Source organism: Liolophura sinensis, chromosome 2 (assembly GCF_032854445.1).
Source record: "Liolophura sinensis isolate JHLJ2023 chromosome 2, CUHK_Ljap_v2, whole genome shotgun sequence".
Lineage (NCBI taxonomy): Eukaryota > Metazoa > Mollusca > Polyplacophora > Chitonida > Chitonidae > Liolophura > Liolophura sinensis.
Genome location: NC_088296.1, coordinates 6,669,077 through 6,813,255, shown reverse-complemented (window position 1 = coordinate 6,813,255; position 144,179 = coordinate 6,669,077). Strand labels below are relative to the sequence as shown.

At 39.6% G+C, this 144,179-nt stretch overlaps 3 protein-coding genes across 7 annotated transcripts; 1 reads left to right on the top strand and 2 right to left on the bottom strand.

Moving 5' to 3' along the window:
- The first annotated feature begins 34,177 nt into the window (after positions 1 to 34,177).
- Positions 34,178 to 138,091, top strand: LOC135462747 (WD repeat-containing protein 49-like). Of its 5 annotated transcripts, XR_010443488.1 has the most exons (29): positions 34,178 to 34,318; positions 36,137 to 36,214; positions 36,846 to 36,924; positions 43,974 to 44,069; positions 45,007 to 45,161; positions 47,098 to 47,167; positions 50,102 to 50,258; positions 51,713 to 51,800; positions 56,475 to 56,608; positions 60,966 to 61,064; positions 62,642 to 62,753; positions 66,723 to 66,787; positions 67,570 to 67,634; positions 68,291 to 68,450; positions 69,091 to 69,248; positions 70,001 to 70,165; positions 71,870 to 72,058; positions 73,738 to 73,917; positions 74,602 to 74,721; positions 75,643 to 75,808; positions 76,317 to 76,451; positions 78,042 to 78,193; positions 79,693 to 79,755; positions 80,964 to 81,090; positions 82,099 to 82,217; positions 133,185 to 133,308; positions 135,594 to 135,697; positions 136,766 to 137,710; positions 137,771 to 138,091. XR_010443488.1 is itself a non-coding variant. In XM_064739983.1 (28 exons), exons 2-28 carry the CDS (start codon positions 36,162 to 36,164, stop codon positions 136,928 to 136,930), a joined length of 3,300 nt encoding a protein of 1,099 aa, XP_064596053.1. In that variant the 5' UTR covers positions 34,178 to 34,318; positions 36,137 to 36,161; the 3' UTR covers positions 136,931 to 138,091. The 5 variants fall into 5 exon arrangements, 4 of the variants coding, with proteins under 4 accessions (XP_064596053.1, XP_064596054.1, XP_064596056.1 ...); XM_064739983.1 differs by having other exon boundaries at positions 136,766 to 138,091; XM_064739984.1 differs by lacking the exon at positions 36,137 to 36,214 and having other exon boundaries at positions 136,766 to 138,091.
- Positions 88,506 to 94,238, bottom strand: LOC135462668 (beta-1,3-galactosyltransferase 5-like). The gene has a single exon (XM_064739895.1). It carries the CDS (start codon positions 94,087 to 94,089, stop codon positions 92,755 to 92,757), a length of 1,335 nt encoding a protein of 444 aa, XP_064595965.1. The 5' UTR covers positions 94,090 to 94,238; the 3' UTR covers positions 88,506 to 92,754.
- On the bottom strand, positions 94,115 to 119,939 carry LOC135462948 (uncharacterized). The gene is made up of 4 exons (XM_064740270.1): positions 119,503 to 119,939; positions 97,021 to 97,139; positions 94,233 to 95,727; positions 94,115 to 94,170 (listed from the first exon to the last, which is right to left on the bottom strand). Exons 3-4 carry the CDS (start codon positions 95,251 to 95,253, stop codon positions 94,115 to 94,117), a joined length of 1,077 nt encoding a protein of 358 aa, XP_064596340.1. The 5' UTR covers positions 95,254 to 95,727; positions 97,021 to 97,139; positions 119,503 to 119,939.
- Positions 138,092 to 144,179: the final 6,088 nt, after the last annotated feature.

The window sequence follows — 144,179 nt, the reverse complement described above, 5'->3', positions numbered from 1 at the left end:
GCTCAAAGTGAGCAGGTGCCAACAGTTCCAAGTGTAGCAGCAACTCCGGCTGTAATTCCGGCTCAACGTTTGCCCGTAATACCCGCTGTAATTCCAGCTCATGGTGTGCCAGTATCACCCGCTGTAATTCCAGCTCAGCGTGCGTCGGCAGTTCCTGCTGTAATTCCAGCTAAACGTGCGTCGGAAGTTCCGGCTCAAAATATGGCTTCAATTCCGGCTATAATTCCAGCTCAAAGTATGCCAACAACTCCGGCTGTAATTCCGCCTCAAAATGTGAGCGTACCCACAGCCCCAACGGACAACAGTCTCCAACATCCAACAGGTAAGAGGATGACACATAGACAGTGTAGAGACACTGGGGACACATCACAGCCTGTGGAGAGAGTGGGGAACACAGGCACACAGCCCAGAACAAACGCGTGTAAGAGAGAACGAAGAAAACTACAACATCTCAACCACCAAGGGAAGCGTAACGCTCGTGGTTCCATGGCAACCCCTGTGTTAACCAGAGAGGGTAAGTTTCTTAAGAGAACGCTTACGTAGTATCGTCTTGGTCCATGTTTTCCATGACACAAAAAAGAAACATATCTGTTTAATTTTGTTATAAATTCAATATAAGGGCAAAGTTAAACCGTACGCGCTTTATGGGTGATAAATAAGCTGAGTTACTGAACATGCATTGTGTTCGTACCTAAATGTGTATCTTTATGTGTGTGTATTCAGAATGGAGTGGTCCAAGATCAACACAGGACAGATTCCGACGGATGGAGAGAGGCCGGGCATGTCTGAAGCCAACGTTGGCTGCTAACTTCACCAGTCGACGACCACAATCCGATGTTTTGTTGGACCAGGCGCCACCGCTGAACGGTTCTATCGTTCGTAGTGAATGTCACGTGATCGAGCGCAGGAGAAATGGGGCGCAAAAAGAGCAGACGACAGGTCTTCAGTCACGTGTCCTGGTGACTGATATTAACAAGGAGGCCAGCACTGACCCGGTGACACCGCGAGTTTTGTCTGATGGAGTGAGATCACCCAACGACGGGTTAGACCGGCCACGCAGAAGAAACATTCGAGAGAGACTCACTGCTTTTGTCAGACGGCACTGGGGTCAATTCAAGCGAAAGGTCAATGTCTTAAATTGTTCAGCAAATCCTCAAACTTCATGGTAGTTCTGATGCTATAATTATCTGATAGCTATCTGTATGATTTCTTTTTTTCGTATTTTCGTTTTTTTTTTTGTTATATGTTTTGTTTAAATAAATTTCTTGAAAACCTATATAGATAACTTGTTGATTTTCAGAGGCATTAAGCCATAGGAAAACCACAGAAATAATCTATCTGTAGTTTCAACTTTTGTAACGCACTAATTACAAGGTGTATTAAATGGTTTGAATCATCTTAAAGACATCTCGATATGGAGACATACTTAGTCTTAGAGGTACCATAACATAGCGCCTATGGGTGGAAAGACACATTTGTATACAAGCCGTCAACAATTATGGCCGCTTAGGATCAGTTCTCGAATACGGCTGATTATTTTATCGATTTATTCATGCACTGGTTTATACACTGTCGATCATCTCTAGAAAAACTAGTATATGGTCCAAGACCCAAAATTTGACATATTGGTACCACCCAAAATGGCCAATCTTTTAACTTGGTACATGTCTTTAGTTGATGTTTATATTTGACAATCCAGATAGCTTTATAAGGGTTAACTCACCGATAATGCACACACTGTTATAGTGAATGTATTGACCCAAATTTTACTAAATGCACTGCAATAACATCGCTGTGTAAATCCTCAGTCAACTCGGAAACCATGTGTTTACCTTTTGGAATTCTTCCTCATCTATTACAAGCAGTTAGTGTCAAACATAATTGAACAATAAGTTTTGTTGATGAGACTGGGACGACGTTCAACGTCTTTCTTGACTTGGACGAAAGATGGTGTGCGGAGGGACTGCAACTTGTGAGATTTTCCTTTGTAATCCATCTTTATTTCATCAAGCCACACACTTCGCAGGAAGCTGGCAGTTAGGAATAAATGATAGCTAATGAATATTAACAAGTGTCAAAGTATCCAATAAAATAGTTCCCTAATGATGGAGAAAGACAAATTGTGAAAATACTTCTTTCAGCACAGGGTCTCCCCCACCCACGACGCAATGTATTTACGTGTTATTACTATCTGTAACATGTAGTACATTTGGTGGATACGTCGGAAGTTTTTATTAGAAAAAATCCTTTGCCATTTGAGCAAGTAAATGTCTGATTACATGATGATGAGGGTCCGACCAATTCCATATGGAGTCTTTCGTGTCGAATCAAGGCAGAAGACGAAATGACAAAATATGCCAAACTTTTCTGGATTAAGATCAATCTGTTCTAGTTTTTTTTTTCAAGCTCAGGCGCGAAAATAAAATTTAAATATCACACTGGGTATATTCCAGGTGGCAGGCAGAATCAATTGTTCCACAGGAAATAGCAAACAGCAGATCACCTTTTGACTTTTGACTCTGTCAGAGAGACAGGAACACTTTACATTCACCGTTATGTAAAAAACAATCAAAACGTCTATCAGGTTGCCATCGCTGCTCTGGTTTTACTCTCTATGCTCTACGTCTGTCACACTGTTATCACGGCTCTTTTTTCATTTTCTATACTGTACGTCTATCACACTGTCATCGCTGCTCTGGTTTTACTCTCTATCCTGTAAGTGTATCACACTTTCTTCGCTGCTCTGGTTTTACTCTCCATGCTGTACATTTATCACATTGTCATCGCTGCTCTTTTTTCTCTTTCTGCGCAGTACGTCTATCACACTGTCGTCCCTCTTGTAGTTTTACTCTCTGCGCTGTATGTCTATAACTATAGTTTCACCAACAGACTTAGTGGACGGTTCTGGTAGGCTGAGACAGCAAATTTTTGTATACATATATAAGACAAGCATTGTTATCAGAGTTAACATGTCAAATTGATTACCGTAATGTTTACTCATTCACGCCAGAAAAGTTTCCTGATTGCCGACTGAATGTATATATACAATTTTACCACTCCTGTAACATAAAAGTTGGTCAAATATGTACGCGGACATACACCAGTATTAAAAATAAAAATGATAGGCAGCTTTTTAATACGCGGACAAGGGGTTTGAACCCCTTATGTGTGCCAACCTTCCCTTATAATCGGGTATAAATGATCCGTCATCTTCATCCTCCGTTCATTGGCAATAATCTTCTATTACAGACTGCTTAACAACTTGGCATTGTTCGGCTTTGAAAGCAAAACTTTCGGTTTAATCTACCATTTCCCTTCACAACTTCTTATAAACATGGTATGATCTACAATATAGATCATTGCAATCTACTGCTAGCTATCGTGGAGATTGTCACGAACAAAAATGGACATCTATACACAACGTTGGGAATGTTGAACGAAAAAAAGCCCTAGTTTGCAAAAGCAAAGTCGCCATTGATTTAAGACTGGAACGAAACATTTCTGCTGTGCAGCACACCCACGAGCCATCAGCCGACTATATGTAGGAGCATGCAAAGCTCGACAGACCATGAAGGCTGGCTCAAAACCCCACAGAAGAGAAACAACCCAGGGAAAAAAAATAATTTTAACAACATCAGAATTTAAATTCAAGCGAATTTAAAGACAACCAATATTCAACCAAATGCAAAAATGTGGCTTTAGTGATTTTTATAATTTTCTGCGCTTTATTTTTCCCAATTTTAGTAGATACCATGCAAACTATGATTTCCAATGCGAAGGCGGAACTTGGCAAGTTGGACTCTGTAAAGCCACACCTTCAGGGCTGGAGTTCCGGAAGAACCAGCAAAACTCCAGAAACTGCTCTTCCTTTTATACTGCTTAAGTGTTGAAGTAAAAATAATCAACACAATCACATCAGTGTCTAACAGAGAATTCATTATAATTGTGATTCCACAGTATTATAAGGCCTCAGAGAGTCATGCAACCGCCATTCTGCGCCGGTGCTCGCCTGTCCCACCAAAGCGACGCATTCGTCGTGCGCCACCGGCTCGACCTTTACAGCACTTCCGGTAAATCAAGCGATTTCGCCGCGGCGAAATGAGAAGCGGCGTACGCCGGTTAGCTAGCCGGGAGGGTCACAGCGCTTCGTGAAGTTAACAACATGTAAAGGTTTGAGCTTAGTAATTCGGAGACTACCACATCGTTAATCGGAGACTTACGGACGGCTACACAAGAGATTCCACATCGCAGTGGAACACATTGATTTCTTCTGGGACGTTGCAGTGTTTGTCTACTACCTATATGTTTTATGACAGAATAAAGGAAAGAACAGAAGAGGAGAGTAGGAGTTTTATAAATGTTTGGAAATCTACTGATGCTATATGTCGAACTCCCACCACTTTACCTCATACATCATCACACTGGTACCGCGTTCAACGATTTCTCATTCATCGTGACCTCTCTTTTGAGGGAAGATGATGCCTGGACGCAAACACGCGAAGTATTCCGAATAAGACAAACACTGCCACGCAATGGTATGACGGTGTTTTTCGGCTGCATCGCGTTCTGTCATTCTAACTGGTTCTCGCGGTGACGCGGCGAGACGTGATTATGACGACAACGTTTGTGACGTCATGTTGCTATATGGACCAACGTTTTGGTTCAGGTTTCGACCAGCCGAGACGTGCACATTTATCAATCTGCAGCAAAGCGACAGGAGAAGTTCTTTTGAAAGGAAGAAATAATCCGAAAGCTGACATTAATAAGGTAAGTGGATATTCCTATATGTGACTTATGTTTACATATCCGAGGACTGCAGGAGTTATAGTGTTTTAAAAGTGAAATTTGCATGGTGATGTGAGAGAATATAGAACACTCCTTAGGTGCGTAAAGGAATTTTACTTCCGTAAGCTTGAGCCTTTCTTAAGTGATAAAGTTTCACCGATCTTGGAAAGGCTACCGCCATGAGAGTTCAAAGCTACTGATGATTTAAGTCTGTCTATCCAACGGACATATGAGCCAATATTGTCTTTGATTCTATTCAACAAAAACATAGCAGAGGATCATGACTATCTAAGAATGCATTAGCCAATCTCATATACAGACATCTCTTTTAACACTTATGAATTGTGACTCTGTCATTTATTCTATCTGACCAAACTTCGGTGATGTGATTAGTTTTTAACTATAACAATTTAAAGTTGCAGAAAATCGAACGGTAAGCAACTCCCCCAGTAATTCGCTATATACACGCATGGTCCTAGTTGAGGAACCTGTAACTTCCAAACTACATTTCAGTGCTACATTTTACAGAGAGTGGCCAAACCATTGGTGCATACGATGGATACGAAAAAAGAATTGACGGAGTACAAAAGGCTCATAAAGCTGAGAGAGAGGGAGTCACGTGGCCTTGAAAACAGACGTACATTGGCCAGGTTACGGGGACCTGTACAAGGTACGTGATTCTCCTCATTTGAATTGCATCGATCTTCAGACAGAGAGAATGTTTATGTACGGTTCTTTTTGTGCCACAGGCTTTCTTGCTACTTCAACAATTCATTAGAAACAAAAGATGACTTCTACAATCATTTTCATGCGCACTGTATACAGACGACGTTTCAAGTGACAGACAAACGCATGTCACAAGGTAAAGAAAAGCAATCAAATTCATAGTCGTGTAAAGTTATACATCAGACATGTCATTACATTATGTACACTACATGGAGTTAGTGTTAGATGGAAAGGATAGGCGATTATTTTAAAATGTTAAATAGCAATGTGAAAAAGCTGACTGCTGGGCCCAAATCTGTGATAAAATGCAAAGAAAGCTTCTCAATTTATTGTTTTTGTTTCCTTCTTAAGTAATTTTTTTAGCGTCTCTAGCTTCCGCCTTAATGAATTATAATTGGCCTGAGCTGGTCTGAGTGTATCTTGATCCTGTGTTAAGGCCTGAGACATATACACGATAGACGTTTAATTGAAGGATATCGCCATTATTTGCATTGTGGCCCAGTTACATGTTGTCGGATAAAAATGTGAGAAATTTCACGAAGACGTTATCAGGAAATTTGACCACAAGGTACAAAATTACCACGTTCCACTGAAAAACAATCCGGAGATGCGAAATTTGTCATCACGAATGTCCTTCCGATTCTTTTCCCCTCATACGGTACATTTGAATGGTGTTATTGGCCGATGAACTTTCTTCTTTGAACCATTTATAATTTATCATTAAGCCGAAGACAATTTGGCCTGTAACAAAGAAGCACAGGATTTTTGAACATTTAAAATGGTTTGCCAATAAAAGTTTTGTTTGACACTATTTGGTTACTTCTAAATACTGTTCTCAATTTCTTTTTACTGGTTCTTCAGTTTACCTAACCCAAAAGGGCTACACTGATCACGTGACTGCTCGCCTAGACAACGCTGACTTAGAGTCAGAAACCGTTCCTGATGGTTTGGATATAGACGCCAAAGACTGGCCGGACGCCAAGCGACTGATCAGGGCCATGAAGAACAAGGATTACTCCGGCTTCTGGTCAGACAATTCAAGCAGCGACGATGACGAAGAGCAAGTCAGCCACGTGACCAGGAGGCGGGAATCTCGTCTGGGCTCATTGAGGGCAAACCCGGAGCGCAAGACTGGATTTGAAAGTTTGAGCAACGCAAAGTTTCTCCGGCCAAGGGAGAAAGTTTCCACCAACAACATCAAGGTGGACGAACTGGATGATCTGGATCTATTCGTTTCGCGCCGACTGCGATATAAAAGGGTCCAGAATTCTAATGATAAAGACAACAAATCTCCACTGTCATCAGCAGGAATAGAGCTGAAGAGGACCTCTGCGGAGATCAACTGTACCACCCTGTTTACTACGGATGTCCCCAAAACAGAAGTATGGCAGGAGCCTCCTCCCCTAAGAGGCATGGCCAGTACCTTGGAGAACACGTTGTGCCATTCTGAACTTAACACTAGGAAGGAAGCCACAAACTTCATGGGCTTATCACATGATGATCTCCAGGATACTGGAAGACAGGCTGTGGGCTGGCGCAGGTGGGAGACACACCCAGAATCCTTTTACATGTCAAGGCTTATAGGACAGGCTCATGGGGCAAATCCTTTTGACAAAAAATGGAGATACAAGCAATGCTCTCAGGTTGGGATAGGATAGAAGAGGCAGACAATAAGTCTCCCACCCCATCACTCACTCAGGACTGTCCGGTGTTTCCACAAGATTATAGAGCATCAGCCGAGAAGTCATCGTCGCCAGAGCCTCTTAGGAACGTGAAACTAGCTGGAAAGCCCAAACCAGTGACAATAAAAGCTGATCTTCACCGTCATTTGGATGTGCTTTCATCGTTAGAAGATGGCGGTTACCGGCCAAGTTTCCACCCAGTTAAAGACAATAAGAGGTCTGCCGTGTGTCTCGATAAATCTGGATGCGCACATTCTCCGCCGACGTCCCAAGCCTTACAATCAGCTCAAGGTGAGCAGAGGCCAACAGTTGCAACCCCGGTTGTTATTCCTGCTCAACGTTCCCCTGTAATATCCGCTGTATTTCCAGCTCATGGTGTGCCGACAATACCTGCTGTAATTCCAGCTAAACGTGCGTCGGAAGTTCCGGCTCAAAATATGGCTTCAATTCCGGCTATAATTCCAGCTCAAAGTATGCCAACAACTCCGGCTGTAATTCCGCCTCAAATTGTGAGCGTACCCACACCCCCAACGGACAACAGTCTCCAACATCCAACAGGTAAGAGGATGCGACATGGACAGAGTAGAGACACTGGGGACACATCACAGCGTGTGGAGAGAGTGGGGAACACAGGCACACAGCCCAGAACAGACGAGTGTAAGAGGGAACGAAGAGAACTACAACATCCCAACCACCAAGGGAAGCGTAAAGCTCGTGGTTCCATTGCAACACCCGTGGCAGCCAGAGAGGGTAAGTTTCCTAAGGGAACATTTAAATAGTTCGGCCTTGGTGCATGTTTTGCATGACACAAAAAAGAAACATATCTGTTTAGTTTTGTTATAAATTTGATATAAGGGCAAAGTTTATCCGCACGTGCCTTATTCGCGATAAAGGAGCTGAGCTAGTGAACATGCATTGTACTGGTAGCTGAATGTTTATCTTTATGTCTTTATGTCTTTATCTTTATGTGTGTGTATTCAGAATCGAATTGTCCAAGATCAACACAGGACAGATTCCGACGGATGGAGAGAGGCCGGGCATGTCTGAAACCAACGTTGGCTGCTAACTTCACCAGTCGACGACCACAATCCGATGTTTCGTTGGACCAGGCGCCACCGCTGAACGGTTCTATCGTTCGTAGTGAATGTCACGTGATCGAGCGCAGGAGAAATGGGGCGCAAAAAGAGCAGATGACAGGTCTTCAGTCACGTGTCCCGGTGACTGATATTAACAAGGAGGCCAGCACTGACCCGGTGACATCGCGAGTTGTGTCTGATGGAGTGAGATCACCCGACGACGGATTAGACCGGCAACACAGAAGAAACATCCGAGAGAGACTCACTGCCTTTGTCAGACGGCACTGGGGTCAATTCAAGCAAAAGGTCAATGTCTTAAATTGTGCAGCAGATCCTCAAACTTCATGGTAGTTCTGATGTTTTAAATATCTGCTAGCTCTCTGGATGTTTTCTTTTCTTGTATTTTCGTTTATTTTTTGTTATGTTTTGTTTAAATAAATTTTTTGAAAACCTACAGAGATAACTTGTTGATTTTCCAAGTTGTTTAGCCATAGGAAAACCACAGAAATAATATATCTGTAGTTTCAACTTTTGTAACGCACTAATTACATACAAGGTGTATTAAATGGTTTGAATCATCTTAAAGACTTCTCGATATGGAGACATACTTAGTCATAGAGGTACCATAACATAGCGCCTATGGGTCGAAAGACACATTCGTATACAAGCCGTCAACAAATATGGCCGCTTAGGATCAGTTCTCGAATACGGCTGATTATTTTATCGATTTATTCATGCACTGGTTTATACACTGTCGATCATCTCTACAAAAACTTCAATATGGGCCAAGACCCAAAATTTGACATATTGGTACCACCCAAATGGCCAATTTTTTAACTTGGTACATGTCTTTAGTTGATGTTTATATATGACAATCCAGATAGCTTTATAAGGGTTAACTCACCGATAATTCACACACTGTTATAGTGAATGTATTGACCCAATTTTTTTCTAAATGCACTGCAATAACATCGCTGTGTAAATCCTCAGTCAACTCGGAAACCATGCTTTAACCTTTTGGAATTCTTCCTCATCTTTTACAAGCAGTTAGTGTCAAACATAATTGAACAATAAGTTTTGTTGATGAGACTGGGACGACGTTCAATGTCTTTCTTGACTTGGAAGACAGATGGTGTGGGGAGGGACTGCAACTTGTGATATTTTCCTTTGTAATCCATCTTTATTTCATCAAGCCACACACTTCGCATGAAGCTGGCAGTTAGGAATAAACGATAGCTAATGAATATTAACAAGTGTCAAAGTATCCAATAAAATAGTTCATTAATGATGGAGAAAGACAAATTGTGAAAATACTTCTTTCAGCACAGGGTCTCCCCCACCCACGACGCAATGTATTTAGGTGCTATTACTATATGTCCTATGTAGTACATTTGTTGGATACGTCGGAAGTTTTTATTAGAAAAAATCCTTTGCCATTTGAGCAAGTAAATGTCTGATTACATGATGATGACGATCCGACCAATTCCATATGGAGTCCTTCGTGTCGAATCAAGGCAGAAGACGAAGTGACAAAATATGCCAAACTTTTCTGGCAATTAAGATCAATCTGTTCTAGTTTTTTTTTCAAGCTCAGGTGCGAAAATAAAATTTAAATATCACACTGGGTATATTCCAGGTGGCAGGCAGAATCAATTGTTCCACAGGAAATAGCAAACAGCAGATCACCTTTTGACTTTTGACTCTGTCAGAGAGACAGGAACACTTTACATTCACCGTTATGTAAAAAACAATCAAAACGTCTATCAGGTTGTCATCGCTGCTCTGGTTTTACTCTCTATGCTCTACGTCTGTCACACTGTCATCACGGCTCTTTTCTCACTCTCTATACAGTACGTCTATCACACTGTCATCGCTGCTCTGGTTTTACTCTCTGTCCTGTACGTCTATCACACTGTCTTCGCTGCTCTGGTTTTACTCTCCATGCTGTACATTTATCACATTGTCATCGCTGCTCTTTTTTCACTCTCTGCGCCGTACGTCCATCAGACTGTCGTCCCTCCTGTAGTTTTACTCTCTGTGCTCTATGTCTATAACTATAGTTTCACCAACAGACTTAGTGGACAGTTTTGGTAGGCTGAGACAGCAAATTTTTGTATACATATATAAGACAAGCGTTGTTATCAGAGTTAACATGTCAAATTGATTACCGTAATGTTTACTCATTCACGCCAGAAAAGTTTCCTGATTGCCGACTGAATGTATATATACAATTTTACCACTCCTGTAACATAAAAGTTGATCAAATATGTACTGCGGACATACACCAGTATTAAAAATAAAAATGATAGGCAGCTTTTTAATACGCGGACAAGGGGTTTGAACCCCTTATGTGTGCCAACCTTCCCTTATAATCGGGTATAAACGATCCGTCATCTTCATCATCCGTTCATTGGCAACAATCTTCTATTACAGACTGCTTAACAACTTGGCATTGTTCGGCTTTGTTTCACGTTTAGCAAAACTTTCGTTTTAATCTACCATTTCCCTTCACAACTTCTTATAAACATGGTATGATCTACAATATAGATCACTGCAATCTACTGCTAGCTATCGTGGACATTGTCACGAACAAAAATGGACATCTATACACAACGTTGGGAATGTTCACCGAAAAAAAGCCCTAGTTTGCAACATCAAAGTCGCCATTGATTTAAGACTGGAACGAAACATTTCTGCTGTGCAGCACACCCACGAGCCATCAGCCGACTATATGTAGGAGCATGCAAAGCTCGACAGATCATGAAGGCTGGCTCAAAACCCCACAGAAGAGAAACAATTCAGGGGGAAAAAATTTTAACAACATCAGAATTTAAATTCAAGCGAATTAAAAGACAACCAATATTCAACCAAATGCAAAAATGTGGCTTTAGTAATTTTTATAATTTTCTGCGCTTTATTTTTCCCAATTTTAGTAGATACCATGTAAATTATGATTTCCAATGCGAAGGCGGAACTTGGCAAGTTGGACTCTGTAAAGCCACACCTTCAGGGCTGGAGTTCCGGAAGAACCAGCAAAACTCCAGAAACTGCTCTTCCTTTTATACTGCTTAAGTGTTGAAGTAAAAATAATCAACACAATCACATTAGCGTCTAACAGCGAATTCATTATAATTGTGATTGCACAGTATTATAAGGCCTCAGCGAGTCATGCATCCGCCATTCTGCGCCGCTGCTCGCCTGTCCCGCCAAAGAGCGCCACCGGCTCGAGTTTTAGAGCACTTCCGGTAAATCAAGCGATTTCGCCGCGGCGAAATGAGAAGCGGCGTACGCCGGTTAGCTTGACTGGAGGGTCACAGCGCTTCGTGAAGTTAACAACATGTAAACGTTTGAGCTCACCAATTGGGAGACTATCATATCGTTAATTGGAGACTCACGGACGGCTACACAAGAGATTCCACATCGCAGTGGAACACATTTTTTACCTCTGGGACGTTGCAGTGTTTGCCTGCTACCTATATGTTTTATGACAGAATAAAGAAAAGAACAGAAGAGGATGGAAGGAGTTTTATGAATGTTTCGAAATCTGCTGAAATCCGCGCTCGAGTTTCTCATTCATCATGAAAATTCTTCCGAGGGAACATAACGTGAGCCGGAAACACCCGAATGACACACACTGCCATGCGATTGTACTGCGGTATTTTTTCTGGATTGCGTTTTGCCATTCTAATTGGTTCTCGCGGTCACGCGGCGCGACATGATCATGACGTCAACGTTTGTGACGTCATGTTGCTATAAGCACCAACGTTTTGGTTCAGGTTTCGACCAGCCGAGACGTGCAGATTTATCAATCTGCAGCAAAGCGACAGGAAAAGTTCTTGTAAAAGGGAGGAATAATCTGAAAGCAGTTATTAATAAGGTAAGTGGATATTCCTGTATGTGACTTATCTTTACATATAAGTATCAGATGATTGCTTGAGTTTTAATAGTCAAAATTGCATGGCTACGTGGGAAAATATACAACAATCTTTACATGTGTAAAGCCAGTTCACTCCCGTAAGCCTCAGCCTTTCTCAAGTGATAAAGTTTCACCGATCTTGGAAAGGCTACCGCCATGAGAGTTTAAAGCTACTGATGATTTAAGCCTGCCTTTCCAACGGACATATGGCCCAATATTCTCTTTTATTCTATTCAAATAAAAACATAGCACAGGATGATGAGTATGTAAGAATGCATTACCCAGTCTCACATACAGACATCTCTTTTAACACTCATGAATTGTGACTGTCATTTATTCTATCTAACCAAACTCCGATAAATGTGACTAGTTTTTAACTATAACAATTTAAAGTTGCAGAAAACCGAACGGTAAGCAACTCCCCCGTTAATTCGCTGTATACACCCATGGTCCTATTTGAGGAACCTGTAGCTTCCAAACTACAGTTTTCTTTCCCAGAATCCCTAGATGTCATCCAATGTGTTTTCTAAATTTGAACGCAACACAGAGAACTAAAATTTTATTTCTGTAGATTTGCGTATCATACACATCTTCATCCAGTTTCTAGATTTGAGCAGCATATCGGCATTCCACTGTGTTTTCTAGATGTCAGAACTATACAGCACCACCGACAGGTGTTTTTACATTTAAGAACCACTCCGACATTCCAATGTGTTTTCTACATTTCATCTGTATGCCACCACCGACGCGTGTTTTTAAATTTGAGTATCACACCGACATTCCACTGTGTTTTCTACATTTCAGTGCTATACATCACAACCGACAGGTGGTTTTAGATTTGAAAACCACCCCGACATTCCACTGTGTTTTCTACATTTCGTTGCTATATACCACCACAGGATGGTGTTTTTAGATTTGAGCAGCACACTGACATTCCAAAGTGTTTTCTACATTTCGGTGCTATACACCACCACAGGATGGTGTTTTTAGATTTGAGCATCACACCGATATTCCTTTGTGTTCTCTACATTTCAGTGTTATACACCACCACCGGATGGTGTTTTTAGATTTGAGCATCACACCGATATTCCACTATGTTTTCTACATTTCAGTGCTATACACCACCACCGAATGGTGTTTTTAGATTTGAGCATCACACCGACATTCCAATGTGTTTTCTACATTTCAGTGCTATACACCACCAGCGGATGGTGTGTTTAGATTTGAGCATCACACCTATATTTCACTGTGTTTTCTACATTTCAGTGCTATACACTCTTACCACAGGATGTTGTTTTTAGATTTGAGCATTACACCGACATTCCACTGTGTTTTCTACATACCAATGCTATACACTCCCATCGGAAGGTGTTTTTAGATTTGAGAACCATGTGCACCTTCAGTCATTTTTTTAGATCTGAGCACCACAGCGGCATCCATTTGTTTAGCGTATGTCTCTTTTAACGTATTTCTTTGACTTTCAGATAACAATACTAATACCCACACAGAGACGATACCATTGATTTGAGCTCCACTCCAATATCCAACTGTGTTTCCAGATTTAAGGACCGTACTCTCAACTTTGTTTTCATACGTCTATTTAGAGGTGTTTCCTTGTCTTTCAGATAAAGGCAGAAATAAACAGAGAGTGGCGAAACCATTGGTGCATACAATGGATACAAAAAAAGAATTGACGGAGTACAAAAGGCTCGTGAAGCTGAGAGAGAGGGAGTCACGTGGCCTTGAAAACAGACGTACATTGGCCAGGTTACGGGGACCTGTACAAGGTACGTGATTCTTCTCATATGCATTGCATCGATCTTCAGACAGATATAATACTTATGTAGGGGTTTTTTGTACCACAGACTTTCTTCCTACCTGAACAATTCATTAGAAACACAAATAATGACTTCTAGAATCATTTTCATGCACATTGTATACAGACGACGTTTCGAGTGACAGACAAACGCATGTCCGATAGAGGGAGGATAGAGGCAATCGGATATATAGTATACACAAGAGATGTCATTACATTGTGTAAACTACACGGAGTTAGTATTAGATGGAAAGAATAAGCTCTTGTTTTAAATGTCAAATAGCAACGTGAAAAGGCTGAAAGTTGGACCCAAATCTGTGATAAAATAGAAACAAACCTTCACAATTTTTATTTTTGTTTCTTTTTAAAGTAATTTTTAGCGCCTCTGGTGTCCTTCTTAATGAATTATAATTGGTCTGAGCTGGTCTGAGTATAACCTGATGCCGTGATAAGGCCTGAGACATATACACGACAGACGTTTAATTGAAGGATATGGCCATTATTTGCATTGTGGCCCAGTTACATGTTGTCGGATAAAAATGTGAGAAATTTCACGAAGACGTTATCAGGAAATTTGACCACAAGGTACAAAATTACCACGTTCCACTGAAAAACAATCCGGAGATGCGAAATTTGTCATCACGAATGTCCTTCCGATTCGTTTTCCCTCATGCGGTACATTTGAATGGAGTTATTGGCGGATGAACTTTCTTCTTTGAACCGTTTATAATTTATCATTAAGCCGAAGACAATTTGGCCTGTAACAAAGAAGCACAGGATTTTTGAACATTTAAAATAGTTTGCCCATAAAAGTTTTGTTTGACACTATTTGGTTACATCTCAATACTGTTCTCATTTTCTTTAAATTTGTTCTTCAGTTTACCTAACCCAAAAGGGCTACACTGATCACGTGACTGCTCGCCTAGACAACGCTGACTTGGAGTCAGAAACCGTTCCTGATGGTTTGGATATAGACGCCAAAGACTGGCCGGACGCCAAGCGACTCATCAGGGCCATGAAGAACAAGGATTACTCCGGCTTCTGGTCAGACAATTCAAGCAGCGACGATGACGAAGAGCAAGTCAGCCACGTGACCAGGAGGCGGGAATCTCGTCTGGACTCATTGAGGGCGAACCCGGAGCGCAAGACTGGATTTGAAAGTCTGAGCAACGCAAAGTTTCTCCGGCCAAGGGAGAAGGTTTCCACCAACAACATAAAGGTGGACGAACTGGATGACCTGGATCTGTTCGTTTCGCGCCGACTGAAATATAAAAGGGTCCAGAATTCCAATGATAAAGACAACAAATCTCCACCGTCATCTGCCGGAATAGGGCTGAAGAGGACCTCTGCTGAGATCAACTGTACCGCCCTGTTTACTACGGATGTCCCCAAAACAGAAGTATGGCAGGAGCCTCCTCCCTTAAGAGGCATTGCCAGTACCTTGGAGAACACGTTGTGCCATTCTGAACTTAACACTAGCAAGGAAGCCACAAACTTCATGGGCTTATCACATGATTATCTCCAGGATATTGGAAGACAGGCTGTGGGCTGCCGCAGGTGGGAGACACACCCAGAATCCTTTTACATGTCAAGGCTTATAGGACAGGCTCATGGGGCAAATCCTTTTGACAAAAAGATGGAGATACAAGCAATGCTCTCAGGTTGGGATAGGATAGAAGAGGCAGACAATAAGTCTCTCACCCCATCACTCACTCAGGACTGTCCGGTGTTTCCACAAGATTATAGAGCATCAGCCGAGAAGTCATCGTCGCCAGAGCCTCTTAGGAACGCGACACCAGCTGGACATCCCAAACCAGTTCAAATAAACGCTGATCTTCATCGTCATTTGGATGTGCTTTCATCGTTAGAAGATGGCGGTTACCGGCCAAGTTTCCACCCAGTTAAAGACGATAAGAAGTCTGCCGTATTTCTCGATAAATCTGGATGCGCACATTCTCTGCCGACGTTCCAAGCCTTAACATCAGCTCAAGGTGAGCAGAGGCCAACAGTTGCAAATGTGGCAGCAACTCCGGTTGTTATTCCGGCTCAACGTGTGCGGACAACCTCGGCAGTAATTCCAGGTCAGCGTGTGTCGGCAACTCCGGCTGTAATACCAGCTAAACGTCTGTCGGCAGTTCCGGCTCAAAATATGCCATCATTTCCGGCTATAATTCCAGCTCACAGTATGCCAGTAACTCCGTCTGTCTTTCCGCCTCAAATTGTGAGCGCATCCATGGTCCTAACTGCCAACAGTCTCCATCATCCAACAGGTAACAACATGACACATGGACAGAGTAGAGACACTAGGGACACATCACAGGCTGTGGAGAGTGTGGGGAACACAGGCACACAGCCCAGAACAGACGAGTGTAAAAGAGAACGAGGAGAACTACAACATCTCAACCACCAAGGGAAGCGTAAAGCTCGTGGTTCCATGGCAACACCCGTGGCAGCCAGAGAGGGTAAGTTTCCTAAGGGAACATTTAAGTAGTTCGGCCTTGGTGCATGTTTTGCATGACACAAAAAAGAAACATATGTGTTTAATTTTGTTTTAAATTTGATATAAGGGCAAAGTTTATCCGCACGTACCTTATTCGCGATAAAGGAGCTGAGTTAGTGAACATGCATTGTACTGGTAGCTAAATGTGTGTCTTTATGTGTGTGTATTCAGAATCGAATGGTCCAAGATCAACACAGGACAGATTCCGACGGATGGAGAGAGGCCGGGCATGTCTGAAGCCAACGTTGGCTGCTAACTTCACCAGTCGACGACCACAATCCGATGTTTCGTTGGACCAGGCGCCACCGCTGAACGGTTCTATCGTTCGTAGTGAATGTCACGTGATCGAGCGCAGTAGAAATGGGGCGCAAAAAGAGCAGATGACAGGTCTTCAGTCACGTGCCCGGGTGACTGATATTAACAAGGAGGCCAGCCCTGACCCGGTGACACAGCGAGTTGTGTCTGATGGAGTGAGATCACCCAACGACGGATTAGACCGGCCACACAGAAGAAACATCCGAGAGAGACTCACTGCCTTTGTCAGACGGCACTGGGGTCAATTCAAGCAAAAGGTGAATGTCTTAAATTGTGCAGCAGATCCTCAAACTTCATGGTAGTTCTGATGTTTTAAATATCTGCTAACTCTCTGGATGTTTTCTTTTCTTGTATTTTCGTTTATTTTTCGTTATATGTTTTGTTTAAATAAATTTCTTCAAAACCTACAGAGATAACTTGTTGATTTTCCAAGTTGTTTAGCCATAGGAAAACCACAGAAATAATCTATCTGTAGTTTCAACTTTTGTAACGCACTAATTACATACAAGGTGTATTAAATGGTTTGAATCATCTTAAAGACGTCTCGGTATGGAGACATACTTAGTCATAGAGGTACCATAACATAGCGCCTATGGGTCGAAAGACACGTTCGTATACAAGCCGTCAACAAATATGGCCGCTTAGGATCAGTTCTCGAATACGGCTGATTATTTTATCAATTTATTCATGCACTGGTTTATACACTGTCGATCATCTCTACAAAAACTAGTATATGGGCCAAGACCCAAAATTTGACATATTGGTACCACCCAAAATGGCCAATCTTTTAACTTGGTACATGTCTTTAGTTGATGTTTATATATGACAATCCAGATAGCTTTATAAGGGTTAACTCACCGATTCACTGTTACAGTGAATGTATTGACCCAAATTTTACTAAATGCACTGCAATAACATCACTGTGTAAATCGTCAGTCAACTCGGAAACCATGTTTTTGCCTTTTGGAATTCTTCCTCATCTATTACAAGCAGTTAGTGTCAAACATAATTGAACAATAAGTTTTGCTGATGAGACTGGGACGACGATAAATTTCTTTCTTGACTTGGAAGAAAGATGGTGTGGGGAGGGACTGCAACTTGTAAGATTTTCCTTTGTAATCCATCTTTATTTCATCAAGCCACACACTTCGCATGCAGCTGGCGGTTAGGAATAAACGATAGCTAATGAATATTAACAAGTGTCAAAGTATCCAATAAAATAGTTCCCTAATGATGGAGAAAGACAAATTGTGAAAATACTTCTTTCAGCACAGGGTCTCCTCCACCCACGACGCAATGTATTTAGGTGCTATTACTATATGTCCTATGTAGTACATTTGGTGGATATGTCGGAAATTTTTATTAGAAAAAATCCTTTGCCATTTGAGCAGCTAAATGTCTGATTACATGATGATGACGATCCAACCAATTTCATATGGAGTCTTTCGTGTCGAACAAAGGCAGAAAATGAAATATGCCAAACTTTTCTGGCAATTAAGTGCTATTACTATATGTCTTATGTAGTACATTTGGTGGATACCTTGCAAATTTTTATTAGAAAAAATCCTTTGCTATTTGAGCAAGTAGATGCCTCATTAAATGATGATGAGGGTCCGACCAATTCCATATGGAGACTTTCCCGTCGAATCAAGGCAGAGACGAAGTGACAAAATATGCCAAACTTTTCTGGCAATTAAGATCAAACTGTTCTAGTTTTTTTTTCAAGCTCAGGTGCGAAAATAAAATTTCAATATCACACAGGGTATATTCCAGGTGGCAGGCAGAATCAATTGTTCCACAGGAAATAGCAAACAGACGATCACCTTTTGAGTTTTGACTCTGTCAGAGAGACTGGAACACTTATATTTACCGTTATGTAAAAAACATTCAAAACGTCTATCAGGTTGCCATCGCTGCTCTGGTTTTGTTCTCTATGCTCTACGTCTGTCACACTGTCATCACGGCTCTTTTTTCATTCTCTATACTGTACGTCTATTACACTGTCATTGCTGCTCTGGTTTTACTCTCTATCCTGTACGTCTATCACACTGTCTTCAGTGATCTGGTTTTACTCTCCATGCTGTACATTTTTCACATTGTCATCGCTGCTCTTTTTCACTCTCTATGCTCTACGTCTGTCACACTGTCGTCCCTCTTGTAGTTTTACTCTCTGTGCTGTATGTCTATAACTATATTTTCACCAACAGATTTAGTGGAGGGTTTTGGTAGGCTGAGACAGCAAATTTTTGTATACATATATAAGACAAGCGTTGTTATCAGAGTTAACATGTCAAATTGATTACCGTAATGTTTACTCATTCACGCCAGGAAAGTTTCCTGATTGCCGACTGAATGTATATATACAGTTTTACCACTCCTGTAACATAAAAGTTGGTCAAATATGTACTGCGGACATACACCTGTATTAAAAATGATAGGCAGCTTTTTAATTCGCGGACAAGGGGTTTGAACCCCTTATGTATGCCAACCTTCCCTTATAATCGGGTATAATGATCCGTCATCCTCAACCAGTTCATTGGCAATAATCTTCTATTACAGACTGCTTAACAACTTGGCATTGTTCCGGCTTTGTTTCACGTTTAGCAAAACTTTCGTTTTAATCTACCATTTCCCTTCACAACTTCTTATAAACATGGTATGATCTACAATATAGATCGCTGAAATCCACTGCTAGCTATCGTGGAGATTGTCACGGACAAAAATGGACATCTATACACAACGTTGGGAATGTTCACCGAAAAAAAGCCCTAGTTTGCAACAGCAAAGTCGCCATTGATTTAAGACTGGAACGAAACATTTCTGCTGTGCAGCCACCCACGAGCCATCAGCCGACTATATGTAGGAGCATGCAAAGCTCGGACAGACCATGAAGGCTGGCTCAAAACCCCACAGAAGAGAAACAACTCAGGGAAAAAAAAATAATTTTAACAACATCAGAATTTAAATTCAAGCGAATTTAAAGACAACCAATATTCAATCAAATGCAAAAATGTGGCTTTAGTGTTTTTTATATTTTTCTGCGCTTTATTTTTCCAAATTTTAGTAGATACCATGTAAACTATGATTTCCAATGCGAAGGCGGAACTTGGCAAGTTGGACTCTGTAAAGCCACACCTTCAGGGCTGGAGTTCCGGAAGAACCAGCAAAAGCTATCAGCCAACTATCTGTAGGAGCATGCAAAGCTCGACAGACCATGAAGGCTAGCTCAAAATCCCACAGAAGAGAAACAACTCAGGGGAAAAAATAATTTTAACAAACATAAGGATTAAAATTCAAGCGAATTAAAAGACAACCAATATTCAACCAAATGCAAAAATGTGGCTTTAGTGATTTTTTACATTTTTTCGCCGCTTTGTTTTCCAAATTTTAGTAGATACCATGTAAACTCGTATCGCGCTCCACGGTTTATCATTCATCATGACCTCTCTTTGAAGGGAGGAAAACGTCCTGCCGGAAACACGCGAAGTATTCCGAATAAGACACACACTGCCATGCAATAATCTGACATAATGTGGACAACATCATAGCAGCTTTTTAATTTGCGGACAAGGGGTTTAAAGAAAAAAATAATCAACACAATCAATCAGTGGTCTAACAGAGAATTCATTATAATTATGATTACACAGTATTATAAGGCCTCAGCGAGTCATGCATCCGCCATTCTGGCGCCGGTGCTCTCCTGTCCCCACCAAAGCGACGCATTCGTCGTGCGCCCATGGGCTCGACCTTTACAGCACTTCCGGTAAATCAAGCGATTTCGCCCTGGCGAAATGAGAATCGGCGTGCGCCGGTTAGCTAGCCTGGAGGGTCACAGCGCTTCGTGAAGTTAACAACATGTAAAGGTTTGAGCTTAGTAATTCGGAGACTACCACATCGCTAATCGGAGACTTACGAACGGCTACACAAGAGATTCCACATCGCACTGGAACACATTGCTAATTTCTGGGACGTTGCAGTGTTTGTCTACTACCTATATGTTTTATGACAGAATAAAGGAAAGAACAGAAGAGGAGAGTAGGAGTTTCATAAATGTTTTGAAATCTACTGATGCTTTATGTCGAACTCCCACCACTTGACCTGATACATCATCACACTGGTACCGCGCTCAACGATTTCTCATTCATCATGACCTCTCTTTCGAGGGAAGATGACGCCTGGACGGAAACACGCGAAGTATTCCGAATAAAACACACACTGCCATGCAATGGTATGACGGTGTTTTTCGGCCGCATTGCGTTCTGTCATTCTAACTGGTTTTCGCGGTGACGCGGCGAGACGTGATTATGACGTCAAAGTTTGTGACGTCATGTTGCTATAAGCACCAACGTTTTGGTTCAGGTTTCGACCAGCCGAGACGTGCAGATTTATCAATCTGCACCAAAGCGACAGGAGAAGTTCTTTTGAAAGGAAGAAATAATCTGAAAGCTGTCATTAATAAGGTAAGTGGATATTCCTATATGTGACTTATGTTTACATATCCGAGGATTGCCGGAGTTATAGTGTTTTAAAAGTGAAATTTGCATGGTGATGTGAGAGAATATAGAACACTCCTTAGGTGCGTAAAGGAATTTTACTTCCGTAAGCTTCAGCCTTTCTTAAGTGATAAAGTTTCACCGATCTTAGAAAGGCTACCGCCATGAGAGTTCAAAGCTACTGATGATTTAAATCTGTCTATCCAACGGACATATGAGCCAATATTGTCTTTGATTCTATTCAACAAAAACATAGCAGAGGATCATGACTATCTAAGAATGCATTAGCCAATCTCATATACAGACATCTCTTTTAACACTTATGAATTGTGACTCTGTCATTTATTCTATCTGACCAAACTCCGATATATGTTATAGTTTTTAACTATAACAATTTAAAGTTGCAGAAAACCGAACGGTAAGCAACTCCCCCAGTAATTCGCTATATACACCCACGGTCCTAGTTGAGGAACGTGTAACTTCCAAACTACATTTCTACATTTCAGTGCTACATTTTACAGAGAGTGGCCAATCCATTGGTGCATACGATGGATACCAAAAAAGAATTGACGGAGTACAAAAGGCTCATAAAGCTGAGAGAGAGGGAGTCACGTGGCCTTGAAAACAGACGTACATTGGCCAGGTTACGGGGACCTGTACAAGGTACGTGATTCTCCTCATTTGCATTGCATCGATCTTCAGACAGAGAGAATGTTTATGTACGGTTCTTTTTGTGCCACAGGCTTTCTTGCTACTTCAACAATTCATTAGAAACAAAAGATGACTTCTACAATCATTTTCATGCGCACTGTATACAGACGACGTTTCAAGTGACAGACAAACGCATGTCACAAGGTAAACAAAGGCAATCAAATTCATAGTCGTGTAAAGTTATACATCAGACATGTCATTACATTATGTACACTACATGGAGTTAGTGTTAGATGGAAAGGATAGGCGATTATTTTAAAATGTTAAATAGCAATGTGAAAAAGCTGACTGCTGGGCCCAAATCTGTGATAAAATGCAAAGAAAGCTTCACAATTTTTTGTTTTTGTTTCCTTCTTAAGGAATTTTTTTAGCGTCTCTGGCGTCCGTCTTAATGAATTATTATTGGTCTGAGCTGGTCTGAGTGTAACTTGATGCTGTGATAAGGCCTGAGACATATACACGACAGACGTTTAATTGAAGGATATCGCCATTATTTGCATTGTGGCCCAGTTATATGTTGTCGGATAAAAATGTGAGAAATTTCACGAAGACGTTATCAGGAAATTTGACCACAAGGTACAAAATTAACACGTTCCACTGAAAAACAATCCGGAGATGCGAAATTTGTCATCACGAATGTCCTTCCGATTGTTTTTCCCTCATGCGGTACATTTGAATGGAGTTATTGGCCGATGAACTTTCTTCTTTGAACCGTTTTTAATTCATCATTAAGCCGAAGACAATTTGGCCTGTAACAAAGATGCACAGGATTTTTGAACATTTAAAATGGTTTGCCCATAAAAGTTTTGTTTGACACTATTTGGTTACTTCTAAATACTGTTCTCAATTTCTTTTTACTGGTTCTTCAGTTTACCTAACCCAAAAGGGCTACACTGATCACGTGACCGCTCGCCTAGACAACGCTGACTTGGAGTCAGAAACCGTTCCTGATGGTTTGGATATAGACGCCAAAGACTGGCCGGACGCCAAGCGACTGATCAGGGCCATGAAGAACAAGGATTACACCGGCTTCTGGTCAGACAATACAAGCAGCGACGACGAGGAGGAGCAAGTCAGCCACGTGACCAGGAGGCGGGAATCTCGCCTGGACTCATTGAGGGCGAACCCGGAGCGCAAGACTGGATTTGAAAGTCTGAGCAACGCAAAGTTTCTCCGGCCAAGGGAGAAGGTTTCCACCAACAACATCAAGGTGGACGAACTGGATGACCTGGATCTGTTCGTTTCGCGCCGACTGAAATATAAAAGGGTCCAGAATTCCAATGATAAAGACAACAAATCTCCACTGTCATCAGCAGGAATAGAGCTGAAGAGGACCTCTGCGGAGATCAACTGTACCGCCCTGTTTACTACGGATGTCCCCAAAACAGAAGTATGGCAGGAGCCTCCTCCCTTAAGAGGCATGGCCAGTACCTTGGAGAACACGTTGTGCCATTCTGAATTTAACACTAGGAAGGAAGCCACAAACTTCATGGGCTTATCACATGATGATCTCCAGGATACTGGAAGACAGGCTGTGAGCTGGCGCAGGTGGGAGACACACCCAGAATCCTTTTACATGTCAAGGATTATAGGACAGGCTCATGGAGCAAATCCTTTTGACAAAAAGATGGAGATACAAGCAATGCTCTCAGGTTGGGATTGGATTGAAGAGGCAGACAATAAGTCTCTCACTCCATCACTCACTCAGGGACTGTCCGGTGTTTCCACAAGATTATAGAGCATCAGCCGAGAAGTCATCGTCGCCAGAGCCTCTTAGGAACGCGACACCAGCTGGACAGCCCCAAACCAGTTCAAATAAAAGCTAACCTTCATCGTCGTTTGGATGTGCTTTCATCGTTAGAAGATGGCGGCTACCGGCCAAGTTTCCACCCAGTTAAAGACGATAAGAAGTCTGCAGTATATCTAGGTGAATCTTCATACCCACTTTCTCCGTCGAAGTCCCAAGCCTTACCATCAGCTCAAGGTAAGCAGGTGCCAACAGTTGCAAGTGTAGCAGCAACTCCGGCTGTAATTCCGGCTCAACGTTTGCCCGTAATACCTGCTGTAATTCCAGCTCATGGTGTGGCAGTATCACCTGCTGTAATTCCAGCTCAGCGTGCGTCGGCAGTTCCTGTTTTAATTCCAGCTAAACGTGCGTCGGAAGTTCCGTCTCAAAATATGGCTTCAATTCCGGCTATAATTTCAGCTCAAAGTATGCCAACAACTCCGGCTGTAATTCCGCCTCAAATTGTGAGCGTACCCACAGCCCCAACGGACAACAGTCTCCAACATCCAAAAATTAAGAGGATGAAACATAGACAGAGTAGAGACACTGGGAACAAATCACAGCCTATGGAGAGAGTGGGGAACATAGGCACACAGCCCAGAAGAAACGCGTGTAAGAGAGAACGAGGAGAACTACAACATCTCAACCACCAAGGGAAGCGTAAAGCTCGTGGTTCCATGGCAACACCCGTGGCAGCCAGAGAGGGTAAGTTTCTTAAGGGAACATTTAAGTAGTTCGGCCTTGGTGCATGTTTTGCATGACACAAATAAGAAACATATCTGTTTAATTTTGTTATAAATTTGATATAAGGGCAAAGTTTATCCGCACGTGCCTTATTCGCGATAAAGAAACTGAGTTAGTGAACATGCAATTTACTGGTAGCTAAATGTGTATCTTTATGTGTGTGAATTCAGAATCGAATGGTCCAAGATCAACACAGGACAGATTCCGACGGATGGAGAGAGGCCGGGCATGTCTGAAGCCAACGTTGGCTGCTAACTTCACCAGTCGACGACCACAATCCGATGTTTCGTTGGACCAGGCGCCACCGCTGAACGGTTCTATCGTTCGTAGTGAATGTCACGTGATCGAGCGCAGAAGAAATGGGGCGCAAAAAGAGCAGACGACAGGTCTTCAGTCACGTGTCCGGGTGACTGATATTAACAAGGAGGCCAGCCCTGACCCGGTGACACCGCAAGTTTTATCTGATGGAGTGAGATCACCCAACGACGGATTAGACCGGCCTCACAGAAGAAACATCCGAGAGAGACTCACTGCCTTTGTCAGACGGCACTGGGGTCAATTCAAGCGAAAGGTGAATGTCTTAAATTGTGCAGCAGATCCTCAAACTTCATGGTAGTTCTGATGCTATAATTATCTGTTAGCTGTCTGGATGTTTTCTTTTCTTGTATTTTCGTTTATTTTTTGTTATATGTTTTGTTTAAATAAATTTCTTGAAAACCTACAGAGATAACTTGTTGATTTTCCAAGTTGTTTAGCCATAGGAAAACCACAGAAATAATATATCTGTAGTTTCATCTTTTGTAACGCACTAATTACAAGGTGTATTAAATGGTTTGAATCATCTAAAAGACATCTCGATATGGAGACATACTTAGTCATAGAGGTACCATAACATGGCGCCTATGGGTGGAAAGACACATTCGTATACAAGCCGTCAACAAATATGGCCGCTTAGGATCAGTTCTCGAATACGGCTGATTATTTTATCGATTTATTCATGCACTGTTTTATACACTGTCGATCATCTCTAGAAAAACTAGTATATGGGCCAAGACCCAAAATTTGACATGTTGGTACCACCCAAAATGGCCAATCTTTTAACTTGGCACATGTCTTTAGTTGATGTTTATATTTGACAATCCAGATAGCTTTATAAGGGTTAACTCATCGATTCACTGTTACAGTTAATGTATTGACCGAAATTTTACTAACTCACCGATAATGCACACACTGTTATAGTGAATGTATTGACCCAAATTTTTCTATAATATATATAGGCTGAGACAGCAAAGTTTTGTATACATATATAAGACAAGCGTTGTTATCAGAGTTAACATGTCAAATTGATTACCGTAATGTTTACTCATTCACGCCAGGAAAGTTTCCTGATTGCCGACTGAATGTATATATACAATTTTACCACCCCTATAACATAAAAGTTGGTCAAATATGTACTGCGGACATACACCAGTATTAAAAATGATAGGCAGCTTTTTAATTCGCGGACAAGTGGTTTGAACCCCTTATGTATGCCAATCTTCCCTTATAATCGGGTATAAATGATCCGTCATCTTCAACTAGTTCATTGGCAATAATCTTCTATTACAGACTGCTTAACAACATGGCATTGTTCGGCTTTGTTTCACGTTTAGCAAAACTTTCGGTTTAATCTACCATTTCCCTTCACAACTTCTTATAAACATGGTATGATCTACAATATAGATCACTGCAATCCACTGCTAGCTATCGTGGAGATTGTCACGAACAAAAATGGACATCTATACACAACGTTGGGAATGTTCACCGAAAAAAAGCCCTAGTTTGCAACAGCAAAGTCGCCATTGATTTAAGACTGGAACGAAACATTTCTGCTGTGCAGCACACCCACGAGCCATCAGCCGACTATACGTGGGAGCATGCAAAGCTCGACAGACCATAAAGGCTGGCTCAAAACCCCATAGAAGAGAAACAACTGAGGTGAAAAAAAATAATTTTAACAACATAAGGATTAAAATTCAAGCGAATTGAAAGACAACCAATATTCAACCAAATGCAAAAATGTGGCTTTAGTGATTTTTATATTTTTCTGCGCGTTATTTTTCCAAATTTTAGTAGATACCATGTAAACTATGATTTCCGATGCGAAGGCGGAACTTGGCAAGTTGGACTCTGTAAAGCCTCACCTTCAGGCCTGGAATTCCGGAAGAACTCCAGAAACTGCTCTACCTTTTATACTGCTTAAGTGTTGAAGTAAAAATAATCAACACAATCACATCAGTGTCTAACAGCGAATTCATTATAATTGTGATTGCACAGTATTATAAGGCCTCAGCGAGTCATGCAACCGCCATTCTGCGCCGCTGCTCGCCTGTCCCGCCAAAGCGACGCATTCGTCGTGCGCCACCGGCTCGAGCTTTACAGCACTTCCGGTAAATCAAGCGATTTCGCCGCGGCGAATTGAGAATCGGCGTACGCCGGTTAGCTAGCCTGGAGGGTCACAGCCCTTCGTGAAGTTAACAACATGTAAACGTTTGAGCTTACTAATTCGGAGACTACCACATCGCTAATCGGAGACTTACGAACGGCTACACAAGAGATTCCACATCGCACTGGAACACATTGCTAATTTCTGGGACGTTGCAGTGTTTGTCTGCTACCTATATGTTTTATGACAGAATAAAGGAAAGAACAGAAGAGGAGAGTAGGAGTTTCATAAATGTTTTGAAATCTACTGATGCTTTATGTCGAACTCCCATCACTTGACCTGATACATCATCACACTGGTACCGCGCTCAACGATTTCTCATTCATCATGACCTCTCTTTCGAGGGAAGATGACGCCTGGACGGAAACACGCGAAGTATTCCGAATAAAACACACACTGCCATGCAATGGTATGACGGTGTTTTTCGGCCGCATTGCGTTCTGTCATTCTAACTGGTTCTCGCGGTGACGCGGCGAGACGTGATTATGACGTCAACGTTTGTGACGTCATGTTGCTATATGGACCAACGTTTTGGTTCAGGTTTCGACCAGCCGAGACGTGCAGATTTATCAATCTGCAGCAAAGCGACAGGAGAAGTTCTTTTGAAAGGAAGAAATAATCCGAAAGCTGTCATTAATAAGGTAAGTGTATTCCTATGGGTGACTTATGTTTACATATCCGAGGATTGCCGGAGTTATAGTGTTTTAAAGGTGAAATTTGCATGGTGATGTGAGAGAATATAGAACACTCCTTAGGTGCGTAAAGGAATTTTACTTCCGTAAGCTTGAGCCTTTCTTACGTGGTAAAGTTTCACCGATCTTGGAAAGGCTATTGCCATGAGAGTTCAAAGCTACTGATGATAAGTCTGTCTATCCAACGGACATATGAGCCAATATTGTCTTTGATTCTATTCAACAAAAACATAGCAGAGGATCATGAGTATCTAAGAATGCGTTAGGCAATCTCATATATAGACATCTCTTTTAACACTTATGAATCGTGACTCTGTCATTTATTCTATCTGACCAAACTTCGGTGAATGTGATTAGTTTTTAATTATAACAATTTAAAGTTGCAGAAAACCGAACGGTAAGCAACTCCCCCAGTAATTCGCTATATACACGCATGGTCGTAGTTGAGGAACCTGTAGCTTCCAAACTACATTTCTACATTTCAGTGCTATATTTCACAGAGAGTGGCGAAACCATTGGTGCATACGATGGATACGAAAAAAGAATTGACGGAGTACAAAAGGCTCGTAAAGCTGAGAGAGAGGGAGTCACGTGGCCTTGAAAACAGACGTACATTGGCCAGGTTACGGGGACCTGTACAAGGTACGTGATTCTCGTCATTTGCATTGCATCGATCTTCAGACAGAGAGAATCTTTATGTACGGTTCTTTTTTTGCCACGGGCTTTCTTGCTACTTGAACAATTCATTAGAAACAAAAGATGACTTCTACAATCATTTTCATGCGCACTGTATACAAACGACGTTTCGAGTGGCAGACAAACGCATGTCACAAGGTAAAGAAAGGCAATCAAATTCATAGTCGTGTAAAGTTATACATCAGACATGTCATTACATTATGTACACTACATGGAGTTAGTGTTAGATGGCAAGGATAGGCGATTATTTTAAAATGTCAAATAGCAATGTGAAAAAGCTGACTGCTGGGCCCAAATCTGTGATAAAATGCAAAGAAAGCTTCACAATTTTTGGTTTTTGTTTCCTTCTTAAGTAATTTTTTAGCGTCTCTAGCCTCCGTCTTAATGAATTATCATTGGTCTAAGCTGGTCTGAGTATATCCTGATGCTGTGATAAGGCCTGAGACATATACACGACAGACGTCTAATTTAAGGATGTCGCCATTATTTGCATTGTGGCACCGTTACACGCTTTGTGATAAAAATGTGAGAAATTTCACGAAGACGTTATCAGGAAATTTGACCACAAGATACAAAATTACCACGTTCCACTGAAAAACAATCCGGAGATGCGAAATTTGTCATCACGAATGTCCGTCCGATTCATTTTCCCTCATGCGGTACATTCGAATTCAGCTATTGGCGAATGCCCTTTCTTCTTTTAACCGTTTTTAATTTATCGTAAAGCTGAAGACAATTTGGCCTGTAACAAATAAGAACACAGGATATTTGAACATTTAAAATGGTTTACTTATGCCCATAAAAGTTTTGTTTAACACTATTTGGTTACATCTCAATACTGTTCTCATTTTCTTTACATTGGTTTTCCAGTTTACCTAACCCAAAAGGGCTACACTGATCACGTGACTGCTCGCCTAGACAACGCTGACTTGGAGTCAGAAACCGTTCCTGATGGTTTGGATATAGACGCCAAAGACTGGCCGGAAGCCAAGCGACTGATCAGGGCCATGAAGAACAAGGATTACTCCGGCTTCTGGTCAGACAATACAAGCAGCGACGACGACGAGGAGCAAGTCAGCCACGTGACCAGGAGGCGGGAATCTCGTCTGGACTCATTGAGGGCGAACCCGGAGCGCAAGACTGGATTTGAAAGTCTGAGCAACGCAAAGTTTCTCCGGCCAAGGGAGAAGGTTTCCACCAACAACATCAAGGTGGACGAACTGGATGATCTGGATCTGTTCGTTTCGCGCCGACTGCGATATAAAAGGGTCCAGAATTCCAATGATAAAGACAACAAATCTCCACTGTCATCAGCAGGAATAGAGCTGAAGAGGACCTCTGCGGAGATCAACTGTACCGCCCTGTTTACTACGGATGTCCCCAAAACAGAAGTATGGCAGAAGCCTCCTCCCTTAAGAGGCATGGCCAGTACCTTGGAGAACACGTTGTGCCATTCTGAACTTAACACTAGGAAGGAAGCCACAAACTTCATGGGCTTATCACATGATGATCTCCAGGGTATTGGAAGACAGGCTGTGGGCTGGAGCAGGTGGGAGACACACCCAGAATCCTTTTACATGTCAAGGATTATAGGACAGGCTCATGGAGCAAATCCTTTTGACAAAAAGATGGAGATACAAGCAATGCTCTCAGGTTGGGATAGGATTGAAGAGGCAGACAATAAGTCTCTCACTCCATCACTCAGTCAGGTCTGTCCGGTGTTTCCACAAGATTATAGAGCATCAGCCGAGAAGTCATCGTCGCCAGAGCCTCTTAGGAACGCGACACCAGCTGGACAGCCCAAACCAGTTCAAATAAAAGCTGACCTTCATCGTCATTTGGATGTGCTTTCATCGTTAGAAGATGGCGGCTACCGACCAAGTTTCCACCCAGTTAAATACGATAAGAAGTCTGCAGTATGCCTAGGTGAATCTTCATACCCACTTTCTCCGTCGAAGTCCCAAGCCTTACCATCAGCTCAAAGTGAGCAGGTGCCAACAGTTGCAAGTGTAGCAGCAACTCCGGCTGTAATTCCGGCTCAACGTTTGCCCGTAATACCCGCTGTAATTCCAGCTCATGGTGTGGCAGTATCACCTGCTGTAATTCCAGCTCAGCGTGCGTCGGCAGTTCCTGTTTTAATTTCAGATAAACGTGCGTCGGAAGTTCCGGCTCAAAATATGGCTTCAATTCCAGCTATAATTCCAGCTCAAAGTATGCCAACAACTCCGGCTGTAATTCCGCCTCAAATTGTGAGCGTACCCACAGCCCCAACGGACAACAGTCTCCAACATCCAACAAGTAAGAGGATGACACATAGACAGAGTAGAGACACTGGGAACACATCACAGCCTGTGGAAAGAGTGGGGAACACAGGCACACAGCCCAGAACAAACGCGTGTAAGAGAGAACGAAGAGAACTACAACATCTCAACCACCAAGGGAAGCGTAAAGCTCGTGGTTCCATGGCAACCCGTGTGTTAACCAGAGAGGGTAAGTTTCTTAAGAGAACGCTTACGTAGTATCGTCTTGGTCCATGTTTTCCATGACACAAAAAAGAACCATATCTGTTTAATTTTGTTATAAATTCAATATAAGGGCAAAGTTAAACCGTACGCGCTTTATGGTTGATAAATAAGCTGAGTTACTGAACATGCATTGTGTTTGTACCTACATGTGTATCTTTATGTGTGTGTATTCAGAATGGAGTGGTCCAAGATCAACACAGGACAGATTCCGACGGATGGAGAGAGGCCGGGCATGTCTGAAGCCAACGTTGGCTGCTAACTTCACCAGTCGACGACCACAATCCGATGTTTCGTTGGACCAGGCGCCACCGCTGAACGGTTTTATCGTTCGTAGTGAATGTCACGTGATCGAGCGCAGAAGAAATGGGGCGCAAAAAGAGCAGACGACAGGTCTTCAGTCACGTGTCCTGGTGACTGATATTAACAAGGAGGCTAGCCCTGTCCCGGTGACACCGCGAGTTTTGTCTGATGGAGTGAGATCACCCAACGACGGATTAGACCGGCCACACAGAAGAAACATCCGAGAGAGACTCACTGCTTTTGTCAGACGGCACTGGGGTCAATTCAAGCGAAAGGTCAATGTCTTAAATTGTGCAGCAAATCCTCAAACTTAATGGTAGTTCTGATGCTATAATTATCTGATAGCTATCTGTATGATTTCTTTTTTTTTGTATTTTCGTTTATTTTTCGATATATGTTTTGTTTAAATAAATTTCTTGAAAACCTATATAGATAACTTGTTGATTTTTAGAGGCATTAAGCCATAGGAAAAAAAGAAGTATATCTGTGTTTTTAACTTTTGTAACTTTTGTAACGCACTAATTATAAAGTATATAAAATGATTTGAAACCATCTTAAAGACATCTCGTTATGGAGATATACTTCGTCATAGAGGTACCATAACACAGCACCTATGGGTTGAAAGACACATTCGTATCCAAGCCATCAACCAACGGTTTTTTAAGCCCACGTGAGAAAATAAAAATAAAATATCACACACACAAACTTTTCAAATGGCAGCCAGAATCAACTGTTCCACATGAAATAGCAAAAAGAAGATCACGTTTTGACTTTTGACTATGTCAGAGGGACATGAACACTTACGTTCACCAACACCAGTGAGGAATTACAGTTTCTGTACGTGTCAGACTGTCATGAAGTAAGTGAGTGAGTGCTTGGGGTTTAACGTTGTACTTAACAATTTTTGAGTCATACTTACTTACCTCATGACATCAATCCTGGCTCAAGTGACACGTAAGACCTTAAACGCGGAAGTTGTTACTTGGCGTTCAGCATGAACGGGATAGTGCAACAACTGGCTGACCCGTATTAGTATAATGGCTCGGGTGGCGCGGATTACTTGCCTTCGGTAAGGTGTCTCAGTGAAGCAGCACTAGATAAAAGAGCTGTGGAAATCCTTTCTGCAAGAAAGAGGTACATTACATGAACTCTAAGGATTCCTTCGTCGTCCTATGACTGAAAAATTGTTAAGCACGATATTAAACCTTAAGCACTTACTTCTTAAGAGCAGGGCGTATGTTGTCTGATCAACCCCGCTATGAAAAGCCGAGAGCTCACATCGACAGATTTATTCTTTTCCCATTACATTTCCCCCAACCAGTAAAATGCTCTTTGAACCCAAGTTATATCAATGACGTCACATACATACTTTTTGCATGAAATATTTCATTTCAAGGTCCATTCGGAAATGCAGAAGTAAAGCAGTATTCGTGTATCAAATAGCTATAGATATGACATAACTTATTTCAAGATGTATGTAAATACATATTATGAAACACAGTTGGTAGAGCGTCCTCTTCGGGAGCGGTAGATCCAGGATCAATCCTTGATCGAGTCACACCTAAGACTTTAAAAGAGGAAGTTGTAACTTCTTCGCTTGGCGTTCAGCATGAAGGAGATAGTGCAACGACTGGTTGACCCGTATCAGTATAATGGCTCGGGCGGGGCGGCTTACTTGCCTTCAGTAAGTCGTCTCAGTGAAGTATCACTAGATAAAAGAGCGGTGGAAAGGAGGCACGTTACACGTACATGCACCTTAAGGATTCCTTCGTTGTCATATGACTGAAAAATTGTTGAGTACGACGTTAAACCCCAAGCACTCACTCACTCACTCACTCACATATGATGAAAACGGCCATCATGACCATTACATAATGCAGCATTTCAACGCATTTGACTCGGTTTTACTGTTCAGGTACAGTGTTTAATGGCCTTATACTTTACGGTAGTGTTTGTTTGTCTTTGAATTCAAAGGAGTCACCTATACCCTTTGTGAAAACTTTAGTGTTGGTGGTTGACAGTTCTTATAATGAATATTTATTAAAATCCAAAATTTATCACCAAATGACAGCAATGACAAGGCAATTAAGACTCATTTTTATAACAGGTATGACAATAACGTGACACTTTACTTACATGAGCTAATTTACCTTATCTAAACCTAAATAATTATAGTTATAAATGATAGAACCATACTGCTTTGGACACCTGACCAAATTGCATCAAGCCATGTAAAAAGGTCACAGATTTTACATTTCATGAAAAGTACCAAAGGAATATTCGGCTAACTGTTCATATTATACACTGTTTAGGTAAAAAAAGGTGAATTGTCAAATTTGCTTTACGTCATAAACAATACAAACCAGCTTTTTTGACAGGGCCTTAATTTTTTATTGACTGAAAATGTGAGATATATTGCATTTCTCTTACTGTTCGTATTTTACGCAAAATTGAAAATGATGATTTTTCACTTTCTCAGAATATGCGATGAAGCTGGGATATAGTATATACCGGTATAGTATATGTATACTTAGCTCTGAGATGGGTTGATCATGTTCCGAGCTTATAGCTTCTACATTCACCACGTTATTTCTGAGAGCTAAGATGGAAAGAACGACACAGATGTACATGTAGGAAAATATAGGTGTACTATATCCCAGACTTCGTATTGGAGAGAGTAAACAGAGTGAACAATCTGTACCTCTCAGATGAGATATAACGTACGACTTCGTCATTTATTTCCTTCCCTTCACCATTGAGAACCTCGCTGTTTTGAGGTAGTTTCAGGCAAGTGAACACAGCACGTGGACATGTTGACGTTGTCACGGATGGATGGATTGAAGGTGACCTGGAGGAAAAACTAACAGCCAATCAAATTCCGGGGCACTTGCTTGGCAACTCGTAGCTTCAAAATGGCTGCGGGAAGGACTTGTTTGTTGATGTCTATCGAGGGCATGTAATAACTCTTAATTTTCGTAATATATTTTGTTGCCCGAGAAAGGTTGTCTTCCGAAAGACGAACAGGGGTTCATCTTCTATCTTCATGGTGGTTTAGTTTCGTTTGGACGTGGTAAGTGATGCGTGATCGTATGTTGTCAGTCGGACAAGGTACCCTACAACAACAACAACGTTTATGTTCTTTATCGACTAAAAATCGATTTTGTACCCTGGGGACTTGCGTGTTGCTGTACTGTTTGTTAACAGAGTGGAATCGTAGCTATTTATCAGCCTTCATTTATTGCCGTTAACACGCAAGCCACAAACGTGGTACTGAGTGTAACGCGAGTGGAAAAGCACAAGGCAGGGTTTGGAAAGTACATGCATGTAGTTCAATGAAATTAGACGTTGATTAAGCATTTTCTGATTATAACCAGTCTCAACGTTTACTCATTGAGGTAAAAAAATTCCGCAAATCACTTTGTGGGTCTTTAAATTGAAGAGAAATGGATTCTGTTGAACACATTTACACATTTAAATCCATTTTGGAAGAGTTACATTCAGAAAATCAAAATCAGGTGTTGAATTTTCTCTCTTCAAAATGACTTTGTGCACTCACAATGCATTGGGTGCATCCAGAATCTGGATTTAAACTGAGGTCACTGACAGAAAAGATGAATAATGAAACAGCTCTGTAATTCTTGACTGAAACATTTGGAGTTTACTTTTCTTGCTTGACTGACTGGGCAAATTGTTCCTTCTGTTCTGCCTGTGTGATGACTGATGAAACCATTGCTAAACATGTCACTTACATGTAAGACTGACTGCATGGTCCTGACTTGTTTGGTCAATTTCTATATCTGTTAACATGTGAATGTCAGATTTTAGTACACCTGACTTCCCATGAACCGACTAGACTGACTTGACTGCTAGTGTGAAGCAGGACCTCGAGCCGTTGTTATGTCAAAAGTGGATTGTAACACAGTGTCCATAATGTTACAAACTGTCAGTTTCTATTGTAATGTCTTTTTGTGACGTCATCGTGATGAGCTGGGAAAGGAAAATTGGACGTCAACAAAATGACATCAAGGTCCTGCTGAAGGGAATTTGACAAGTCCCTATTGTTGAAAATAGACCTCAATATTTAATTCATTGAACTAGAAAGGATGATGTAATTTTTCAGCTGAAGAGCCTTCATAAAGTTTTAAAGACTAGGTTTCACTTACGTGAGAGAATCTCCTTTTCACACTGAACATCTGAGAAGTGGGCCATGGATCAACAAAAGTGTCAACATAGTTTTTACAACTCTCAACCTGTGAAATCCAGTTGGTTAGACTCCTAGATTACAAACTTGAATGGAAATACCTGCATGTAAAATAAAATAAAATGAAAAATAAAGGAAAAATAACAAAAACGTAGAAAGCAAAGCAGCAAAAACAGATTTAGGCTGAAATAAATAAAATCTTTTAACAAACTTGGCCAAAGCGTAATTCTTTAAGATTCACCACACTTGGCTACTTGATTTTCACTTTGAGGTTTATTTCATTTTTCTGATTGGGCTTAACCAAAGTAGTTCAAGTGCATGTACTCTTCGCTGAACAGTGTCTTACTAACCAACCGCCAGTGGGCTTAGCTTGTTATCCGTAGAATGCCTTGCCAATGAAGATGTTAAGATCAGATTAAGGTTTTACTCAAAGATATACAGAAATATTGGTCTAAACGAGTCAACCAGGCATTAATGGAGATTGATAAACTAAGTGTTCATGTGTTGAATTAAAGCACATATCTGACTTTCAAAAGTTCTGAAAATGTGACCAACCCATTTCCAAGTGCAAGGCATTCACTAGAGCTGCTCAGGCCTCCATGTGGTATGTTTGTATGACATTTCTAGGCAGAAACTGAGTCAATGATGTCTGATGTGATGTTATGAATGTGTGTTTTTGTACATAAGAGAGGACCCCAAAAAAACTACCAGGATGTCGACCATTACAAGCTCCAGTCGTTCCGAGATGGCAAAGATGTCAGAGAGGTTGGTTGATAAATTTCAGGCGCAAGCTTGTACTGCAATGTCATTTCATTTGTACAAACACTATAGGTTTCATGTGTACATCTGCAAACTTTGGCAAGCTTTATGCAGCAGTGAGACTCACTGCATTTCTGCTAATTCAAAGAACAGTCAGAAAAACGAGAAAATCTTATTTGCTTAAATTTTGGCTGTGGTCAAGTTTGTCAAACTGAAGTTACTGGCCATTCACTTTGCCAAGAGTTTTGGGTCGAATTCTGGGCTTGGCTAGGGATTTTCTAGATTCTTGAGCTCTTACATTTTCCAGCGCCTTGTTGATAATAACTGATCGATCACACACAGGAGTCAGTTTGCACAGGCTAATGTTCATTTGATACCACTTACTGCAATTGTCTGTACGTTACATGTGGCAAAGTATGTCAGCAACTATGAAATGAACAAAGAAATAAGCAAAAAAATCATGATGACAATGTAAATACAGTATAGGTTAGCATTGAAGATCAGCCTGCTTTCAAGGAGACACCTTCAGGAATGGATCTACATGTACATATGAAAAATAAATGTGTATTAATGTTATGAGCCTCAATAAACAAACAAACAGAGGGCATGAATACTTATTTGAGTTTTAATGTTTCAGAAAAATGGTGACAATGGATGTAAAGCTGGAAAACAGACTGAACATCAAAGATCTGGAGGCCTTACAAGAAGCTTTCATGGTAAGATTTGTTTGTGGTAAGATCTGGAGGCCTTACAAGAAGCTTTCATGGTAAGATCTGTTTGTGGTAAGATCTGAGGGATTTACAAGAAGCTTTCATGATAAGATTTGTTTGTGGTAAGATCTGGGGGATTTACAAGAAACTTTCATGGTAAGGTTTGTTTGTGGTAAGATCTGGGGGATTTACAAGAAACTTTCATGGTAAGATTTGTTTGTGGTAAGATCTGGGGGATTTACAAGAAGCTTTAATGGTAAGATTTGTCTGTGGTAAGATCTGGGGACCCCACAAGAAGCTTGTTGTAAGATCTGGTAGTGGTAAGATCTGAGGGCTTTACAAGAAGCTTTCATGGTAAGATTGTCGCTTTTGTGTGATAAGATCTGGAGGCCTTACAAAAGTCATTCATTGCAAAATTTGTTAGTGTTAAGATATAAAGGCCTTTCAGAAGCCACTGATGGTAAGACTTGTCTGTGCTAAGATCTTGAGGCCTTACAGGAGGCATTTGTGGTAAGATCTATTTCTCGTAAGATCAGGAGGCCTTACAAGAGGCAGTAATGGTAAAATTTGTTTGTGATAAGATCTGAAGGCCTTGCAGGAGTAAGGGTAGTATTTAAGGAAAAATCGTATATGGAACGATAAAGACTAACAGCTTTTTTTGAATAATAAGTCTTCCGATAATATGATAAGATAATTATTATTATTATAAAATAATAAGTGTATGGAAATACATGTACCTGCTGTATTCTATTGGTTTACCATAAATAGAAGAATGTTGTCCTCCATTATAGTATGATCTACTTCTGGTTATAATCTCAAGCTAATACAGTATTTCATGCAATGATCAGCTCCAAATTCTGTGTTGGATTTTGTTCTGACAAGATTTTAAAAAGTTAATCAGTCAAGAACACTTCTATCAAAAAGCTGTTGTTCAGAAGCAGATAATGGTTTCATTTTGGATTCTCGCCTAGTACTCTGTTTCTTTTAATTTATGGGACACCTGGTCTGCTCATTTTAGCCAGTATATGTGTAATTGTAGCAGGAATATTATAGTTCCTTGTTTCTCACATGATTAAACCATGTAATGAACAATATACTCATATCTGTACTATTCCAAAAAACTTGTAAAGAAATGTAATATTTTACTTTCAACATTACTAATAGCTGTCCCCCAAAAATTGAAGAATCAGGGTACGTACAGACATGGGAATGTGGAGACAAATCACAAGTCCACATTTTTACCCTAATTCCTCAACCTCTTCGCATCTGAAAGAGCAACTTTCAGAGCAATATATGCATATCTTTTATTTGATTTTGGAGACAAAACTACATTGGTTGGATTGGGCAGTTCACAAAGTGTATGATTTTATCAGTCAGCACAGAATAATACCTTTGGAATATGCTTGAATAAACACCTTGCAGTCATGCGAACAGGTTGAAGAATTACGGTGAAGATATGAAGTTCTTTCAGCTGTATGGAAGTTCTTCCAGCTGTATGGAAGTTCTTCCAGCTGTATGGAAGTTCTTTCTGCTGTATGGATGTTCTTCCAGCTGTATGGAAGTTCTTCCAGCTATATGGAAGTTCTTTCTGTTGTATGGATGTTCTTCCAGCTGTATGGAAGTTCTTCCAGCTGTATTGATGTTGCTCTTGCTGTATTAAAATGTCTGTCACACAATCAGTATGGATATTAAACATCTATCTTCTGCTGTACACTGATTTACAGGGGAAAAAATGCCCTGATTGTATTGGAAAGGTATGATATATAAACATAGGGTGCTTGTACAGTTATTCATATATACGGTATACATATATGTTTTTATTCTGCGCGCATCAAAGTTAAAATTTATCGGTTTTGTATAGTCACTAATGTTAGAAAACATGTTAGACTAACAGAATATTTAATTTGACTTCTGTAATACTCCGTATATAAATGTAGCTGAAGTAGAACGCATCCTCGAAAAATTGCTTTTTTTTCTTTTTTTTTTTGATTATAATCAGCTAATTTATTTCACTAATGTTTTTGGTAAAATATATGTGATTAAGGGAGGATGTTATCTGTATGAAGTCTGTCTATTCAGGTAACACAGGTAATTCATAGTTACAGGTATTTGCTCAGTTCTAATTCCTGGGTAGCAGTGTTTTGCTTTTTATTACATGCTTATGTAGATGTCATGGAGATTTTATACTTCACTGTGCCAGGGAAATGATACTATGAAGTCTGATAATTTAATTTCACACCTTTAAATCATATTGGATGACCTCAGTTTTCTTTTGTTTTTTCTTTGTTTTTTTTTTTTTTGTTGAGGTCATCAGTTTGAGGGCCTTGAAATATCAAACATTTTGACCTCTGACATCAGTGATGTTGAATTTCTCTGGAGCTGACATGGTAGAAATGAAGCTGTTTAAACAGTTATAAGTTGCATGTATGGAACTGAAGGACAAGATAAAACTTACAGCAGTTACAGCTATGTCTGTACAAAAATTTTGCATGTATTCATAGTGATTGAAAATGTTCAAATGTGTCGCTGACAATCATGGGGATTTCTGCAAGAGTAAGCCGAGACCTCTATTTTCCATACAAATACCCATAAAAAATAATGCTGCTCTGAGAAGGCTAGTGGACATTTGGTCAGGCCAGCAGTCCACAACTGATTGGCTGGTGATTTACCTATGTACAGTTCAGTTACTAGTGACCATTATCTAATATCTATATTTATGCGTACAAGCAAATAATGTTCTAAACACATCACTCTTCAAGATGCTTTACATATAGATGAAAATAAATCATAGAAAAGTACAATCATATTGTCTGTTATTTAACTAAAGCACCAACTAGTATCAAGGAAGCCAGTGGATCTCAAACGGGCCTCTGTGGCCTAGTAGTTAGTGGACCAGGGCAGTACAGTGACCCAGGAACCTGCCACTAATGCGGCTGCTGCGAGTTCAAGTCCAGCTCGTGTTGGCATACTCTCCGGCCAGTGTGTGGGAAGATTTCCCTGCAGCCTGCGGATGGTCTTGGGTTTCCCCGTTTCTTCCCACCGTAAGGCTGTCTGCCATTGTAAAAGTGTTTAACAGTGACAAATACTGATGAAATAATAAGTAAATAGATCTCAGAGTAGATGGGGTTCTATCAGCCCCATGGCTTCCTTCTCAACCGTGCAGTGATGTCAGAAAATCCTGGCATCAGACAGTAGTTGCTGAGTCTATCAATTCAAAGCATGCAACCTAAACTAACACTATGAAAGCATTTTGTCCAAAGACCACGTGTTTGATCCACGTTTTGTGTACATTTTTAAAACTGCTTGAAGTTGATGTAGTGCTTGAAAATACCTTAGTATAAAGTTATTTAACTTGCTTCACCATAGTAACATGAGTTTATGCAGAAATTGTATTAAGTACATTTAGAAATCAATTTTTTTTAAACCTTCACAGAAACTGTGATAACATTGATTTTGCTAAAACTACATGTAATTGGATAATCACTTTCTTTGCGATTTTGGAAAAAAAAGGAATTCTATTGTTATTTAAATTACACCTGTGTTAACTTCTAATGAAAGCCCATGGATTATGAATTTATTTAAAAAGTCATGGAAGAAAATTAATTTTTGTGTTTTACTCTTCAGAAACATAATGCGATTTTTGCTGCACAAAAGGTAAAAACCTGTAGATTTTGTTTGAGAAGAGAAGGACATGTAACTGTTTGTGATTTTACATTTGATCCTCCTTTTTCTAGTAGACGCACAAAAACCGGACAGAGATTTATTGAATTTATTTTTGTGATTTGTGTATTTTGATACGATTTTACTGCTAGGGTTATGGGTGGAGTGGTATTACTGTGGCAGGTCTTATCACCTCACCAGACACATGAAGTGAAAACAAATGAAGAGTGAACGAGTGCTTGGGGTTAAATATCGTACTTTAGAATTTTTCAGTCATATGAAAATGCACCTTGGAGTGCGTGTAATGTGCCTCCTGGTTGCAGGACGGATTTCCACCACTCTTTTATATAGTCCTGCTTCACTGAGATGCTTTACCGTTAGCAGCCCCGCCCGAGCCATTATACTGATACGGGTCAACCAGTCGTTGCATTATCCCCTTCATGCTGAGCGCCAAGCAAGGAAGTTACAACTTCCTCTTTTAAAGTCTTAGGTGTGACTCAACCAAGAATTGACCCTGAATCTACCGCTCCCAAAGCGGACGCTCTACCAACTGTGCTATTTGGGCAGATCAAACAAATGACGAACGCAGATAAGTCTTGAGCCCTGACATGCCTGTCAGGTGCTCGGCCACAGCATCTGAACATTTGATCATTTCCAGGGGATGAGGGCCATCTGAATGTTTACATGTATACCTGACACAGTATACAGTATTTATTCTGAGTAAAAATGAAATGATATTGATAAAACAACTTCCTCAACTTTTTGAATGTGAAAGAGTAACTTTCAATGTGCTTTATGCACTGGCTTGATTTTAATGTGATAACAAAGTATGTTGTTGTTTTTTTCGCCATTTCAGGGCCTCACAAAGTATAATTTCATCATATATGCCCTTGGAATTCCCTTGAATAAATGTCCAGCAAACACTGATTGAAGAATTACAATATACGTGAAGGTTGTTGGGTCGTTACAACTTCCTACCATATCTACAATAGTTTTAATTTATTAGATGATCAGAACAAATATGTAATCAGTTACAGGTAATTTTTTTGGTTAAATGTTTTAAAAGATTGCATGACATGTGGTGATAGTCACTGTAATTACATGAATGTGCAACAGGCTGCTGTCATGTGGAAAAAATGTACCCATATAAAGATAAAGAAGGTAAGATGTAGACTAAAAGAACAGAATGCTATGGTGAAAACTTGTAGACTGCAGGCTGAGGTGTAGACAGGAGGCTATGCTGTAGAATGAATGCTATGGTGTAGACTGGAGGCTAAGTGTAGACAGGAGGCTATGGTGTAGACTGGAGGCTATGGTGAGACTGAGGCTAAAGTGTAGACAGGAGGCTATGGTGTAGAATGAATGCTATGGTGTAGACTGAAAGCTATAGTGTAGACAGGAGGCTATGGTGTAGACTGGAGGCTAAAGTGTAGACAGGAGGCTATGGTGTAGAATGAATGCTATGGTTTAGACTGAATGCTATGGTGTAGACTGAAAGCTATAGTGTAGACTAAAAGAACAGAATGCTGTGGTGCAGTCAGTGTGTAGACAGGAAGCCATGGTGTAGAATGAAAGCTATGGTGTAGACAGGAGGCTATGGTGTAGACAGGAAGCTATGGTGTAGACAGGAAGCCATGGTGTAGACAGGAAGCCATGGTGTAGACGGGACGCCATGGTGTAGACAGGAAGCCAAGGTGTAGACGGGAAGCCAAGGTGTAGACAGGAAGCCATGATGTAGACAGGAGACCAAAGTGTAGACAGGAAGCCATAGTACAGACAGGAAGTTATGGTGTAAAATGAAAGCTATGGTGTAGACAGGAGACCAAAGTGTAGACAGGAGGCTAAAGTGTAGACAGGAAGCTATTGTGTAGACAGGAGGATAAAGTGTAGACAGGAAGCTATGGTGTAAATTGAAACTATGATGTAGACTGAAAGCTTGGTGTAGATTGATAGCTGAGGTGTAAATATTTAGGTGAATAGCTGCTTCATGAGGGTCAAAAAAGTTTTCAGTAAGTATGGGTAGTGAAAAACGCTTCTTGCTTATTTAGATGTACAAATAAACAAACATTGCTTAATGCTTATTTTTAAGGCAGTAATTATACAATAAAATGTGCTATATAGTGCATTTGTTAGTGGATTGGAAATAGATACAAGATAAAAGAGAAATCACAGGTATACTGTTGTAAGAAATTGAATGATTGTACGTATTTCCTTTTTGGGAATGAATTGCTTGAGCGGTAGTAATTAGCGAGCCTTAGACTCTACCTAGTATATCAAGGGTAAATGACCAAAATATTTGTCCTTGACGAAGTTGCTTATTTTGCAAATGTTTATTACTAATAGATGATTTGGTTCATGCTCAGATAAAAACATTTCACGAAATAAGTGAAAAAGGTAGAAAAACCAAAAATTGCCTTCTTAAACTGAAACACAAAAGATGAGGCTGCTTATTAACATTGGCTGCTTGAACAGAGATTTAGAAACATTATGTAGTAAATTAATTTGACATGAATGTGTAAATTTAAAGAAAATGTTCTTCATTTGACATTCTGTATGTATAAGTTACTGTACTTATGTTTCCTGATTGGAAGAGTTCTTTTAATCTTCAGAAAAGTGTTTTGGGATTTGTTTGGAAGGTAGGGTGTTATTCTATTGGAAAAATCTAAGATTCTGTACAAAAGTAATTTTTGTGACCTTTATTAGCCTTTACTGATGAGGTCAAAGTCTTGACTTATAATAAGTGTGACATGTATTAATAACATGCTATTTAACAGGTTAAATCAAATCTTTGTTGTTTTTGTCTGTGTCATTCATCTGTTAATCCTCCAGAGTCTGTTTCATGATGTACGGGACACTCTGTACAAGTTTACAAATTTCTTCCCATTTTTATCATATCTGTCCCACGCGTAAAAATGGATTAATACTATGTAAATGTAGTATGACACGTTTCTTAGATAAATGTGCTGACTTTGTTGAGGAGATGCCTTGTACACAATTATTGAGAATGGGGGTGAGCAAGAATGATGGATAGATAAATAAATAGATTGTCTACACACCTCCGTTTCCTTTTGTGATTATGATTGGTTTATTAATTTGTCACATTTGATTGACAGATCGATTTTTTTGTTCATTTTAGTACATCTCTGCCCCAAACCTCTTAAAAACTGAAATCTGTTATTCAGCTTAGAAAATGATGATTGGTCTGAAATAGTGTCCATTACCTTTTGACCGGTTTATTAATTTATTAATTGCTCCTCCCCTGTTTTGTGATTGGTGTGTTAATGTGTCAGTTTGTTACATTGACAAGATGATTGTTTTCAGGAGCATGTGAAAGTGTATGCTCCTCCACTGTTTTGTGATTGGTTTATTAATCTGTCACTCCATTTGATTGACAGGCTGAAGGGGACGGCTATGACAACAAACTTACCTTGACAAAGGATCAGTTTTGTGTTGCACTCTCCAAGATTTTGACAAAGGGAAGTCATGAGGAGGTAAGTCAAGAAAAAACAAGATTATTTTGATTGGAAATTTAAATTCTGTTTTGTCCATAAGAATGTAAAATATTAAAAAGGTACCTCTGTTGAGATGGAAGGTGTAAATTTAGCTTTATTCGTGTGTATTTTACTGTGTTACCTAAAATAACTTTTATCAGAATTTGTGCCAGGGATAAAGGGGTAAAGGCCAGCCACTAATGTTGATTGAAGAAGAAAAAAGAATTTTCAGTCTGTTTCCCCTAAGAGTATATTACCTCAGCCCTCTCTTCCCTCAAAACAGGGGCCTCTGTGGCTCAGTTGGTTAGCACGCTAGCGCAGCGTAATGACCCAGGAGTCTCTCACCAATGCGGTCGCTGTGAGTTCGAGTCGAGCTCAAGCTGGCTTCATCTCCGGCCGTACATGGGAAGGGTTTGCCAGTAACCTGCGGATGGTCGTGGGTTTCCCCCAGGCTCTGCTCAGTTTCCACCCACCATAATGCTGGCCGCCGTTGTATAAGTGAAATATTGTTGAGTACGGCATAAAGCACCAATCAATCAATCAAATAAATCTTCCCTCAACCCAGGCACCCCCATCCCAGCCACAGATAAATGTACAAATTCCCATACTACAGACAAAGGGACAATACTTTGCATTTCTATCCTTTCTGTCAGTAGTGAATTGTTTGAAAATCCCTGAATTTTATAGTGTGTTAGTGCTTGGTTGAAGGCCAAATTTAAGCTGAGCTGTGCACAAAATTTCTCCCGATCTTTTCTCGTAAACTACAGACAGACAAATAAATGCCAGCAAAATCATAACATTTTTGGTGAAGGTGAAAAAAAAAAAAATGCAGTCGCAATTTTGGCAAGAATTACATTATTTAGGCAGACAAAATTAAGCCGAAACATTTTTTGCATTTTCATTATGTTTTGAAAATTTGTCTTTCCATATGTTTCAGTTTGCAGAATTGTTTGACAAGATTGACGTGACAAAGGAGGGTTATGTAGACTGGGATAAGTTTGCGTCTCATATGCTGCTGGAGTTTTACGAGAAAGACGACCGTGTCAAATCCACACAGGTTCCACAGTGGAAAGATCTTAGGACTTTGCCAAGGTTTGATTTACAGGCGTTCGTCTTTGTTTTCGAACAGGTGTGTGATTATCACACCCTTTTGGATTAGACCAGAAAACACTTTCACAAAGCTTCCGTAAGTCATATTTCATAAAAGCCAGGTTATTGTGCCACAGGGTGAGGTTATTTGCAAGAATAACTGGGAAAAATTGATTTATGAAGTTTTGTGGAAGTGAGCCCTGGGACCGAATTCTCAAATGGGTTGTAATGTTACGCCGACCTAATCACCATGACGTCGCATACAATGGCATGCGCCGCCCAGTACTTGTGATCGATGTAACGTTACGACCGCTTTCAGAGACAGGAGTGTAAATAGTACACATAAATTCAGTCTCCTCAGACTTCTGATGTTGTCTCAGAACTGTGTTAGCCGTGAGACTGTGATAGCACACCTCAAATTCAAAGCCCCGGACTAAAAAAGCTACTGCATTGTCAAGACTGGTACATCTGAAAAATAGGGTTAAATAATAAGCATGAAAATAGTCTGAATGGCTGAAAAATAATGGCGTTGTATGAAAATGTTTGCCTTGTGTGAAGTCATGCAAGAACACATGGAGTCACCCATCCCTGATGTATAGCCACAAATGGAGGCATAGTGTTTTAATCCCATCAGGTGATGCTAGTGTAAATCAAAACCTAGAAGCCATTGTCATGTCAAAAATGGATTGTTATGCCACATTTACCCTGGTGGCCATTTTCAAACGCACGTGCGACGTTATTCTAGCATAACTGCCTTATTCAATGCCAAAACTGCCTGGATCATCGTCACATAAGGAATATTGAAAATGCTGGATATTTTGTTTTTTGAGGACTCTTCACTTGAAGAGTTAAACACTATTATTCAAGATAAAACCTTTTAAACCATGGTGTTAGCTTTCTCTTGGAACTGAAGTAGCACTTTAGTTTAACCTGAAAACTAGCCTGAAGTGTATTTTATTTTACAAGATACACGTAATAAAGGTCATGAAATTTCACGTAAGTGTACATTTCACTTATGTTTACCCAGTAGGATGTAGATGTGGGAAAGTTGTGGGTTTCCTGTATAAATAAATCTTTCCTCCCACCATAATGCTGGCCGCCGCCGTATAAGTGAAATATTCTTGAGTGCGGCTTAAAACACCAATCAAATAAATAAATAAATAAATCTTCCTCTAAAATAAAATTCTAAGAGCATTGAGAACTTCCAGGATCTGGCAACTTGAGTGACATTGTCATGGACAAGTTGACGTAGTCTGAAAAAACTGTCAAAAACATTTCATGCACCCAAAGAACATAGCAAAGTCTTTTCAACACTTTGCTAATTAATTTAACCTTGATAATTTGTGATGATTCAGAAAGTAAATGTGTCATGTAACTATTAATAAAGTGTTGTCTCATAACTTGCAGTGAAGAGAAAATTCTGAGAATTTTACCTTAGCGTTGTATAAATATAAGCATTAAAATTACATTAGCCAGCTGTGCTTACATTTAGTGAAAATTTTACCTTAGCCTCTTGTAAATATATATAAGCTTTAAAATTACATCAGCCAGCTGCGCTTACATTTAGTGAAAATTTTACCTTTAAACATCCTTATACAAGTATAAGCTTTAAAATTACATTAGCCAGCCGTGCTTACATTTCTTGATATTTTTACCTTTAAAAAGCCTTATATAAATATAAGCTTTAAAATTACATCAGCCAGCTGCGCTTACATTTAGTGAAAATTTTACCTTTAAACATCCTTATACAAGTATAAGCTTTAAAATTACATTAGCCAGCTGTGCTTACATATTTTGTGAAAATTTTACCTTAGCCTCACATAAATATAAGTACTATAATCGTATTAGCCAGCTGTGCTTACATTCTGTGAAAGTGGTATTTTACTTTTTGCTTGTTTTTTGTTGATATATCTTCGGATACTTTTTGATGTCTTTTCAGCCCTCACAAAGAAATCATCCAGAGTGTGTCATACTTGAAGAACACATCACGTTATATTGCAATCAGCAAGGTAACTCCCATGTGTTCATTTTTACATCTTCATGTATTTGTAAATTTTGTTTTCCCCCCTTTTTTCCTCCTTTTTAGTACGTCTCTGGACATAAGTATGTAGTAAAATGTATCAGTATGGTGTTTTGTAGACACTTTCTCATCGATGAGAACCAAGCGTAGATTTTGGCGCATTCTAAAATTGGGTGTTTTTTTTTCATATAAATTCTCTTTTTTGGTTATTTAAATTCAATTTTTCACTCAAATCTAATATATGCACTAACATGTCAAGAATGTCTGAGAAGCATTTTAACTCAGAAGTTTCACATCATGCTCGCTCAGCATCTTAAACTGGAAGGGGCTGTTCGTTGGCATGCCAGTGCAGCAAAATGACCAAGGATCCTTTCATCAATGCGGTGGGGGCCTCCGTGGCTCTGTTGGTTAGTGCGCCAGTGCAGCGTAATGACCCAGGAGTCTCTCACCAATTCGGTCGCTGTGAGTTCAAGTCCAGCTCATGCTGGCTTCCTCTCCGGCAGTATGTGGGAAGGTCTGCCAGCATCCTGTGGATGGTCGTGGGTTTCCCCCGGGCTCTGCACCGTTTCCTCCCACCATAATGCTGGCCGCCGTTGTATAAGCGAAATAAACACCAATTAAATAAATAAATAAATAAATTCATCAATGCGGTGGCTGTGAGTTCAAGCCCAGCTCATGTTTGCTTTCTCTGCGGTCGTACATGGGAAGGTCTGCTAGCAACCTGCAGTTGGATGTGGGTCTCTTGCAGGCTGTCCTTGGTTTCCTCCCACTATCATACTCAACCCTGATTTCACTCAGCATGACATTTTGATATCTTGCCTTGTTTTTTGCTGATGTAAGAAGGATTGTCCATGTGAGGCAACAGCCTAAATCTGTTAATCAGGTCAATGTTTTTGCTCGTGTAGGAAGGCGGATTGTCCATGTGAGGTAACAACCTTTACATGTATCTGTTAATCAGGTCATTGTTTTTGCTCGTGTAGGAAGGCAGATTTGTCCATGTGAGGTAACAACCTATATCTGTTAATCAGGTCATTGTTTTTGCTCGTGTAGGAAGGCTGATTTGTCCATGTGAGGTAACAACCTATATCTGTTAATCAGGTCATTGTTTTTGCTCGTGTAGGAAGGCGGATTTGTCCATGTGAGGTAACAACCTATATCTGTTAATCAGGTCATTGTTTTTGCTCGTGTAGGAAGGCAGATTTGTCCATGTGAGGCAACAACCTATATCTATTAATCAGGTCATTGTTTTTGCTCGTGTAGGAAGGCGAATTTGTCCATGTGAGGCAACAACCTATATTTAGTAATCAGGTCATTGTTTTTGCTCGTGTAGGAAGGCAGATTTGTCCATGTGAGGTAACAACCTATATCTATTAATCAGGTCATTGTTTTTGCTTGTGTAGGAAGGCGGATTGTCCATGTGAGGCAACAACCTAAATCTGTTAATCAGGTCATTGTTTTTGCTCATGTAGGAAGGCGGATTTGTCCATATGAGGCAACAACCTATATCTATTAATCAGGTCATTGTTTTTGCTCGTTTAGGAAGGCAGATTTGTCCATGTGAGGCAACAACCTATATCTAGTAATCAGGTCATTGTTTTTGCTCGTGTAGGAAGGCGGATTTGTCCATGTGAGGCAACAACCTATATCTGTTAATCAGGTCATTGTTTTTGCTCGTGTAGGAAGGCTGATTTGTCCATGTGAGGTAACAACCTATATCTGTTAATCAGGTCATTGTTTTTGCTCGTGTAGGAAGGCAGATTTGTCCATGTGAGATAACAACCTATATCTGTTAATCAGGTCATTGTTTTTGCTCGTGTAGGAAGGCAGATTTGTCCATGTGAGGTAACAACCTATATCTGGTAATCAGGTCATTGTTTTTGCTCGTGTAGGAAGGCGGATTGTCCATGTGAGGTAACAACCTAAATCTGTTAATCAGGTCATTGTTTTTGCTCATGTAGGAAGGCAGATTTGTCCATGTGAGGCAACAACCTATATCTATTAATCAGGTCATTGTTTTTGCTCATGTAGGAAGGCGGATTTGTCCATGTGAGGCAACAACCTATATCTATTAATCAGGTCATTGTTTTTGCTCGTGTAGGAAGGCGGATTTGTCCATGTGAGGCAACAACCTATATCTGTTAATCAGGTCATTGTTTTTGCTCGTGTAGGAAGGCGGATTTGTCCATGTGAGGCAACAACCTATATCTGTTAATCAGGTCATTGTTTTTGCTCGTGTAGGAAGGCGGATTTGTCCATGTGAGGTAACAACCTATATCTGTTAATCAGGTCATTGTTTTTGCTCGTGTAGGAAGGCAGATTTGTCCATGTGAGGTAACAACCTATATCTATTAATCAGGTCATTGTTTTTACTTGTGTAGGAAGGCGGATTGTCCATGTGAGGCAACAACCTATATCTGTTAATCAGGTCATTGTTTTTGCTCATGTAGGAAGGCGGATTTGTCCATGTGAGGCAACAACCTATATCTATTAATCAGGTCATTGTTTTTGCTCATGTAGGAAGGCGGATTTGTCCATGTGAGGCAACAACCTATATCTGTTAATCAGGTCATTGTTTTTGCTCGTGTAGGAAGGCAGATTTGTCCATGTGAGGTAACAACCTATATCTGTTAATCAGGTCATTGTTTTTGCTCGTGTAGGAGGGCGGATTTGTCCATGTGAGGTAACAACCTATATCTAGTAATCAGGTCATTGTTTTTGCTCGTGTAGGAAGGCAGATTTTTCCATGTGAGGCAACAACCTATATCTAGTAACCAGGTCATTGTTTTTGCTCGTGTAGGAAGGCAGATTTGTCCATGTGAGGTAACAACCTGTATCTAGTAATCAGGTCATTGTTTTTGCCCAAAGGGAAGCTGTGTGTTCAGGTGCATGTGTTTGTCAGCTAGGTCATTGTTTCTTCTCACAGGAAGGCTGTGTGTCCATGTGGGGTAACAACATGAGAATCCAGAGGGTGCTGAAAACTGGGACGGACTCTTGTAAAGCCAGAGACTTGTGGGTCACTCATTTTGTCCCCCTGCAGAACATCAACAAGATAGCACTGTCCTTCACCAGCAAGGAGATAGGTATGTTTGCAATTATTTGTGTGATGTACAATGTAACTGTTCGTCAGTGGATGACTCGACGGGGAGCTACTCAGAAGGTCCGAATGTCAGCAGAAGGCATTGTTTTTGTCTGTGACGTTGCAGTGCATGTATACTTGGTATATGTTTATGAGCACAGCTGCACCGATAACTCTGATGTAATAAAGGAAAGAACAAATGAGTTCACAGCTTTTGGCCGTCTTGATACGTCTTGAAAGGAGTTTTGCAAGTTCTTCATCAAGTTGCTGTTATTCGTCAACTTTTCTTGCATCTTTGCAAGATGTTTATTCATATCCATCCGTATTCTGAGGGTATTATGTTGTATTTCTGATGAGATGACCTTGACCTGTTGGGTTTGAAACCATGACCTTTGGGTTTGGAGTCAGATTTTTACACCTAGACTAAAGGGAAATTCCTCAAGCCTGGAGAAGGGCCTCGAGATGTGTAGGACATAGCTAGCATGATTTTTTCTTAGCTCAGCATTACATGTTCGTGAGTCTGGCTTCTATTTGATAAATATCATAGGGACAGAATCGTTATCTGGGTGTTGAGAAGGGTATGTTTCTCAGGATTAAAATTTCACACTTGGAATTTCAATTCCATGTACCCTTCTCAACACGCGGACAACTTATAATACCCTGGGCTGGAATAAACTTGGCTAAAGTTTGGCTGGCGTCATTTTTTCTCTTTGTGACAAAGCATTCCATGGAGCATCCAAGGTGTACATCACAACAATGTGAATGGTGTACAGGCTTGCAGGATTTTTCATAGCTGCCATTTATACATGCTGTAATTGTTTCCTATTTGAAAAATTTTTATCGGCATGTGAAAAAGGGGTATTTGGAGATATGCCCTTCTTAACAACTAGATTAAAGTCCCCACTGAGAATGATCTGAAAGTTGTGTTAAATGCCAGTACTGGTCGGTCACAGTCCGAAAATAAGGGAAACCCACCAGTGTCTTAATTGGTCAGTGTTTTCCTCTTGATATACTGATGTATCATCTAACTACATGTAGCTTCACCGTTGTCTTTTTGTGTTATTACCATTTACTCCTGATGAAACATGGCCTGTCAAAATCTGAACACGCTGAGTTGAGAAGCAGGCATGTCTATAATTTAGATGTGATTATATGTAATTCACTTCAACAAAACACATAAACATGGGTCGTTATGAATGGACCCAACACATGCGATGTCCCACCACCTCTACACTTCTCGTGACGACGTTGCTTTTTATTCCATTCCCATTGAAAGCAGTTGTGATGTCATGACGTCACAGAAAGATTGAACATTTGTAACCAGTTCGTGGGAAATCCAGTTGACCTATTTTCAGTAATACTGCTTGTGATTGGTCAGTTTGCGTGTTCTGGATTGACAGTGCGGGAATGTCTATTGAAACTGTACAAGCATGTACATTTACCTCATTTATTTTTCAGCCTTTTACGACCTGAGCACAAAACTGGAGTTCAATTGTCAGTACAAAGTACAAGGCTTGGAATACACTCCTCTCTGTCTGGATTACTGGTAGGTTTGAGAATCATAGAAATTTCATTAGCCTAGAAAATATGGGTTTTTAGAATTTTATGTGAATAGACTAGAATACATGCCTCTCTGTCTGGATTACTGGTAGGTTAGAGAATCATAGAAATTTCAATGGCCTAGAAAGTATGGGTTTTTAGAATTTTATGTGAAAAGACTAGATTACAAGCCTCTCTGTCTGGATTACTGGTAGGTTTGAGAATCATAGAAATTTCAGTGGCCTAGAAAGTATGGGTTTTTAGAATTTTATGTGAAAAGACTAGATTACAAGCCTCTCTGTCTGGATTACTGGTAGGTTTGAGAATCATAGAAATTTCAATGGCCTAGAAAGTATGGGTTTGTAGAATTTTATGTGAAAAGACTAGATTACAAGCCTCTCTGTCTGGATTACTGGTAGGTTTGAGAATCATAGAAATTTCAGTGGCCTAGAAAGTATGGGTTTTTAGAATTTTATGTGAAAAGACTAGATTACAAGCCTCTCTGTCTGGATTGCTGGTAGGTTTGAGAATCATAGAAATTTCAATGGTCTAGAAAGTATGGGTTTGTAGAATTTTATGTGAAAAGACTAGATTACAAGCCTCTCTGTCTGGATTACTGGTAGGTTTGAGAATCATAGAAATTTCAGTGGCCTAGAAAGTATGGGTTTGTAGAATTTTATGTGAAAAGACTAGATTACAAGCCTCTCTGTCTGGATTACTGGTAGGTTTGAGAATCATAGAAATTTCAGTGGCCTAGAAAGTATGGGTTTTTAGAATTTTATGTGAAAAGACTAGATTACAAGCCTCTCTGTCTGGATTGCTGGTAGGTTTGAGAATCATAGAAATTTCAATGGCCTAGAAAGTATGGGTTTTGTAGAATTTTATGTGAAAAGACTAGATTACAAGCCTCTCTGTCTGGATTACTGGTAGGTTTGAGAATCATAGAAATTTCAGTGGCCTAGAAAATATGGGTTTGTAGAATTTTATGTGAAAAGACTAGATTACAAGCCTCTCTGTCTGGATTACTGGTAGGTTTGAGAATCATAGAAATTTCAGTGGCCTAGAAAGTATGGGTTTGTAGAATTTTATGTGAAAGGACTAGAATACATGCCTCTCTGTCTGGATTACTGGTATGTTTGAGAATCATAGAAATTTCAGTGGCCTAGAAAATATGGGTTTGTAGAATTTTATGTGAAAAAACTAGAATACAAGCCTCTCTGTCTGGATTACTGGTAGGTTTGAGAATCATAGAAATTTCAGTGGCCTAGAAAATATGGGTTTGTAGAATTTTATGTGAAAAGACTAGAATACATGCCTTTCTGTCTGGATTGCTGGTAGGTTTGAGAATCATAGAAATTTCAGTGGCCTAGAAAATATGGGTTTTTAGAATTTTATGTGAAAAGACTAGAATACATGCCTCTCTGTCTGGATTACTGGTAGGTTTGAGAATCATAGAAATTTCAGTGGCCTAGAAAATATGGGTTTTTAGAATTGTATGTGAAAAGACTAGAATACATGCCTCTCTGTCTGGATTGCTGGTAGGTTTGAGAATCATAGAAATTTCAGTGGTCTAGAAAATATGGGTTTGTAGAATTTTATGTGAAAGACTAGAATACATGCCTCTCTGTCTGGATTACTGGTATGTTTGAGAATCATAGAAATTTCAGTGGCCTAGAAAATATGGGTTTGTAGAATTTTATGTGAAAAGACTAGAATACATGCCTCTCTGTCTGGATTACTGGTATGTTTGAGAATCATAGAAATTTCAGTGGCCTAGAAAATCTGGGTTTTTAGAATTTTATGTGAAAAGGCTAGAATACACTCCTCTCTGTCTGGATTACTGGTAAGTTTGAGAATCATAGAAATTTCAATGGCCTAGAAAGTATGGGTTTTTAGAATTTTATGTGAAAAGACTAGAATACAAGCCTCTCGGTCTGGATTGCTGGTAGGTTTGAGATCATAGAAATTCCAATGGCCTAGAAAGTATGAGTTTTTAGAATTTTATGTGAAAAGACTAGATTACAAGCCTCTCTGTCTGGATACTGGTAGGTTTGAGAATCATAGAAATTTTCAGTGGTCTAGAAAATATGGGTTTTTATAATTGTATGTGAAAAGACTAGAGGTACATATCTCCGTCTAGATTACTGGTATGTTTGAGAATCATAGAAATTTCATTGGCCTAGAAAGTACGGGTTTTAGAACTGTATGTGAAAAGACTAGAGTACATATCTCCGTCTAGATTACTGGTATGTTTGAGAATCATAGAAATTTCATTGGCCTAGAAAGTACGGGTTTTTAGAACTGTATGTGAAAAGACTAGAGGTACATATCTCCGTCTAGATTACTGGTATGTTTGAGAATCATAGAAATTTCATTGGCCTAGAAAGTACGGGTTTTTAGAACTGTATGTGAAAAGACTAGAGGTACATATCTCCGTCTAGATTACTGGTATGTTTGAGAATCATAGAAATTTCATTGGCCTAGAAAGTACGGGTTTTTAGAACTGTATGTGAAAAGACTAGAGGTACATATCTCCGTCTAGATTACTGGTATGTTTGAGAATCATAGAAATTTCATTGGCCTAGAAAGTACGGGTTTTTAGAACTGTATGTGAAAAGACTAGAGGTACATATCTCCGTCTAGATTACTGGTATGTTTGAGAATCATAGAAATTTCATTGGCCTAGAAAGTATGGGTTTTTAGAATTTTATGTGAAAAGACTAGAGGTACATATCTCCGTCTAGATTACTGGTATGTTGAGAATCATAGAAATTTCATTGGCCTAGAAAGTACGGGTTTTTAGAACTGTATGTGAAAAGACTAGAGGTACATATCTCCGTCTAGATTACTGGTATGTTTGAGAATCATAGAAATTTCATTGGCCTAGAAAGTACGGGTTTTTAGAACTGTATGTGAAAGACTAGAGGTACATATCTCTGTCTAGATTACTGGTATGTTTGAGAATCATAGAATTTCATTGGCCTAGAAAGTACGGGTTTTTAGAACTGTATGTGAAAAGACTAGAGGTACATATCTCCGTCTAGATTACTGGTATGTTTGAGAATCATAGAAATTTCAGTGGTCTAGAAAGTACGGGTTTTTAGAACTGTATGTGAAAAGACTAGAGGTACATATCTCCGTCTAGATTACTGGTATGTTTGAGAATCATAGAAATTTCATTGGCCTAGAAAGTACGGGTTTTTAGAACTGTATGTGAAAAGACTAGAAGTACATATCTCCGTCTAGATTACTGGTAGGTTTGAGAATCATAGAAATTTCAGTGGCCTAGAAAGTACGGGTTTTTAGAACTGTATGTGAAAAGACTAGAGGTACATATCTCCGTCTAGATTACTGGTATGTTTGAGAATCATAGAAATTTCAGTGGTCTAGAAAGTACGGGTTTTTAGAACTGTATGTGAAAAGACTAGAGGTACATATCTCCGTCTAGATTACTGGTATGTTTGAGAATCATAGAAATTTCAGTGGCCTAGAAAGTACGGGTTTTTAGAACTGTATGTGAAAAGACTAGAGGTACATATCTCCGTCTAGATTACTGGTATGTTGAGAATCATAGAAATTTCAGTGGTCTAGAAAGTACGGGTTTTTTAGAACTGTATGTGAAAAGACTAGAGGTACATACCTCCGTCTAGATTACTGGTATGTTTGAGAATCATAGAAATTTCAGTGGCCTAGAAAATATGGGTTTTTAGAACTGTATGTGAAAAGACTAGAAGTACATATCTCCGTCTAGATTACTGGTAGGTTTGAGAATCATAGAAATTTCAGTGGCCTAGAAAGTATGGGTTTTTAGAACTGTATGTGAAAAGACTAGAGGTCTAGATCCGTCTAGATTACTGGTATGTTTGAGAATCATAGAAATTTCAGTGGCCTAGAAAATATGGGTTTTTAGAACTGTATGTGAAAGACTAGAAGTACATATCTCCGTCTAGATTACTGGTAGGTTTGAGAATCATAGAAATTTCAATGGCCTAGAAAGTATGGGTTTTTAGAACTGTATGTGAAAAAGACTAGAGGTCTAGATCCGTCTAGATTACTGGTATGTTTGAGAATCATAGAAATTTTCAATGGCCTAGAAAATATGGGTTTTTAGAACTGTATGTGAAAAGACTAGGAGGTCTAGATCCGTCTAGATTACTGGTATGTTTTGAGATCATAGAAATTTTCAATGGCCTAGAAAATATGGGTTTTTAGAACTGTATGTGAAAAGACTAGAGGTCTAGATCCGTCTAGATTACTGGTATGTTTGAGAATCATAGAAATTTCAGTGGCCTAGAAAGTATGGGTTTTTAGAACTGTATGTGAAAAGACTAGAGGTCTAGATCCGTCTAGATTACTGGTAGGTTTTGAGAATCATAGAAATTTCAGTGGCCTAGAAAGTATGGGTTTTTAGAACTGTATGTGAAAAGACTAGAGGTCTAGATCCGTCTAGATTACTGGTATGTTTGAGAAATTAATCTTACAGAAATTTCATTACCCAAGAAAATATGTTTTTAGAGTTCAGACTTCAAGACCATGTCATAACAGCCTATGTCAGACCATACCACAGTTATACAATGATATTTTGAGTTTGTTGAAAATGAAAGTTTCAGCACCGAAAAAAGATATTTTATGGACTTATTTATTGGTAAAATATCATTACCTGTAATTTGTTTCCTCTCAGGAGCAACCCTAACAACGTGAACGAAGCCATCATAGTTTGGGGAGACACAGGGGGCTATGTGAACGCTCTCCACTTTACATCTGTGAACATTGCCTTGTTTGAACGGCCACCTGCTCCAGCTGGGGAGAAACAAGGTAGATAACTCTGACTGTGCTGACTTCCTAATGTGTATAGCTTGCACTTCTCTTTGCAGCGTGTTGTGTATCCTGGGACAAATTCAGATAGACGAAGGCAGGTCAGGGTTAGGACGATGATTTAGACCGTTAAATGTTTATTTGTAATTCTGAAAGGTGTCCGAATGAATGTGAAAAGAAAGGTACCAGATGTAATCTACTGTATTTCGCTTAATTTATTTATTTATTTAATTGGTGTTTATGCCGTACTCAAGAGTATTTCACTTGTACGACAGCAGCCAGCATTATAGTGGGAGGAAACCGGGTATTACACTTAACCTTCAGTATGTGAAAATGCTCTTTCAGAAGCCCTTTGAAGCCTTAAAATGATATTTTTGATGTTAACGCTAATGTTTTTCTGATAAGAAATCAGACTTTAGAATAAATTTTAAGTGGCTCTATAAGGTGGATAAATCATTTAGAATCAAGCAGAATGTGTCATTTTAAAAGTGTTAAACTTTATGTGAGGTACAGTACTTCTAGACACAGTGGTGTGAAATGCAAACTTTAGTACAAATTCTCAAGTCCTGAAAAATATGTTTTAGTCATTGTAGTGTCTATCTTTACCATTCAAAAAAGTTCTGAAAAGTGCAGGTTTTAAGAAACCAATCAGAGATCATCAATATGCGCATGCTGAATCTTTTAGACATCTGTCAGATGTGAGAAGGTGTATTTTTCTTTACTGCTTTCTTTAATCATTTCCATGCTTTAATATTATTGTGTTGTGATAAGTGTGTGAGAAACGATATATTGGAGAGGTTTTGCAGTGTCACAATTATAGTTACTTTTAGCACAATGGATAGAGACAAGAGAAAAATTGTTAAGAACGACGTTAAACCCCAAGCATACATACAATGGATAGAGCAGCATTTGTCAGCATGTCCTGTGTATATTTGTGTGTCATGTACTACCTGTCACTGTCGGTGTTCTTGTTTGGCTGATACTGGTAGTGGGAGCGATACGCATAAGTAAAAGAAAATGAATAAGAAAGCAATGGTAAAAATGATATCTTTCGACAAAAAAAACTTTCTCCTTTAATAAGTTATGGGTGCAACACTTTTCAAAGTTTAGCCAGAAGCTGAGAAATTTCTGCAGTAAAAAGAGGCCTCTGCAGTAAAATAAAGACTTCTGCAGTAAAATGAGATTTGCGTTTGTAAGCATTCATTCAGCAAGCACAAAGCACTACCGTACATCCTTTTCGCATGTTGGCAAGGTGTTTATTCAGACATATTCTTACAGTATTATCCTGTGTTGACTGATAAAATTATACTTTTTCCGAAGCCCTGAAACTCGCCAATCTAACCAATGTTCATGTAGTTTTGCCTCCAAAATCAAATTAAAAATATGCTTAAATCACACTGAAAGTTGCTCTGTGATATGTGAAACTGTTCAGGAAATTAGGGTTCTACAAGCGATAGGCATGTACAACAAAATTTTCTCTGCAATATGAGGATGTTAACTCTTCTGCCATGTTTCACACTCGGCAACTACAGTATAAACGTTAACAGTTGGTGGAGGTGTTTGGTAACCTCACATTTGTGTCCTGAAGACCTGGCAATGCTATATTTTATATATATGGGTAAGAAATTTTTCACAAATAGCAAAAAACCATAATACCAGTATAACAGAGCAACAGATACAGTTAACCAGCAGTATATGTAATCAGTGCCAAACCTCGGCTATATTAAATGAATCACAACAGTACTACTTGTGCGTTTGTTGTGTACAGTGTGACTTTTTGAGCTGTACTCATCTGCTAACATTGGTGTGATTTCTGTTTGTTTTCTGGCAGCGTGGCAAGGTGAGTTAAATTGTTTTCATACATGCGAGTACGTATATATTGCACCTTTTAACTCTAGCAGTTAGTCTCTTTCAGCATGTACTTTGAAAGAGTTGTACCTCTGTATGTAACTGGCACATGTAGAGGTTATGCATGTGTACTAGATTTATTTATTTATTTTTTTGATTCGTGTTTTAAGCCGTACTCAAGAATATTTCACTGATACGATGGCGGCCAGCGTTAGGCGGGAAAAACCGGGCAGAGCCCGGGGGAAACTCACAACCATCCGCAGGCTGTTGGCAGACCTTCCCACATACGGCTGGAGAGGAAGCCAGCATGAGCTGGATTTGAACTCACAGCGAGCGCATGGTGAGAGGGCTCCTGGGTCATTACTCTGCACTGCACTAGATAGATTGACATGTTTTATATACATGTATTTGTAGACTTGCTTCTCATTTACATTCATATTCACTTTGCATCACATCACACACTCCAGCTTTCCCGATATAAACAAATTATTAGATTTTTTGCCAGATAAACTTCTTATATGCTCTTCGGTAATAACAGGTTATATTGTGGTATGATGTTTTGTGTCTGTCTGTTCGTCTTCCATAAACTGTTGGCAAAACTGCTATATCTACAGAACTGCTCATTTACTTATAAAATATGTTGACTTTATAAGTCTATCATCAGAAGAGATAACAGCTTATTGAAAACAAGGCGCATTTCTTTAAAAGTTATTGTTTTGTGTCCCGTTTTAGTGAAATATCAGTTTCATGTGAACACAGTGTGAAGATTACTGCTTCTATGAAGAGTATTGTATGTGACAATCCTGCTTATTTTGATAATTATTATACACTGAGGTATGATGACTCTTTGTTTTTTAATAATTTGTCTTTACAAAGTTTTGTATAATGAGTGTGGTAAGAATTGTGAGTTGACAAGACTGAACATGTGCCTAATTGTGAAAAAATTGGTCGGCATGTCATTTTGTCTTTGCAAGACAACCGGAATGTTAACTGCTTTTTCCACAAAGCATTATATTAAAATCAAAGTTACACATAATTTTTTGTTCTCAGCATGAATACCTGGATAAAAAAACACAAAAAAAAAACAACACCTAATTTAGTCTTGGCATGAAAACCAAAATGAGAACTGTTTTTCTTTTAACTCAAATCAGAACTTTGCTATGGGTTGGCAGTATTGTAGTGATTGTGGACACATGAACCATGTAGCACTGTGACTGTAATACATGTCTATTGCCAAATCTCTGCCTTACCTCTCATATTGTCACATTTCAGTACTGGGCTTCACCAACATCACAACACTGTATTTCTTTGCACTGCTTGTAAGTGGCCTGAAATGGTTGAAAGTCTTTCAAATGAAAAAAGATTCCAGGGCCTGGAGGCAGATGTCGTGTGAGAAGCACCCTCTGGCCATGTGGTTAAAAGTGCTTCTCAAGCTCATTTGTCTTAGAGGAATGGTTTATTTATTTATTTATGTATTGGATTGTCGAAATCATCCAATCAGGTGAATCATAGAGCAAGGTCAAGGGATACTGTTCAGTTTATTTATTTGAGTGGAGTTTTACATTGTACTGTACTTAGGGTACATGTGTATATGAGGGCTCCCTGTATTATTGTCAGTGATGGTAGGAAGAAACCGCGCTGAGCCAAGGGATGGCCTAAGACCGTCCACTGGTTGGTGACGGACCTCTCCACGTGAAATTGGAGAGGAAGCGGGCACGAGCTGGATTTGAACTCAAAGAGACCACATTGGTCAGAGGATACTGAGAGGAGTGAGATTCTGCCACAATACCTATATTGGATTGATTCTTTCGACAACAGTATGTTAGTAAGGTTGTCAGCTTCCCTGCTGGATGGGGGATTCCCCCAGATTTCCCCCTTATGATCCCACAATCTGTATAAGTCTTTAGAAAAGGCTGAGAAGTACTTCTAACAGTTCAGGAGGGGAGTTTGGAGCCCAGACTCTTTTATCGCTTAAGATAAAGATAGTTCAACTGTACCATGTGAACTGTAAAAGATGTTAGACAGCTAAGATTGATTACATTTACTATAACATGGGCATCAGAAAAGGGTTTGCTAACAGTTACGTAGAGTAGACGAATGGTCAAGAAGCTTGAAGAGCTAAATGTTTGTGAAGTCACCGATGGGAATTTGTACCTGGAACGCAGTGAGAAAGGTGATCGATAAGTTGATGTCAGCAACAGTTGCCTAACATTTTTGACTAGTCTCACAATACACTGGGATGTTTTTTTGTACCTTTAGTGACGAATTTGAAACTCCCTTATTGACCTGTACATGCACACACACACACACACACACACACACACACACACACACACACACACACACACACACACACACACACACACACACACACACACACACACACACACACACACCTCCACCTCTCTCCCCCCCCCCTCCCCCCCACCATCATGAGAGAGAGAGAGAAAGTCTGTTTTTCCGTTTGTGTTTTGCTTCATTGTTGTAAGTTTATGTTTGTTGTTTGCAGAGCCTTGTTTGAATGTGCAACTCCATGACATCATCAAAGGCGTCTACAAGAACGCGATGTTCAACCGTTACCAGGGTCATACGGAGTGGGTGAGAAGAGGTAAGAGAGAAGAGGTGAAAGTGAAAGTCAGACAAGCTAGCTGCTTATTTATTTATTTGATGGTTGTTTAAGCATTCATTCAATTTTTTGATTGGTGTTTTAAGCCCTCAAGAATATTTCACTTATACAACGGCAACCAGTATTATGGTGGGAGGAAACCAGACAGAGCGCGAGGGAAACCCACGACCATATGCAGATTGCTGGCAGATGCTCCCACGTATGGCCCGAGAGGAAGCCAGCATGAGCTGACCACATTGGTGAGAGGGTCCTGGGACATTACGCCTTGCTGTTGTGCTAACCCCCTTGGTCACGCACAACCCGAGCCATATGCAAGAAGCTTCCACTAGTATGATAGCAGTCAGTTTTTAGGGTGGAGGAAAACCGGGGTGGTAGCTAAAGTCTTCTATGTCTTATGCCTCAGAAAGTTTCAAATTATTAGTTGCAGTGGTGGTTGAAATGATTGAAGAATGAGAGTGTAAGGCTGGTTTGTAACAAGGTCTCACATGAGGAAGCCAGCATGAGCTAGACCTGAACTCCTCAATTTACAATATTAATAATAATATCTTTATTTATCGAAGGTAGCTCGGTCAATTTACAATGAAACTATTCTTCCCCATGGCCTTCACAGAGAAAAAAAATATATAAGAAACATGTACTTCAAATCAAAATCAAAGTCGAATTAAAAAAAAAACAAAAAAACATCAATATATATAAAACAAGATAAAGCATCGTGTAGTTTGAAAAGAGAAGCTGTGTACACTCATACATACAAAAAAACAACACAACATGTTGTGCTGCACTAGCACACTTACCACTATGTCATAGTAAATCCCTGGTAAATGATTTGGTTATTAGATAATATAATAATGCATGTCACAGGAAAGGCCATAAAAAAAACCAGGAATAACCAGGAAAACAGTTCAATTGCTTTTTAGAAGTTTTTCAAATGCATTTGAAATTTGAAATTGATGATGATGGCCTCTTCTGAGCATACTGTGACCAATCATGTCACGTTGTGTTTTTTTTTTTTTTTTGCTTTTAACACATACAGCTCATGCTGGCTTCCTCTCCCCGGCCATACCTGGGAAGGTTTGCCAGCAACCTGCGGATGGTTGCAGACCAATCAATAAATAAGTAAATTAACACATCCTAGATTCCTAGATTGCTACCTTTAAAGTACATGTATATATAAACAAACAGAGGTTTGAATGGGTTTGCCAAATAGACCTTGAAGCAAGCTAATTCAGTCAAGCATAAATGTCCCGTCAGTGATACACACTGCATCCCAACAAAGTTTATCTTTTGGCCATATTTTATCTCTTAATTACCTGTTCATTTTATAACAGTATTATCCCTATGAGTGATTACACTCTGTTAATATATCTCGGAGGCTATTACGCTGGCTACGTAATTTTTGGACTGACCACTGGGGTCTTCAGGAAGACTGTAGTCTACAGTAGAACTAGGGTGAGAATTTTTATTATATGCTTGTATATGTTAAGACACATTGTTCAGAAGTTCAAACCATACGTTTCATGAAGCCTTTAAACAAATGTTTCTATCATTTGATGTTTCAGTGAAGTACTCTCAGCATCTGGAGTGCTTTGTCAGCTGTGCCACCACATGGGACAACTCTGTTGTGATTGGCTGGATGGAGAAACACACATCTGTCAATCAGAGCAACAGAATGTAAGTACATTTCTGATTGGTTCATGTCAGTGGTACAGACCAACATTGTTTGTGTCAAGAAATTAGAGATATTGCATGCAAATGCAATGCTGATTGGCTGGAATTAATGTGTTTTTTTTACAGGGGATTGTTAAAATGCGCATACCATTATAAGAAAACATACTACTACCATGTTTGACATTAAAATTTGGCCTCGAAAATGCATTTTAGTTGCAAGTAATACTCATAATATACTACTTTTGGTGATAAAATTAACACATTTTAACACATACAACTCACGCTGGCTTTCTCCCCAGCCGTACCTGGGAAGGTTTGCCAGCAACCTGGGGATGGTCATGTTATTTTGTAGTGGGATGTCATCCTTTCTTCAAAAAAATGGGCATAGTGTGAGTTAGTCATGGAGGAAATAGGCATGGTGTACGTGTAAGTTAGTCATGGAGGAAATGGGCATGATGTAAGGTAGTCATGGAGGAAATGGGCATTGTGTAAGTTAGTCATGGAGGAAATGGGAATGGTTTTAGTCTTGGAGGAAATGGGCATGGCGTAAGTTAGTCATGGAGGAAATGGGCATGGTGTTAGTCATGGAGGAAATGGGCATGGTGTAAGTTAGTCATGGAGGAAATGGGCATGGTTTTAGTCTTGGAGGAAATGGGCATGGTGTAAGTTAGTCATGGAGGAAATGGGCATGGTGTTAGTCATGGAGGAAATGGGCATGGTGTAAGTTAGTCATGGAAGAAATGGGCATGGTGTAAGTTAGTCATGGAGGAAATGGGCATGGTGTAAGTTAGTCATGGAGAAGGGCATGGTGTAAGTTGGTCATGGAGGAAATGGGCATGGTGTAAGTTGGTCATGGAGGAAATGGGCATGGTGAAAGTTAGTCTTGGAGGAAATGGGCATGGTGTAAGTTGGTCATGGAGGAAATGGGCATGGTGTAAGTTAGTCATGGACGAAGCATAGGTCAAGTACTCCATATATAACAAATCATTTTGCAAGATAATGTAAGTGTACATTACTGGAATGAAAAGGGTGGAATAAATGAAATGTATTAAACTCCTAACTTCTAACTGAGGAATTACAAAATTTGCACGTTACAGTAGCCTAATTGAAATTTGTTGCAATCTCCATGTGGCCTTATAGGGGCAGAGAACTACGAAATAAGGATATCATAAGGATGTGAGTATGTACTCTCCTACTGCATGTAGCTCCTATGTGCTCCCCTACTACATGTAGCCCATGTACTCTCCTCCTGCATGTAGCTCCTATGTGCTCCCCTACTACATGTAGCTCATGTACTCTCCTACTGCATGTAGCTCACATGTACTCTCCTACTACATGTAGCCCATGTACTCTCCTCCTGCATGTAGCTCACATGTACTCTCCTACTACATGTAGCCCATGTACTCTCCTCCTGCATGTAGCTCCTATGTGCTCCCCTACTACATGTAGCACATGTACTCTCCTACTGCATGTAGCTCACATGTGCTCCCCTACTACATGTAGCCCATGTACTCTCCTACTGCATGTAGCTCACATGTACTCTCCTACTACATGTAGCCCATGTACTCTCCTCCTGCATGTACTCCTATGTGCTCCCCTACTACATGTAGCCCATGTACTCTCCTACTGCATGTAGCTCACATGTGCTCCCCTACTACATGTAGCCCATGTACTCTCCTACTGCATGTAGCTCACATGCACTCTCCTACTGCATGTAGCCAATGTAGTCTCCTACTGCATGTAGCTCCTGTGTACTCTCCTACTGCATGCAGCTCATATGTACTCTCCTACTGCATGTAGCCCATGTACTCTCCTACTGGATGCTGCTCATATGTACTCTCCTACTGCATGTTGCTCACATGTACCCTCCTATTGCATGTAGCCAATGTACTCTCCTCCTGCATGTAGCTCCTGTGTACTATCCTATTGCGTGTAGCTCATATGTACTCTCCTACTGCATGTTGCTCACTTGTACTCTCCTTCTGCATGTAGCTAATGTACTCTCCTACTGAATGTAGCTCCTGTGTACTCTCTCCTATTGCATGTAGCTCATATGTACTCTCCTACTACATGTAGCCCATGTACTCTCCTACTGCATGTAGCTTATATGTACTCTCCTACTGCATGTAGCTTATATGTACTCTCCTACTGCATGTAGCTTATATGTTCTCTCCCACTGCATGTAGCTCATATGTACTCTTCCACTGCATGTAGCTCATATGTACTCTTCCACTGCATGTAGCTGATATGTTTTCTCCCACTGCATGCAGCTCACATGTGCTCTAATACTGCCATGACTCTTTGTAGTTGACACAGGCTTTCCTACAGCATGTAGCTCATATATGCTCTCCCACTGCCATGCCTGCATGTAGTTTATATGGTCTCTCCTGTAGCATGTAGCTCTGCTACAGTATCAGTATCTAGCTCTCCTAGAGAGATCACATGGGCTCTCTCACTACATTTACCTCATGGACTGACCTATTGCATGTATGTTTAGTTCATTTACTGCCATTTATGATGCATGCTTTTTCATTTGTTTTTTATCGAGAAGTTTCGTCTGCATGAAACACCATATAACTTTACATGTGTATACTTGGCTTCTGTGTATCGTGCATGTTTCATCTGGAAGCGTCATCTGGCTATGCATGTAGCACCAATTAGGAAGGTAGTGTGTCATACTCTATAGGTATCTGCATGTACTTGAAGCAGCATGAGTGTAGCGCAGCAAACTTTACATGTGTAGCGCTGTTGTACATGCTTAACCTTCATGTTTCATATGGATGTTTCAACTACAGACATGCATAGTGCCATAAGTGTATTGTTACATACTGTAGGTGTCCAGCCACTGTATATTATATCCTGCATGTTTCATTTGTATGTACAGTGTAGCAGCATAAGCCTAGGGTAAATGTTCATGCATGCTACAGTGTAGCAACTTTGTGTCCTGCATGTTTCATTTGTATGTACAGTGTAGCAGTATAAGCCTGTGGGACATCTTCACATATTTGTACAATGTAGCAACTTTATATCCTGCATGTTTCATTTGTTTGTACAGTGTAGCAGTATAAGCCTAGGGTAAATGTTCATGCATGCTACAGTGTAGCAACTTTGTGTCCTGCATGTTTCATTTGTATGTACAGTGTAGCAGTATAAGCCTATGGGACATCTTCACATACTTGTACAATGTTGCAACTTTATATCCTGCATGTTTCATTTGTTTGTACAGTGTAGCAGTATAAGCCTATGGGACATCTTCACATATTTGTACAATGTAGCAACTTTATATCCTGCATGTTTCATTTGTTTGTACAGTGTAGCAGTATTAATGAAGTGTAGATCTTCTATGTATATTCTTCTATATTCACTATGTATTTTGTATCTAGCATGCTTCGTCTATGTTTACATTGTGAATGGTAGTGCAGTATAGTTTAGATCAGTCTTTATATTTCGTCTGTACGCCCTGCATGCTTTGTCTCCTACCATGAATACATATAAGGCCCTGTATACCCCCTTCAGATATACCATGACTTTCACAGGTCCATCTGCATGTACGTTTGTCCAAATAGCATGGGTGTGTTTCTTTTGGACACTATTTCTCAAAACGATTTGCGATGTTGTACACTCATTTTCATTATTTTGGACAGCATCTGATTAAATTTTGAACACGGCGGTTTTATTTTTTCTCGATTTTATCTTTATTTCCACAGCTTTCCAAATTTTGTTTTTTTTGTACAAAAAAATGGGGGCGTACTGTATGTATTTTATAAATACTCAGCAGAATTACTACATACATTACATATAGACATCTATACCATATTTCATACCGTGGTTTAGTTTGGTTATTTCTGTTATCATCAAAACATATTGTACATTGCCAATGGTGTTTTATGGTATGCGTACCAAAGCCTTTGCAATGGGATTGCAGGTCCTACTTGTATGACACTGTACAACTTTTTTTGCTGATATCTTCAGGACGACATTCCAGATTTCACAGGGCGTCAACGACTTTGATTACCATGACAGCTTAAATCTGATTGGTAAGTCAGTACAGTTTTTGAAAAATTTCCCAGAAACCAGCTTGCTAGAATCGTTGACAATTGAGAAATTTATTTGATTGGTCCTTTTGGAACAGGGGCAAACCATACACCAAATTTCATCTAATTTATTTATTTAATTATTTGATTGGTCTTTTATGCCGTACTCAAAAATATTTCACTTATATAATAGCAGCCAGCATTATGGTGGGAGGAAAACCCATGACCATCCGCAGGTTTCTTACAGACCTTCCCACATACGGCCGGAGAGGAAGCCCGCATGAGCTGGACTTGAACTCACAGTGACATCATTGGTGATAGGCTCCTGGGTCATTGCGCTAGCTCACTAACCAACTCAGCCACAGAGGCCTCTTCATTAATTAAATCATTGCATAAAGGTTTTTCGGTAAAACTGTTGACAGACACCGACAAAAACTTAGTGTCCTGTGCCAGAGGTAATAATGATAATAATGTGATAATAATGTGATAATAATGATAATAATGTGATAATAATGATAGTAATGTGGCAGAGGTAATAATGATATTGCTTGAGTTGCATGAACAGCAATACAGACCTTTGTATGATTAAACCGCTGGTTGCACATGATGCAGCTACAATGAAATATTCACCAATTGGATCAACTGATCCATCTATCTAGGTCATCCAAGAAAAAAATGTAAAATTGAAAATACATGTAGATAATCATTATTAGGTAAACACATTTTGTGAACATAATTTTATTCTAAAACCGTATCCCAAACACAAACTTTTCCTTCTGTTTCAGCCACAGCTGGTGTCAACCATCATGTGTGTCTGTGGAATCCGTATGTGGTCTCCAAACCTAATGGAGTAAGTCCTTCTTCCTGTCCTCATTGAGTTTTCTATGTGGCATTTATAGGTGTTTATCTTATTTAATGACATTTCAGTGTAGGTACTAGAACATTGCTATCCAGGATATAGGCGATTTTTAGTACCTACACTAAACTGTTGCTTGAGAATAGACAAGAAGTCTTTGTCAATATAACAGTGTGATGCTTTATTTTTTCTTACCGTATATCTAAGAGGTATACCAAATGGACGCTGATGGGCTGACTGGGTTCTTGGGTTAAACCCTGTAGCCTTGGTAATGCTTTAATTTAACCTGGACATAGCCTGGACTTGCCCATCTCTCACACTGGTCAGTTGAAAATGATTCTGTAACCGTTTAAGGTTTATCCCTAGAAATCAGTCTGTATGTCTTGACCTATTCCCAGGTGTTGCCAGCTGCTCCTTAGCCAGTAGGCTCAGGAACAGTTTACAATGTTTGTCTCAGTTTCTACCCTTTATGGCTGGCCTGAATGTATCACTTTGACCTTTGACATTTGACATTGGACTTTGACCTTTTTGCTAGGTATTGCATGGTCACGTGGCCAGCACGGTTCAGGAACAGCCTACAATATTATCTCAGGTTTTTACTTTTCCCCACTGAATGGTATTTTTGACTTTCACCTTTGACCTTTGCCCAGGTGTTGCGTGGTCACATGGCCAGTGTGGTCCAGGTACAGTTCAACCCCAGCAGAGGTCAGCTCATCAGTTTCTCCAAGGACAAAGTGCTCAGGATCTGGGATGTCCAGTTACAGGTGTGCATTCAGAGGCTGGCCGGCATGTTCCCTAAAGGACCAGAAGGTAACGCTCTGATTGGCTGATACTACCTTTACTGAGCTGAGCATGGCTAATTCTGGAACTGAATAACCTTGAACATCCTTGAAAACAAAAGTAAAAATTAAAATTTCAGTCCTTGTAAAGCATGGTTCTTGGAATTCATAAATACAAGGCTGTAAAGGATTCTCATGAATTGTTGTCTTGAACTTTACCATTGTGCTTTTGACTATGGTATGACACATGTTCTAATATTCTAATTAAACTGGAAGCCTGCATGCCCTTAATTTGTAAAATTCATATCAGATCGCCAACAAAGAAATGATTCTCTTTACTTTCAGTATATTGTTCACACTGTCTGTTTCGATGATTCTCCTTATTTTCAGTATATAGTACACGTTGTCGGTTTCGATGATTCTCCTTACTTTCAGTATATAGTACACACTGTCTGTTTTGACGATTCTCCTTACTTCGAAGTAGAGTACTCTTCATTTCGATGACACTCCTTACACTCAGTATATAGTGCATTACTATGAAGATTCTCCTGACTTTCAGTGTATAATCCTTCCCATTTTGATTCGCCGTCAATGTAAGGTACTCTTAAGTTTGATGATACTCCTTACTTCAGTGTGAGTAATTGCACTTTCATGATTCTCCCTACCCTCAGTGTATAGCACTCTTTACTTTGACGAAGGACGGAACCGACTGTTCATCACTTTCAATTATCAGCTAACAGTGCTGGAAATGAAAGCGGAGATCAAAGATCGAACTCTGAGTCACGAGAAGCCTGTGATTGGTGCAATCTACAACTCCGTCTATAACCAGGTAAGGGAGATAACCATGACCCTAGCGTTTTATTAAAAAAAAAAGAGACAACAGATAATACAACCTTATTCAGGAAGAGGGTGACAACAGGCCTAAATGGCTACAGACTTTTTATTTGACAAGCTTGGTAACTCTTGTGTTGTTTTTCCTTTGAAAGGAAAAATTTCCCTCCTGTAATTCTTCAAGCTTTTCGCATCTTTACACCAAGTTTATTTAAGGGTACTCTCAGGGTATTATTCCGTGTAGAAGACTGATGGAATTATGCTTTATGTGGAGCCCTGTAACTGACCAAATAAACCAGTGTACATGTAGTTTTGTCTCCGGAATCAGACTACAAAGGTGCATAATTTTCATTGGAAGTAGCCATTTTATATTATTTTATATCATTTTATATCCAAAAATGTTGAGGAATTTGCATACTACAGAAGATTAGGTGTCTGTCTGTTTTGGATAGGTTGTAGACACTCATATTTTTCACTTTTGGGAAATAGTTAAATGTTTGCTCATTTGTCTTAGAGCTATAGGTGTCCTTTCTAGTCAGCATGGATAGTGCAGACTTAGCTTTAGTATTTTAAGATGGAATGTATGGAGCATATTGATAGCGTTAGGTTTGATAAGAGCACAAAGGGCTTTTTCAGTTTCATGTTCATAGCCTGCTATTGTATTAGCGAAACTTTCTTAAGCATGGCAATAAACGTCAATCAAATAAAAACAAAGCAATGTATGAGTCAACACATGCTTTCTTTATGTAGGTGGTCAGTGTGTGCCAGACTGGTACCTTGGTCATGTGGATGGTGGACACAGGTCAAAAGGTCAAACAGTTTCACAAGATCCATGGTAACAATGAAGTGACGAGTTTGACCCAGGACCCTAGTCAAACACGACTCTTCACTGGCAGTACGGATGGCACCGTCAAGGTTTGTAATGGCAGTGGCTGGGAGAACGGGATACCATGGGAGATTTCACCTGGAAATGCTCTAGTACATAGCTGAAAAGAAAAACCTGAAATGCGAGTTTGTACAGCATACATGTACGAGTGCCAAATAGATCATAAGTAAAAATACCAACCAGGATCATTCTTTATAGCTCGCCTGTACGAAGTAAGGAGAGCTTTTTTTTTTCCTCATACATGGATTAAAGGTTTAGTTATTTTTAAACTAGTGAAAAGTATATTTTTTAAAATATTTTTTACCCTCCACAATTTATTTAAATTTTGCACGGGGAAGCGAAGCTGGGAAGGTTGGGGAGGGGGGGGGGCTCTTGGGGATGCGGCAGGGTATACTGGAATTACTGGGGGTATGTCTGTCTTCCTGTCTGTCTACACCATTTTGGCCATGCATCTACTCCCAAACCAGTGTGCTGATTTTAATGAAACTTACCATACATTTTACCCATCATCTGAACTTGTGCATGCTTAAGATTAAAGTCAACATAAAGTCTGACGCTATATATTCATAGAAAAAATGATATAGGACACAGTTATCACAAAAAAATATGTAAAAAATTCTATGAAGCTTTAAAGCCGAGAAGATGAAGTTCAGCACTGGGGATGTGGCACTGATGGACAATTCACTCTGAGCCGCCATGCTGTAGAAGGCCTTATGAACTTGGCCAATCACTAGCACTGAAAGCAGGACATGATAATTGGCTGTCACATCAAAAAACCTATTAGCCCTCAATTGTCAGTGTGGTTTCTTTTAAGTGGATAGACAGATATCGATGCATTAAATGGGATTTTGAGGTTAGTTTAAGTGTTAAACTGATGCATTTTGAACCACACATTTATGACCAGGGAACTGAGAACGGCTGCCCGTGTCACAGTGCGTACATCTTGGGCAGGATGCTGCAGTAACTTGTCAGGGTGAGGTAGCATGAAAACCTCATGGGGAGAGTCAGAGCTTGAAGAAAAATATTGTGACGTTGCATTATTTTTCTCCAGCAAAGTCAGATTTATTACGAAAATGCCTTCACCAGATTTGAATGATAGAGTCTGTTATCATTCAGAAGGTCCTGCTATGTTCGGTAAGTTCCCTGAAGTTAGGACATCAGCTAGGACAATCAGGTAGGACAAATGCCTACACCCATGCTGGATGAGGGCCGCTAAAACATTATGCTTGTGTCCACAAACATTACCCATTGGTTGGGTATCAGGCATTTTTGTTTGTATTTTCTCATTGTCACATTGTTTTATATCAATGGTATGGGAGAGCTCCTAGGTTTAGTGATGTCACTCTGGATGGCTATAACATGGCAAAATGGTGTCACCAAATGACTGGCTAGGTACTGACGATTGTTTGCTATTTATTTTGTTGATAAGCGGTGTAGAATTTTAAAAATATTTTTAGAACATTTTTGGAATACTATTTTATTAATTAATTCAGCTTTTTTGGCTGACTTTTTGTTTACCTTAATGGCAATTGGGTAATTATTTTCAGAATTACCCCCATTTAGAACATGGGAGGAACAGTGCTTTTCCATGTGTTCAGATTTTGTCCATATAACTCTCCCTAAAGTACTGAACCTATTTCCATGAAAATTAGCATCCTTCTAAACTACATGTACGTACAGGTAGGCTTTTTCAGAGAAAGGACGAGTACTCCTTCATGATTTGTATGTTTCAGATGTGGGATTTCAACGGCCACTGTTACCACACGTTGGAATGTGCTGGAGGTCAGCCTGCAGACGTGGGTCAGGTTGTCGTCCTTAAGAGATGTGTTCTGGCCATCGGCTGGACCAAGTCCATCTGTATCTTCAGGAACAATAACTTTAAGGATTATCATGTGCAACCTGCGGACTGGAAGGGAGGGCAGGTAAACAACTTGATATTGCTTGGTGACCTGGCTGAAAACATTGCCAATGTGGTGTTAAAAGGTCATTCATTCATTCATACACGGCTGAACACATTGCCAATGTGGTGTTAAACCCCATTCATTCATTCAGACAAGGCTGAACACATTGCCAGTGTGGTGTTGAACCTCTTTCATTCATTCATACACAGCTGAAAGTGTTACCAATATGCTGTTAAACCTATTTCATTCACTCATTCATACACGACTGAACACATTGCCAATGTGGTGTTAAACCCCATTCATTCAGACATGACTGAACACATTGCCAATGTGGTGTTGAACCCCATTCATTCAGTCAGACAAGGCTGAACACATTGCCAATGTGGTGTTGACCCTCTTTCATTCATTCAGACACGGCTGAAAACATTGCCAATGTGGTGTTAAACTTCATTCATTCATTCAGACACGGCTGAACACATTGCCATTGTGGTATTAAACCCCATTCACTCATTTAGACATGGCCGAACACCTTGCCAATGTGGTATTAAACCCCATTCACTCATTCAGACATGGCTGAACACATTGCCATTGTGGTGTTAAACCCCATTCACTCATTCAGACACGGCTGAACACATTGCCAGTGTGGTGTTAAACCCCATTCACTCATTCAGACATGGCTGAACACATTGCCATTGTGTTGTTAAACCCCATTCACTCATTCAGACATGGCTAAACACATTGCCAATGTGGTGTTAAACCCCATTCACTCATTCAGACATGGCTGAACGCATTGCCAATGTGGTGTTAAACCCCATTCATTCATTCAGACATGGCTGAACACATTGCCAATGTGGTGTTAAACCCCATTCACTCATTCAGACATGGCTGAACACATTGCCAATGTGGTGTTAAACCCCATTCACTCATTCAGACATGGCTGAACACATTGCCAATGTGGTGTTAAACCCCGTTCACTCATTAAGACATGGCTGAACACATTGCCAATGTGGTGTTAATCCGCATTCATTCATTCATACGCGGTTGAACGCATTGTCAGTGTGGTGTTAAATCTCACTCATGCAGTCATTCATGGCCAAAAACATGGTGTCCAACCCCCTTCCTTCCTTTGTTTGATATATTATACAGATAGTGCATGCTGCAGGGTGGGACTCAGGAATTGTCAGCTAGAGGGCAGTGAGATTCCATGAGGGCGAAGCCGAGACTTGTCGAGAGCTGAGAGTTCTTGATGTCCCAACCCATAGCATGCACCATATGTTTTATTATACCGAAAAAACAGTACCTTTTCTAGTTTCACTTTAAATCACCGAATTTGTACGTTGATAGGGGAGCTATAACCACCATCAAGTTGTTTACTGCACGAACAAGCAGACGTCAGAGAGCTCTCAAAGGGAGATAACTGCTGTGGAATAAATGCATGTGATCGTTGGATATTAGCACGAGATCATTAGATATTAGCACAAGATCTTTGGATATTAGCAAGAGATTGGTGGGTATTAGCACAAGATCGTTGGATATTGCCTCCGGAATGTAAGATATTACTTTACGAGTGTAACGTTGCATTTCTTGGCCCGCATGATCGTTGTACATCATGTTTTGCGGAATATCATGTGACCATCTATCGACCAATGGATACCAGGAATTACCCCATAAGGTATAATAATAATGATGGAATTTTCCAGGAGCATGCTGAAGACATTTTATCCGCATCCTTCCAAGGCCCAAATCTCATAGCCACTGGATCATACGATGGGGAAATCGTGGTGTGGAACATGAACTCTGAACAGGCATCACGTCACATGGCGCACAGGTCACGACGCGGACAGAAGATCAGAGGGCGCACATTCCTAACAGCGAAAGAGGTATGGTGTGTTCAAGCTCTTTCAAGGTCAGTTAGACGGTGGAAGATCACATTAGAAGGCAACGGTTTTCATGGGTAGCAACTTTTGAGTTTATTTCACACGGAATGGTTTTGAATACCGTTATTGAAGATTACACCCTCTAGTTTATACATTGTCTTGTGCTGAAATGGCTTCCTCTCCGGCTGTACATGGGGAGTTCTGCCAGCAACCTGTGGATGGTCATGGGTTTCCCTGGGTTGTGTCCGGTTTCCTCCCACCATAATGCTGGCCGTCGTCACATAAATGAAGTATTCTTGAGTATGGCGTAAAACACCAATCAAATAAATAAATAAATAAATAAATCTTGTGCTGAAGCTTTACTAAGGCAGCATTGATTTTTGAATGAGTTGGCAGCTTATCCTTTTCCATTCTCTTACTGTTTTGAGAGCCTACATGCAATTGACAAGAAGCAGTTAACGGCGTCATACAGCCATTTGCACTGTCTTCCATTGATATGGTGTGAAAATCTGTACGTCACATGGGGGAAAGTTTGAAAGCAACTTGTTTAAGGCCTGTGGTTTACACTGGTTGTCGCATCTTCCTCCACTGATGACAGTTTCTAACACTGACTTGCCATTGTATCAGACTATTAAGTGGAAATATTCTTGAGCAGCAATCAGATGAATAAATGCTTTGCATTTGTAGACCAGTGGGACGTCAGACGGAGGGTATGACAGCCACGCCCACCCGCCCCAGAGTCAGGGGAATACCCGCCCCAGGTCCCGAGCCTTGTCACGTGTGTCTGAGGGCAGCTCTGATGAACAGGTACAGGTGTTGGTGTACATGTAGGGGTGGGAGACATCAGGGTTGTGTGGTTTGCGGTACAGGATTGATATAGATTTATAGATGTCAATTATAGAGATTTTGAAGATTTGATTACTAAAATGATTTTGCACACCCTTAATCATTCACAACTTTCACCAGTGAATTATCATTTTATATTCAATTTTAAAGCAGCTCATAAGATTTTGAAGACTAAAATGTAGTGTTAGCAATGTGATACGAGGATGTAGTGTGATACAGTGATCTGTGCGTATCAGATAGCACTCCTCTAACATGCCAGACTGGCCCCGATAGCACAACTGGTAGTCATTCTTGCATCGAGCCACAACTAAAACTTTAAAAGAGAAACTTCCTCGCTTGGTGTTCAGAATGAAGGGGATAGTGCAACGACTGGTTGACCTGTATAGTATAATGGGTCGGGCGGTGCGGCTTACTTGCCTTCGGTAAAGCATCTCAGTGAGGCAGCACCAGATAAAAGAGTGGTGGAAATCTGTTCTGCGACAAGGAGGCACTCTAAGGATTCCTTCGTCGTCGTATGACGTCAAAAATTGTTAAGTATGATGTTAAATCCCAAGCACTCACTTACTGACTCTAACATGCCAAAACTTGCCGCTTCTTTGGAGGAATTTGTTGAGGAACAAGGAGAACTGGATTGTTGTACTTGTTATTTGATTGGTGTTTTATGTCGTACTCAAGAATATTTCACTTATACGAGAGTGGCCAGCATTATGGTGGAAGAAAACCTAGCAGAGCCCGGGGGGAAACCCACGACCATCCGCAGGTTGGTGGAAGACCTTTTCACGTAGGACCGGAGTGAAATATTCTTGAGTACGACGTAAAACACCAATCAAATAAACAAATAAAACAATACCTATATTGTCAGTATTCCTATTTCTTGCACAGAATGAGTTTGGTTGGGCTGTGGCCAAGCTTGTGTTTCTGGAGTCAAGGAAAGGTAACTCTGCAAGTGGAGGAGCCAACCTTGTGTCGTGTGGAGGGAATGGTTGGGTGAGATTCTGGAATACATCACACAGCACACTGCTGGCTGAGTTTGTTGCTCATACACACGGTGAGGCAAATTTTTTCTTTAACAATTTTCTATCTTTCCCAAATATAAAACTTTTTTAGGGAATACTTTCTAGATTTAGTTTTAAAATTATGATGAGTGTGAGATAGTTTTTCACTGTAAGTGTCCATCAGTTCCTCAGTATGGAGTTAAACAACTGTCAAAAAATACTCAAAGTGAACTAACATTTTGCTCACAAAAGTGAATTTTTAGAGGTAAATAAATGTCAGAAAATATTATTTTCGGTGTTGAAATTTACAATTTTCCAGTAGAATATCACCCCATTTATCAAGCAAACCTCAGGACCCCTTTCTAAAATCAATAGTACTTTCAGAATCAGGAAAAATGGGCAAGTTAGGTAGTAATATACAGGTAAATGATTGGTGGAGAGTTAAATGAGCTCTTACTAAGGATTTGGAGGAAATATTCTGAGGACATTGTGATATAATGCTAAAACTGGAAAACCACTAGTCTAAATGCTGCTGTTGGTTGTTGTTGTTGTGACTTTTAGCTGGCAGCATCATTATGGCCACAGACAAGAACAACCATTACCTGGTTACTGGGGATGTAGACGGTAACATCAAGGTGTGGGACATCACGGAGTACTGTCTGCATTACAACGAGGACCTGGTCACCACTCTGCCACGTAAGATACATTTTCATTGATGTGGTTAATTGTGTTGAAGATTTTTTTTGCTTAGGCAACACCAAGTTTATTTTGTGTTGTATGGGCAAGCTGAAACCAGAAATTCCGAAAATGGAATAGAAATAAAACTGAAAATCCAACTTTTTATTTTGTTTGATCTTCATGGTTTTTTAGTCTTTAATAATTTTTCTGTTTTTCAAGACTATCTGATCCTGTAGATATGTCTTCAGCAGGAACAGTGCGAAAATAGTCTGCATTTTTCAAAAATTAGATCATGATTTTCAAGGGATTTTTTTTTTTTGACTTTTTACACTCTCCTGCAACATTGAAGAAAGATTTTTCTCTGCCATAATCAACAATTATTTATTTGATTAATGTTTTACGCCGTACTCAAGAATATTTCACTTATACAACGGCGGCCAGTGTTATGGTGGGTGGTAACCAGGCAGAGTCCTGGGGGAAACCCAAGACCATCCACAGGTTGCTGCAGACCAATCAACAATTAAAACTGGTGTGTCCAATCTCTGCCATAATCAACAATTATTTATTTGATGGGTGTTTTATGCCGTACTCAAGAATATTTCACTTATACAATGACCGCCAGTGTTATGGTGGGTGGTAACCAGGCAGAGTCCTGGGGGAAACCCAAGACCATCCACAGGTTGCTGACAGACCAATCAACAATTAAAACTGGTGTGTCCAATCTCTGCCATAATCAGCAATTATTTATTTGATTGGTGTTTTACGCTGTACTCAAGAATATTTCACTTATACGACGGCGACCAGTGTTATGGTGGGTGGTAACCAGGCAGAGTCCTGGGGGAAACCCAAGACCATCCGCAGGTTGCTGACAGACCAATCAACGATTAAAACTGGTGTGTCCCTGTGGGACATTGATCATAATAATCAGGCTTTCCTGGGTAGAGGCCATAGATACATATAAAAAACTGATGTAATATTCAAGCTTGACTTGCATAAAGTGGTTTCCACTTCTGTTAAGTTCATAAATAGTGTTTTCAAACCTAGTAGGCAGACATTTTTCCAACAATTTTTTTCCGTCTGTTTTTTCCCCTTTATTTGTGTTGATAGGGTTAAGTCTTACTCTTTACACTTCATGTTGTGTACAAGAATTTTTTAACAAAATTTCATCAATATTGAAAGATTTACGTTATGTATACACTAATTCTTCAACCTTTTCAACCACCACTGGGACCAGTATTTGGAAACTGTAGAAGAGAACATGTAGAAAGAATTTGCACAGTTCTATAAAGCTTGCATCTTTAGTGACACAATTAAATCATTTTTTTTGGCATCATTTTAATTATAATTGATTTGCATAAATTTCACTGTAAAAAGTGCTTTAGAGGTTGAGAATATACAGTATGTATACATAGACACATTTACCATCATTAATAAACTTTCCCTGAATTTCCTGGTATTTTGTCTGCAGTATCCACTTAAAACTTGGCATTGTGCTCTTGACATTGCTTGTATATTTTCATTTCTGTTATAATTTGTTAGCAAACTGAGCTGCCTCTTACAAGTATTTTCTATCACAACTTTTTTAATCTTTTTCCTTTTTTTCCCCAGCACTCAAGTCCCAGTTCCAGCCTCACATTGACATGATCAACACACTGGAAATCTGCGAACGGAATGAACGTCTTGTGATCCTGTCAGCCTCATCCGACTGCAGTGTTGCATTGTGGGATGTTTATGGGAACCAGATTGGTGTGTTTGGACAGGTGAGGGCTGGTGTGGTCTTGTGGAATTTCTGTCATTCTGGAAATGTATTAAGGTTAAACTTGGTTTGTGGAAGTTTTCTCATCGAACCTCATCCGTGCATGTTGAATTGGAGTCTGGTATTAGCTTTTGTCCGAACTCATGACTAGTTGGGGCTTCCTTGGCGCAGTAGGTTAGCACGCTTCTCCAGCGTAATGACCCGGGTGCCTCTCACCAATGCGTTCGCTGTGAGTTCATGTCCAGCTCATGCTGGCTTCCTCTCCGGACGTACGTGGAAAGGTTTGCCAGCAACCCATGGATGGTCGTGGGTTTCCCCCAGGCTCTGCCTGGTTTCCTCCCACCATAATGCTGGCCATCATCGTATAAGTGAAATATTCTTGAGTACAGCGTAAAACACCAATCAAGTAAATAAATAAATAAATTAAGACTGGTTAGTATTGTATTAGAGCAAGACTTATATTAAGAGTCAAGAAACAAACTTGGCCATGTGTACTTAGCAGGTGCTAGAGCTCCCTTACTGGTGAATCTTCATACGTAAGTAATCATCACAGATGACCTAACCAATGAGCTGTTGTTTTTAATCCATTAAAGGTAGTAAGTCAGAAAGTTGTCACATACTTGCTTTAAGGTGATGGTTTCCTACTGTACAGGCTCATGCATGGTTAAATGAAGGGGCAAATATGCATATGCTCATGTACTGTGAGTTACACCATCATTTTGGGTAGGTATACCACCTGATATTTAGTCACAAAGTCAAACATTTTCACGAACGCGAAGGATGAATGGATATATTCATCTTGGAAACGGTATGACTAAGTTGTCACAGTGAAGAGAATTACAGAAAACTTTTGAATCAGTACTGGTACCACAGACAACACATTCTTTTTCGCTGTGCGGTCATGGCCAACATAACGGCTCGTGCGAAGAGAGGAACAGGACTCGACAGGTTTCTGGTTGAATCATTAGAAATCTTGGAAAATGAAGGTCATTACATTGTCGATGAGCGTTGCTATCAGCTGGAGATGGTGAAAAAGATATCCATTGTGTGAGGTTGTATTCCTGGCCCATAGAGCGAATATGGTAGCTTATCCAAGGCGAACTGACCAATCAGAAGCCTAGAATTTCCTCTGAGGTCTGATAATGTATAATATCAGCCAGTTTCAGTGATTGTTGTATTGCAAGTTTTTGTGCACCGAGTACTTTTCATTTTGTAACCAACAGTGTCATTTTGGCTTTTGTTCATTTTATTTATTGATTTCATTTGTGTTTTACGCCATATTCAAGAATATTTCACTTATACGACGGCAGCCAGCATTATAGTTGGAGGAAACCGGGCAGAGCCCGAGGGAAACCCACGACCATCGGCAGGTTGTTGATAGACCTTCCCACGTGTGGCCGGAGAGGAAACTAGCATGAGCTTATTTGCTTTGTGGAAGCGTGAAATGCAGTATTTACATGTACTACAGTGACTAATGACAAGTTGATACGTCTGATTTCACAGGAAGAACATTGGAAGATTGAGCCGTACATTCCCCCCAGTGAAGATGAAGTCGATGTCGTGGAGGTAAAACGGATAGCCCACCCATCTTCTCTGATCCCTTATCTGAAATTCGCTATAACTTTTGGTTCTCTGCTTCATTCCATGTTTCACCATCATTTAGTGAATGATATCATGCTGACTCTCATCTTTCCTTGGGACACGTTTATGTTACGACAGTATTAGGTGTAATGTACAAGGCACCGCAGAACTCGGGTGGCTGAGGAGCAGGGTGTGGAGTTTGGGGGCTTCACGCTTACTGTATTTCACATGAACATACACAGGCACAGGGTGTCCTGATAAGTACATGGAATGCATCCATCAGTAGTACAATAATTGGGGAGTTTAGACTTTGAACTCTTTTTATCACTAAAGGTAGAAAGGGTCTGAATGTACCACGTGACCTGTCAAAATGGTTAGTTACATATAGTACAGCCCGGCTGTATGAAAAAGTGTCACAGAAAGTTATTTGGAGGAAACGATTGAAGGAGAAAATTGAGCAGCTGAGTGTTTGTGAATTTAACAAATGCCTGAAGGAAAGAAATGACATTTGCGTCTCCAAACACAGCAAGAGAAATGGTTGGTAAATCAATGTTAACAAGAGTTACCTAACATTTGTGGCAACACAGCTGGACTTTTTTTTTTTCAGCTTTGTTGGCAAAAAGAGTTCAATCTCAAATCTCCCCTATTGTACAGGTATGCATGTTCGATTGGGTCGAGTCTGAGTCTAACTCAGGTGAACTTCAGGTTTGGCTTAAGAGATCAGTTTCGCTCTGAACTCTCTAATGAAAGGTATCGGTTAGCGCACTAGCGCAGTGTAGTGACCCAGAAGCCTCCCACCAATGCGGTCGCTGTGAGTTCAAGTCCAGTTCATGCTGGCTTCCTCTCTGGCCGGACGTGGGAAGGTCTGCCAGCAACCTGTGGATGTTCGTGGGTTTCCCCCGGGCTCTGCCTGGTTTCCTCCCACCAAAATACTTGCTGCCGTCGTATTAGTGAAATATTCTTGAGTACAGCATAAAGTACCAATCAGATAAATAAATAAATAAATAAATAAATAAATCTAATGAAAGGTTCATTGAGAGATATTTCTTTTGAGACCAGATATAAGACCAGATCATGTTCATTGGAACAACTTGCTGTTGCTGTCAAACATGACAAAACAAGACCAAGAAATGGTTATGAAACTGTCAGTCACTTCTTATGCAGAATGTTATTTGCCAAATGTGGTGTTGTAGGAGGAGAAAGAGGAGGAACCTGAGGCAGTGCTAGAGCCTGTGATTGACAGTGGGTGGGAACCTGATGAAAGAGCTATCAATGACCCTGACAACTACAGAGTGAACACCTGGGAGTCTACACTCTTAGGTGAGTCCCAAATCATAGATTACCTAAATTCTTGAACCATTTTAACCTCCAGTGCTGTTCATATCTTGAAATGTTCTGGGAGAATTACATATGGGAGGTTCAGAGGTACTTTTCCCAGTTTCGGTAAACTTCCATCAATATCTTAACTGACACAATCGGTTTATTTCACCTGTTTTTTTTTTTTTTTTCACTATAACTATGCATAAATTAATGCTTAAAGGTCCTGTTTTTGGACATTAAGAGTTTTTCAGACTTTCTTTTTGACTTACCTTGTAAGTTATCCAGTAATGAAAAGTAGGGACATCCAGATATTTTTTGACTTACCTTGTAAGTTATCCAATATTGAAAACTAAGTACATCTCCAGATTTTTTTTGACTTACCTTGTAAGTTATCCAGTATTGAAAACTAGGTATGTCGAGATTTTTTGTGACTTACCTTGTATGTTATTCCGTGTTGAAACTAGGGATATGTCTATCCAGCCTTTTTTAATTCTTACCCTGTGAGTTATTTGGAATTGAAACTAGGTATGTGGGTTTATAGAAACAAGTTATAGACCAAGTGCGAGTTTTGGGCCGTTCTGTAAATTTTCATTAAAATCCTGGCTTGATTGTTTTGTAGTGGATATTATTCTGACAGCTCAGATGGGCAGGGTTCATGTAGTGCTTTGCAGTACTTCCAGAGTGCTTGTTCTTCAACCAGTTTTCACAATACTTGTGTGTATAAATTCGCTGATAAATTGCTTTGCAAAAAGTTGACTATTTACATTACGTGAAATTCCTTTCCTTAATTTTCAAGAAGAAACATATTCTGGGTTGCAGGTCATATATTAGATGCAAAATCCTGCTTTTTAATTTTTTTCTCAAAATAATAAGACATGTAGACACAAGTCTGTCCAAAACATACAAATCTTGTTTTGAAACTGGATTTTACCTTGTACACGAATTTTACATCCATATTTTGATTACATGATTGTCACATTGCTGAAAGAGTTGACATGTGTTTTACAGGTAAGGATTACCAGGAGCTACGTGTGAAGAAGCGAGTCCGGCGTCAGCCAAACACCATCCCTAATCTTCCCTATTTGCACGGAGAGAGGACAGGACAGCCTCCTGCAGGACCCTACTCTGTGAGTTACCTCCCTTGTTTTCTGCCCTCTTTTTGCTTTGTGTGTTTTGTTTGCTGTGCCCCCTTCTGCATGAGGGGACATCTTGAATTGCAGCTGTCCTTGGTTTAATATGTTAGTTAGTGCACACACATGCATTGTTTAATCTTGTGAGAATTACTGTATTTCACCCAAGAATTTGGCATGTAAAAATGCACATACATGTAAATGTCTTAAAATGACACTTTTTTTATGCCGACACGTGAAGGGATATTGAATCAACACTGATTGGCTGACATTGGAGATAAGATTTCGTGGGTTAAATCTTGGTGCTTTGGTCATGCTTGAATGAATGAACCATACATGTGCCTAAAATTCAGCATAGTCAAGGCACAGCCAGGACTTGCCTATCTCTTACACCAGCCAATCAGAATCGGCTCTGTATGTCTTAAAGTTTTGCTTATAAGACAATCAGATTTCACAAAAAAAAACTTAGAAGTGATGTATCTAGCAAAATAAAGCAAAATATGTAAATGAAAAATGCTAACGCTCAGGTGAATTAAGGTGAATGCTTCTGATTTGTATTCACCACATGGCCAGTGTTAGACTTCGTCAAACCCACTTTTGCATTGAAACCAACCTACCTACTGCCATTGTGAAAAGGACATATGTATTTGTAATATAGCCTTTCTATCACATGGGAAATATTACTATGGAATTCCGCCATCTTTTGATGTATCACTGTGCAATGGCAACTCAGGTCCAGGTTGGATTGGCCATCGTTGTCTTCGTTAAGACAAGATTGAACCATAGCCTACATGTAGGCAGCTGTTATGTACTGACTTTACTTTAGGTGGGAAAGGTGCCTTCATTCACCTGTTTGCTAAATTAACCCCAAATCTACGAATGGTATGTACCTAGTGTCTGCGTCATGATCCTTAAAGGAGAAGAAAATTTGAATAACAGTCAAATATCATTGAAAAGGGTATGCATTTCCCCGCAGGTGCATACCATAAAAAAATTTTAATATGTACCTCAAGGTGATAAATTATAAATAAATTCAGCGCCAACATCTGCTGTGGGCGACTCCATTTTACCCAAGAACTAGTCCTGAAGTCTGATGTTAGGAGGAGAATTGCTGTCGGAAATCGCCGAAGTGCAGTTTGTACATTTCCGGTAGAACTCTTCTTCCCTGAAGGTAGCGAACAGTACAGTTCGTTTTCTGCTTGACGATTGGGAAAGCGGAATGTTGGACGTAGGTTCCGAGTTTACACGAACAAGCCGGCAGTTTTAACGACTCTCATTGGCTGAGCGGCACCAAACCCCCAGCATAACTTACAGTGTGTTAAAGATGGAGGACACGATGGATTCAGCAATTTATGCCAGCTTTGCCATTTTCAGGCTTTACGTGTATGTCGAGGAAAAATCGCAAAATTACGCGGCAGGCACATCTAGATAGAAAATAATGTGCTCTTTTCAGCCTGTAGTGTCATTTTTTAAAGTTTTCCTCTCCCTTAAGTGGAGACAGTGCTTTGGTCGTATGTACACACCTGATGATTCCTCGCCGTCATATGACTGAAAAATTGTTAAGTACAAAGTAGAACCCCAATGATACATACATATACAAATGAGTAAGTCCGGACAACAATGGTTTTAACCTAGCATGTTTATTACTGATTTATAGTCGTAGCACCGTATACCTGGTCTTAATGCTAGCACGGACCAGATACATACATATCAATGTGTGTTAAATACATGCATTTATACAGACGTAGCACATGTGACAAAATGAACACAAAATATGTCATGACCACTACCTTGTACTGGTGTATGTATTCGTATCCAGTTTCATACAAAACATATACTGTAAATGTATTTCAGTGTTAATCCAATATAGTCACAGCATTACAAGCAGTATGAATCAGTGTTTTGTATATGTATTTTATTTTCCAAGGGGAGACTACTTCTTCCTCTTCATTCAAACACATTCAGCTTAAAGCCTTCACGTTGACATTGCATGACAGTGAGATCAAAATAGCATGGATATTAGTGGTTTCTCCTCTGCGTTCATTGTTGCCATGGCAACTGGGCTTTCCACTATGAGGACATGTCTTATGTTCATACCAGGTAGTATAGCCAGGCTAAGTAAAAACATCCTTTTTTTTTGATTTTTTGTAATAATAATACGCAGCGTTGATGTGTCGTGAACGGAACAATTATTAGTTCCTTTGTAGTAGAGCTATGACAATGCATTTTTATACAGTGAATCATGAAAGGGCTACAATTCCCTGTCCTTTAACATTGTTCCTAATGAACTTGGTGTAGCCCTAGTTGCTACATTTCTGTTTTTGGCATTCTCAGTATCCACTGATGGTGAACATTTATAAATAATTGAGAAAGTTTGACGTTGTTTTCTTGAAATTATCAATAATTGACGCATTTTTAAGCTGTACAAATTTTCCCAACTTCACAGTTAAACAACCATGTGTTAATCTAATGCAAATTGGGGGAAACGCATTTTCAACGGCACTGAGGCATGAACAAAGCTTACAGTTCGTCTGTCTCATATAAACAGCCCCGGGTAACCCAGTGCTACCCCAGACACCATACTGGAGATAGAAGCAAGTCAGTGAAAGTTCCATATTTTTCCACCGATGTCTGACTTCCACACTTTCAGAAAATGTCACCCTCGATATCTCGTGATTTTCCTGTTTTACACAATAATGAGTTTTCTTCGTTGTTCCATTTAGACCAGATCTACAAGAGTTAATGAACATCTATGTATATATGGATGTAGAAAACTGCTCAGCAAAGTTTGCACTTCCATTTCATTCTCAGCGAAAGGAATGGACGTCACAGAAAGATTGAACATAGGCGCATCATTCTGTTGACATAGTTCAGCGGGAAGGGAAGAGTACAACCACTGGTTGACGCGTATCAGCTTGGTTGGGCAGCTTACTTGCCTTTGGTAAGTTGTCTCAATGAAGCAGCACTAAATAAAACAGCAGTGGAAATCAGTCCTGCAACAAGGAGGCACATTACATGCACTCTGAGGATAAGTTTGTCGTCATGTAACTGAAAAATTGTTAAGTACAAAGTTAAACCTCAAGCACTCATTCACTAACTCACTCTTGTTGACATACTGGTACCTTTAGTGACGTTCAGAAAATGGTCAACCTACATGTACCAGGACACACCCAGATTCAGGTGGGTATCTTGTAAAACACCTGCATGCTGTTGGCGTGTTGTGACGAGTATGTCAAACATGTACCAGGACACTCTCAGATTCAGGTGGGTGTCATGTAAAACACCTGCATGCTGTTGGCATGTTCTGATGAGTATCTCAAACATGTACCAGGACACACTCAGATTCAGGTGGGTGTCATGTAAAACACCTGCATGCTGTTTGCATGTTCTGATGAGTATCTCAAACATGTACCAGGACACACCCAGATTCAGGTGGGTATCATGTAAAACACCTGCATGCTGTTGGCGTGTTGTGACGAGTATGTCAAACATGTACCAGGACACTCTCAGATTCAGGTGGGTGTCATGTAAAACACCTGCATGCTGTTGGCATGTTCTGATGAGTATCTCAAACATGTACCAGGACACACTCAGATTCAGGTGGGTGTCATGTAAAACACCTGCATGCTGTTGGCATGTTCTGATGAGTATCTCAAACATGTACCAGGACACACTCGGATTCAAGTGGGTGTCATGTAAAACACCTGCACGCTGTTGGCATGTTCTGATGAGTATCTCAAACATGTACCAGGACACACTTGGATTCAGGTGGGTGTCATGTAAAACACCTGCACGCTGTTGGCATGTTCTGACGAGTATCTCAAACATGAACTTATTTATTCACAGGTATGGTGATCATATTTTTCAAGAAATATTCCCTAAGCTTACCCTGACTTGCTTTTGGGCCTGTTTTCATGCTTACATGAATGTGTAGAAGTTTCCAACTTACTCTGGGCCTGTTTTCATGCTTACATGAATGTGTACAGGTTTACAACTTACTCTGGGCCTGTTTTCATCCTTACATGAATGTGTACAGGTGTACAACTTACTCTGGGCCTGTTTTCATGCTTACATGAATGTGTACAGGTTTACAACTTACTCTGGGCCTGTTTTCATGCTTACATGAATGTGTACAGGTTTACAACTTACTCTGGGTCTATTTTCATGCTTACATGAATGTGTACAGGTTTACAACTTACTCTGGGCCTGTTTTCATGCTTACATGAATGTGTACAGGTTTACAATTTACTCTTGGTCTATTTTCATGCTTACATGAATGTGTACAGGTTTACAACTTACTCTGGGCCTGTTTTCATGCTTACATGAATGTGTACAGGTTTACAACTTACTTTGGGTCTATTTTCATGCTTTTGTGAAGGTAGATATGTTTCCCACGTGTTTTTTTTGTGCCTTTCTGTTACACACAAAATTACATGCTCTCATCATTCAAGTATAAGCATAGAGGATTCACATCACAAATTCACCATTAAAAACCCTTTATTTGTGACAAGCAAAAGAGTTCAATTCAGTTGAATCAGTTAATGTGTATATAACTGTTTGTATGACAATAAATACATGTCTAATATCAAACAACACAGAAAAACATAGCATTAACAAACATCATGTGGGACAAAATAATTGGCACATGGAAATATATCTCCATTTTGTCACAGGGTCATATGAATTACGGGCACAAATTGCCCTGTGTAAAAGTCACCACAACATGGCTGTAACATTGCCAATGTGGCGTTAAGCCATCATCAGTTATTCATCCCTCTGTGAAAGTCAGGGGCCACTTTGACAAAACTTTGTACATAAGTCATACTTCTCGTAGCTTTTCTAGTAAAATGTTGTTTAAGTTATAGCCCCATAGGGCCCTGTTATTAATCAGAAAAGTTATGAAAAATTGATTTATGAACTTTTATCAAAGTAGGGCCTGAATTATATATTGCCCAGTATGAGTGTATAAATATAAGGTATTTCACAAATGTTGTTAAAAAGCAGGAAAAGCCTAAACTATACTAAAGCAATCTCCTGTATAACATCAGCAATACAGATGATGTATTAATTTCCAAATCAAAAATGGCTGTTTCCTGTTTTTATGCAGTGTCTGCACGCATATTGTCCTTAGCCAAATTCATCTGAGAGCATATGTAGTACATATTTGTTTTGTTTTTTTAAATTCACGTGAACTTCAGAAACAATTTTGAGTCCTGCAACTCAATCAGTCATATTATCTTTGGCAAAAAAAAAAAAAAAAAAGTCAGCCTGTAAAATGCTGTATTTAACTAAACAAACATCGGTGAACATGCTATTGTCTGTAGGCAACAACCTTATCATGTATGTGAAAGTATTATTGTACAGAGATCTTATTGCACAGACATCTTATTGCCATTGATATTCGTTAATTTATTTGATTGTTTTTTTATTGCCATCCATTGATCTGTAGTCTTGATTCTTACATATTTAAAGTAAAAGAAAGCTAAAATATGAAGTAAGGTTCATCATACAGACAACTGAAAACTGTGTGTAAAAATGCTTTCATTTATTTTTTTAGATTTCTTACGAGTGTTGAAAGGCATTCAAATATTTGAGTACTATGGTTGGGTTTGTGCTGACGATATCTAGGGACTTTGACGTCACATGAGGTTTTTTCCTAATATTCATAAAAAGGAAGAAATTTTGGGACCATTATTTCAGTAATCTTTACTCATAGATAAAAAGAGTTATTCCAACATTCAGTGTTGTGATTAGAGCTAGAAAAAATTCATGTGACGTCAGAGTTTCTAAGCTCTGAGAGTATGGTTTATAAAGCCCACCTTTTCACAAAAACTTTAAAAAAAAAACATAAGTGAAAGTATATTTATTCTTAGGTTTAAGTGGTCTCTTTAGGGGTGCCTTCTTCAATTTTAGGTCTTTCCCTTTAAACAGACTGCCAATGGAAAAGCATGACACAATCTGCACATGATATTTTAGCCAATGAAAATGCCTCACACAACCTGCAGAAGTCTTCACTTAGCCAGTTACCACACTCAGTGATGTACGTGTAATCATTGAGATAAAGATGTTGCATAACATGCCTTCAAAACACCAAATAATTTCCCATGTGATGTGTTACGCAGAATTATTTGCTTTCAATGAGATTGTCTTACCCTGTTAAATCTTCAGCTTTGCAATAAAATAGAGACACCGCAGGATTACACATCAGGCCAGTCAACAATGTTTGTTTCACATAACCCAGCCCTATCAACCTGTAAAATGCTGTTTTTAAGTAAAAAAAAAAAAAAAAAAAAAAATTGGTTAACATGCCATTGTCTTTAGGCAACGACCTTACTACATGAAAGTATTATTGTACAGAGTTCTTATTGCATTTGTGGGAAAATTGTTCTAGGAATGGAAAATTAACTGATTTTCTAGAGGAAAGCTTATTGGTAGCCATGAATAGGGCCTGTTTGGTGGGTTGGTAGGGGTACATGAAACAAACATATTTTGAAACAAGGCCTAAGCACAAAATAGCAATATATATATATTGGCAATACTCTTGGTTGAGTATGACGTTAAACCCCAAGCACTCACTCACTCACTCACTCACTCAATACTTTTGCATGTTATCAAAACCAAAATCATATCCACAGATTCGGATACATATGTATGGTATATGTACAAAATTCGTGATCCAAATTATCAGTTTTGGAAAATAACAGAAGCGCTGAAAAGAACAAGCATTCAGTGTTTATGGTGAGAAGTTGTATTCTACGGATTGTGACCCATTTCTGTTGGACTGAATCCATCAGGCCACGCCAATTTTAATTTTTGTTTTTTTTTTTGCAATGTCATCAGAGAGAATACAAATTAAAAAACAAATCTGAAAAATCGTCTGTGGGAAATGAGGACTATTGGAACAATTTTTTCTTGTTGAAGATATATTTACATGATTTGAAAAAAATCACAGAAACATCAAGATCACACATGATGAAAAGGTGGATTTTGAGTTTTGTTTTTATTTCCAGTTTTGGATTTTTTGGTGTTGGCTTGCTTTTGAAACCCAAAATACAGTTGGTATTGCCTAAGTGCAGTAAGGTTACAGAACCTGTGACCACATGTCATAACCTGGGCCCAGTTTCATAAAGATGTTGTACATGTACAGTAATCGCACACATAGGACAAGGGCACAGTAATAATGATGTGCAAAATGTCAGACGAAAAATGTACGATCAAAAAAATGTCATCCCCTGCTTGGTGAAACTGGGCTCAGAAGAGGGAGTAAAGAAAAATGTACCGTAAAAAAACCCCCAGCCAAACGAGGACGTTGTCAGACATCAGATCCCATCTTATTAAGCAGAAACTAAGTCATACCTAACAAATCTCGCGTGTAAATTACTGTTTAATTCTTCAGTTTTTTCACGTGTTTGCAAGCTGTGATTCTAGCCTGTTCTGAAGGCATTATCTTGTGTTGACTGATAAAATTATACCTTCTGTATATCTCTGAAATTGGCCAGTCCAACCAGAATCAAATGATAAATGTGCGTAAATTACACTGAAAGTTGGTATTTCATATGCGAAAAGGTTGAGGAATTAGGGTACAAAGGAAATTTTCACAACACAAGTAGAGTTGAAAGGGTCTTGAAATTTGTCGTCCAGATCTCTAAAAATCATCATCAATCCTATACAACCTGTTCAATATTACATAATATTATTTGTAAAATATTCCCCTTTGCTTTCCATATCACATTATATCCATGGTTTGAAAATCAAGTATGATAGATTCCTGTGTTGGATCTAAGCCATTTGCATTGTATCATGTGGGTCAAAGGTCATGAGGCTGGCCATGTTTTGTTAATCACTTGGTGATCAGCAGCATGGGAATAGACCTATAAGATACATATAATTTCCAGGTGGAATCACCTTGGTAAGTGATAATACTCACTGCTGAATTCCTTGCAATGAGGTCGTCATGATATGGCTGAAACTTTGCTGATGTAATATCAGGCCATAATCATTAAGGAGAAACATTAACATAGGTAATGCCTCTTTGTCATTCCTGGTTTCCTTTGGAAATATATTGCTTATACCAAAAGCATACATTGATGAGATATACATGTTTGTGTGCTGGGTAACAAGAACGTAATACACTGGGAATGGGCAGAGGCCAAGTGGTGAAGGTGTTGCCTTGGCCAGGTCACATGATATGGACATCCAATCATATTCTGAGAAAGAGGAGACAACAATGAGGTCACATGTCAAAAGTCACAAGGAGACTTCCTGCCATTTGGGTCATCAGCTGACAGTTTATTTTGTGTTTTACAGGCTAGCTGACACAAATAATCTAAATATTAAAAAAAAAAAATCTAAACTTAAAACTGAAAATCTGCTTTTAACATTTTAATCTTGAAGTTTTTTGAATTTCCTGTTTTCAAGAATTTCAGAATATGTAAATGTGTCTTCGTCAGGAAAGAAATTGCTGAAACAGACCGTATTTTCCATAAATCAGATGATTTTCAAGTTTTATTTTTATTTATTCTCTAATAAATTTTATACCGTAAAAACAACAGTTGAAATTGGTGTGGCCTCATTTTCCTCCGCCCATCCCCACCCCCGCCAAAAATTTTTCATTTCTGAATGAGTTCAGTAAAACACCTTTAGAAGGGCCTGGTTTAATGAGTCATTTTGGTGTGGCCGACAGATGTGCATTTCTAAGGAGAGTTGGATGGATTTTTGGTAGACCTTTGTGTTCAATCTATGTGTGAATATCGAATCAAAGTTTTATTCTGAACGTGGCTAATGCAAACTTTCAGGTGAGCATGATTTTAATTTGTCAGATCGGTGAGGTCAGCAGACACACAGTTTTAAGGATAGCTTGATGGATTCTTTCCGTTTAAGATGTGTGTGAACATTGAATATATACAGACATTTGCATGAATACCTGTACCCATGAATGACCAGCATGGTTAATTAACATACTTAAATATTATATAAGAAACATGGAATTCATAATTAGCAGAAATAACTGGTAAACTGGAAGCCAACTCGACATGATTTACAAAGTAGCACTTTGGCAAAAACCAATAATTACTGCCAATAAAACAATAAAATGGTGGACAAAAGACTCAGTCTTTTTAAATGGATTTGTAATCCAGAATTTACTAACACATTGGCATTATGTATTAGAACAAGAAAACTGAGCCTTGTGTCCGTTGTAAGTATAAAAGACGTACAGCATAGAGAGTAAAACCAGAGTGGCAATAACAGTGTGATAGCTGACAAATGGTCACACGTAACCGGTGAAATACGACCTCTTGTCAATTTACCATTGTTAAGGTGTTCATGTATACATTGTATCCTTCAAAAGTAGCAATGTGCACGCCCCCTAGCACCATGGCTTAAGCATAAATCGGTAAATAAAAAATACTATTGATTTCCGGACAAGAATTACTCAAAATGCTGAGTTGTCATCACATTTAATATTCGCTAAAAGAGTGCTAAGAGGGCAGACCTCACGGAATGCCTGGATGATGGAGAAAGAGTGCTAAGAGGGCAGACCTCACGGAATGCCTGGATGATGGAGAAAGAGTGCTAAGAGGGCAGACCTCACGGAATGCCTGGATGATGGAGAAAGAGTGCTAAGAGGGCAGACCTCACGGAATGCCTGGATGATGGAGAAAGAGTGCTAAGAGGGTAGACCTCACGGAATGCCTGGATGATGGAGAAAGAGTGCTAAGAGGGCAGACCTCACGGAATGCCTGGATGATGGAGAATGTTCTTTCACAGACAATGAAATAGAATACTGAGACAGATGGCTATCTGAAAAGTTATCGGCCTGAGGAACTTAAAAGAACAAAGAAAGAATAAAATAATTTTTCTTTTTCAATATAATTTCTCTGTGGTGGATTTCTCACATTTCCATTATACATGTGTATTGATAAGGGGCTGTTCAATTTATAACCAGCAGATACTGAGTCCTAGTACCTCTGGCTGACATCTTTTCAGCCTGCCCTCATATGGCTCAGGACCAAGGTTGGCATCTGGATGTTGTCTAAGGGAAGATAACTCTGCGATACAGTCCTCCGATGGTGGTGTGCCTAACTTGTTCCTTGAGCCATAAACTCAGTATTGTTTCTCATTCATTTGAGAAAAACAAAAAAAAGTGGAAGAAATATGAAAAAACTGATATTATGAAAATGAGAAGAGATGTCTGAAAGCAGTTACTTTTTAAGAGCTGAACAAAATTTCCTATGTTCGTAGTGTGTGTGCAACCAATGATATTTTAAAACTAAGAGAAGGAAAAAATCCGTCATTCTTTTTCTAGTGTATGTGTATGACATAGCATGATGTTCCAAACCTAAGGGAAGCAAAGACATCACATGTAACACATTGATGTTTCCGAACTAAGAGAAGAAAAAACCACATCTGAAAATGCAACCCATGATATTTCAAATGCATAAAGAGAAAGAAAAAAGTGTTCTAAAAATGCATATTTTTGGTGCATATAACAAGTCTTTCCATTCACACAACACCTGTGAGTAAAGGCTGGCCTCTACTCTGTCAGATCAGGTAACATAAGTGGATTGTACAGCTCCTGGGGGGAGAATGCATGGTCAGGGCAAGTCTGGATTTCCTCCCAGAAGTCTATCATTTCCATTTCACTAATCTGATGCGATGTCATGACATAATACTTATATTCACACGACTGGAAGTCTGTCCTCATGTTTGAAAATCCTTGAATATTTATCGGAAGAATTCCAAGTTCTTGAAAACAAAAGGCAATGTACACGTCTTCTAGATTAAAGAATGGAATGTTTGGCGAGACTTTCAAAATGGATATGACAAGGTCGTGACTGAGGATGTAACCAGTCCCAGAACACATTGGTGGGAAGAACTCCCTTGCATACTGGTTATAGGAAACATGCCACTTGTTGCTGGGGTCTCGACTGGGCCTAGATTGACCCCAACAGAACCCACCCACAAACCCCTCGCTCGGGGCAGCCCGAAGCATTATGGGTATTTGGTGAGTATTAACATAAACATCCTCGTCCGTTTTCATTATGTACGACGCTTGCGGACAAAACTGCTGGGACCATCGAAGTCCCATGAGTGATTTAAACGTCAAATTCGTGTAGGCATCCATGAAGGAAAAGATGACGATGTCTTCGTGCTTTAAACTTTCCTTGAATACTTGCTGGTTCAGGTAAAGATTTGGAGTGTTGGCGATCATGAACACACAGGCGATGTTTGAGTCGGGTCTGCGACAAATTCTGCCCCATGTGGAGCGAATCGCCGTTCGGGCGAGTTCATTGACTGGATCAGACGCCACAAGAATCAGCAAGTCCAAGCCGTTTCTGCCCTTTTGGCAAATCGTTGAGCCATTGACTAGATATGTGAAGCCAAGATTCATGCATCCTTTGCATGTTTCAGGACGAGTGCTTTCGCTGTCTCCGTGATTGATGTTGTCAGTGTCAGATTGAAACTTGTACACCAGTTCTTTAGGCGAGCGATCCAGTTGAAGAACATGATGGTCGGGTTCAAAGTTTTGTAGACCGTCATGGAAACGATGTTTCTGGTAACCATCTTCTCCCATTGATCTTTTGTTGTCTTCACTGTTCGCATGCTTCACAGGGAACACATATTTATCTAAAATCGAAGCTTTACGATGATTGGCTCGCTGACCATTTTCATGCACGACCTTTTTCACAAGATCGCTGTAGGAGTTGATGTCATCTCTAAACGACCACATACTGTGAGGCACCAAAGATTCACCCATTTTTTGCGTATCTTTAAATGATGGTTTAGCAAAGTCCACTTGTTTTGTACCATTCTTTTCATTTTTATTTTTGAAGGGTGCAAGATTCCTGCTCTCTGGCAGTTGCATCATTCTGTCACCTGGCCTCCCAGACGTGTCATTTGAAGGCAATATTTGCACATTTTTGATTGCTAAAGAATTCCTTTGGCCACTCTGAATGGAGCGTGCGGTTTGTTTAACTTCAACACCAACATTTTCCACATGTGTAGAATCACCTCCATTAATTCCATTAATCTGACCAACTCGATCCCTTATGTTGAAATCACTTTGAAGTCCAATAACAGAACCTCGCTGATCCCTTATTTTGGAATCCCCTCTGAGTGCATTAATGGAACTACTCTGATCTTTTTTGATTGAATTTCCGTGAAGATGTTGTGAACCACTTTGTTCCATAATTCTCAAACCTCTCTCTTCTTGTTTAGCAGAGCCGTCCCTGAATCTAGAGCCTCTAACATCAATAGCCTGGTTCTGTTCGTCAAACTTTCCACCACGAATTTTGTTAATCGTGTTGAAGCTTTGTTTGCTTCCTTCATGGAGGTCAGTTTTGTTTTTGGAAAGTTCCTTGCGACTTTGACCTCCATTGCTGTCACGACCTTGAGGTGGTTGTTGTTGTTGTCTCCTCTCTTGGGTTACACCCTTTTCCAGAAGCTCGTTCCGATGCTGTAGGTCTTTATATGCCTTGATAAACAATTCATGTTGCCTTTGTATAGACCCTTGAAGTTGCTTTGTTTTCAGCGGACCCTGATGAAGCTCTGATTCACCGCGTAGCTTGCTTGCTGGCGTTGCTGTTTCCGCATCGCTTAAAACAATTTGTGAAATGTTGCTGTGCCTGTTGACAGCATCGACTCTGTTCGCACCTGCTATTAATCTCACCTGTGTAGCAGAAGAAAGTGGAACAGACTGAGATTTACTTGTATCCTCTTTGTCCCTTGAAACACTCGGCAGTCTCGCCGAAAATTTTTCCTTCCCTGCGACTGCATTCAATCTTCGGGATTTGTTGAAGGGGTTATCATCTTCTAAAACGGAGGTGATCTCCCTGATGGCAGACGTGATGTTGTCGTTGGCCAAGAATTTCCTCTCCTTAAACCATTCCATTTTCTCCCTGATCGGCTTCAGGTTAGTGGAGCGTCCGTTGTGGAGACCCATGTAAGACAACACGAAAATGGCCGTGCACAGCAGTAGGCATGCTGCAAAGAGATGTCTTCGCAGCTTCATGGAGATGCGATACAACAGCATTCTGCTGGCAGGGGGAGATAAATTCTGAGGTCACGCTTGAAGTAACAGCTGTATTAGTGTGTCAAAGGATCATCTTTACCATCAACCTTCATAGTCAAAGTCGATTCTCTCAAAGTCCTTTAATCCATTAAGATCCCTTATTCTGGAATCCCCTCGATGTCCATTATTGGGATGTCTCTGATCCCTTATTGAGGAATCCCCTCTGAGTGCGTTAATGGAACTACTGTGATCTTTTCTTATAGAATTTCCATAAAGCTGTTTAATGGAACCACTTATTGTACTTTAGACAATAGGAAGAATTTTCACCGCAAATTGAAGTCGTGTGATTGGATTCCTTGTTAAAGACTGAATGGGCATCATCTGAAATGCCAGTGAATTTTGATGGCGGAGACTCGTGATCACTTTATAGTCAGTTGCTGGTCAGCTGGTCAGCTGGTCAACTGGTCACATCAGAATCTTGTTCATCATCCGTGTCTGGAAGTAAATTTATAGACAAAAATTAATGAGTCTTTCTGTTAACTTGCCTCTTTTACAAGGTGCAGGTGACCTAAAACTTGTTGGTCTGTGCCTAAATTACTTATTTTGTCAGACTCTGAGAGTTCTTAAAAAGGTGTTTTCAGGGTATGATGATACCCTACTTTGTTCCAAAGCTTATAGTTCCTTTTTGGGGGCTAATCACACGCAGAAAAAATTGGTTAGGCCAGTACAGTGTTTTTTTGTTCTTTTTTTAATTCAGGCTAATGGGGAAAAAAATTAGCATTTTAGCTATTATGTTGAAAGATATTTTAATGGACAGAAAAATGTTGCTTAGATTTTGTAGCAAGGCTATCAAAGATTTCACCTGTAGGAGACACATGAATGCAAGACTTCAGCTCAGAATTCAAATATTTACCATAGAATGGAAATTTTAAGGGACAAAAGATACATGAAGGGGTCATAGGACATAAATTTAGTAATTTACAGTAATTATCACCCGTGTAGGGAGTTAGTAAATAAACATCCCCCAGTTAAGATTTAGATGTATCAAAAGTGTTATTATTTGCTTCTGACTGTGTATTTTTAGAGACTAAACTTTTGGTGAAATACAGTAAGCCCAGGAAACTGCACAATGGCTTCAAGATTGGGTTACGTGTAACAAGATCTACCTTATAGGGCCACATAAGAGGTTCATTAATTTCTTATCTGAAGAACTTGTTCGCATCAAAAATACCAGCCTCTGTGTGCTTCTGAAAGTGCATTTTACAGACAAAATTGAAGGCAAATATTGTATATGCATATATTTAAACTTTAGCACTTTTCAAGTGACATATTGTCTTTGATTCTGACTGACTCCTTCACCTTACAGAGCCACGGTCTTCCAGCAACCTGTGGATGGTTGTGGGTTACACCCCGGGCTCTGCCCGCTTTCTTCCCACCATAATGTGGCTGGCCACAGTCATATAAGTGAAATATTTTTGAGCTTAAAACACCAATCAAATAGATAAATATAGAGCCACTTTTATAAGGCACATGAACAAGTCTCATTCGTCCAATATGGAAAAAAAAATGTGTCCAAATACTTATCCTGATGTAGGCGAAAGAGTTGGCTTTATAGCCTCTGTATACCTTTAAAAATCCAGTTTTACGTACCAAACTTCAGGAGAAATGTCGTTTTGTCAGGTACAGTATTTAAGTGGTAATACATACCTGTTCATGACGTGTCAGGTATGGCCTTGCTGTCTCTGAATGCACACATACATACACACACACACAAGCATAGATTCATACCTGCACGTGTCACGGTGTCAAGCTACCCAGTGTCATATTTCTGCTTGTTGTTTGGGGTGACACATCACAGTGAGCAGTGTAAGCTGTCATTGGTGGGTGCATCCTACCCTCAGAGATATCTGGATTGTAAAAAAAAAGGATTTATGTTATGCAGTGTCATAGCCCACAGCAATGCATGTATTTGTAGGGAGAAGATAAAATGGTAAGGATGATACAAGTATGATAATAGCAAATATATGGCACTATCTAAGCCACAGGTAAATCTGCTGAGGGGATGCTCGAGAACAAAGTACACAAAAACCCAAGTGCCTACTTGCTACATGAATAGGTACCCTAGAGTATACTTTTAAGGAAAACGAAGAAAGATATGTCGGAAAAATGAATGTTTTTTTTTTTTTTTCAATTTTGAGGCATATTATGTATTATTTCTTAATAACTTTTATGCATGTTTTCTATCAGTGGTTGGAAATATTGAGAAATGATGCCATGGATGAACATTCTGGAGAGGTATGAAGAACAAATAAATAACATAATCTGTAACAATGAACAAAGTGTAATTTTGAACTTTGTATTCATAGTTTTGCAGTAATGTTATAGCCGCTCTGAGTCTGGAGGTGAAAGCATTGCAAATTTAATCCTAGTGAGATAGACATTGAAGAAGATTTTAGTATACAAAATGAAAATATAACTTTTGGGTAAGAAATTCAATCTGGAAAAGTAATCAGAATGTGTCTGGCCTCGAGATATCTTCAGAATTTATCTTCAGAAATCTGCAAAAATCAGCATTTCTCCATGTTATTTTTCAACTCCTGCTCCTTGCGGGTAAATCTGGATGTTCAAAACTAGGGTTAAAATAGATGTGCATGGTCTGAAACGACATTGATGGGAAAAATATCAAAATTATTTGTTTTGACCCTCTGATTATAATGACAGACATCATTATTTTTATCTGTGTTATTATCTGGCTTTATTCAGGCATGAGATTTGTCCTCTTTTTGGAGGAATTTCTCTTTATTAATACAAAAATGTATCAGATAAATGTTTAGAATTTAATTCAGAAATGCTAAAAGCGACAGAATTATGAGTGTGATGTATAGTTTCCTCTTTTTCATCCCAGAGTCTCATCCCTGTTTACTTTTTGATGAAGGCTTTACTAGGAAAGTCTACATGCAGTGCTAAATCACAAAGGTGGTAAAATAGATATTTTGTTGTCCACAAAAAATATGCACCACAAATTTCATCCATGACAAACTTGCTCCTTTTTCCTGATTCTGAGAGTTCTGTTGATTTTAGAAAGATGTTTTGAGGTTTACTTGGAACACGGGATGATATTTTACTGAAAAAAGTTTAAGCGCGCAAAATAATATTTTGTGACATTTCCTTGCCTCTAAAAATGTACTTTAGTGGGTGGAATTTTAGGTCACTTACGGTGCCCGCTTTTGGCCTTTCTTACTTGTTGAAGACTCACATTAGGGTCTTTCTTACTTGTTGAAGACTCACATTAGGGCCTTTCTTACTTGTTGAAGACTCACATTAGGGCCTTTTTTACTCGTTGAAGACTCGCATTAGGGCCTTTCTTACTTGTTAAAGACTCACATTAGGGCCTTTCTTACTTGTTGAAGACTCACATTAGGGCCTTTCTTACTTGTTGAAGGCTCACATTAGGGCCTTTCTTACTTGTTGAAGGCTCACATTAGGGCCTTTCTTACTTGTTGAAAACTCACATTAGGGCCTTTCTTACTTGTTGAAGACTCACATTAGATATGAACAGTTTATAACCGAGTTTTCTTGTTCATTTTCCAATGTGGGCACAGTATATACAGAAATGTGGAACTGTACAAACACACTTCAGTTCAGCTGGCTTTTACTGTAATTAGGCCCTGGGTATTTGTTCAGTAATCACATGATCGTGGAGTTTAAGGGTCATTTAAATTTGCTCTTTGATAATAAGTCAGACGATAGAGGAATTATTTATTTAATTGATATTAAATAATATGGAGTGCCTGGCATAAAGCATCAAGCTTTGGCAAACTACTAGCTAAATTTCCCACATGTGATGGATAAATATGTACATATACACCGTACTGGTGGTATGCAAATAGTCCAGCAAATGTCAGGCTGTGCAATCAGAAACAAGAGCTTGGTCCACATGTAATCGTCAAGGCCCCACATACAGTGAGAGCTGGTGGGAGGATTAAGGTGTGGTGAATGACCTTATATTTTGTCCGAAAAATTAGCATTTGTAGCGTCTTATAAATGTCAGAAACTATTACCTTTGACGCTGAAACATACATATTTCCTGTAGGATATTATCCTACCTGTCAAACAAACCTCTGATTCACTTTTCTGACGACCAACACAACTCGCACATTCAGGCAAACAGGTGTAACTGTGTAGTCATGGAAGTGAAATTGTAGTTTTCTGTGGACACTGGTATCCTGATGTTAGAAGATTTACGGGTCCTGACTGGCCTAATTTCCTGTACGTGACTGCATTCTGCACTGCAGGGGGGTAATCACATTTACCCACCCATTAGTTCTAAATGACTGTCAGTGCACCAAATGAAGACAAATGATACCTGAGTGGATCTAGCATCTTGAACAGCAAGACGTAACATTCAAATGTCCACCTTCATCTTCAGCCTTTTCACATGTTCATTTTTCAGAGCATTAATTGTGAGATCTCAAACAGCAAGATCACATGATCACAAGGTGTTATTTTCAGGGCATTTAATGTGAGATCTCAAGGAGCAGGATCTAACATTCAGATGTACACCTTCATCTTCAGCCTTTTCACATGTTCATTTTTCAGAGCATTAATTGTGAGATCTCAAACAGCAAGATCACATGTTCACAAGGTGTTATTTTCAGGGCATTTAATGTGAGATCTCAAGGAGCAGGATCTAACATTCAGATGTACACCTTCATCTTCAGCCTTTTCACATGTTCATTTTTCAGAGCATTAATTGTGAGATCTCGAACAGCAAGATCACATGTTCACAATTTGTTATTTTCAGGGCATTTATTGTGACATTTCTTGGGGCAAGATCTAAAAGCTCTAAGGATGCAAATCTAAAAACTGCAGCCTGCTTGCCATTAAAAAAAACCCCTATCTCTTCAACATTTTAGCAGGTTCACCAATACTTGTTTCAAAGCATATTTTCAGGGCATTTCTCTGTATGAGTGAAGCCCTGACGTTGGCAAATCCACATCAGATATATTATCACATAAGTAATCACGGGATTAAGGCGGATAAGTTATCTTCAAAGTTGCCTTAAAGGCTATTCCAAAGATCTATGTTCTGTGTTTACTTAGAATAGCTCAAATAATTACCTTTCCATAAATATCAGCTTCGTTACTGTACTTAACACTATTTATAGTGTTAAGATGATTCTAAAGTTTGGAAAAAGTTATAATGCAACTTATTTTATAAATTTCAGAAAATTTACTTCCAATTTTAAAGAGTACACACATTCACAGACGAGGCTTGTTTTAAAAACAACAGCACAAATTTTGTTGAATTTGTACAGATCTACTATTGATAGCTATACAAACTACTATTGATCTGACAATATTAGAGATTACAATTTGTGGAAAATTAATACTGTATTTCACCTATCGTTTAGCATTTTTCACCTTATAGGGAGGTTTTTTTTTTTTTATAAAGTTTCATTAATGTCTTGTCATGTCTTATAACAAAGTAAGCCATACTCCATCAGAAATGATTCCAACTTGTCAATAACCAATGTAAACGGCTTTTATATGATCTTCAGCACGAGATGCTGTCGGACATGTTATACCGGGACATTAAATTGCCAGTCAGCACAAAAGATCGAAGCGTATAATGATTAGGATTATGGGATATATCACGATTTTCATGGTTAGGGTGTGTTTTACTGACATGTGAAGTGTTCATACACCATGCCTGCAGTTCAGGACTTTAAAAATATTGAATTCATGGAATTTCTAACGTTTTTTCTGTTTTTTTTTAATCTTTCTGCACCTGCCTTCTTTTTAGCTGTAACAAAAAACAGTGTACATTTGAGTATCATTGTGCGTCTGTCTGTTAATCAGTTGGTCTAGAGACCAAACTTCTGACAGATGTTTTGTAAAACATAGACAGTTCACTGATGAACAAGAGGTCGGTACAAGAAGACACAAAGCCTTAGACATTCAAGTTTGTGCAGGATGTTATACCTATTCTGAAGTTTTAATTGTTTCAGTGGAACATGTATCTTTGTTTTTTTTTGTGTGTACTCATAGGCTATGTGCAAATCGTTTGTTGACAAAACACAGCAGGTTGCAAAAAAAAAGTTGTGAAAAGGTTGTTGACAATGCATAGAATAGTTGTTGACAAATTCTGAAAACATCATGAATTTAGTTGAAGAGTTGTTGACACTGCACTGGAAGGTTGTTGACAGACCACAAGAAGGTTGTTGACAGGTCATAAGAAGGTATACTAGCTCTTTGGACAATTACAGTATGATTTATTTGATTTATTTATTTGATTGGTGTTTTACGCCGTACTCAAGAATATTTCATTTATACGGCGGCGACCAACATTATGGTGGAAGGAAGCCGGGCAGAGCCCGGGGGAAACCCACGACCATCCGCAGGTTGCTGACAGACCTTCCCACTTACGGCCGGAGAGGAAGCCAGCATGAGCTGGACTTGAACTCACAGCAACTGCATTGGTGGTAGGCTCCTGGGTCATTACGCTGCGCTAGCGCACTAACCGACTGAGCCACAGAGGCCCCCAATTACAGTATGACATACAACATGTGATTGCAGGACGTGAATGACAAGGTTTAGTGATAGACTGCTGAAACTGTGCCAGCAATTATCCTGATCATATGAATAAATTATGACAAAATTACAAGCTTTGAATAATTTGAAGCACCTGTTAAAGCGTATGCCATACATTCCCTCGTTCGATCAGTATGCCATACAGTAGGTGCATGCCTGAGCATGTTTATAACAGGATTTGTGTTTTCAATTGTCAACTTGTCATAATGATAATTAATAAAACTTTAATGATGTTCTCATTCATTTGTTCATGCATGTATGTTATTTGGTGTGTCTCTGGCATACATATACCTATATGGACTCTATTGTCTTCTCTACGTTGCATTGCACTCATTGCAATTCTTTAACCTTTTTTGCATATTTACATGATGTTTATTCTAGCATATACTGAAGGTATTATTCTGTGTAGACTGATTTGGTCATACTTTTTTGTGAAGCCCTGAAACTGACCAATCCAGCCAATGTAGTGTTGTCTGCAAAATCAGCATAAATTGCCCTACAAGTTTCTTCTTTCTTATGCAAAAAGGTTGAAGAACTTGGATAGTACCATAATAGCCAACTATGTCACTCGAAAAAATATAACTTTTTAAACTGAAACTTTACGCTTTTTTTCTTTCAGGATATGTTTATATATTGACTTATTTATTTACAAATAAATAAATAAATAAATTTAAAATCCTGTGTTATACAGTTGTGATTAACTATATTTCACCAGAAGTTTGCCCAGTAAAAATGCACTTTCAGATGCTCTGAAAGGCCTCAAAATGATATTTTGGATGTGAACACTTACATTTTTCTCATAAGAAATCAATCCAAAGCACCTGAGGCCATATATTAAAGGAGGATGAGTCAAGCGATATCTGAACCCGGCAGTATGCGTCACTTGAAAAGTACTGAAATTAAGGTGAAATATCATGCTCACTGTAATGGAGATTTCCAAACAGCCCTGCTAAAAACAGAAATCTGGCCCAGGGCATGTACAGACAAAATAATCGAAGACTTTGAGGGTCGACACACGGTTAGTGATTGATGACATATCTGTAATGGTTTTTCCGATGGGGCCATCGGTGTGTTAACGTTCTCTGCTATCCGTGTCAATTTGGCTGGCTGGCAAATGGTCAATTGCCAGAGCTGTAGGGCGTCAGTGGCCTCCGATCCCTGTGCAGTGGCGGAGTAGCTGAAGTCGACTGGCTGGAAATGTTGTGTACCCATCTGATGTATAGTATAACAGTTCTGTTTATTGTGAGCTAGGTTCATAGATTTAGCAAAGCAACGATGGAGTCTTTATCAGTGTTGATTGTACCATAATAAACAGTGTTGGATGTTATTCATTTTATGTTGGTTATAGTTTGAGGTTACCATAACAGTTCATGAAGACAACCCAGCTAAACAGAATGTTTGGACGCATGTGTATTTAAACATGTATCATGTTGTTGTTGTCAGCAGCGTCTGAATGCTGGAGAATTTATAATGAAACATGTCCTAGTTCAGAAACTGTACCAGAATTACAGTATTTTATGTCACATGGTTAGTGTATGAATCTACTTAAGCCAAGTTGCTACTTTTAAAATAAACATAAAGTCAGCCACTCAATCTCAATTAATTAATAGAGTAGTATTCCAGGAATGTTCCAAAAATATTTAAAAACTTCTACACCACTTATCAACAAAATAAATAGCAAACAGTCGTCAGCACCTATACTTTCATTTGGTGGTGTATTGTGCCATGTTATAGGTATCCAGAGTGACGTCACTAAACCTAGGAGCTCTCCGGTACCATTGGTATAAAGCAATGTGATTAATGAGAAAATACAAACAAAAATGCCTGGTACCCAACCAAAGAGTATCGGCTCTGTTCTGCTTTCAAAGGGTCGCTGTTTCTATTACTTTGGGGCTTGGTTAGGGCGATGTTCATGAACACAAGCATCGTGTTTTAGCTGTCCTGCTCGTCCTTGTCCTGCATGGGTGTGAGTATTAGGCCTAGCTAGTTGTGCCGACACCAAGGAATTTACCCAACACAGCAGGATCTGTTGATTTATAACAGACTCTTCCATTCAGATTTTGGGAAGATATTTTTGTAATCAATCTGACTACCTAACACATACGCATTGTGACACGGGCAGCCGTCCTCAGATCCCTGCTCATAAATGTGCAGTCCAAAATGCACCAGTTTAACACTTAAACTAACCTGCAAAATCCAATTGATTACATCGTTATCTATAATTATATAAGAAACCACACTGACAATCGAGAGGGTCTAGGGTTTGGATGCAACAGCCAATTATCTTGTGACACTTTCAGCACTAGTGATTGGTCAAGTTCAGAAGAGCTTCTGCAACATGGCTGCTTGGAATAAATTGTCTGTCAGTGCCATATCCCCAATGCTGAACTTCGTCTTCTTGGCTTTCAAAACGTTATAGAATTTTTTTACATATTTTTCTGTGATAACTGTGTCCTATATACTTTTTTCTGTGTATATATAGGGGCAGACTTTATGTTCATTTTAAGCCATGGGTGTGTAAGTTGCTAACTTGAAGCATTTTACATGAACAGTTTGAATAAAGCCCTTTTGACTGAGGTAAACTGAGGCCAGACTTCACCGGTTGCGTGTGACCCTTTGCTAACCTGGAGCAACTCTGTCTGCTGTAGTCTTTTTTTTTTATTGTGTATCATATGCGGAAGGTTTGGGAATAAGGGTAGTCAAATTTTTTTTCCACAAAATACAATACAGGGTGACACAGCTTCCTCTCAAACCTAGGTAATTAACCATCATTACTCTAAATACCAGCATAATACTGCGCTTAAGTCAGCGTTCTCAGTTACCATGTGAAATTAACCATTGTTATTTTTTCTATATATACTCACAAGAAATAGGGCTTAAACCAGCATCGATAGTTACCGTGTGTTACTCAACGTTTTATAGACTTACCTCTGGACTAGCCATCATCCCAGTCCTAGACATTAAATCAAACATTCGGTGTCCCAACAGGAATTAACCAGAGTAGCATAGAACCCAGAAGACAAAAATGCCAATTCCATTTCCACATCCTTAAATGAACCCACAGCATTAAATGAAACGTTCAATGTCTTAATATTGAAAGGAATTGACAGGACGGCACCTCTCCAGACGGGCAAAAATGACAATTTCCTTTTCAGATGTACTGTACAAGAGCTCTGTTCGCAATTCCGTGTTACCAGATTTCCACTTGTTGTTGTTGTTGTATGATTTGCCCTGCAGAACGCCAGTGAAGCTTTGAGCACAGCTTGTCTCACCTGAAAGTGTCTGCTGGTGCTTCACGGTGCTCTCTGACAGACGGATTTACTTAAGAATAAGAGCGCCAAAGTGAGGCGTGTTGAAGGGTACTGTCCAATCCCTAGGGGTAAAGCTATGCTGTCAGCAAGACTGCAGAGGAACCTTGGAAGCATGCTGTCTGTACACAGTTGAAATCCATAACTGTCCAGATCCTGGATCTGGCTGCCCAAGGCATGGACGAATAAAGCACCAAATGTTGTTGTTGTTGGAACAAAAATCAATAACGTCTTCACCGTTTATGCCTTGGCAATGATGGGCCAGTTAAGTGGATTGATCCGGCTCTTGTACCTGTATTTATAGTCAACTGATAGCCTCACGATGAATTAATTAATAGATATAACATCATAATATAATACTGTTTGTTAAACTTTGATGAATCAAAGCTAGTTACGCCCTGTAATCCCGTTTAAAGGAGAATGCAGAGTGGGGAAGTCATCTGTATACATCTGTGTGGGTTTGATGGAAACCTGAGTGAACTCAACCCCGAGGCACCTTGTTCACAATACCCACAGTCCTCTGGGGCTGTAATAACTTAATAACATGCAGTGAGGAAATGATGCCTTTACAATCTGCTAGAAACAGGGTAGACTAGAGTGATGTATGCATTGCATGCATTGCATGCATTGTGCGTGAGAGGAAATGGACACGACATGTTGCAGAACAAAAGGAATGTGATAATGTATTATGTGGCGACATTGTTGTTGTCACACAGCGTATATGTGCATAAGGCCTAAGCACATTTGGCCAAGTAACTGTATAACTTGTAAATAATGCAAACTCATCTGGGGCATTTGAGAGGTTCGCAATTGTTCAGCTTTATTAAGCGTTTCATATTAATAGCATTCGCCAGCCTGAATATGTTCACCTGCATTGAATATTTTACTGTTGAAAGTCTATCTTCTTCCCATTTCAAGTATGCTACTTTCTAACGAATCGAATATCTAACTCTTTCACATTTCAGGCATGCTACTCTTTATAAATATATTGAATGGGCAACTCTTTCACATTTTCAAGTATGCTCCTCCTGGTAAACATATTGAATGGGCAACGCTTTCACATTTCAGGCATGCTACTCTTTATAAATATATTTAATGGGCAACTCCTCCACATTTTCAAGTATGCTCCTCCTGGTAAACATATTGAATGGGCAACGCTTTCACATTTCAGGCATGCTACTCTTTATAAATATATTTAATGGGCAACTCCTCCACATTTTCAAGTATGCTACTCCTGATAAACATATTGAATGGGCAACTCTTTCACATTTCAAGTATGCTACTCATTATGAACATATCAAATAAGCATCTACTCCAAATTTCAGGTATGCTATAAACATATTGAATGGGCAACTTCTACACATTTCAGGTATGCTACTCTTTGTAAACATATTGAATGGGCAAATCCTCCACATTTCAGGTGTGCTACTTCTGATAAACATACTGAATGGGTAGCTGTTCTACATTTCAGGTATGCTACTCCTCTAGACATACTGAATGGGTAGCTGTTCTACATTTCAGGTATGCTACTCCTCTAGACATACTGAATGGGTAGCTGTTCTACATTTCAGGTATGCTACTCCTCTAGACATACTGAATGGGCAGCTTCTACACATTTCATGCACATGTATGTGCATACAAAACTCTTTGCTGTTTCAAGTATGTTACTCTTGTAAACCTTTCTAATGCGCAGTCCATTTCACACCTTCAGAGTATTTTATTATTTCAGACTTTTCAAACATGCTGCTGTTTGAGATCTCTGAAATATGCTACCTTCTCAAACATGCTATTGTTTGAGACCTCTTAAATACATTCCCTTTTCAAACATGCTGCTGTTTGAGGCCTCTGAAATAGGCTACATTTTCAAACATGCTGCTGTTTGAGACCTCTTAAATATGCTAGCTTTTCAAACAAGGTACTTTGTGAGACCTGTTAAATACGCTAGCTTTTCAAACATGCTGCTGTTTGAGACCTGTTAAATACACTACCTTTTCAAACATGCTACTGTGTGAAAACCTCTAAAAAAGCTCCCTTTTCAAACTAAATCAGTGGAACACAAGGTTTTTTAATTATCCAGATAATCCTGATGGTGATTAAATAATTTATTTATTTGATTGGTGTTTTACGCCGTACTCAAGAATATTTCACTTATACGACGGCGACAAGCATTATGGTAGGAGGAAACGGGGGCAGAGCCCAGGGAAAACCCACGACCATCCGCAGGTTGCTGGAAGACCTTCTCACTTACGGCCGGAGAGGAAGCCAGCATGAGCTGGACTTGAACTCACAGCGACTGCATTGGTGAGAGGCTTCTGGGTCATTACGCTGCGCTAGCGCGATACCAACTGAGCCACGGAGGCCCTGGGATTAAATAAAGGTGGAAATATGGACGTTTGCTGACGATGCATATTAAGTCCTCTCTGGGAGTGACCTGCTTATTTTATTAAATCAGCTGCTTATCAGGTGCTTGAATTGTGCTACTATTCATATCACTTGACATTAAGATTTGTTTTCAAATGTTACATGTTTGTTGACTAAACGTTCTGGAGTTACATAGCTGAAACGGATGACTCAGGCTTAAGGTTTGTAACATAACATAACAGAACGAAAGGCGAACAAACTAGGTCAAGTGAACATCCTTGTCCTAGGCCCTATAAAGGAGTATAAATCCGTGATTTCTTCATATTTACAGCCACATTAAAATTGCGATAATACAGTCACCGTTCAAGTTTATGTTAGGCTATTGTGGGCTCTGCTTTAAGACGCCTATAATCCTTTGATAACACAGTAAATGTCATATTGTAATATAACGCAGTACAATTGATCCTATGAAAATGGCGCACAAGTTATCATATTGTGAAGTTATATTATAAAGCAGTACAAGTTATCATATTATAATACACAAGTACAACTTGTCATCATTTAAATGACAAACATTTCAAAATCATGACCAAACATCAGTGTAATTTTCGTTTGCCTACTAAATATTGATTATTGTAAATTATAGAATTCATGACATAGTCATTATGGAATCAATGTGAATGTAAGTGTTAATCGTGGTATCTAAAACAATACTGCATGCATTTACCTAAAGCTGTACATATATATGTATATATATATAAGCAAAATAACATGTAGGGGAACATGAAATCTGTATTTGTGTTTATTATCTTAAATCAAAGTGCCCAGGGCCTCCCTGGCTCAGTTGGTTAGGGCCCTAGTGCAGCGTAATGACCCAGAAGCCTCTCGCCAATGCGGTCGCTGTAAGTTCAAGTTCAGTTCATGCTGGCTTCCTCTCCGGCCGTACGTGGGAAGGTCTGCTAGAAACCTGCGGATGGTTGTGGGTTTCCCCCGGGTTCTGCCCGGTTTCCACCCACCATAATGCTGGCTGCTGTCGTATAAGTGAAATATTCTTGAGTACGGCGTAAAACACCAATCAAATAAATAAATCAGAGTGACAAAAATCCTTCCATCTTATAATCCATGTTTCAGTAATGTAAAACTTAAAATTTGGCATGCATGTGTCTTCTACAGGCGACATCTTTTGTAGCTTTGCTATCAAATATTAAATTTTTATCTTAAAATTACACTTAAGAACAAGTAGAACATGTTATCTGTATTTGTCAGTTTGACCTTGAGGTCAGAGTTCAGATCTCAAGCATGTTGTCTGTTGTGTTCCAGGCCATTACACTGTAGCTGATACTGCCTGACAAGGTGATGTACACATCTCCTGTTTCTACAGTTAAGCTGTTGTAAGAGGACAAATCAAAGTTGTCTGGGAAGTTTTGTTGGCTAGTGCCACAGATAGCTCATAATTTATTTATTTGTTATACCCCCCCCTCTCCCCCCTCTCCCTCTCCAACCGTATATTGTTGTGAAGAGTAAATTTATCCTGGTTGTTCTAGTTAGCATCTGGACAATAGTTTGAAATTCTAAAATGAAATATATAGTCCCACACCACTTGAAATGCTAATTAGCAATTAAAATAATATAACAGATGATCACAGTCAACATTGCTATTTAGATTCAAATTAATGCTATTTAGATTCAAACTAACTAATGTTAGAAATGCTAAAGCAAAAAGAAAGCCAAAATACGGAGTAAGGTTCATCATACAGACAACTGAAAGCTATGTGTAAAAATACTTTCACTTATGTTTTCAGATCCAGGGTCAATCCTAGGTCAGATCACATGTAAGACTTTAAAAGAGGAAATTCTAGCTTCCTGGCTCGGCGTTCAGCATTAAGGGGAAGTGCAACTACTGGTTGACCAGTATCAGTATAATGGTTCAGGCGGGGCCTTACTTGCCTTTGGTCTCAGTGAAGCAGTACTAGATAAAAGAGCTGTGGAAATCCGTCCTGCAACATGGGGGGGCACATTACATGCACTCTAGGGACTCCTTCGTCGTTACACGACAGAAAAATTGTTAAGTACGATGTTTAACTCCAAGCATTCACTCTCTCAGTGTCCGCGAGAGGAAATAACTGTGTCAATCTACAGGTCGAAACAGACATTCATATACCAGCCATCAACCAGTAACGTTCCAGGTTAATCATGGCAAGGCCAATTCTCAAAACGACGTAAAACAGAAAACCTCCTAAGAACTAAGAAAGTATATAATAATAATAATAATAATAATATAGCACGGAAGCAGGACAGAACCATGTAAAGGGGAACAGTGAACAGTTTCCAATGATGTTAGAAAGGCGAAAGGTATGCTCTAGGTGTAAAATCAGTATTCTAATCATGTACCATGTTAGAATATCAGTTGTCAGTAACAAAATATGTACATGTATCTCAGTTGTGCTTTGATTGTAACTGTTCATTAATCTAAAGTGGCGATCTAATTCAACATGACGAATATCAAGGCAGTCAACAAGTTAAGCTGCAATGTGTTGGTCAGTTAAACGCAAATGTGTGCATTGTGAAGCAGATGTGTGCATTGTGAAGCACTGTGGGTTTTGTAATTAAACACTTTATCCTGGTTGAACACTGAGAAAGTTGCATTTGTACTGGAAGTATTGATTCTTCCACCGCTGAACGGACTTGATGCCTAGTACCAGTCATTGAATCATTTCAGTTTCTCTCACAGAAAGGCTTGTGTTTCTAATTGGACCAGATTTGATCACAGTTTGTGCTGCTGATATACCATATTTGATCTAACAAATTTTCAAAAGTCACTCATTTTACCTGATTTTGAGAGTTCTGCTGATCTTGGAAAACATGTTTGTTTGGAAGGTAGAGGAGCATCAGACTGGAAATTCCCAAAAATTCACAGCCTCAAAAGTAATATTTTATGACCTTTATTTGCCTTTAAAATACTTATTGGGGAGTATTTTTCCAATTTTTCTTTTCAAACCATTAATTAACAATATATAGTAGTCTGAAAAGATGAAGAAAGAAAATGCTTTGTGAAGGTGAAACCTGATTTGTATTAGTTATGGCCATGGGAACTCAACCAGAAACCTGATTTGTATCAGTTATGGCCATGGGAACTCAACCAGAAACCTGATTTGTATCAGTTATGGCCATGGGAACTTAACCAGAAACTCTTTATTTGTATCAGTTATGGCCATGTGAACTCAACCAGAAACCTGATTTATATCAGTTATGCCAATGGGAACTCAACCAGAAACCTGATTTGTATCAGTTATGGCTATGTGAACTCAACCAGAAACCTGATTTCTATCAGTTATGGCCATGTGAACTCGACCAGAAACCTCATTTGTATCAGTTATGGTCATGGGAACTCAACCAGAAACCTGATTTGTATCAGTTATGGCCTTGTGAACTCAACCAGAAACCTGATTTATATCAGTTATGACCATGGGAACTCAACCAGAAACTCTTTATTTGTATTAGTTATGGTCATGGGAACTCAACCAGAAACCTCATTTGTATCAGTTATGACCATGGGAACTCAACCAGAAACCCTTTATTTGTATCAGTTATGGCCATGGGAACTCAACCAGAAACCTCATTTGTATCAGTTATGCCCATGGGAACTCAATCAGAAACTCTTTATTTGTATCAGCTATGGCCATGGGAACTCAACCAGAAACCTGATTTGTATCAGTTATGCCCATGGGAACTCAACCAGAAACCTGGTTTGTATCAGTTATGACCATGGGAACTCAACCAGAAACTCTTTATTTGTATCAGTTATGGCCATGGGAACTCAACCAGAAACCTCATTTGTATCCGTTATGACCATGGGAACTCAACCAGAAACTCTTTATTTGTATCAGTTATGGCCATGTGAACTCAACCAGAAACCTGATTTCTATCAGTTATGGCCATGGGAACTCAACCAGAAACCTCATTTGTATCAGCTATGGCCATGGGAACTCAACCAGAAACCTCATTTGTATCAGTTATGGCCATGGGAACTCAACCAGAAACCTCATTTGTATCAGCTATGGCCATGGGAACTCAACCAGAAACCTTTTATTTGTATCAACTATGGCCATGGGAACTCAACCAGAAACCTCATTTGTATCAGTTATGGCCATGTGAACTCAACCAGAAACTCTTTATTTGTATCAGTTATGGCCATGGGAACTCAACCAGAAACCTGATTTCTATCAGTTATAGCCATGGGAACTCAACCAGAAACTTGATTTATATCATTTATGACCATGGGAACTCAGTCAGAAACCTTTTATTTGCCATTAAACGATACATGAAACGGAAAAGAAATATAATGGTTTTATGCAAATTGAAGAAAGTTATGTCAAAAAAGTTTTGAGGCATATTTTAGTCTTAGTAATTTTATGAATTTTTGCCGCTAATTAAAGGTCATTGATCAACTTACTGGCGACAAGGGCCCTTTAATCGGGCTCCTCTCGCTACAGAGGTTTTTTGACAGCTCTAACCCTTGATGTCATAAATACTGGCTACTTAATTTCCAGACTGACCACTGGGGCCTTAGAAAAACTGCAGCTGAAAGCCATCTTTATGCCCCAAGTAGAGAGTTGAGAAGCTTTTACACTCTCATATGTTTGGACACTTATCCTAAACTTCACATTAACAGAGCTGAGATTGAACCAAGGAAGTGAGAGATCCGAACAGGTGGGGTCTGGGGTCTGCAAAAACTGGTTTGGGTCCAGGGAAAATTTCTGGTGGGGATCTAGGCAACTGAGGCCCCAGGAGAGTGTAGTTTTGCATATTTTTAATTGTATTTTGGAAGCTTTTGCAAGCAAATTTACACAAGTTTTGTCGTTGTGTGAGATGAAAACATCATATAACAGTATTATGCAGCGTTCTTAACTAAAAAAAAACTTGACTGAAACTGAAAAAAGTGATTTTTTATATTAAAAAAATGTGAGAGTTTTGAGGGATAAAAAAAACAAGCTTTTCAGGTATATTGTGAACTTTGAACACCATGGGAATTTCTATCCTCTGTTTAGGTGTTAAGCCAACTGGAACGAGAAGCCCGAGCCTAACCTTTCATGCCCAGAATGCCAAAAGAGCAGGTTTCATAGCATTCTTTGATTTCAAGGATATTCTTGGTGATAGTTCAAACGAAAAGCACCCTAAATGACCTAAAAGATTTGACCACAAAAGTACATTTTTAGAGGCAAACAAATTTCACAAAGTACTATGCTTGGTGGTGAAACTTACAATTTTCCCATATTTCTCTATCACTGCACCTACACTTGATAGGGCCCTGGCCTTGCTTGTTTCTCAATCACTGCACATACACTTGATAGGGCCCTGGTCTTGCTTGTTTCTCAATCACTGCACCTACACTTGATAGGGCCCTGGTCTTGCTTGTTTCTCTATCACTGCACCTACACTTGATAGGGCCGTGGCCTTGCTTGTTTCTCTATCACTGCACCTACACTTGATAGGGCCGTGGCCTTGCTTGTTTCTCTATCACTGCACCTACACTTGATAGGGCCGTGGCCTTGCTTGTTTCTCTATCACTGCACCTACACTTGATAGGGCCATGGCCTTGCTTGTTTCTCTATCACTGCACCTACACTTGATAGGGCCCTGGCCTTGCTTGTTTCTCAATCACTGCACCTACACTTGATAGGGCCCTGGCCTTGCTTGTTTCTCTATCACTGCACCTACACTTGATAGGGCCGTGGCCTTGCTTGTTTCTCTATCACTGCACCTACACTTGATAGGGCCCTGGCCTTGCTTGTTTCTCTATCACTGCACCTACACTTGATAGGGCCGTGGCCTTGCTTGTTTCTCTATCACTGCACCTACACTTGATAGGGCCGTGGCCTTGCTTGTTTCTCTGTCACTGCACCTACACTTGATAGGGCTGTGGCCTTGCTTGTTTCTCTATCACTGCACCTACACTTGTTAGGGCCGTGGCCTTGCTTGTTTCTCTATCACTGCACCTACACTTGATAGGGCCGTGGCCTTGCTTGTTTCTCTACCACTGCACCTACACTTGATAGGGCCGTGGCCTTGCTTGTTTCTCTACCACTGCACCTACACTTGATAGGGCCGTGACCTTGCTTGTTTCTCTATCACTGCACCTACACTTGATAGGGCCCTGGCCTTGCTTGTTTCTCTATCACTGCACCTACACTTGCAGGCACGACTCAGATACATTCAAGTTTTTTTGCGAGATTAAAAAAATATTTGAGCAGACAATACAAGAATGACCTTGTATGTGTTCAGATATGGCCTCTATTCATCACCTGTACATGAATATACCGATACTAAATAACTTCTTCGGGTATTGCTGACATATTTCAGTAGAACAGCCAGTCCAACTAGTGTCTTGAAGATTCCCAATTTTACGTACACATGAAGTTTATAGGGCGCCACCAGCATGTTGTTTGCACGGAGATGGGGTTTCATGCCTGACAGTGTCTTTGTCCGGCTGCTTATTTGCAGGCTTGAATTGTGTGTGCAGAGCATGGATCTTGTTCCACTTCGTCAGTTTCAGTTAAAGCTTGAACTTTATGTATAGCTGAGGTTTTTCACATTTCATATTGAGTGTATATGCCTTATTGTTATACCTTGTAGTTTCCACATTCTCCACGTGAGTCACGTGATATTTCACAAAAAGTGATGTACAAGGATCATGCACCCAAGGAATGCAACATCACACATTCACGAAGGCAATATCCAGCGATCTAGCACTAATATCCAAAGATCATGTGCGTTTGTTCCACAGAAGTTATCTGCTTGTTCGTAAGGTAAACAAGCGGACGGTGGTTATAGCTCCGTTATTGTACAACTCGAAAAGGTACTGTTTTTTTTTTTCAGTATAATAAAACATATGGTGCATGCTGTGGGGTGGGACATCAAGAATTGTCAGCTCTCGACAAAAATCTCTGGAGCTGAACATTCCTGATGTGCCAGCTCACAGCATGCAGTATCTGTATATTATACCAGCAAACCTATACAGTGTAATCTGTTACCCAGCTGGAACATGTCCTTTTACTTGTATTTTACTGTACTAAAGGTGAATAGACTTAAAGGAGAAGAAAACCTAAAAACATGACACTATAGGCTGAAAGGAGCACATTTTTTTTCTATCTGGTGGTGCCTGCTGCACAATTTTGCCATTTTTCCTTGCCATACATGTAAAGCCTAAAAACAGCAATGTGGGCATAAATCGCTGAGTTCATCGTGTCCTCCATCTTTAACACCCTGTAATTTATGCTGGGGGTGTGTTGCCTCTCAGCCAATGAGAGTCACTAAAACTGCCACCTCGTTCGTGTAAACTCGAAACCTACGTCCAAAATTTTGGTTTCCTGATCATCAAGCGGAAAAAGAACTGTACTGTTTGTTACCTTCTTGGAAGAAGAGTTCTACTGGACATGTACGAACTGCAGTTCGGCGGTTTCCGACGGCAATTTTGCTCCTAACACACAAGACTTCTGGACTAGTTCTTAGGCAAAATGGAGTCGCCCACAGCGGATGTTGGCGCAGACTTTTATAATTTATCAACTTGAGGTACATATTAGAATTTTTTATGGCATGCACGTACGAGGACATGCATACTCTTTTCAATGGTATTTGATTGATATTTAAATTTTCTTCTCCTTTAAGACCTGTTATATAAATAGTGCTTAAATAAAAGAGTGGTGGAAATCAAGCAAAAAAGGAGGTACATTACATGCACTGTAAGGACTCTTTCATCGTCATATTACTGAATAATTGTTAAGTATGCCGTTAAACCTTAAGCATGCACTGACTCAATCGCTCACTCTCTCACTCACTCTATAAACAGTGCTGGACATGTCTTAAGACTGCCAAGATACATGTTTGCAAGGCACTTTTTTTTAAGCATATTATGAGGGTATTATTCTGTGCAGATTCAGAGCACTATACCCCTTGTAAAACCCTGGCCAACCCAACCAATGAAGCTTTGTCTCTAAAACCAAATGAACAAAGTGCATAAATTCCACTGAAGGAATTAGGGTAACTCTGTGTCATCCACTTTTTCATGCAGTTTTCGAACGGCAGTTTTCGAACAGCAGTTTTCGAACAGCAGCTTTATTATATACTTGTAGCAACTATTATTATAAAGTCAGTGCATTTTAGGGGCCATTATAAATTGAGAAGGAAGATAGATGTAAAACTATGTTGCCTGTGTTCTGAATTAATGTGCTTGACAAACAAGTAGAAATCAATGTATCTAAATCTATGTTGTCTGTGTTGTAAATGTGGTTAACAAACAAGTAGAAATTGATACATGTAAAACAGATTGTCTGTGTTGTAAAGGTGGTTAACAAACAAGTAGAAATTGATACATGTAAAACCATGTTGTCTGTGTTGTAAAGGTGGTTAACAAACAAGTAGAAATTGATATGTGTAAAACAATGTTGTCTGTGTTGTAAAGGTGGTTAACAAACAAGTAGAAATTGATAAATGTAAAACAATGTTGTCTGTGGTGTAAAGGTGCTTAACAAACAAGCAAAAATCTCACTGGTATTGTGGAGGGAGGAAACCAGGCAGAGCCCGGTAGAATCCCACAAACATCCGCAAGTTGCTGACAGACCTTTCCACCTATGGACAACATGAGCTGGGGTTCAACTCACTATGACCGCATTGGTGAGAGGCCTCTGGGTCATTGCGCCACACTGGCACACTAACCATGGTGGCCTCCAACATGTGCTTGAGAAACAAGCAAATATTGACACGTAAAACTAGCTTAACTGTACCATAAATGTGCATGACAAACAGGCAAAAACAGATGTTTCACTGAATTTCACACATTTTGCTTGATTTTGATTGATTTATCCACCTTATTGAGCCACTAAGGAGTTCGATTAATTTGTTAAAGAGAAACCATAAGTGTTGGTGTTAAAAGTGTCATTTAATTTTCGTTTATGTGCTTCTGAGAGTACTTTTTTTTTTGTTTTGTTTTTTTTTGAGAAAACTTGAGGTAAAATACAGTAATTTATGATTGGAAGTCAGAAATGTTGGTGTTAATAGCATCAGTTTAAGGCCTTTAAGGGTTTTTAAAAGTGTGTTTTCACTTCCAAACTTCAGTTAAACTGTTATCAGTTTGTCAGCCTGGGCAGAATCTGGTTGTCAGAATGTGCCTAAATACACACCACATTGACCCGGAGGTAAATGACAGATTAAACCCAGTGCCTATGTGTAAACAACTCTTAGGCCTACACCTATATGTCCCTATGCATGTAACTTAATGCTGCATGTGAAAACCAGGGTCTTATTAGCTCAGGTAGTCCTGACCAGGTTGTTGTACCAGGCTAGACAAATCCTCACCCCCCCCCCCCACCCCCCCCCCCCACCCCCCGACCTTCTACCCTGTGGTAATTTTATGAGTCCTGTTTTTAATGCAGTCAACTCAATAATGAGTGCAACTTCTCAAGGTGTCCTGAACTCTCCAGATAGCTTAGCCCGTGTGTGGGTACCTGGGGTTTTTATTAGCCTATATGTTTTTCATTTTCCTCTGTGTTTTCAGTTTCGGCAGACGTTTTAACACATATTGGCACCTTCTGTCTGTGGCTATAGCTAGCTATATATGAAGAAATATTTACTATGTACATACATATACACGTAGTTTTGCCCATTACTTAGCAGGTATGGGAACTTTCCTTCAGTTTGTTGATGATTCAAACAAAAAGATCAGGTAATTGTGAAATGTAATTTGGAGGTAGTGTAAGGCATTCTTTAGATTTCTTTCAGAAAGTTTTTCAGACTCGAGATGTTGAAGACCATTAATTCCCCATGCCTCTTTGAATCCCGATGCATACTGTTACTTTTTATACATACATGTGTTAATTTGCAGAGATTTTTTTCTCGGTCTATATACAGGCTTCCTGTTTGTGATGAATCCGGGGGTCGCTTGGTGCATACAGACACAATTACACCAGCGTAACACCTTGTACAGAAGCACTGACTGTAATAAACATACTTACCTTGTCAAGTGCACTTGAGGTATAAATTCATTCCAGAATGATGCATTTTTAGCAGCTAATAAAGGTCATAAAATATTACATTGGCCCGATTGTATGAAAGTGTATTAACTAATACTGGTATTACCGTTCTACATTTAAACTGTAGCCAAATACAGATGCCAGTGCAGTCGTCCAGTGTCAAAGTACTACAGCAGTAGATTTATAGTTTATATTTAATTTACTTAAATTACGCTATTATTTTGGGGCTATAAGGAATAAATTGAGGACTTGGCCAAAAGTTAAATCTGGTATTAAGTCTGGAAACAGTTTTGAACGACTGAGCCCAGTACTATTGATGCCAAAACTTGCCTTGTTCCAGTAGGATGTCATCCTAACAAGCAAACCGCATTATACACTCAATAGGACAAATGTGCAACTTGCTGTAAATCTGCAACCTGTTTAACCACTACAGCACTTTTTTTTCAGTGAAATTTATGCGTACAGTTATTATGAAAATGACACCAGAAATGATTTGTTTGTGTCGATAAAGATGCAAGCTTCATAAAATAGTTCTCTCAGAATGTTACAAAGTATTGGTCAGTGGTGGTTGAAAAAGTTGAAGAATTAGCCTAGTTATGGTTGAAATTTTAGGTAGTTTACATTTTGTCATTTGGTATTTTGTGTTTGACTCTTTTAGTGTTTTTATCCAAGGACTCATCGTCATATGACTGAACAGTTTTTAAGTGCGACGTTAAACCCCAAGCACTCACTCACTCATGCAAGGTCCATATTAATTCTTGTGTCAGAGACACACACTAAAATGAGAAAGGGGATACTTGACCCGTCATTTTGTCATTTGTAGCACATTTAAAGGCCAAAAAATCACCCCAAAAAACATGAAAAGAAAGTATTTATCAGATGAAAGACCATTAAACACTGTCCAGGAAAATAGTTTGATTTATTTTATTAGAATTTTTCTAACCTACTGAAATGCATTGAAAACACAGGATTCTACGGTGGTCTGTTGGGACCCAGAGGATATTAGTGAGATCACTGAAATATTTTTGACTTGAAATAGTTCGTTTCAAGGTCCATTTATTGAATGCATTCAGGAAGATGCATTCTGAATGATGAAATATAGCAATCTACGTGTGTCAAGTGGCAAAAAGCTTGAGTGACATAAATGGTCCCAATATGGTCAGAAAAGGCCACAGTAGGATCCAAAGTTTTAAATGTATTTTACTAGGTCAAAAAAATATTCTAAAGAAATAAATCAAACTATTTTCTCAAACAATATATATATTGGTTTTTCATCTAACATTATACTTAATGCTAGTGTCCTTTTAAGCTAAATGCAGAACATTTTTCTAAAAAAGAATTTTATCAAAAACAATTCAGTTCTTCCAGAAATGCCTGAAAATATGGGTAAAAACAGTTTCATAATTAAGTGAGCATGAAACCCTCAATGACTATAAACTTTGCCTCATGACCATCTTGCCCATTTCACCTGACTCAGATAGTTTTATTGACTTTAAAAAGGTATTTCGAGCTTTGCTTGGAGCATGGAACATGGAATTCTTAGTTTAAGCACTGAAAATAACATGTTTTGACATTTTATTTGCCTCTAAACATACACTTTTGTGGACAAAATTTTAGGTCATGTAGGGTATCTCTTGTTACAAATGTAACAGAAATACAATTTATAGACTAACAGTTTACACGTGTTTCTTAAGTTAACTAAAAGTGTAACAAAGATTATTATTACCGACTATATTTGACCTAAATTTCACTCATGACCAAGTTACTCATTTTGCTAGATTAGTCCGAAGAAGAAGTCGTTGTTCGGACAGTAGCTAGTATGGTGATTAATTCTCAGTGGAAAACTAAGATTCTGCACCAAAAGTCTGTTTTTACGACATTTATTTACCTCCCAAAAACATGGACTTTCTTCGCAGCAAGTTCTTAAGTCCTGTATCTTCTCCTGTAATCACATACACACAGACTTTAACCACATGTACCTACCTTGTAGAACAGAGTCCGTCCTAGCATTGTGGTCCTAGCACTGCTTCACAGTGCTAGCTGGCGGACTGACAGGCCAGCCTGACCTGTTCTTGTGTGGTGAGCGGGACTCCTTACATCTTCTACCCACAGGCAGCACAGGCCCATAGGGAAAGTAGGCCTGAGGATGTGCATATAGTTGTAGTGGTGAAGGCAGACAAAGATTACATCACAGGTACATTTCCTAGAATATCAATGTATCCATTTCCACGATTTGCATCTCCCAAAATCTGGCTCAGCTGCCTCTGTCCATCCCCCCTTGTCTTTCTGAAGCGTTTCTCAGGCTGACTAAGGTGTATGGCTGACAGAGGATAGCAGCAGAGGCTGCGCTCAGACAGAAGGGATACTTTGTAAGCAGCTCTGGACTTGGATCAGCCACAGTGAACTTTTCCTCCTCCCTCTCTCTCTCTACCTCTCTCTGGACTGTATGAGCCTGTTAGCCCACTTCACCAAAGCCTCATGTTAGCCCAATGTCTGCTAGGAAGGAACAGAGGAGGAGGGTCCCTACCCTTACATTGACTTCATGTGATAAAACCACATGTGGACAGTGGAGGGGCAAAGATAAGGAGGCCCTCGAGTGGAGATATCGCTCTACGCGTTATTCTGTGTCCGAGATTCTCAGTACTAGTGTACTGGTCTGATTTTTTTTCTTGCTCATTTAAACAAAACCAGAAATCTTGTTTCGGGATGTAATTGTCTGAGGAGTGTACTTTTTGTTAGTTCAGATTAATTATCCACTGAATGTTTGACAACTACGTTAAGTTAATGATTGTGCTAATCTTTACAGAGGCTGTCACAGCCATTCAGAACAGCTGTTAGGCATATCTTGGATGTATCAAGGTCGGTTTGTAGAGAATAATTGTATTTTTTTTTCTTGTGTAATGGAAAAGATAGAAATTGTAAGGAAATCAATTGAGGGCAAAAAAAAACAAAAATAACTTGAATCAAAACCCCAATAAAAACTGAAGAATCTTGGAGGATTGGTCAACAACCCAAAACATATGTTTAATGATGGCCTGACTGGGTTATATAACATTATGGAAAAAGTAGGGTAAAGACAGACGTTTCAGGAGAAAAATTCTCACATGACTCACACTGACCAAGTCCAGCTACATACTTCTGTCCCAAGCCCAGCTACATACTTCTGTCCCAAGCCCAGCTACACTTCTGTCCCAAGCCCAGCTACATACTTCTGTCCCAAGCCCAGCTACATACTTCTGTCCCAAACCCAGCTACATACTTCTGTCCCAAGCCCAGCTACATACTTCTGTCCCAAGTCCAGCTACATATTTCGATCCCAAGTCCAGCTACATAGAAGTCCCAAATCTAACAATATAGAATATCGTAAGCTTTAGTCCCAAAATATTCCCCATAACTGTGACAAAATAGCAAGAACGAAGGTGGGAAAGATCAAGAGATGGCATTTGTGTTTTGTGACCACATAACTTAGCCTTAAGTTTACATTTTGGATGCATGAAATATGCCCACAAATAGTTTTAATACTTGCCTAGTAATGTATCTATTTAGTTATTGATGTATTTATTTTATTTCACTGTTGTATAATGCCACACTTAACATATCATAACGTCAATGTTAATGGGTAGAGGAAAGCGGTGGGACCAGAATAAACCATCAACCTTTGGCAAATTGCTGGTGAACCTTATTCAGTTACCAGTGTTATGTATATACGTCACATTGCTGGAAGTTGAACTTTATGTAAGACCTCACGAAAAGGGCTATTCTGACCACTTACTGTATTGCCCTGAGAAAGGAATAATGGAAAATTTTTCGTGTATGAATTAAAAGAGTTGTTGTCAACTGTTTTGTGTGAACTATAGTGATATAGTTATCAAATAAAATACATGTGTTGAGGGGGCCTCTGTAGCCTGGAGAATAGCGCGCCAGCATGGTGCAATGACTCAGGAGGCTCTTACCAATGTGATCGCCATGGTACAGTGACTCAGGAGCCCCTGACCAATGTGATCGCCATGGTGCAGTGACTCAGGAGCCCCTCACCAATGTGATCGCCATGGTGCAATGACTCAGGAGCCCGTCACCAATGTGACCGCCATGGTGCAGTGACTCAGGAGCCCCTGACCAATGTGATCGCCATGGTGCAGTGACTCAGGAGCCCCTGACCAATGTGATCGCCATGGTGCAGTGACTCAGGAGCCCCTGACCAATGTGATCGCCATGGTGCAGTGACTCAGGAGCCCCTCACCAATGTGATCGCCATGGTGCAGTGACTCAGGAGCCCCTGACCAATGTGATCGCCATGGTGCAGTGACCCAGGAGCCCCTGACCAATGTGATCGCCATGGTGCAGTGACTCAGGAGCCTCTGACCAATGTGATCGCCATGGTGCAGTGACTCAGGAGCCCCTCACCAATGTGATCGCCATGGTGCAGTGACTCAGGAGCCCCTGACCAATGTGATCGCCATGGTGCAGTGACTCAGGAGCCCCTGACCAATGTGATCGCCATGGTGCAGTGACTCAGGAGCCCCTCACCAATGTGATCGCCATGGTGCAGTGACTCAGGAGCCTCTGACCAATGTGATCGCCATGGTGCAGTGACTCAGGAGCCCCTGACCAATGTGATCGCCATGGTGTAGTGACTCAGGAGCCCCTCACCAATGTGATCGCCATGGTGCAGTGACTCAGGAGCCTCTGACCAATGTGATCGCCATGGTGCAGTGACTCAGGAGCCCCTGACCAATGTGATCGCCATGGTGCAGTGACTCAGGAGCCCCTGACCAATGTGATCGCCATGGTGCAGTGACTCAGGAGCCTCTGACCAATGTGATCGCCATGGTGCAGTGACTCAGGAGCCCCTGACCAATGTGATCGCCATGGTGCAGTGACTCAGGAGCCCCTGACCAATGTGATCGCCATGGTACAATGACTCAGGAGCCCGTCACCAATGTGATCACCATGGTGCAGTCACTCAGGAGCCCCTGACCAATGTGATCGCCATGGTGCAGTGACTCAGGAGCCCCTGACCAATGTGATCGCCATGGTACAGTGACTCAGGAGCCCCTGACCAATGTGATCGCCATGGTGCAGTGACTCAGGAGCCCCTGACCAATGTGATCGCCATGGTGCAGTGACTCAGGAGCCCCTGACCAATGTGATCGCCATGGTGCAGTGACTCAGGAGCCTCTGACCAATGTGATCGCCATGGTGCAGTGACTCAGGAGCCCCTGACCAATGTGATCGCCATGGTACAATGACTCAGGAGCCTCTCACCAATGTGATCACTATGAGTTCACATCATGATGGCTTCCTCTCTGGTGGTAAGTGGCAACATCGGCCAGCAACCTAACAATAATCGTGGGTTTCCCCTGGTTTCTGCCCGGTTTCCTCCCAACATAATGCTGGCCGCCGCTATATAAGTGAACTATTCTTGAGTACGGTGTAAAACACCAATCAAATAAATAAACCACACAAACTTCCCTTGTCCAAATTATTATACATTAATTTATTTATTTATTTATTTCATTGGTGTTTTACGCCGTACTCAAGAATATTTCACTTACACGATGTCTACCAGCATTATGGTGGGAGGGAACTGGGCAGAGCCTGGTAAAAACCCACGACCATTCGCAGGTTGCTGACAGGCCTTCCCACGTACGGCTGGAGAGGAAGCCAGCATGAGCTGGACTTGAACTCACAGCAACCCCATTGGTGAGAGGCTCCTGGGGCATTACGCTGCGCTAGCGCGTTAACCAACTGAGAATTAATATACATATCATACTCTCTACGATTTCATCTCATGTCACCCAGGACCCTTTTACCCATGTAGTGGCTGTGAGTTCAATTCTAGCTCATGCTTGCTTACTTCAGCACCTGTGTGTGAAGGTCTACCAGCAACCTGCGGAAGATCATGGGTTTCCCCCTGGCTCCACAAGGTTAACTCCCACTGTAATGCTGGCTGCCTTCGTATAAATGAACTATTCTTGTGTATGTCGTTAAACACCAATCAAATAAATAAATATAACACATGTTGATGATTGTGTAACGTCTGTTTTACATACTGGTAAGCAATTTGTAGGTTACATTTAAGCGTCTGGAAATGAACAGTACAAATTAGGCTAATCTGTAATTTGCTCACACTCCCATTGGCCTTCTGTTCCGGCTTGGATTTTGGAGTCTCGTCTCATCAAAGTTGCCCTGGCTGGTTCATTCATATGACCATCAAGGTCACACGAACTTTGTCATGTTTAGCTCACCTGTATAAAATACAGGTGTAGCTTGTCATACCCTGAGCGTTGAAGTTGGCATTCAATAATAGAGGAAGCAGTGTTAAACAAAATGTTAGGGGTGGTATCTTAAAAGTACTGCATTGGTGGAGTTCATTGCTTTGCCCACATGTAGAGCACAATATCACGAAGGGATATTCCAGTGTTGATTGGATGTGTGTGTATTTAAAGTACTGTGAATTACTGAATTTCTGACTTAGTGTATTGTGTATAAGAATTAGTGTTAAACAGGGTTGGGGTGGTTTCTCAAAAAGTACTGCATGTATTGATCTCAGGATTTGCACACATGTGGAGCACGAGAGAGATATTTCATCGTTGATTCGGTGTGTACATATCAAGTACCGTAAATTACTGAATTCTTGGCTTATTGTATTATGTATTATTTTTTTCAATTTAATTTTGATTGGTGTTTTTCTGCGATGGGTCGTGGGTTTCCCCTGGGCTCTGCCCGGTTTCTACCCACCATAATGCTGGCTGCAGTCGTGTGAGTGAAATATTCTTGAGTACGGCGTAAAACACCAATCAAATAAATAAATAAATAATTCTTCAATCTTTTCAACCACCTCTGCAACCAGTATTTTTAAAGTTTTGAGAGAACTGTTTAGTGTAGAGAAATAAGTTGTATGCATAAATTCCACTTAATGAACTATTTTTCAGTCAGGAAACATCTACACTGTTATACAATGACAGGAGAAGTTTGTTGGCAACAATTTTTTGCAAAACGTATAAGCGTCCAAATTAACGTTGCATTCATTAATTAATTAATTTTTAGTATAATGCTGAGTGAACAGACTCTTACCAAATATAAAGTCTGTTTGTGCATGTGTGTTTGAATAATGGATGATGGATAGCACATGTCCAGTAAGAATGTAAAACAATCATAGCAAGATGAGGTACACTTCCTGTATGTTATAAACCACAGAGTGGCTGTGTATAATTGGCTTCATTTATTACAATATTTCATCGACTACAAAAATGGTAAGATTATTTCACTGACTACAAAAATGGTAAGATTATTTCGCTGACTACAAAAATGGTAAGATTATTTCGCTGACTACAAAAGTGGTAAGATTATTTCACTGACTACAAAAATGGTAAGTTTATTTCGCTGACTACAAAAAATGGTAAGATAATTTCACTGACTACAAAAATGGTAATATTATTTCACCGACTACGAAAATGGTAAGATAATTTCACCGACTACAAAAATGGTAAGGTTGTTTAGTGGAGGAAAGTGAACAGAGTGCCAATGTAGAGGTCATGCCCCTAGTCCACAGTGGTACCTGACAATGTAAAACTATGAAGTCAGCAAGTATGCACTTTTATCCCTCAGATTTTAAAACAAATTCATAGTTTAAGTGATTGAGCAAAATGTGCTGCAAAACCTAATAATGCGGTGAATGTACAATTAAATCTTGGATATTTTTAATTCACTTTTCTATATGGTTTACCTGTGAACTGCTTGAAAAGCTGTGCGTACTTCTGTTGATGCGACTTGAGGGGGATGGGGGACTGCATTTCATTGCAGAACTTATTTATTGGACGTTGTCTAAAAGTGAAGTAATTTAATTGCTGCGGGTGGTTTTCATTGATGCAAAAATAGCCGGGTGTTTAAAAGGATCGCTAAGGCTTTTATTCAGGTTTTCATGTCATTAAAACATTATTAAATGATGATCATTAATGTTAGAGATAACAATCATTAAAATAAATGTGTAATTTCTTGGATTGTCATATCATGGTGTGATACTAGGGATGGAAATCCCGTTATTTTATGATGCTATAATACACAATTTTCCAGTAGTTTTTGTAGTTACTATGGTGTTTTTTTAATTTTTTTTTTTTTTTTTTTGCTTTCTGGTGGGATAGGGGAGGTGTATATAAATTGGGTGTAAAGACATGACTTTAGTTGACCTTTTATTAATTTTTTTGTTTGATTGAAGTTTTACGCCATACTCAAAAATAATTCACTTATTTTTATTGGCAACTGCGGCCAGCATTATGCATGGTGGGAGGGAAATGTTCCTAGTGCAGGGAGAAATACACAATTATCTGCAGGTTGCTGGCAGACCTTCCCATGTACGACCAAGACGACCCAAGCATGAACTGAACTGAACTCACAGCGGGAACATTGGCGAAATCTCCTGAGTCATTGCGCTTTCCTGGCATGCTAACCACCAGGCCAGCAAGGGGGCCCTTATTTGACCTCAGTTGGCCTCAGTTGGGAATGTGCCAGGTTATGGGTTGTTTGAAAACCACAGAGATTAATCTGTTGGTCATTAAAGGTGTGATAAGAAAGCGGTTGGACTTTGTCCGGACTTTCCTAGATAAACCGGTTGATATGCAGTACATTATCTGAAGGGTGGAATGATGGGGTGGGGGGGGGGGGGGTATTTGCTGATTAAGCTTTTTGAGCTTGTTTGCATATGTTATCTTTTGGTCGATTATTCAAACTGAGAAATTATTGATTATTTTAATGGCTTATGTAAGGTCGAATTCCTCCAGGCCATTTTAGACATACAAAAATTTTAAAACTTTGAAGAGATTTACTACGTAATGAAACGGTGTAATATAGTACATAAAATCTGAACATGTAACAGGTTGTGTCTGACCTTTATCAGCTATGGGTTTGAATTATAGGAATTTGATTGATGTTTTACGCCATACTCAAGAATATTGCTGCAGGAAGCCAGTATGAACTGAACTCACAGCTACATGTACTACATTGGCTAGAGGTCCCTGAGTCATTGTGCCGCGCTGGCACTCTAACCACTTGGCCACAGGAGCCCCCAGGCTATTGTAGTGTGAACTGAAAAGAGTGAACCTGTGTATGAAATTCTGACCCTGACATAATGTTTGACAATCCTGGCGAATTGGCATCATTCCAGGAATTAACTGGAATGTCCTTACACGGAACAGAATAATGACAAACTTGGAACAGAATAATGACAAACTTGGAACAGAATAATGATAAACTTGGAACAGAATAATGATAAACCCAATATAAATAGCTAATTCGTTAATTGTACATCGTTCGATCCAATTATCCTATTATTTGGGAATTAATACACTATATTGTAATGGATATGTTGCACAGAAATTAAAGACATCTTGTCCAGGTGCAAGCAGCATGTTTTGTCTGACTTCCAAACATGCATTGTTTTGCGTTTGACCAAAAATTGGGGTCATGGTTAAGTTCCTTATATTTTGCCTAATTCTCAGATTTTTATTGATAATCATTTTGTTTGACAGGATAATATTCTGGATACTTAAATAATGTAGTGGCTCAGTTGGTTAGCGCGCTAGCGCAGCGTCATGACCCAGAAGCCTCTCACCAATGTGGTCGCTGTGAGTTCAAGTCCAGCTCATGCTGGCTTCCTCTCCGACCGAACGTGGAAAGGTCTGCCAGCAACCTGCGGATGGTCGTGGGTTTCCCCTGGGCTGTGCCCCGTTTCCTCCCACCATAATGCTGGCCACCGTCGTATAACTGAAATGTTCTTGAGTACGGCGTAAAACAAGAATCAAATAAATAAATAATGTAAGTTTCAGTATCAAAAGTAGTAGGGAGGTGGCATATATTTTTTTTTAATCTTGTGAGGTGTAGCAAGTGTGAAGCAGGATCTTGAACCATTGTAAAAAAGATTCACGTGTAAATGTCTACATTATTACTGTAATTCTTCAACCTCTTCACATGTTTGCAAGGTGTGTATTCAAGCATATCCTGAAAGCATTGTTCTGTGTTGACTGATAAAATTATACTTCTTGTGAAACCGGCCAATCCAACCAATGTAGTTTTTGTCTCTGAAATCCAATTACAGATGTGCATAAATGGCACTGAATATTGCTCCTTTGTGTGAAAAAATGTTGAGGAATTGGGGAACACGGTATTAGTTTCTACTGTAACTTTAATGTGACATCAAATTGGTGAGCTGGGAAAGGAACATTTGATGTGAAAAAAATGGCATTAAGGTCCTACTGGTGTTTAACCAGCATTTAATTTTCCTGCTGGTGTTTAACAGGTGTTTAATTCCTCAGCTTATAATGTTGTCAGTCACTTTCAGAGCTTCACAAAAATTATAACTTTATCAGTCTTCACAGAATAATGCTCTTAGAACCTAGTTGAATAAACATCTTGCCGCCATGAAAAAAAGTTGATTCTGAATACGGTAGCATTTCTAAATGAAAATAATTGGATTTTTTTTTAGAGGTTTTCAAAACCTAGAAAGCTCTTCAACAACAGCTTTCAAAACTTTCAGATTTCAATTACTTCAGATTTTGTGGCTTCTTGCATTCAAAATTCCTTAATTATTCGATGAACTGAAGCCAAGATGTTATGTTGATTTAGCTTCGCGGGTGGCTACAAAAAAGGGTCCAAATTTTCTTCTGCGATGCTGCCGTTCTTGTATATACATAGGTAGGCGTTTAACGAGCACATATACAGGTGCACCAATAATGGTGATGTAGTTATAAAGGAAAGCACAAAAAGGGTTCACAGCTTTGAGCTGCTTTGCTACAGACAGGAATGTGTTACAAGATCCATATTAGCATTTGTCATATTATTATGTATCTCACAGGCTGTCACAAGAAGTTTCCATAAAGCATGCCACCTACATCATGGTATGCAGAATTGTCCAACAACAACAGTGTTGTAATATTAATCCTGATATGTACTCTAGCTGTATCCGGTCTGTCTGCCGATAAGAGCCAAATGTGTTAGTTGATAGCATGCACACGTTCATCCCTTTGTTATGAAAGGGGACTGCTGACAATGCAATCACTGATTGATGGAGCAGAAATAATATGACAGTGTTGCCATGGCAGAGCAGCTCCTATTTGTTATGTTGGGAGGAGGGGGGGGGGGGGGAGCTTCAGAGGTATCACTGGCTCTGTGATGATATTGAGGCATGTCTTTGGCTGCCTTGTGATATTGATGTCTCTGTGTGCGAGTCCCGTCCCACAGCTTGTGACTGATTCATATGAACTAGGTGTGTGACAGTCAACATGATAATCACAGGTGATATATCATACGAAATAATACATCACCGTAAATTTCGTCCAAGAGTAAGTTGACCATTTTTCCGTGATTTTTGCTGAGAGTTTGCTTGGAACCTGGTATGATACTCCGCTGGAAAAATTGTCAATTTCAGCAACTAAAACAACATTTTGTGACATTTATTTGCTTCTAAAAATGCACTTTTTTGTGGGCAAAATTTTTTGAGGTTATTTTTTTTTTTGAAATTAACAGTGTGAGAAAAATTAAAAATAGTTACTTTTATCAGAATTCCAGAAAGATTTTAGAGAAGGGCTCTTGTTTTTTTTTTTTTTTTTTGTTTTTTTTTAGGGGTCCTGTGGATTAGGTTATGCCCAGTGTAAATAATCAAGCACCAAACTGGTAGAAAACAAAACCTTAGCTGTTTCGTAGATACAGGTGGATGCATGCATTTACTCATGGCTGTATATTTTAAATGTCCAACCCTTTTAACCTCTGAAGCAATTTTTTAAGTGGAATTTATGGTTACAACAATTTATGGTTAGAATGGCTAAAATGATTCATTTGGGTCACTAAAGATGCAAGCGTCATAAAACTTGCAAATTATTTCTGTAGTTCTCTCAGAATATTTCAGACTGTTGGTTTGCACAGGCTGTCGAAAAGGTTGAAGACTTAGTTTAAACATACTAAAGCAGGCTTGTGAATAGTTGTACGATAAATTCTGGTGTGTCTGCCTCGAGAAACTGAAGGACCCAACGACTTAAAGTCCCAGGTGGCATCAACTAATTAGGGTGACATTTCAGAACAGAAAAAAAAATTTCCATTTGCATTTTTAACTCGCCGGGTCCTTGTGTGTTGTGTTGTTGATGTAGGGGACATGCTATATATGAGTGAAATGTTAGTGTGAACTGTCAGTGTTGGAAGATGAGAAATACAAAATAATGGGATTGGTTCTGAAAAATTAGTCACATGCACGCTACTTGTAAATTTTGTGATTCTTCACGAGGTGTCAGCGCCATATGGAGAAAAAACTTTAAGGATCTGACCACAAATTTTAAAGGTGACATTGTGACAGCGTGCGTAAAGAAATTTATCAAACGCAACAAAATGACGCTTTCTGGGAGCTTCTAGGTCTGTGAATGAAAGAAATTTGTATGAAAATTTCACTTTTTAGTGGTAAACAATCATATTTACATGTACTTGGTGGTTTAAATACAGCTTGGTTACATGTACATAGGATTTGGGCATCTAGTGCCGCAGCATCCTTACACAAACAACGAATGCAGCAGCAACCTTACACAAACAACGAATGCAGCAGCATCCTTACACAAACAACGAATGCAGCAGCATCCTTACACAAATGAGTGCAGCATCATCCTTACACAAACAATGAGTGCAGCAGCATCCTTACACAAACAATGAGTGCAGCATCATCCTTACACAAATGAGTGCAGCATCATCCCTACGCAAACAATGAGTGCAGCATCATCCTTACACAAATGAGTGCAGCATCATCCTTACACAAATGAGTGCAGCACCATCCTTACACAAACAATGAGTGCAGCATCATCCTTACACAAATGAGTGCAGCATCATCCTTACACAAATGAGTGTAGCAGCATCCTTACTTAAACAACTAGTGCCGCAGCATCCTTACACAAATAACTAGTGCAGCAGCATCCTTACACAAATGAGTGTAGCAGCATCCTTACTTAAACAACTAGTGCCACGGCATCCTTACACAAACAACTAGTGCTGCAGCATCCTTACACAAACAACTAGTGCAGCAGCATCCTTACACAAACAACGAATGCAGCAGCATCCTTACACAAATGAGTGCAGCATCATCCTTACACAAACAACTAGTGCAGCTGCATCCTTACACAGACAAGGAGTGCAGCAACATCCTTACACAAACAAGTGCAGTAGCATCCGTACTTAAACTAGTGCCGCAGCATCCTTACACAAACAACTAGTGCAGCAACATCCTTACACAAACAACGAATGCAGCAGCATCCTTACTTAAACAACTAGTGCCGCAGCATTCTTACACAAACAACTAGTGCAGCAGCATCCTTACACAAACAACGAATGCAGCAGCATCCTTACTTAAACAACTAGTCCTGCAGCATCCTTACACAAACAACTAGTGCTGCAGCATTTTTACACAAACAACGAATGCAGCAGCATCCTTACACAAACAACTAGTGCCGCAGCATCCTTACACAAACAACAGCAGCACCCTTACGCAAACAACTAGTGACACAGCATCCTTACACAAACAACTAGTGCAGCAAAGTTTCTTGGTTGCAAATTAGAGAATAATTATCAAGTTTTCAAAGTTTAACAAATCTATAGATACTGTAATTGTACAAATTTTTCTGGGTCCAACACTGTATAATTATGTGTCTGAATACCTTTTCCTTCTCCAAGCAAACTGCCTTTATTCCAATGTTCTTGGATCACATGCTTTTTCTGTCAATAGGAGGCTTGGGTGATCAATCACATGCCGTCATCGTGTACGTGAAATATTCTTGAGTTCGGCGTAAAACATGAAACAAAGAAAACAATGTGCAATTCTCACATTAGACATGTGTAATACTAGGCATGTGTAGACGTGTAATGCTAGACATGTGTAATACTAGGCATGTGTAATACTAGGCATGTGTAATTCTAGGCATGTGTAAAACTAGGCATGTGTAGACATGTATAATACTAGACATGTGTAATACTAGACATGTGTAATACTAGGCATGTGTAATACTAGGCATGTGTAATACTAGGCATGTGTAATTCTAGACATGTGTAATACTAGGCATGTGTAATACTAGGCATGTGTAATAGTAGACATGTGTAATACTAGACATGTGTAATACTAGGCATGTGTAATACTAGGCATGTGTAATACTGGGCATGTGTAATACTAGGCATGTGTAGACATGTGTAATACTAGACATGTGTAATACTAGGCATGTGTAATACTAGGCATGTGTGATACTAGGCGTTTGTGATACTAGGCGTTTGTGATTCTAGACATGTGTAATACTAGACATGTGTAATAGTAGACATGTGTAATAGTGGACATGTGTAATAGTAGACATGTGTAATAGTAGACATGTGTAATAGTGGACATGTGTAATAGTAGACATGTGTAATACTAGGCATGTGTAATACTACATGTACAATAGTGTATTTTCACCTGAACATGACGATTTATCAAGCGACACATTTTGCTTGATTCTGATTGATTCATCCACTTTATACGGAGAGAGTTTCTGTAGAGTTTAATAAATTTATTATCAGGTAAAATTTAAGTGCCCATCAAAAGCATCATTTTAAGGCTTTTTTGTGCTTGTGAAAGAACCTCTTTATAGACCCAAGATCGAGTGAAATACACTACATTTACAACTTCAGACGAAAAAAAAAAACATTTTTTTCTTTTCTGGCAAAAATGTAGAACACCTGTTCTAACAATGTACTAAAAGCAGTCCTAAAATACACAGTGGCTTAGAGCATCTGCCTGGAAGTTGGGACACCTGGCCGGATCTAACCTAGATCATGTCATGCCAAAGAAATGAAAAAAAATGGCACTTGTTACTGCCTCCCTTGGTGGTGCCAGTGTAATGATAATGCATGTATTAAATCTGACCTCTGCCAGACTTAGTGCCAAACTTAGTGCCAGATTTAGTGCCTTCCTCATTTCACATTAACAGGAAAAAGTTAACTTTAGTAATTGACCATCTTTGACTCATTAGTGCCTGATTTGGTGGCAGTTCTATTAATGTTAGATAGGTATTTTGAGGTTTTGGGAAGGTAGGGTGATAGCCTACTGAAATTATGCAAATTTCATAATGCAAATTATGCAAATTTCAGTACCAAAAGTATTTATAACCTTATAAAAATGCAGTTTTTGGGATGAAAGTTTATGTTGTTTACCAGAACCAGTAACCAAGTTGGTATCTTGGTCATTTTGACCGGCCCCGATAGCCCAGTTGGTACAGCGTCCGCTTTGGGGGCAGTAGATCCAGGGTCAATCCTGGGTCAAGCCACACTTAAGACTTTGAAAAGAGGAAGTTTTAACTTCCTCACTTGGCGTTCAGTGTGAAGGGGATAGGGCAACGACTGGTTGACCCGTATCAGTATAATGGCTCAGGCAGGGCAGCTTACTTGCCTTCGGTAAGGCGTCTCAGTGAAGCAGCACTAGATAAAAGAGCAGTGGAAATCCGTTCTGCAACAAGGAGGCACATTGCACGCACTCTCAGGATTCCTTCATCGTCATACGACTCAAAAATTGTTAAGTACGACGTTAAACCCCAAGCTCTCACTCACTTACTCTTTGTTATTTTGCATTACCGGGAAGAAAACCTGATGATCATGACCTATGTTTGTGTGTTTTGTAGGCTCTGGATACAGCTGAACTGGCCCAGGTACAGTCACTAGTCAAACCTGATGCGGAGAAATACTTTCTGGATCGGCCCATCAGCTCTGAGGAGGTCGTGCAGAAGTTACCTGCCCTTGCTGAATGTAAGTCCATTGTTAAATGATAAGCCAGCAAATATTTATTTATTTATTTGATTGGTGTTTTATGCTGTACTTTAGAATGCTTCACTTTATATACGACAGTGGCCAGCATTGTGGTCGGAGAACCAGACAGAGACAGAAGGAAACCCATGACTGGGTCAACAAATAATATTAAGCTTGGTTATTTGGGGAGAGAGGGGGCCTCCGTTGGCTCAGTCGGTTAGCGCGCTAGCCCAACATAATGACCCAGGAGCCTCTTGCCAATGCAGTTGCTGCGAGTTCATGTCCAGCTCATGCTGGCTTTCTCTCCGGCCATAAGTGGGATGTTCTGCCAGCAACCTGCGGATGGTCATGGGTTTCCCCTGGGCTGTGGCCGGTTTCCTCCCACCATAATGCTGGCCGCCGTCCTATAAGTGAAATATTCTTGAGTAAGGCATAAAACACCAATCAAATAAATAAATAAATAAATTGGGGAGAAAGTTGGAAAGATATCTGAACGGCAACAGCCGTTTCGTTATGACATGCCTGGGAAGTCCTTTGAAATCAACTTTTAATTTGCCATGTTAGAGGAACCGGAAACACGATGTTGCGTCACCTACGCCTCATGCCCATATATATATGTGTAGCTAAAAGGCGAAACAGTGTCTGGGTGACATCCGCAGAAACAGCGCATTCCAGGGTTACAGAAATAAGTCACACCTGCTTGGTTAAAATTGTTAAACATGGAGGTGCTTTTGATTTTGTCTGCATGTGCAGTTTTCCTCACTGCGAAATCTTAGTTATGCAGCGTCACAGTACAAAGGTGTGCTTTTTAAACTTTGTGAGCAATTTTAAAGTTGAGGACGATGTCACATGGCATAGTGACATCTATTCATTGAAGAACCACCTTATGACCGTGAACATCTGATCTAGGGGATCACTGACTAACAAAAGGATCAGCTGAGTCTTTACAGCTGCCGCTTTGCACAGAATACCTTATTAATACATATATATACGTTTGTTTACTTTATTTTGATTGGTGTTTTATGCCGTGCTAAAGAATATTTCACTTATACGACGCGGCCAGTATTACGGTGGGAGGAAACCTGGCAAAGGCCGGGGAGGGGAAACCCACAACCATCCGCAGGTTGCTGACAGACCAGGCCAGAGAGGAAGCCAGCATGAGCTGGACTTGAACTCACAGCGACCACGTTGGTGAGAGACTCCTGGGTTATTAGGCTGCGTTAGTGTGCTAACCCACTGAGCCACGGAGGCCCCCATATTTACATGTGGTAGATCCAGGATCAATCCTTGGTCAAGTCACACCCAAGACTTTAAAAGAGGAAGTTGTAACTTCCTCGCTTGGCGTTCAGCATGAAGGGGTAGAACGACTGGTTGACCCATATCAGTATAATGGCTCGGGCGGGGCGGCTTACTTACCTTCAGTAAGTCGTTTCAGTGAAGCAGCCCTAGACAAAAGAGGGGTGGAAATGTGTCCTGCAACAAGGAGGCACAATACACGTACTATAAGGATCCCTTAGTCATCATATGACTGAAAAACTGTTGAGCATTACGTTAAACCCCAAGCACTCACTCACTTACTTTTTCCTTTGAAGGCTTCGCCAGCTGTCCAGCTTGCATCAGTTGCATCAGTTAGATTGGTGGATGTTGTTTTATGACTAACTTACTAGTTATGAATTTTACCTCAAAGTCATGGCACCTAACACATCAGGGAAGCTATCATCACTATTTTCATTCTGATCAGGTTAGGCTTGGTCATCATTAAATGACGGAGGTGGGAAGGTATGCCAGCAGCCTGCGGATGGTTGTGGGTTTCTCCTGGGCTCTGTCCAGTTTCCTCCCAGCATAATCCTGTCCGCCGTCATATAAGTGAAATATTCTTGAGTATGGTGTAAAACAACAAATCAAATAAATAAATAAACCATTAAATGAAATTTTCGAGGGTTTTCTTGAAACGAATAAGTTATTACAAAAAGCTACTAGAGTTGCATTTCGGCAGTTTATTATAAATTATTAAAAAGATCCACTGTCAGAGTGGCAATTTGTTATAATTATTACAAATTGCATTTTTTTTTTGTTTTTTTTTTTTTTACAAACTGTTGTTAATTCGTGTAGCACCTCTGCCACGACTACTTCTAGTTTTAATTGGTTATCAGTGAGCGAGTCAAGAATACATTAGCCTTTGTCATGCAGCCATCATCAAGAGTTTTTTTTTTGGATGCTTATATGATGCTGCCATATGATGATTTCATTAACATGTGAAAAAAACTTTTCTTTGGGATTTGCAGCTTTAAAAAGTGCCTTTGATGAGAAATCTCTGTTCCCACGCTACCTGCTGGAGTTTGAAACAAAGATGAAGAGCTACCACGAGGCCACGCTAAATGCTGATACTGTAAGTTTTTATCACATTCAGCACCTTCATTCATGTTTTTCTTCATCATACATGTAACTGTGTGAATTAAGTTGTCCAAAATAGCAACCTTCAGTCTATTAATAATGGGCCTGGCAAGTCAGTTTGTTCTCTGGTAAAGGGAGACTACTCTTCAGTATAACGCACTATTAATCTTGTTACTATACCCAACCAAATCTGTCAGTACTAAAATTAAACTTTTTCTAGAATATATTTCTCACCTCAAAAGTTGCTGAAATGTGGATAAATAAAATCCTGCAATGAAACATACTATTGACAACTTAACAACTGCTTTGCCGGGATGGCTCAGTGAAGGAAGTAATGTCGGCTCTAAATAGTTTACAGCTAAGGGGAGGCTACTATGTAAATATTATTTGCAATGTCAAAAGGCACCCAAGTAACCACGACTCAGAGTGACAGTTTATATTCCTTAATTTCAAGATTTTGTGTTCGTATTTTTACACTCAGAAATACTTTCAAGGCAGACTTTGATTGTTACAGGGAAAAAAAAGAAAATAAAAAGAAAACAACATACATTGTCCGTAATACCCACCTTGCAATCTTTACATTCGGCTATATTTTATTCATTAAAAATACCTAAAACAAACAAGGAGAAGGATTTTCTGTAAACCTCACATAATAACTTTGTCCACCTTTTTTAACTGTAAAACTGACAAACACTCATTGAAGGAACATTAATTCTCAAATCAGAGTAAACAAGGACAATGCTAAAGCATACTTGAAATGACTTTTTTCAGAACCACAGTATATTCACTGCCATCAAAAAAAAAAAACATTGTTCGAAACAACTGAATAATTAATTATATGGCAGACATTTCTGGTGATATATTATGAATATTAGGTTATACTGTCCATTTTCATAAAGAGGCATGAAGCATTTTTGATCGTACATTTTTCATATGATATTTTGCACATCATTATCACCGTACCACTGTCCTATATGTTCGATTATCGTACATGTACGACATCTTTGTGAAACTAGGTCCAGGTAATCTCTGAGTATCTTCCATGCTGTGATTTCCTTTCCAGAACACTCAAAAGACACTGAAAGCGCGTGGTAGCTTCCAGAACATCGGACTCCAGCTGGGTGGGTCACAGAAAAACACGCCCTCACCCCTCAGGAAACACAACCGCTCTGTGAAGCTCAAACCCATCCCCATGGGGTCGAGGCGTAGTTCCATCATCGGAGATTGAATAGTGGTGGAGATGTTGGGGAGAGGTTTGTCTGATCATGGGACGGTAAGAGGATTTCTGGCCGCCATGGAGAGTTGGAATCATGGAGATGATAAAATTCCAAAAACTGCCACATGGTTATATTCAACACCTGGCTGAATCAGCGTGGCTTGTTAAACACACCCAGAATTTGGGGATTTATGTTGTTACTGTTACGGTCACCTGTAAAGCACCAGAAGCCGATTCCACAAAGACATTTCTGACTTAAGTCAAAATTTAAAATGTTGTCACAGTGCTTAGTTTTTTGTTTTACAAGTTGGAATTTTTGACACATATCGTCTTTACATAACATTGATGGGGTAGTCAAAAGTTCAGTTTTACAGGGCTTGAAAATAAGCTCTGAAATCACATTTGGGTAAGTCAGAAATGGCTGTGTGGAATCAGTCTCTGTACCTGGAGCGTGTGTAGGCTGTAATAGATCTTTGTTAAAGATGATTTCCTTTAACCTTTAATGGGAAGAATTTGAAACAGCGAAATTTGTATGCACAGGATGGGGAACAGTTCAACAGGGTCAGTCCATGGCTAATCCGTGTATTTTGTTCTGTACACCCAGAATGTGGGGGTTTTAGGTTAGTACCATTTGTGAAGAATTTAAACACAGGGTGCCGCTCAGAATTTGGGCTTTTTCGTTGGTACTGTTTCCTTCATGATGAATTTGAACAAAAGATGGAAAGAGCTTGACAAGGTCAGTGCTTGGCTGTATATCATACTAGAATTGCTGTGAAAGGCTGAAATATTCAGGTCCCGGCCTCCTCCCAATGTAATGTTTATATACGGTCATTGTATAAGTGAAATATTCAGGTCCCGGCCTCCTCCCAATGTAATGTTTATATACGGTCATCGTATAAGTGAAATATTCAGGTCCTGGTTTCCTCCCAATGTAATGTTTATATACGGTCATCGTATAAGTGAAATATTCAGGTCCTGGTTTCCTCCCAATGTAATGTTTATATACGGTCATCGTATAAGTGAAATATTCAGGTCCTGGTTTCCTCCCACCATAATGCTTGCCACCGTCGTGTAAGTGAAATATTCTTGAGTATCCATGATTGACCTCCACTGATGACGTCATAGTTTACTGTAAACCAGGTATTTACTGTGGCAGTACCTCAGTTATGCAGATTATTAACATCCAGATTTCACATTGTTGTTCTTTTTTCTTTCATAAAGAGATTACATGTTGAAGTAATTGCAGTGGTCAGAATTTATTGAGTTGTTTTATTGGAGTTTTATGTGGTTCTCAAGAGTTTTTCACTTATATGACAACGGCCATAATTGTGGTGGTAGAAAACCATGCAGAACCCGGGGGGAAACCCATGACCATCTGCAGGTTGCTGACAGACCCTCCCATGTACGCCTCTCGAGCAAGCCAGTGCGAGCTGAACTGAAGTTACAGCGATCACATGGGAGAGAGGCTCCTGGGTCAATGTACTGCTCTAACATGCCAACACTTTACAATTCAGCTTTTCTAGCAGTAACGTTTTTTTTGTGATGGGAAGGCTTAATATTGCAAAGTGCTCCATTTGTCTATAAAGTACCTTAAGAAGAGTTTGCGGGGTGGGAAGAGACCGGGAAAGGGGAGACGGGTTATCTGATATCTGAGTGGTAGGGATTGAATTTTTGACAGGGTTGATCAAATCTATCTGCCGAATGAGTTTTTCTTGGGCGGCTGCAAACTAACATGCAAGGTCAAATGTGAGCAGCAAACAAAATAAGAAAATAAGACATTCCATCTTCAAATGCAAATGAAGAAAATCATTTTGTAAAACCAAGCCAAGCTACAGCCAGTTTGCTGAAATTGTCAATCTTGCAGTTTTTGAGTCTCATCCTGGCAATTCTGTTCCATCAGTTGTTGAGTGTGACCACTTTATTTGTCAATATCTTGTATTATTCGTTTTTTTTGTATTTTCATCAGTAAATGAAAGTTTCCCTAATATGCAGAGATGTAAATGTTCGTTCATGCAAATTTATGTTTGAAACAAGACAATACGTGTACATTTTTTTGTTTTTTTGCGCAGTTTGTTTGTAGAACTGGCCAAATTCCCATTAGCAGCTTTAGCTACAGGTACACAAATCATCTATGGATATAAAAGTCTGTCTTATATTTATGATCATCTTTCAGGTGTGAATTTTGGCAACATTGTTGTAAATTGTTTCATTGCGTTTAAAAAGTAATTTAATTGAATAACAAATGGATACTTATATTTACATGCATCACATTTATAAATGTTTCTTTTTTGTTGCTGTGTATGTAAATATTTTTAAAAAGTACATTCCGTCCCATAAAGGTTAAGATGTAAATACTTTGACTGTAGTTGTATGGCAGTTGTTACATTTTTATCAGTAATTGTTACACATGTATAATATGGTTGCTACTTGTATGCTGCACATTTTGACAAACAGCATACATGTAAATAGATTAAAAGCATATTATACTTACCCTAATCTAAAAGGTTTTAACCAGAACGAAATTTATTGTAAAATATGGAATATTTCTTTGATATTTTTAAGAAGGTACCCTATTCTCCCTATCATAAGATACCTTCATGCACACGTAGTTTCACCCTTGGAGATCAAACCAAAATGATGTGCTGCAAGCATAGATTCCTGGTAAAGAGATACAGCGCACTTAATGTGCATTTGTGGAAGACAGTAAGTGATTTACAGGTTTTTCAGGGGAGATTACTGCTGTGAAAACCTATATAAAAAAATTTATCCCTATACACGTAATTAGACAATTCTATGCCTAACCAGTAGGTATTAGGTCACTAAGGGAGGTAACCCTTGCTCATGCTAAGTTTGAGCCTGCAGGAAGCTTCCAGGCTTGAAAAAATGTTTGTAAAACTAGTGAACTTTGATTTTATCCTTACCCGTCACAGTATATTTTGAGAGTCGAAACTATCTGACTGTTACGTCAAACATAATTTGTTCGACTTGACCACAGTGTGTTAGAATTACAGAAGTTTGCTCCCGTTAATCAAAGGGCATGTCTCAGTGCAGCTGCTGCAATCGCAATTAGCAGCGCTGCAATCCACTGCAACTGCAACAGCACCTGGCGCTCAGCGAGAGCACACGCTGCATAAATAACGCACACCAAGATCGTGGTTATTCTGCTGGGAGGGGGGAGCTGCAGATAAATTTGCGTGAAATACATCAATGATCATGTATTTGCTATGAAACAGGAAGTAACCTTATGTATTAGCATTTAACATACACATTCATTAGAAGGCTATCCCAAATTCCTCAAAAATTTTTGTTGTCAAAGGCAGTGCCCTAACAACACTTGGGTTTTTAATCAGAACCTACTATTCCACCCAAACACTGTCAAGCAACCTATTACACATTGCACTTGTATGCAATTTCTCTCTCAAACTGTTTGCACAAGAAAGAGCAACTGTCGGTGCAGTTTTGCACCTTATTAAGTTTGACGTGGTGGTAGGGGAGGGGGGAGGACTAAACTACAGTGGTTGGGTCATCCAATCCCAGGGCTGAACAGAAAGTATAAATTTAGCAGTCCAATACAGAGCAATGCTCTTAGAATATGCTGGAATAAAATTCTTGTAAAACTGCAAAAAGGTTGAAGAAATACAAAAGGTCTAAAATTCATCGGCATTGGAATTTGGAAACAATTTTGTTCACCTGTAATTAGATTGTGGAAAATAACATGTCCATTTTCACCCGTGGGAATATAAATGGAGTTTTATTCTTATATGATTTTACTATGCTGTTTTTGTGAAGATTTCTTTATCTTTCCTTCCCCCTGTCCTGTTCATCAAAAAAATCTGATGAAATTTTGTTTCACTAGTAATTTTTGAGAATGTTTTTTTTTTTGCAGATTTGTGATAATTGTATACACAGCTCCATGACAACAGACACTTGTGAAATTTCACTTTATCCTGTATGTGTATTAATAAACACAAAACACCCTGATGTGTTTGACTACACAATGAAACTTCCACTTCTGTCCTTTGCATGGTTCTAAGAACTGTGTACTTTGTCATGATACTAGGCACTGAAATACCGGTACTTCCTGGTTGCCAATGAACTAAATCCTGGAGGTCTAGTCAATTCCAAATATTTTCTGACAAAACATTGGATAAGACTGGATAAAAATGTTATGCGGAAAATATTTGTTTAAATCTGCTTCGATGGACTGCTCTTCTACAATAGTTATCCTAATATTGATTGATTTCCAATCGAAAAAAACACAATATCTCATATAGACAAGGTCATACATTTTGGATTCCAGTAGGACTAACCAAGCTACATTAAAACAATTCATTTAAACTAGAATATGACAGTTTACCACACAACAATCTGATTTTGTCAAATTTCTTTATTATTACACCAAGAAGCTCTCAGTCGACATTTTTAACAAATTTCTTTATGAACAATTGCACAGTCACATAGCAAACTTTTGAATCAGAAGAACAAAATTCATGAGTTTGAATCAATGTTAAAGTTAGCATTAAGGGTTTTTTAAGGGTTTTGCATACATATAAGGCACTAAGAAACAAAAGTGAAACATCCCATCGTTGATGTGCTGTGAGCATATTTATAACTGTACATGTAAATTACAAAATTCATGACTTCTGCGCTTCTTGAATTCATCAGTATCGAGTTGAAGTTCTGTGTTAATATGCTTCTGACAGGCAAGCTGTTTGGAGCCATGCTACGAAATCTGAACTTTCTGGATATGGGCAAGATAGAGTAATCATGATCTCCCTAAAACAAAAAGAAAAGAAAAATAAATAAAAAGAAAAGAAATAAAACACATAAAAAAGAAATAAAACAAGATCTGCCTGGAAGCATCCAGGAACTCCACAGATGTAGTCCCACTTCTTCCATAGTTGGTGCAAATCTTGCGCTGCTTTTCCTTTCAAAGCCATACAATCCGGTTATTTGGCGTCTGACGAGCGATTCACCAACATGCCCTTATCAGTTCTCCGTCCAGTTTCAAGTAAACACTCGACGAAGGAATGATAAGGAGACATGGCAAAATAAATCTGGACGATTTCTGCTTGATCTGCCGAATAGCGGTATGTGTGATGACGGGAACCTGCACAATGTATCCGTCTTTTTTTAGTGAGACTTAGTACAATCCACAGTTTGACAAGTTTCTGACCGGCAAGAAAATCCACTCTATCAAATCCTGATTCTGATGGTTAACTCCAGATCCAGCGATATGGGCTGAGACTCTGTAAAATAAAAGAAATAAATAAACAGAACTATCATCATGGACGGCCAGGAAACCAAATCAAAATGGATGGCATGAATTGACGAAATCTGCCTGTTCAAGCTTGCCATCTGCCTTTTCAGGCTTTGGGACACAGTCTCTTTGGCCTAATCAAGGTGTCTCTTTGGCGTATTCAAGGTGTCTCTTTGGTGTATTCAAGGTGTCTTGGGCCTAATCAAGGTGTCTCTTGGGCCTAATCAAGGTGTCTCTTGGGCCTAATCAAGGTGCCTGAACACAGCTACCCCTTTGATTGTGACTGGTATAAAGTTGAAAAGGTTAATTTGGGTCCATTTTTCACTAAAAAGGACACTTTTTAGCCTGGAACTATCTTGTAAGGTCAGTGTCCAGATTAATATCCCATTCTGATAACCCACATTAGGCCTTAGTGTATGCTACAAGCAATAACACTTTCTATCGACCCACATGTAGGTCAAATTATAGTAACCATGTCAAGTGTTCTAAGGACCTTGATGGTTACTGGTGCAAAGACATGGGGCGACTTCCGGCTTACTTGTGTAGTACTACCAACCCACTTGTGAAGCAGACCATAAATTACACTCCCATCTAGCAGTCCCCAATTGATATAGGCAAATTAAATCCTGACCCCTCAATTCTTTACCTTAGCTCTGTGACATTTGGCTCGGTTGTTTTCTTTCCACACCTGCTTTCAAATGAAAAACATACATACATATATATTTATTTATTTATTTCATTGGTGTTACGCCTTACTCAAGAATATTTCACTTCTACAACGGCGGCCAGCCTTATGGTGGGTGGAAACCAGGCAGAGCCCGGGGGAAACCCACGACCATCCGCAGGTTGATGGCAGACCTTCCCACGTACTACATGTATATATTACATGAAAAACCTCTACCTTTACTAAAAGGGTCAAGGATACAATGGGAGGCACATTCCACCCAAAAAAGTGTTTGTGTGGAAACAAATAGGTTACCAGTAATATACAGACATACCAAGTTTGTTTCTTGCACCATCTTGCAAATGTATTAACAAAGTGGTTTGGGCTACTTGCTTACAATTATATATGCTTACAATTGCAGATTTCTGAATGATTTCTGATCGCCATGCATGGAAAAAAAAAAAAAAAAACTGCCCATGTGCTCGATTAGTTATATTTGGAAATTTTGACAAATTTGGTTTGATCCCAATTCATTCATCTAATGGTGTCAGCTCAGAGTGAAGTTTCACTTCTTAAAAACACATCCAATCAGGCATCAAGGCTGTGGCACAATGCTATCACAGTTTACCATTCAAAGAAGTGGTACTGGCCTTGTTCTACTTTCTTAAGCACTCGGGCATCTTGTCACTACCCACGCCCCCCACCCTACCACACCCCCACTTTCTTTAACGTCACTCCACACCCCCTACACACCTGAACATAAAAGAACACAATACTGACAGGTGTCACTTTCGTAGATGCCCTAAAAGTCAGAAGCACCTGTTGTCTGGACAGTTGTTCATGACACGCATCATAGCTGTCACCATGGATACATCACTAAAACCAGTTGTCTGGACATCTGGTTTAATGGTTTACAATATACTATATTCAGGTTTTCTAGATTTGTTGCTGGATGTCATATGAAATTCTATAGCTTGGAGGCAGACAAGTGCTTTACCAGATAATTCACCAACCTATGCATATATAAATACTGTATATGCTCTAGTAATTTTCCCCAAAAGTATAATTTATTTATTTATTGGATGAGTGTTTTATGCCATACTCAAGAATATTTCACTTATACAACGGCGCCCATCATTATGGTGGGTGGAAACTGAGCAGAGCAAAGGGGGAAACCCACGACCATCCGCAGGTTGCTGACCGACCATCCGCAGGTTGCTGACCTTCCCACATAGGGCCCCAAAAGTATAAAAATTAGATCTAATAAAATGGTTATAACATATTACTTCTACTCCTGAAACTTTAATATATTCCTTCCAAGCAAACCTTTGAAATGT

What these genes read in the sequence shown, in the direction of transcription:
- LOC135462747 (XM_064739983.1), top strand. Translation starts at nt 36,162, where the DNA reads ATGTCGACCATTACAAGCTCCAGTCGTTCCGAGATGGCAAAGATGTCA. An exon ending in ACAACTCCGTCTATAACCAG is followed by an intron (nt 69,249 to 70,000) that starts GTAAGGGAGATA and finishes TTCTTTATGTAG; the next exon opens with GTGGTCAGTGTGTGCCAGAC. An exon ending in CCACGCTAAATGCTGATACT is followed by an intron (nt 135,698 to 136,765) that starts GTAAGTTTTTAT and finishes TTTCCTTTCCAG; the next exon opens with AACACTCAAAAGACACTGAA.
- LOC135462668 (XM_064739895.1), bottom strand. Translation starts at nt 94,089, where the DNA reads ATGATGCAACTGCCAGAGAGCAGGAATCTTGCACCCTTCAAAAATAAA.
- LOC135462948 (XM_064740270.1), bottom strand. Translation starts at nt 95,253, where the DNA reads ATGCTGTTGTATCGCATCTCCATGAAGCTGCGAAGACATCTCTTTGCA. An exon ending in GATTAATGGAATTAATGGAG is followed by an intron (nt 94,171 to 94,232) that starts GTGATTCTACAC and finishes CGCTCCATTCAG; the next exon opens with AGTGGCCAAAGGAATTCTTT.